Raw genomic sequence first — 144,179 nt, forward strand, 5'->3', positions numbered from 1 at the left:
TTCAGATGCAGCTGGACAACAGTAAAGTTCTGCATCAGTTGCAGTTCGAAAGGCTCCGCTTCACTGAGGAGAATGAACGTGCACGGAGGTCGTTGGAACACCAAAAGCTGGAGCTTGAAGCTCAGCGTTTGGATCTCATTCGGCAGGGGAAAATAACGTCACCTGGTGCAGCAGGTCATAAGCTCGATATAGCAACTAATCTACACTTGCTTCCTCGCTTTAATGAGAAAGACGTCGATACATTTTTTCTTCTGTTTGAGCGTGTGGCTGATACACAGGACTGGCCTGGTTCACACCGTGCGCTTCTGCGTTAACTGTGGAAGAGGCCCGTGATTACGACCTGGTGAAAGCTTCGGTGTTGCGGGCATATGAATTCATTCCGGAGGCGTATCGTCAACGCTTTAGGAATATGCGGAGACGTTCGGACCAGACAAACGTTGCAAGGGAGTTGCGTCTGCAATGTCAGCGATGGTGTGTTGCTTGTAAGGTTAAAACGTATGAGGAGTTGATAGATTTAATTGTCCTCGAGCAATTCAAGAGCACATTGCCAGAGCGTGTTGCAACGTACGTTGCGGAGAACCAGGCAACTAGTGATTCTGTCGCTGCAGTGTTGGAAGATGAGTACGAGTTGACTCACAAAGCTCATATGCGCTCATCTAACGTCCACAAGGTTGATTTTTCTACCAATAGGAGTGTGAACGTTGGTGCACAATCACATCAGGCTTCTGGAGTAGATCGCTCGAGTAGATCTGACACAGATCAGGGTTGCCGGTACTGTCATGCAACTGGTCATTCAAAGTGGACATGTCCAGTGCTAAAAGTTAAATCAAAACAGCGTTTTTTTGAGGTGAAGCCGAACATGTTGGCAGTATTTCCTTCAGACTCGAATGTTGATTCGTTGCATACTGGAGTGAATTCTAATTACGCTCCATTCGTTTCCAGTGGTTTTGTTTCTTTAAAAGACGGTGATTTAATTCCAGTTGAAATTCTCCGTGACACAGGAGCGTCAGAGTCGTTCATTCTGGAGTCTGTTTTGCCATTTTCTCCCACTTCAAGTTCTGGAAGATCTCTTTTAGTTCGGGGAATCGACCTCACTACTTTTGAAGTTCCCTTACATAGTCATGTTTTCTGAGTTGGTTGAGGGGGAGCTTGAGTTGGGAATTCGCCCTGCCCTCCCGGTTGATGATGTCCACGTGATTCTTGGGAATAATTACGCAGGAGGAGCTGTTTGGCGGAGTAATCCTGTGTCTGTAGTATCTTCTTCTCCTCAGCTGAGAGTGGAGACTGCTGATTCGGAGCAGTTCAAGGTACCTGCAGAGAAGACTAGGTTTGCCTTACCAGATTTTCCATTGAATCTCTCGTATGGAGACCTAGTTTAAGAACAGCTTGCGGATCAGTCTCTCTGTTCATTGTTTGAACGTGCTGTCCCAGCTGACACTTTTGAGAGCATGGCTCATGGCTACTGTGTAAAGAATGGTCTGCTTGTGAGAAAATGGACGCCGTCCACTGACACTTCGATGGGTGAGCCGTGGTTACAGGTTGTGGTGCCTGGAACCGCTAGACGCGCAGTCATGAAGACTGCCCATGACATGTTGGGGCACTCTGGTGTTAGAAAGACGTATGACCGCAATTGAAGAAAGACGTGGCTGCATACATAAAGACTTGCCACATCTGTCAGATGACTGGTAAGCCAAACCAGGTTGTTCAGCCTGCGCCTTTGCAGCCAATACCAGTGGAGGCTGCTCCGTTTGAGTACTTGCAGTTGGACTGTGTTGGGCCTTTGCCTTCGTCGAAAACTGGGTGTAAATATTTGTTGACCATCATGTGTCAGGCTACTCGTTACCCTGCTGCCTACCCATTGCATGCGATTACCACCAGGTCCATTGTGAAGGCTCTTTCCCAGTTTTTCTAAATTTTTGGTATTCCGAAAGTCGTTCAGACTGACCAAGGTTCTAATTTTATGTCTCGTGTTTTTTCTCAGGTCATGCGTCAGCTTTTTATCAAGCATCACACTTCCTCGGCTTATCACCCTCAGAGCCAGGGAGCCCTTGAGCGTTTCCACCAGACGTTAAAGTCTCTGCTTCGTGCTTACTGTATGGAGTTGGGCCGGGGCTGGGAAGAAGGCCTTCCTTGGTGGCTGCTGGCCTCTAGGGAGGTAGTACAGGAGAGCACAGGGTTTAGCCCTAATGAGCTTGTCTTTGGCCATTCAGTGCGTGGTTCTTTGGCTGTGCTTAAGGATGGTGCAGGCCTCCAGGAGCCACCACTTACCTTAAGTGATTATGCTAATGGATTTAAAAGACGTCTGTACGAGGCAGTTCGTCTAGCTCTGGAAAATCTGACAGCCACTCAGGCTAAGATGAAGCAGCGCTACGATCAGAAAGCTAAGCGCCGTGTGTTTGAAGTGGGGGATAAAGTCCTCGCTCTTTTCCCGGTCCTGTCCTCACCATTTCAGGCAACGTTTGCTGGTCCGTATACAGTGACCAAAAAGGTGTCGGATCTTAATTATCTGCTGGCTACTCCTGACAGGAGAAAGAGCTCGCAGCTATGTCATGCCAACTTGCTTAAGCCGTATCATGAACGTCCGTGCCTGCAGGAGGTGCTGTTAGTGCTGTGGCTCTGAGTGAGGGTGTTCTAGCGCCTACTTCTCCTGTAAATCCTTCGGTGGAAGCACAGGAACAGGATGAGATCAGTGCTCCTGACGATGGCGTCTTGCGTGCCCGCTTAGATAATTCAGAGACTGTTGGGAAAAATAACCTGCTGAGTACATCACATGTACATTACAAATATAGCAAACTCCTACCCTAGCCTGATGAGCACATCACATGGCAGGCACATTACAATATAGTCAACTCTTGCTCAAACCCAACAAACACATAACACAAACATGATAATATAGTCAGGTCAAGGCCGGAGCCGAAGGCCCCATTTCTTCCACCCAGGCAGATGGTGGACACTCAGACAATGCACCAGTCATCCTCAAGAACGGGAGAGCCACATTAATTTATCACACAGGAGACATTTTGAGAGCTCTCCCCCGTTAGGAGGAACACAAGATATACACCTGCACATACCAGGGCCTGAGAGCCACATTAAATTATCACACAGGAGACACTTCGGGGGGGCACTCCCCCGTTTTAATTTATCACACAGGAGACACTTCGGGGGGCACTCCCCCGTTAGGAGGAACACAAGAAGATACACATGCACATACCAGGGCCTGAGAGCCAAGGTCAAGCAAAAACACACAGAACCACACACATTTCAAACGCACACACCTCATCAAGAGGAGGATACAGCATAAGACTGTATCACACAGGGACTCTTCACCTTCTTCTGAAGCAGACCTTCCACGGAGGCAAAGCTCTGGACGAACCATCAGCGCTGATTAGGGACTTAGACATATTCGATCTCTCACGCTTTATGACTCTGTATAACCGTTGCCACTTTACTTAATAAATCCAAGGTCCTCGTGCCGACAGACTTTATTACCTCTCCGTCTCATTTCATCTGGTCCAGTCACTAGACAGACCGTTTTTCCCCTCAAGACCTTGAAGCAGCTTCCCCAGTTGCTGCAGCACCTGTCTGGGGACAAGCGTGCAGAGTTAATTTGTCTTATTCAAGAGTTTCTCATCTGTTGTTGCGCAGTTGACCGATCTTTTGAAGTCCTCGGTGAAGTTCGACTGGACTCCGGTATGCCAGTCTGCTTTTGCGACAGTAATGGCTCTCCTAACATCTTCTCCTGTTTTGGCCGCGCCGCAGTTGGACAGGCCGTTCAAGCTGCATGTGGACGCTAGCCAGAGCCCGGATGACGAAGTTTTGGACAAAGTGGAGAACACCTACCAGGAAAAGGGGTTTTAGTTGGAGATAGTTTCGGAAATGTAGTTGTTTTGTAATTGTGGTGTCTTTTGATACTCTGCAAGCTCCTTCTTAAGGGGGGGGGGTGTTATGGCCACATTGGCCTTTCGGTTGTCGTGGTATGTGTGCTACGTGTTTTGTCTGCATTTGCTCTCATAGGCCTGGAAGCGCATGTTCCAGGATGGGGGTGTGCCCGCGTACGGGTTGTGTCCCCGTGAATGGGCTAAAAGGGGGCCTGGCCTGGAGAGACGCGGAGCGGGAGCGGGAGATTTGATTTGTGCTTTGCACCATGATTGTTCATATTTGTTTGATTCATTGCTTTTGAGGCAATTAAATGAAGAAACATTGACTTTTCGCGCTGTCTCCTGCCCCGTTTCTTTGTTACGTTTGAGCCGCGTAACAGAGGCCCACGCAGTTGGTAGGCGGGGATTACAAATTTTTCAGTGCTACGGCTCACGCCTAGGGATAACCCAATAGCGATAGCCTTAAGGCTGCGCCTATACTCATAGAATCTAGTTACAATATGTCGACGATATATCGACGCCAAAAAGAGAGCAGTTTTGTCGACCACGCTGGACACTTTCCTAGAACAGGAAATTATGGCTGTGATTTTCCTGAAACAGTTCCAGAATCTCGTGGAAGAAGATAGAAGTAAAAGCAAACAGTATGCTATTTTCAGTGGGCGGGGATTACACATTTTTCAGTGCTACGGCTCACGCCTAGGGAAAACCCAATAGCGATAGCCTTAAAAGGCGAAGCCTATACGACATAGAACCATTCTTCTCAAACTCGTCGGACATAAATGGCAAACTGGAAGGCTGGAGCAAGGGAAATACGTCACGTTCTCGCTGAAGCTGGTCGTTCGTACCAGCGTACCATCCAAATGGATAGCAGCATAATGCTATTCGGTCAAATCGAAACGTCAACCTCACGTCTATTGGTATTGATGTTATAACTTGAAGTCCATGTTTACATCCTAAGAAATTACAACAATTAACAAATTCAATGGTGATGCTTAAATCAAGTGAAGGGATTTGAACAAAAGTTCAAAAGTCTAAATGGAGTAAACAATGTAAACATGCACACCATTTAAGAAAATGTAAATGGTTGGAAACAAATAAAGTGACCGATGAATGAAAAGCGCAAAGCATTCAGCACCGCTGTGCTGTATCTGAAACGTCAAATATATTGCCCTGCACTGCGTGCGCGTGTGTGATAATGATATAATTGTATATCACGGCCAAAAGCTCTGCGTGGGGAGCTCTGTAGGGATTGTGCTTCGCGGGGTTTGTTTACCGGCGTTGCTATGGATACTTAAATTATTATAAGCAACTGAAAAAGATGCCGGTTTTTATCGAAATTCCGTTTCGATAGTATTGAAGATACATGTGTGTAGATTTGTTTAATGGTTTGAACGATGGTAAACGGATGAAAAAGGATTGAGTTACGTTCTCATAAGAAGTAGGTGTATCAGAATCGGCAGATGTCTTCAATGAAAACAGCTGAAAACGAAGGGGTATGAAACTGAAACTGATTCTGAAGAAAGTTTAAATGATATTGAAATTCCGTTTAGGTATGATGGAAGATACAAGTGTGTAGATTTGTTAAATGGTTTGAACGAAGATAAACGGTTGAAAATGTATTTAGTTACGCTACTTCTACAGTTGAAGTACCAATGGGAGGACGGCTCTACCGTCCTCCCATTGACTCCCATGTTAAAAAAATATTATATTTTAAAAGAATATCTTTGAAAGTATAAAATATTAAAAAAATCGGAACATGCGCGCGATTCCAAGCTATTCTGAATATTTAAAATTGAATGGAGTCTCTAGGTGAAAAATTGAGGAAGGAGATAGGTCCCAAAGTTTTTAGAGAATAATAAAGAAATGTAGAAAAAAAGAATAAAACCTAAGAAGAACAATAGTTGAGTGCTGCATGCAGAACTCACCTAATAATTACCCTACAAATAATAAAAAGAGCCAAGGCACAAAGCCTATATAAAACTATTAGAGTTTCCCACAGAACAGGATTACATACGAGACAGAATTGTTCTCCCTTATGTAGGCTAATATCCCACACAGCAGGAGACTCCTAGGCGGATCCGCCTAGGAGTCACCCAACCCGCGTTACTGTCACATCCGTTTTCGCGCCACCCAGAGGACCCGTGTCAGATCCGATGCGCAAGACTCCTAGGCGGATCCGCATATCCAACGCGCCTTTTACTGCTGAAAGTACACCAAGAGCTGAGAGATCATATAAATTGAGATTTTCTTAGCTGGAACACGGTTGCGTAAGCTATGATTTATTATTTGATTTATTTATTTGATTATTTATGGATATATTGCGCATCCTGAGCAGACCCGTGTCGGACCCGTGTCTGATCCGCGAACGCGGACGCGCCATAACGTTTGAAAGCCTATCACCAAGAGCCGAGACAATCATATCAGTTGAGATTTTCTTTGCTGGAACACGGTTGCGTAAGTATGATTTATTATTGATTTTCGGACGCGGCAACACATTTGAAAGCCTTTAAGAGCCGAGACGAATCAGACAATCATATCAGTTGAGATTTTCTTGGCTGGAACACGGTTGCGTTACATAAGTATGATTTATTATTGCATTTATGTAATTGTTTCTTGATAGATTGCGACATTCCCAGTAAAAATTGGCCTTTGTGTTTTTTTAATCATCATTTACGTTATTTGATTGTCTATATTGTTGTAGATATATTGTTTGATATTAGGACTAGCAGTAGGGGAGAGCCGGGTCGATTGAAACACTTTTCAGTTAAACGTCTTTTTCAAAGATGACGTTACGTAGGGTGAACATGGGTAAAGTGGGACAACTGGTAAAGTGGGACAGCTAAGCCTTTTTGTGAATATCTTTGCGTGGTTGTGCCTTGGGAGTGAGAACCCATTGGTTTAATACTCTCTGGGATGTAGAGAGTGAAACATCATTGGCAGTGTGGGTGTGATGTCATGCATGGGGGCGTGGTCAGACTACATTCACGGGCAGAAGCGCGAAAAACAATGGTAAGACAAATGACATGGGGATTAGAGGTCAATTGTGTTAAGGCCAATATAATCTTAGATTTAAATGTTAGGCATGTAAAGTTGTTTTCATATGTAATATGACTACTTTAAGTGTCAAAGTAAAAAAATAATGAATTTATTTGATTAAATATTTTAGTTAGGGGCAAATATCCTGCTGTCCCACTTTACCAGTAGTGTACTTGGTAAAGTGGGACAAGCATTATTGTTAAAGTGGGACAGCAAATAAAGTACTATTATGCTCATTTAACTATTATTTAACTGAACTTTTGTCCAAATATTGTATAAATGAAACACTGTTAATGTCATTTTCATCTCAAAAGGCTATATACTTTATTATCAACTTTATTAAATTGAATGCTAGTTAGCCACGTTAGCCCTCCACAATATCTTACCATCAGATGGAATAATAAAGAAAATGTGGGGTTGATGGTGTATTTCAGTGGTATATTAGTTTATTTCCTATAGTTAATGAACTGAACATGTATTTCAGGGACCAGAAAAGCAGAGAGTGAGAGGAAAGGGAGAAAAGCAGAAGAAGAGAGTCCTAAATAAGTGGTGTGAGGAGCGTATGAAGGGAGCGATAGAGGAATACAAGGAGAGAGAGGCAAATGGCTTCAAGCCGAAGTTACGTGTGATTGCCCGTGCATGGTGTGTTCCTAAGAGCACATTACAGCGTCGCATTAAGGATAAGGTTAAAGGACATGAACATGTCAGTGGCAGGAAGCGGATTTTGTCCACAGAGAGTGAGGAAGAGCTGCTAGGGCACATCAAACTTCTTGCTAGCCGTGGATTTCCTTTCAGAAGAAATGACATTCAGAGGCTGGTGTACAAGTTTGCTCAGGGCAATGGCATTGCAGGTTTTTCTGATGCCACACAGCAAGCCGGGTAGTACTGGATGGACAGTTTCCTGCGCCGGCATAGCAAGACCATTGGGCTGAGAAAGCCAGAGGGTCTGTCGGCTAATAGGGCAGGTTGTGTGAACAGAGTGACTGTGGGGAAATGGTTTGAGATCTATGACAACCTTCTCACCTCCTTGAGCATCAAGGATCTTCCCAGCCACATCTGGAATCTTGATGAGACCGGCCTCCAAGACCACTTCCTCACTTCAAATGCTGTTGGAGAAAGAGGCCAGCCGTGTTTTCAAATAACATCCGGGGAAAGGGGGGAGACCACCACAGTCTTGGCCTCCTTCAATGCCGCAGGAGAGTATGGGCGAACGCTCGTCATCTTTAAGGCCAAAAGACTTAAACCTGAATGGCTTTTGAACAAGCCCAGAGACACCATTCTCAGGGTATCAGATTCTGGTTGGATCAACAGTGAGTTACTGGTGGATTGAGGGAAACAGTTTGTTTCTATGCTGGACAAAAATGACCCAAGGCCACATGTGCTGCTGTTGGATGGACACAGCAGTCATGTGTACAACAAGGACTTTCTCAAGCTGATGAAGGCCACAAATATACATGTCATGTGTTACCCTGCCCATGCAACCCACCACCTTCATCCAGCTGACAAGTCACTCTTCAAATCCCTCAAAAGCCACTGGACCAATGAGGGATGGGACTTCATTGTCCAGACAGGTGGAGGAAAACTGACTAAGACGATGTTCTTCACTCTGTTTAGCAAGGCCTGGAAAAAGGCTGCATCTGTGAAAACAGCACAAGCTGGCTTCAGGGGCACAGGTATGTTTCCTGTTGACATAAAGTCCCTAGGAGAGCGGATCTTTGAACCCGCTGTGACCTCAGAAAGACCCCTACAACCTGAGCCTGAAACTGAGCCTGAACCTGAGCCTGAAATATCAGAATGGATAGGTGGGGAAGTGGTGGTAGGAGAGGAGGCTACCCCAATAGGCCCAACATGTGACGAACCATTTATACCACCTGTGATAGAGGTGGCCTTACCCCTGGCTGGCTGTGAACAAGAAGATGAGGGTGTGACCTTTTCTAACCTGATTAAGATCCCAATGAGAAAAAGAGGGCCGACTAAGAAACGCGCAAAACCACCCTCATACGTCTTGACAAGCAATGCACACTTTGAATACATCGAAAAGAAAAAACCAAAGAAAAGCAAGAGTGGGGGGAAGAAATGAAAGACGGCCATTAAGAAAGAAAGAGTCCAGCCTGGCTCCAGTAGAGAGGGGGATGATGTCTGCCGCTAATGCAAGCTCAGGTATGGAGCAGCAGAAGACCCAAAGAAAGAAGAGGAATGGGTGAAATGTGACTTGTGTGATGGATGGTTTCAAGTGCTGAAATTGATGGGGTCTTCGATGACACAAGCTTTACTTGTAGAGGCTGTATGTTACGGGGGGAGCTGTGAGTTTAGTTTAGTTTAGTTTAATACGATCCCCATTAGCTGGGGCACAGACAATTATAAAATGAATCTAATGAGTTCAATTTCAGTATTTTCAAAACTAATAAGTTGAAATGCATTAGTGTTTGAGTGAATTTAACAAATTATTTGGGACAGAATCATTTTAACATGTAAATGCAATTTAATTTAATAAACAGTTCATGTAATGCAGTTCATGAGACCAAATAGATACATGCTTTCCCTGATGAAGGCTGGTGAGCCGACACGCGTTGGTGTTTTTTAATGGTTTAGCCCTTAATAATAAATAAATAATTTTTTTCATCCTACTGAGTGCTTGGACCTGGAATTTTTTCCCAAACTGCTTTATGCTTTCCATGTAGTTTATTTTATTTTATGTGAGTGAATTTATCAAATTATTTCGGACGAAATCATTTTAACATGTAAATGCAATTTAATGCAGTTCATGAGATCAAATAAATACAATGATGCAAATAAATAGCCTACATGTTTTCCATGCTTAACTCCATGTAAAATGAGTTGTGCCTCCAAAATAAATTGTCCCACTTTGACAATAGGTGTGTCCCACTTTACCAATGTACCCCCCGAAAATGTGGGGGATGGTCAGTTGACCTTTGCATGACTTTAATTCTATCTGCAATAAGAGTGGTTAAATTAAAATTATTTGATTATGTAAAGGACAACCCCAGCTTTCTACAAATATACTATGTTATAAATGATATCTGGGTTTTTGTTAAATCAGTTGAGAAATTGGAATTTCAAAAATGGTCCCACTTTACCCATGTTCACCCTATACAAATAATTTTAACATGTGATCAACAACTCACAGGTGTGTTCTCTTAGTTACAAGTGAAATTTAATACATATATTGGATGATCGAGCTGTTTTTTAACATTGAACGTAAGTTGACATTTGTTTCAAACGCCCCGCCTAGTCGGGACATTTGAAACACACATGCGGGACGAAACAGCATATTTTAAAAATAATCTATTGCCCTTACTCTTGTTTTTATGCAACATACTAGACAACATACTAGTGTACTCTTCATTGCTAAAATTTCACATAATTCCGCATAATATAAATAGGTCAAATTATATTTTTGGCCCGTGCGTAATTGTCAAGATGCACATTTCGATTAAAACTCACCTTTCTTCTTTTGGACGACTAAATTTGCATTAAATTTACTTATTTCCCTGTCCTAAGTCATGTTTAAGGATACACAGTTGAACATCCTTTTATTTATTTTAAACAAAAACTACCAGGTCAACAGGATATCATGAGACCTGTTACAGCGGAAATTTATCCAAGCGCCGCACAGGGTTAATTTCTTTTCGACACGCACAGCCCGGCGCACAGAAGCATCCGGAGTCTCTGTGGACAGGTAAGTGGCTAAACTTATTTTATCTGATAAATGCCATGTGTCATGACCAAGAGCAAGGGTGTAGAAGGCTAGCCTATTGCTTATACCCAGCAGTTTTTAAGTGTACATGTCCACTAAATTCAATTATTATTGTCATAATTTAATGTAGCCGTTGTTATTTTGGATGCGTTACAATCATGGACGAAAAGTAGGCCTACCCAGCGAAATATTTAATAGCCCAGCTCCCACTCATAGCCTAACCCAGGCCTAATAGTTAGTTAGTTACTCAGTCTATAATGTTAAGTGAATTGTGCTGTAGGCCTACATTTACAGTATTTCCACTGCAAACTAGTGAAGACACATGGACAGTATAGTAGGCTAAATATTTTTATTCTTTGTCACACAGGTGACACAGGTAGTGTGTACTCCCGTCGGTGCAAGCCTCATGCGACCACTTATAGCAAAAATCACACTGGATTGGGGGTGACTCCATCAGCGGGCCAGGTGATGGTGGGAGGAGCAGCTGAGGTGGCACCAGGGGTCACTCCAGCAAGTTGTGATCCCTTGGTGGCTCCTCATCAACCTGTCCACCGCACTGTTTACGTACTCCTTTAGGGGGCCGAAGACACTAATGTCCATTGGCTGCAACCTGCGGGTACAGTGGGGAGGGGAATGACAGCAGCACTATGCCATTGGCTCTGCAGTAATCAATTGCTGCAATTGACAGGTGGAACGGGTGATTGTCCAGCAGGCGGAGCAGCTTCGACTCCTTGGACACGGGTGTGACTGGTGAAGTGGGCCAGGTACAGGAGGAAGTCTGGATCCTTCATCCAGCCAGTTGGGTTGGCGGTGCCAGCACAGCCAACGGGTCCACCCCTCAGGAAGTGGTCTTCGAACCGCTTACGGGGGAAGATAAAGAATTGCGGAACAAGGTCGCCCTGCGCATTGCCTGCCAGGGCAACTGTGACCAGGCAGGGTCCCCCTCTCCGCTGAGGTCACTGACCTGACCTGCTTCTGCCCCATATGGGCGACGACAGTGGTGACCCCTGTAAATAGTTGTGTGAGCATAGTAACTATATACACTATTGCGTAATTCTTCAGGGAAAGTATTCGAATCCAAAGGAATAGCTTTAAAGAGACTTTATTTATATAAAGTATTTATTACAGCCTTCAGTAAGGTCTTGCTCCCCTTGTGGCTATGTATGGTATTTACGGCTAATATGTTTGGTCCTGCATCATAGTCATATTATTATAGCATGAAACAAAAAATAAACTCTTTATTACAAAAAAACTACCGCAGGAAGGATTTTACTTCCAGCTCTCGAAAAAAGGTTTGCGGGATAACATTTGAAGGGTGTGATGTCATTACACGAAATTTCCTGGGGTTGGTCAGTCTTGCTTGCTGAACGTAGTGACGAATTTTGACGTGAAAGCATGGTGTGGTTTTCAAGGAAATCGCTGTGTTTCAATCGTCCCGTGTTTCAATCGACCCGGCTCTCCCCTAGGCCTAAATCCTTTTTCAGTTAGGCTATCATTTTTTTCAACAGGCTATTGTTAGCTGAGAGGCGATAATCATGTCAGTCTGTAGCAGACCTGCAAACTCCTCAGAGGAAAAAAGGTGACAGTGTCACGGGGGGATTTTTTTTTTATTGTAATATACAAATGACACTAGTCTAAGCGTGACTTAACAAAACTCAGCATACTTTATCAAAAATCAATGTCAAAACATCCTTGAGGCTTATAAAAAATATTATATTTACAGGAGGAGTTGTAAAGTCGGCACTGGGTAAATTTTTTATTATTATTATTTTTACTTATTATTGGAGAGACAAAAAACAATTATTATTCTGTGAAGTTGATGAATTGTCACTTTTAGGTTTTCTACCCAGTTACCAAAAAAAGAAACACTTGGAATAGTATGCGCTGTGGCAAGCACATGGTTTGCATGTGTGTTACTTCGAAGGCAAAAAAAAATCTAAAATACAAGAAAACACAAAAACCTACATTCAACCAGTGGGGTATGGCCCCTGACTCTCTGAGGGAGGGGGTAGCTACCTCCAGGTACCCCCTCCATGCCAGGGCGCCCTGAATTTATGTTTATTAACAGCTCCTCCACCGGGGTCAAGACAATTTGAGGGCCAGATCCAGTCTGCCGTCTGTCGGCCTTTTCACGATTGGCTTAAAAAAATGCTTATTTCAATTTATACCAATACGATGGTGGGAAAAGCTTACCAGTTTGTATGTTTTTTATACTTCATTTTTATACTTGATCCGCTGACCGCTTGGAAGCCATCGGAGTACATATTTTTTTAGAAGAAAGGGGTTATGTGGTAGAATCTTTAAGAATGCTTAACTGGGATATTTATATATTCATGGCTCAAATATTAACGATCATGCTTTTGACGTGTAACTAACGCATTTACGCAGTCAGCGATCCGCTGCCAGGCTTTGGTTCTCCGGGTTGCAGAGGCTTTAGCGTTCCCTTTTCTTGTGATAATGTCCTTCTCCTCGTCATAGCTCCCCAGGAGAACCTGAAATTCCATTTCATTGAAATAAGCGGCCCGTTTCGCCATTTCGATCAGGGTTTCCATGATCTATACATCACGTCTTTTTAGGTTTGGCGGTGACGCGCACAACCCTGTGTTAACCAACCCCGAGTTGGTTGAACATGCATAACCGCTGCTGTGGAACCGAAAACTCTGGGTTAGTCGGCAATGGGTAAATTAACCTAGAGTTCAGCGTTGACTCAGTGTTTGTTAAACCTCCGTTCGTGGAACACCCCTCTAGACGAGTGTTTCGCAAGCTCTCTTGCGTTGTATGGCCGCATGCATGCGGATGCGCATGCGCGGTAGCCAGGCGACCGCCTCATGCAATGGCGAGCTCAGTTGGCGCTGTATGCTTCAAAATTCCGATTGGCCCAGAGAAATGTCAATTATAAGAAAGATTCTGAAGCAAGTGCTGAGATTCCGATTGGCCCAGAGAAATGTCAATTATAAGAATGATCCAATAATTGTTTGCAATTCTGGACCCCCCCCCCCCCCCCCCCCCCCCCAAAAACAAAACTCTCCGGTTCTACACGATTCACGTGAATGACCAAATTGACGAAGAAAACGGCGATTGTCGCCGAAAAGCGACAAGTTTGCAGCTCTGCTGTAGCCTATTTGATTTAAAATGGAATAGCAATTTCGGCAGAATGTTATGGTAGTCATCCTTCATTGTCCCTTTTTGGGGGAAATTCTTTCGCTGCTTTTGACTCATCCGGGAGCCGGTGAACAAACGAAGGGGCTTATTTTCAATAATGACCGGCGACGTTCTATACATTATGCCGCTTCTTACATGGCTACATGCCAAAACTAAAAAAATAACTTCACACCATGTGTCTTTTTACAATTTATCTGTTACCAGTACCAGTACTCTGGGGTTGATAAGCTACCCGTAGGCCTACTTGCGGAGTGCTACGAAAGACAGCAAAAAATCCCCTGTCCTTGACAGCGGTCAATTATACATATGATGTAAGCATTCGAAAAATGACCAACAAACAGTTTTTTTCTGAATAAAATAGCTTTTGAGTAGCTTAGCTCTTTCATTGACCAAGTAGGGTTAGTGTTACGGTAGACATTTCTGCAGCAGCAGTGGCGGCTGGTGATCAAAAATGTTGGTGGTGAACAGTAATAGATTGTACCGGCCGACGTCATCCATAGTAATCCATTCCAAACCTGCCTGGCAACAGACGATCGCGTCGCCCGTTCGCGTCGAATGACATGGGAAGGTTCTTGAACATTCGTGCGTCGAATGACGTGGGAAGGTTGTTGAACATTCGCGCGTCGAATGACTTGGGTATGCCGACACATTAGTGCCATAAAGCACTCATGTGATAAAACATGCATTCGGGCGTATTATATCATATCACACGCGTAGATATTAATTGCAAGCATGCAAATTATCTCTGCTTGCGCGCGCACTCAGAGCATTGCTCCCGAGCGAGGAAAACAGTTCCTCGAGAGCATTACCTAGTTGCAAGCGAGAGCGGGAAATAACTTCGGTCGCACAAAACATCATTTGCGAGAGGCTAAGGCTGCTTTGTGCGACCAAAGTTATTTCCCGCTCTCGCTTGCAACGAGGTAATGCTCTCGAGGAGCTGTTTTCCTCGCTCGGGGAGCAGCGCTCTGAGTGCGCGCGTGCGCAGAGATAATTTGCACGCTCGCAATTAATATCTACGCGTGTGATATAATATAATACGCCCGAATGCATGTTTTATCACATGAGTGCTTTATGGCACTAATGTGTCGCCATACGTGGGAAGGTTCTTGAACATTCGCGAGCTCGTTCATTGAGCGCGACAAGACAGATAACACTTATTTTACAAATTACATTTATTAGCGTTCCTAACTTTATATTTGTATTGTATTGCATTGATCTATTTCCCTACACAGTAATAGCTAAATGTTATGTGGATAACATGAATAATAATCATAAAAAACATTTACCAGTTAGTAAATGCCTGCTCATCTATCTATCTATCTATCTATCTATCTATCTATCTATCTATCTATTCTCTAAATTCAATTAAGGAAATTCAATTAACACAAGATAGCTAGATTATGATACACATTAAACACTCAGTTTACTAGCTAAATTCGATTAAACAATTAAATGCAATACAAATATGAAGTAAAAACAAGTGTTATCAAGCGATCCGTTATCTGTATTATATTATTTCGTCTTCGGCAACATGAGCGCGATTGGAACCTGCCTGGCAACGGACAACCCCTTACGTAATCTGTTGTCCGTTGCCTGGCAACGGAAAACTGATTAAGTACCCGGTACAATTTTAACGTGACACCTGTCATCATCTCTTTGGTCGGGGAACTACTCGGACCGTTTATTCTGCGCATGATCACATGACATTAACAGCGCACGCTCAATGACGTCTATGTGTAGGCTATTTAACATGGCTTTGCACCTGCACTTATATTCAGTAATATAGGCCTACTTAACAGTTAGGGTTAGGGTTTGGTTTCATGTGTAGTGGTTATCTGCCATCCTCTTTATAATGAAAATTTGCCATTTTAATCACTGGTTAAGTCGGTTCAGACAACTAATGGGTATTTGCGCCCGTTTCTGATTTTAAGATACTTTCTGGTTTCTTAAAATGTAATGTTGCTGACACATTTTCTAGCAGTTGGAGCATTTCCTGCAGAAAATGTGGTTAAATGGCTTAAATCAAGTGAAGGGATTCGGTTCATACAACTAATGGGTATTTGCCCATCCCCTACAATTGCCTCTGCTGGGTTCGCTTCATCAAGTAAGATACTTTCTGGTTTCTTGAAATGTAATGTTGCTTACACATTTTCTAGCAGTTGGAGCATTTCCTCCAGAAAATGTGGTTAAATGGCTTAAATCAAGTGAAGGGATTCGGTTCATACAACTAATGGGTATTTGCGCCCGTTTCTGATTTCTTATGCTACTGTATGTTACTTGGTCCCCATCTTCTAATTTGTGTGTTCTGCAGCATCTGGATTTGACTGTTGCCCGTCCCCTACAATTGCCTTTGCTGGGTTTGCTTCATCAAGTAAGATACTTTTTGGTTTGTTAAAATGTAATGTTGCTTACATATTTTCTAGCAGTCGGAGCGCTTGGCCATAGAACAAATAATGATACTACTACTACTACGACACAATGCATTTCCTGCAGAAAATGGCAACAAATAGCTAATGTAATCAAGTTTGAATACACTTGAAATAAAATATAGAATAGTTGTGCTGTTCTGTTGGCAATTTCCAGCTGAACTATAGACTGAAAACCTTTCAATCAACCAAAAACCCACCCAAAACGTATATCGCCTGATATCGGATAAATCATATACTTAAGCTTGACTAATACATCATGAATCAAATCTCTATTTCTATGTTCTTGTCTAGTTTGTAGCAATGAAACAGACAACACCACCATTCAACAATGTGTTTATTTAAATACAACAGTAGAAACAATGATCAATAATACATTTTACTGTCTTTTCTTTTTTTCTGAAATGTCTTAGAACAAAAATGAATAGAAAGACTGTGCCCGTCTCTTTATCAACCTTAAGACGAAGGACATGTGCAGACGTTCAAAAAAGGCTTCATCAAATTAGGACAGACATGACTGACATGACAGGAATAGGGGCAGATGACAGAGTTCTTTCTGAGAACACTGCCCAACCCTCTTCAGCTGCAAATGCAATGCCAGAGGTGCAAGTTTTTACTGAAGAGGACATGGAATTTGAGGCAGATTTTGATAATGTGTATTCGGATGGGTGTGATGGGGATGGTTCATCAGGTTCAGATTCTGAAAATGATGATGACCTAACATCACTTTTCGATAACATTGCCAACTGGGCAGTGAGTTTTGGTATTTCCATGGTTGCCCTGACTGCACTGTTGAGTATACTCCATATAACCCATCCCAATCTGCCAAAGGATGGTAGGACCCTTCTCAAGACAAAAATGCATTATGCTATTCAGGAGAAGGCTGGGGGGAACTACCATCACTTTGGCATCCTTTCCTCCTTGAAGTCCACCCTAAGCAAATATGCCAAAACACTGGCAGAGGGACATTGGGGCTGCAGATTAATATAGATGGTCCACTGTACAGCTGTGGCCCATCCTTGGCTTACTGGTTAGCGTCCCCATGAAGGAACCTGTGGTCGTTTGGGCATACTATGGACCAAAAAAAACTAGTTCGGCCACAGAGTTCCTGTCAGAGAACTACAGGAGTTAGAGGCTGGGTTTTGTTTTGGAGATAAGAACCTGAAGATTCAGCTTCACACGGTAGTCTGTGATACCCCTGCAGGCCCATAATGCTTACCATGGGTGCGATAAGTGCCTACACCCAGGGAAATACCAGAACCGGCGTATGACGTTCCTTGGACCATAGTACCGCCTTAGAACTGACATCTCATTCAACCCGAAGGTTGATGAATTACACCACCATGAGGGGCCACATCCATTTCAGAACGTCAAGATTGGCATGGTAACACAGTTTCCCTTAGATTATATGCATCTAGTGTGTTTGGGAATTGTAAGGAAACTGCTCCAGACCTGGCTCCGGGGTCCGTTAACAGTAAGACTGCCGGCATTAATAGTGGACAGGATGTCAGGCAAACTCCAGTCCATGAGGCCCTACGTGCCAATTGAGTTTGCAAGGAGACCACGGTCGCTTAGGGAGTTGGACCGTTGGAAGGCAACTGAATTCCGACAGTTCTTACTGTACACTTACCCTGTGGTGCTGGCAGGATTCCTGGACCGGAACATGTACCACAATTTCATGCTCCTGTCAACTGCTATATCCATTTTGGTGAGCCCTGAACATCTCAACCTTGCTGACTATGCTGGACAAATGCTAAAATATTTTGTAAACCATTTTGGTGAGCTTTATGGGACAGACCAGATTGTGTACAATGTCCACTGTCTGGTCCACCTGGCAGACGAGGTGAAGAGGCATGGCTGTCTTGACTCTTTTTCAGCGTTCCCATACGAGAACCACCTCGGGAAAATAAAAAAACTCATAAGAAAACCTGAGTTCCCTCTAGTTCAGCTCATTAGGTGCCTTTCAGTGGTTACAGCTACCAAATTGGATGCTGATGCGGCCATTATCCTGAAAAGGGAGCATTTTGTGGGCCCAATTGTTGTTGGCATGGGAGTTCATGTGCAATATGGGGAAATGCGATGTGAAAGGTGGACAATAAAACTATCAACAGGGGACAACATGTTTCTGGTGGGGGATAAAGTCTGCCTTATCAAAAACATTATCCAAAATGATAATGGTGTGTATGCTATTTGCACTGAATTTTCCCGGCAGTCTCCATTCTATACCTACCCCTTCAACTCTGACAGAATGAACATATTTGTTGTAAATGATGCATCTGATGAGCTGAAGTCGGTTGAGGTGTCAGCACTGTCACAGAAATGTGTAGCCTTTCCGTACAGGGATGGTTTTGTGGCCATACCTCTCCTCCACTAAATGAAACAAAACCTCAAAAAAACAAACAATCAGTTCAATCAATTTATCAGTTTAAACAATCAGTTCAAGTTAAAAACTCTAATTATATAGTTGACTACTGACTATGAATCAGTTCGATCAATCAGTTTAAACAATCAGTTCAAGTTAAAAACTCTAATTATATAGTTGACTACTGACTATGAATCAGTTCAATCAATCAGTTCAAGTTAAAAACTTTAATAATATAGTTGACTACTGACTTCTGACTGACTTCCATTACTCTGAATGAAAATTTGCTGTAAGTATTTCACAAAGGTTGATATTATTCCATGTATACACTACACCCATAATTTCATGTTTTCAATGCTGACATTTTTATGCTGAATTTAACAAGCATTGATACATGTCCCACGTTTCTCGATACCATGGACTGTACATAGTCCACTATAGTATACTATTTTAGCATTATGCAATGATTTGTGAGATTATGAAACACCCAATCACACTGCCAAAGAATTGCAATAGTACCCTACTTTACGGTTGAACTGAAGTTCTGCCTGACTATTATTATGACCTGTACTTTTACCTACCTTCTTCCCACCTTGGGGCACCATTAAGGTTAACTTTACTTGCTTATTTGTAAACACTGTACACTTGTGCATGCTTTATTTTTTTATTTCTTTGACGATGAATAAATACCCCTTTTCTTTCTTTCTGCATTACGGATGCCTTTTCATCTCATTAAATTCCAAATAAACGGGGACATTGCTGTTGTCCCAAATGAATGGTACGATGATGGGATGGCGTACTGGCCCAGCTATAAAAGCACTGAAAGGGTGAAAAGGGCAGCTCTTAATGAGGATAAACCAGAGCCAAACTGGCCAAGATACGACTTCAATGTCGTCCGAACTTGTGGTATGCCAATTCATAAAATTTTTGTTTAAATATAATTTCATGGTTGCTTCTCCTTCTGCTTGGAATAACTATTCTGTATATGTTCTGAAAAGATGCACATGAAATTGTCTTTGCCTTGCATTGTTTCATTTATACTATTCTTGGCCAGGTCTCTCTGGTAAGAGAGAGACCTGAGACATCATCATCATCATCATCAATAATAATATTCTGTGCAGCTCTACAGCTAATTTGAAACTCATGTTCATTTTAACATAATTTAAATTCTAGACAACTACAAAGATGCCATGAGAATCTTGAAGCAGGATCAGAATGGCTGCAACACCTCAGATCTGCAATCTGAGGCAGAGCTTGAGCATGAGGTTGAGCTGCCAGATAAAAGGAACAGGAAGCCAGTGTAAGTGTGTTCTGTCTTGTTTTTGTCATGTTTCTACAGTAATAGAAAGGTTATTTCCTGTAGCATTCAAAAATAGACCACAGATGCTTGACCTATATGTATATTTGGCAATTTTGAGATTGCAATAACCCTAATGATACGGTTACTTAACAGCCATCGTTTCGGAGACTCTGACCAGAGCGAAGAAGTGGAAGATGGTGACGTAGTGTCTCAGTTCGAAGCACTACCAGTTCGAAGCCCAAGCCAATTGCCCTGGCAGAGTAAGGAATAATCTCTTAACATTTTAATAACAAATATATTAGAGATATGGTTAACATTCGTAGTACTAAAGATATTCCCCTCACTGTGTATCCATTCCTCCAGCTCCACCATCTCGCAGAGTGCCAGGCAGTAGATTCACTGCTGCTCAACCTGGAGAAAACTGTCTAGGTAAATACTGATAATAATTTTGAATACAGTGGCCCCATCTATCGTCGTAACACAGCAATGGTCATTCATCTCAGATTTTCTGCATACTCTATTGAAATTGCAACTTTCAAAATCTCAGCCAAATATTTTGTCAGCTAAAAACTTCTGCATTCATGCAATATTGTGAAAAGTCTTAGCATCCAGCATGTAATATTAAATTAATCATTTATCAGTATCAAATTGTATTGAAACACATGATCAATCCATTCATGGGGTTGAAATAGGTAGTGCATACCAAAATGAAACATACAAATTAATATTCAGCATGACCAGAGATTTTTTGTTTACCATTGTTTGGCCCTGTAGCTCGCAGCCTACCATGGTTAACAGATCAAACATTGAATACCAATTTATCTCCCTTAGCATCTCAGCATAGGGCAGGACTGCATCACCCTATATCCTTTCAACTCCCTGCACCCGCATTTATCATGCAGAGAGTTACTCAAGGTAGGGACTGATATATTGAAAACTGAAATATTAATGAATAGAAAGGCCCCATTGGTATTATCAGTTATGGTTAACAGATGACTCACGCACACCGCCCACCTCACTATGGGCCAGGAACGGCAGTCCCTCCTCAACTCCCTCCACCCCCCGCACCAGCCCTCAACATGGAGCCTTCTTCAAGCCTGGCCTACAGACCAACATGGCGAGGGGGAAGAATGGCCGATACCATTCCCTGCTCTGGTAACAAAAAGCCTTTTAGTAGGATGGCAACAAAGACCTTGCTTTTCAGTAAGTATCTAATTCACAGTAATATTAAATACGCTCCAAGTCAAGTTTGTTGGGGCAGCCTTAAAAATCTTAGCAACCGTCATACCAATATGACCGTGTAGCCTTTTTTAGACTGTAGGCTACTATACCATAGACCTTTTTTTGACGTTTGATGTCTTTTTTTTTTACTCGAAATCAAACATAGTATGACCATGACACCCTGAGCAGCTGATGGCTACTTTGCCTACGCAAATTTTCAGTCAGGTAGGCCTATGCCTGATGTTATGTTTAGCACAATGCAATAGATAGCCTGATCATTCCTTATAGTCCTTCTCGGTCTCTCCAGTCTTCAGGAGCTGGCCTTCTTTCACTGCCGAAGGTTAAAAAGAAATCGGCTGGACAGAGAGCGTTTGCCTATCGAGCCCCTTTTTTATGGAATAGGCTGCCATCAGCGATCAGGGAAGCTGACTCTGTGGAGCTATACAAAGGGAAGCTCAAAACGCACCTCTACAATCTTGCATTTGGAGTGTGAAAATAACTGATGCGAGAGTGAAGACTACTCTGTTTGCTTGTGCTTTTCTTATTACATTATACATTCCCACTATGTACTTTTCCGTTCTAATTCACTATTCTGTCTATTCTAGTGTGTTGCGGGTACCGGACTGGATGCCTGGACTCTCCTCATGGATAACCGGCCAGAACCCCATCACCATTTTAATATGATTTGCATGTATTTACCTGTATGTCAATTGTGGCACCCATTGCACTCCTGACCATTCCTGGAAGAAGGGATCCCCTACACTGCGTTTCTTCTCAAGATTTCCACCTTGCTGATTCAAGGGAGTTTTTTCTTGCCTGTGTGGGGGCATGGGTAAAGGGGGGTGTCACAAATATTTGGCCTGTTAAGCCCTTTGAGACTGTAATGGTGATTAAGGGCTATACAAATAAAATTGAATTGAATAGCGCGTCAGTGAAAACCTGACTCTGTCACTTATTAAGTAGGGACTAGGGCTGGGCGATAAAACAATAACGATAGAACGTTTCGATATTGTATTTATTCCTCGTTGTAAGAAACCGTAACAAAATTTCAACTTCTAGCTCCGCTTTGAACGAGAGGTTGCGAAGCACAAACAAAGGCACTCGTACTCTGGTACCTAGCAACGTATGGGGTGACACGCTAATAGCCAATCATGTAACAGTATCAAGTTTGGTTGCGCCCTCTCGTTGTCTCATGTTTACACTGAAACAGCGTGCTGTGAGATGTGAAAGATGAGTACCGCAACGAGGGAGGAAATTGTCGATAAAAATGGAAATGTGAGCTCGCCAGTATGGCAGTTCTTTGGATTTTTTAAGTCAGACCGTAGTCAGGCTAAAGTTGTCTGTAAATTATGTAAAACCGTAGTCCCCACCAAGTCTGGGAATACAACAAACCTATTTTACCACCTTACCCGCTCTCACCCTTTGGAGCACAGCCGTATCAAAAAACGGCCAACAACGTCTACAAATGCAATGCCGCAAAAGCAGCAGCAGACCACCATGGAGAGGTACTCGGCATCAGTGCCTTTTGACAAAGATTCCAAACGCTACAGAGACATAACCCAGGCAGTGGCATATCACATAGCTAAGGATATGCTTCCGCTCAGTACCGTTGAGAAGCCCGGTTATAAAAAATCTCCTTCACGTGCTTGACCCACGCTATGTGATTCCAGGGCGAAAGTACTTTTCTAAGACTGCCATTCCCAAACTGTATCTGATGTTTAAAGAATCTGTGCAAAAAGAAATCCTGTTGGCCAGGTACTTTGCCACAACTTCTGACCTGTGGTCAAGCCGTACTTCAGAGCCATACATTAGCTTGACCATTCATTTCATAGACCACGAATGGAATCTGAAAACCCGATGCCTAGAAACTGCATAGTTCCCTGACGATCACACAGGAGAAAATATAGCAGAAGGCTTGAAGGAGGCACTGTTGACCTGGGGCCGTATTCACAAAGGATCTTAGGGCTAAAAGTAGGTCCTAACTGGCGAATTTAGGAGTGAGGGCCTGTGTCCACCAAAAGCGTTTTTAAAAGACGGAGCGCCGGTCTGCAATGCATTCTCTATGGCAGGACGCGCAAGCAGCGCGCCTTTTAAAAAGCCGCCCGGAGCGTTTAAACGCTCCACGCGCCTCGCGCTTTTAGACGCGCGCCCCCGTTGAAAAAAGTTGAACTTTTGAAGAAAAGCGCTTCACGTCATCGGCGCTTTTTTTGAACGACCAATCAAAATCGAGGATGAGGCAAGGCTAAAAGTATAAACGGAACTCAAACTGAAACAAACTGAAACATGTCGGACGAAAGCTTGATAACAGCTGTGAGCGAGTGTCCGGTCCTGTACGACCTCACGTTGAAGGCCTACCACGACCTAACAAAACGCAACCAGGCCTGGCGAGACATTTCATCTATGCTGGGCGTTACAGGTGAGAATTATTAATTAATTATTTATATTATTATCATGTATAATAATGATATTATCGCATTTAACTATTAGCCGTTAGGTACAAACTGCCACCCGTACTTGGCAGTTAGTATTAACGTTTACTTGGCAGTTAGTATTAACGTTAACTTGGCAGTTCGTATTAACGTTACTGATAGGTAGGCTTGATATTAACCTTGTAGGTTGTGTGAATTGCTAATTGTAGAGACATAATCTTGTATCAACAGCTGAAGTGTCCCGCAAGAAATGGCAGTACTTGCGGGATAAATATTTGAGGGAGAGGAAGGCAGAGAGGGACAGGAAGAAAAGTGGGGCCGGTGCCACCTCTTTCAAGAGGTGGAAGTATATGGCGATCATGGGCTTCCTGGAGCGCCATGTGAAGGAGAGGGTATCGTCTAGTAATATGGAGCAGGGAGATTATAGCCGGCAGGAAATAGCACCGGAGATCTTGGCCCTGCTAGCGCCCAGTATGTCTCCCCAACGAGAGGTAGGCCTATAACAAAAGCTATAGTAGCCTAAAATATATGCTAAAAACATACCCTAACATACTAGTGTTCTTAAGGTTTTTGTTGGGTGAAGCCAGCTGCAGAGATATTTATAAGTATTCACCATTTTAATTTGCACATTTTAAACAAACAAATGTATGCTTTCTTTCACAGGTGGTGGCTCAAAGTGAAGAGGAGATATCTCCTCCCTCTCCAGCCTATCAGAGTCCGCTGTGGACACCTCTCCTCCATCTCCTCCCACTACCTCTACGGTCACACCGCTGCGTCCTGTACCTCCACCACCACGCAGGAGACAGCTGGAGCAGCCGCTGTCTGTGTTCCAGCAATCAATCCTGTCCTCCATCCAGAAAGAAAAGGAGAATACAATGGCTGTGGACGAGGATGAGCATTTTATGCTCAGCCTCGTCCCATCATTGAGGAGGCTGTCGAACCAAAAAAGGGCCCAGGCGCGCATGAGGATGCAGCAGGTCCTTTATGATGTGGAGTTTGGAGAGTAATTAATTTGTAATCATTTTCTATTTAGATTTAGTTTTAAGATTTAAGATTTTTTTAAATGTGTAAATAAAATTTGTAATCAGTTTCTATTTAGATTTAGTACAAGCTATAAGAAATGTTTCAAATGTGTACATAATATCTTGGAATCATTTTCTATTTAGATTTAGTACAAGCTATAAGAAATGTTTCAAATGTGTACATAATATCTTGGAATCATTTTCTATTTAGATTTAGTACAAGCTATAAGAAATGTTTCAAATGTGTACATAATATCTTGGAATAATTTTCTATTTAGATTTAGTACAAGCTATAAGAAATGTTTCAAATGTGTACATAATATCTTGGAATAATTTTCTAATGAATCAGTTAATTAAACATTTAAATGCTAAGACAATGTTGTTTTGTTTTCATCACATTGGGTAGTAGTAGGATAATGAATGCTCTGATGATGATGAAGGTGTTAAAGGTGTGTTTTTGTCTTCAGAAGTAATCCAGCATGCAACATGAATGTTGGATTGATTTAAGAAATTGTATTATTAGTTTTGGTTTTTCGCCTTTTTTGATTTAAATATAGACAAAAATGATAAACTAAATTCCATCCTGCCAAGTCACTCGACCAGGCAGAGATGAAAAATAGCGGTTGAAGGTCTCCCTCATTGCGACCGCGTCCCTGGAAGCGTTGTTGCTGCCGACCCTCAGACAAATCACCTCAGACAAATGCAAAGCCGTTGGGTTGCTCTCCCTATAATTGGTGTTCTTCTTGGCGATGGTCGGCCCAATAAATGTTAACACTCCTTCAAACTGCTGCCGGTTGAGTCTGAAATAGACCTTGAAGCGATCCTCGTCCAGGCGGAGCTCTTGACACAGCCAGTGGTATTCCCCGTACTGCCCCCTACCACGATTAATACTGTGGACCCACACTCTCCTCCGGGCAACCACGACAGGCGCAGGGGGATCGTCCGCAACCTCCGCTGCCACGGCAAGAAGCGCTATTAATCTTCGATTCATTTCGCAAATTGTAGGAGTAACCAGAGAGGACGTTCAGGTGTCAGATGCCATATGATGGAGCCAACAGATAGAAGCTGTGAATCTATGGATACAAGCGATGACGCGTATTTAATGACGTAAACGAAAAACGCTTCGTGCGTCTTTTTTTTAGCGGCGCGCACAAACGCGTTGAAAGCAGTGCACGGAGCGCTCCGTCTTTTAAAAACGCTTTTGGTGGACACAGGCCCTAACTCCTAAAAATAATGGGCGTGTCACTCTTAAATTTAGGACTCCTAACTTTTTTCACTAAGAGCAATTCACAAAGTATTTTAGGCCTAAAAGTACCACCTAAATCTAGGAGAGCTTAAAAGTCCTCTTGAGGAGGAATTACACAGGATCAAAGCCAACGTCATGGCAATTGCAGGTATGCCCGGTGTGGTCGGTGCTATTGACGGGACGCACATAAAAATAATAGCGCCATCAAAAGACGAGGACGTGTTTGTCAATAGGAAGAAAGTGCATTCCATCAACACGCAGGTTGTTTTTGATTTTTACTGGATGTTGTTGCAAAGTGGCCTGGATCTTCAGCTACCCATGATTCGCACATTTTAATGGTGAGCGGTCTGAGGCAGCTTTTTGAGATGTACCAGTTGGGTGTCACTTGCTGGGTGACAGTGACTCCATGCAAGACGTGGCTCTAGACACCCTACCCACCCTACCCTACCCTACACCCACCTAATCCACAACCGGGAGCACAGTTAAAGTATAACATGTAAGTGATTACGCAGATTACGCTTAGTCCTATGCGTAAAACACATCGTATTGGCTCTTTAACGCCTTTTATTTGTTGAATCCATATTTATTATTGTTTACTGATTTCTTCCATACATGCTAGAGCACACAAACATACACGAAATGTTGTGGAGAGAGGAATTGGGCAGATGAAACGTCGGTTTCATGTCCTCCACGGCGAAATACGCCTCACCCCAGAGACGGCAAGCACAGTGTTACGCGCCTCCCCTTTTTCTTCTTGTTCCACCCGCTCTATTCTCTTCTGTCCTCGCAGGTGTTCCCGATTCCTGGGGGTGGAGCTACGGCTACTTAAGGCGGGGCCTGTGCTCCCGATGGGGTCTCTCATTCTGGCGTCTTCACGTTGACCCGAGCTGCCTTTGAATCCTGCTTGGAGGACTGCTATTGTTTTTCGCATTTATTTTATGCAGCGGAGGATGGGAACTGTAGGGAGGAAGTGTTGGCTTCGACGGCCCAATGCGTGGCTGGCCCAGGCTTCGTCCAACCCTTTTGTTTCTTTAATGAGTGTCCTTTTGTTGGAAGTTCTGTGAAATAAAACGTCACCATCATTGTGATCGGGAACTTTGGTCTATGTATTCTTAATACGTTGTGGGCCGCCGGATCGCGAGCCGTGTTGTAAGGGTGGCCGTAACACACAGTAATCACTGTATGTGCCATTCTACACAACCTCTGCAAGCGGAGGAACATTCCACAGCCAGACGATGATGATGATGATGATGATGATGATGGCGATCAACATGACAAGGAATTTGGCCATGTGGAACCGAGTGGACAGGCATTTAGGGATCACTTTGAAAACACATTTTAGGTAAACACCTTGGCACAAATCAGTCAACACTTGGGTAGTTCATAACATTTATTTTCTTTTAAATTGTACGTATTTTTATTGTTTGCTTTCTCTCTCTCTTGAACGTACAGGCTACAACGTCATTATCGTGGTCTGCACAAAATTGTCATCATGCGTGTATTCTGCTAACTGCACTATAACTACATAATAGGAATTCATTTCTAGCCTAGGCTATTTCCTTGTTTTTCAGTGATTCAGTGGGCTCGTCTGAACAACCAATCACTGAACTGACCGCTTCTAAACTCGTGCACGAGAATTGACGTAATCCATAGCAACGGCGCGTCACTCTTAGTTCACTCTTTGTGATTTATGCTTTGTAAGAGTAGGTCTCAGCGGCTTTGTGAATAACTTTTAAGAAAAAACTCCTACGTAAAATGTTTTAGCGCGAGTTAGGAGCACTCCTAGCGGTAAGATAAAATGCTTTGTGAATACGGCCCCTGGTCTCTAAATGAAGAAAAAATTGTATGCATCACCACAGACAGTGGGGCAAATGTAGTGAAAGCAACTTCACTGAACGACTGGAACCGGCTACAGTGTTTTGGCCATCGTTTGCACTCAGCTATTGGTGAGTACCGTATTTTCAGCACTATAAGGCGCACTGGACGGAGTATAAGCCGCAGCAGCTAAATTGCATGATGTGTACATGTATAAGCCTCACTGGACTATAAACCGCAGGTTTTTTAATGTTTAATAACCATTAGGGCTGGCCCGAATGCCATTTTTCAGGCTTCGAATACTCGAGCGAATATTCAAATACTCGTTCCAGAAAAAACAAACAAATAATCACTATATACTCCCTGGAACCGATTTTGACAGTATCTGCATATTTTGTTGAAGATTTAATAGCTTTTGAACGTTAATAAGTAGGCCTAAGTAGGTTGAAGTTCCTTAGTTTTTCCCCGTGAAAGCGAACAGCTGTTGTTCCGTTCCAAATCAGCTGTCCTCTGCCATCTCAGCCCTTACGGGAGCTTTTCAATTCATCCTGGAACGTGCATCTTTTCAGGGAATTTCTACAATTAATCCATAACAAATACCGAATATCGATTGTCTTATGTGCCCATATTATATCCATTATATTGACCGGGTATTCCCAAGACGCTCACGCTCGGCAGCAAGCCGAACAGCGAACGTAAACAAACAACTAAGCTAAGGTTAGCATTTCGCTAAGTATTACTTTTCCTCCCGAGATCCCGCTAATGTTGTGTTATAAAGTAAAGGGAAACAAGATATCTATTCTTCCTCCACCTCTCTCGCTTCTCTGCTTGGTGTCGCTGACGCTTAAGGCCAATTTCCACTGGAATCGGCACGTAAGCGGCACGGCAGCGAATCGCTCGCCGAAAATAATAGAAACCATTAAAGTCAACGTAGGCTATTCCACTGGATACGGCACCGGCACGGCACGGAACCGTCCCCAAACCGGCACTTCGTTTACGATACTTGCCTCTTCTATTTCTGAAAGTTGCCGGTTCGCTGCCGTGTCTCAGAACACGACTACAGCCTTTGTGCATGAATATTCATGAGCTCACATCGATCCCTATGCAATTCACAGGGTATTGTAATATTATACAGTCTATCTATGGTATGGTATCAATAGCTAATCAGTGGCAAAGAAGAAATGAAAGTCCGCGTCGATGCCTCGCAAGTCCAGTGTCGCGAGTGGACATTGCCATGACATCTAGAAATCATAGGTCTACCGTATTTAATGGGTTATGTTATGTGTATGGTTGATTATAAGGTAGGCCTATGTATATATATATATATTATGATGTATATTATAATATATATGGTTTGAATATAACTCGTGAATAATATTATATGAATACTTATTATAATTATGCACGTCTTGAGCCATCTGTCGGAACGTGTCCGTGCCGCTTCCAGTGGGGACTGCAGTACGGAACACAGCCGCTTCGCTGCCGTGGCGCTTCCGTGCCGATTCCGGTGGAAATTGGCCTTTATAGTTTGCCTCCCTCGCTCTGGTAACGTCAGTACATGAAAAAAAAACAACGAAGCTCTGAATACTGATTCAAGCTTGGAATACTAATTTTCCAAGTGGCCGTTTGATTTAAAAATCCATAGATTAGCCGCACCGTTACATAAGCCGCAGAATCGAAAAATGGGAAAAAAGGCGCGGCTTATAGTCCAAAAATTACTGTACTAGCATTGTAATTTTGATGGTACTCATCCATGTTGGTTCATGTATTGATTTTATTAGCCAATACATTAAGATGATATAATTATTCTTAAGATGATATAATTATTAATATATTGATATTTTTTTACTATTATCCATGAAAGCAGCTTTACACTGCATTACTGACTGACTCAACCTCATCTATTATCTGTAATATACGCTGTCATTCTTTTTCTGCAGGTGCCGCAGGAAAGGACAAAAGAGTGGACAGGGCTGTAGGTGTTTGCAAGAAAGTGGTCTCTGCCTTTTCTTACTCATGGAAGTAAAAGAGTGCGCCCTCCAAAGCACAGCAACGTCTCAATCTTCCCACACACCAGCTGATCAGAGTCACCAACCAGGTGGGACTCGAGACAAAAGATGGTGGCAAAGGTCCTAGAGCAACAAAAGGCCATCATTGACGTTCTGTCTGCTGACAAAAACAACAGGCACCTGATCCCAACGTGGCAGGACATTGAGGTCCTTGAGTCCATGAATGCGGCCTTAACTCCTCTCCTGGAGTTCACAGACTCCCTTTCTGGGGAGTCATATGTGACAGTGTCTTACGTTGAAGCCTGTGCTCCACCTGTTCCGCACCAATTTGCTTAAATTAAACGAGGAAGACACTCGAGGAAGAGATGAAAACAAAAATAATGACCTATCTTGATGAGAAGTATGCTGGCCCTGACACAGACGATCTCCTTGACATGGCTACCTTGATGGACCCCAGGTTTAAAGTCCAATACATTAGACCAGAGAAGGTAAGGGCCATTAAAATGAGAGCAGTGTCTGAGGCAGTGAATGAATGCCAGTCACAGGCAGGGGCTTCTGAGGGAGCAGCAGACCAAGGTGCAGAAGGAGGAGCTGCGGCTGCCACTGAACCACCTCTACCACTGGGCGTGAAGAAGCAACGCAAGTCATTGGGGAGCTTCTTCAAAAAGCAGAGTCAAGATGAAGATGACTTGCCTCTCACTGAAGAACAAAAAGTGGAGAGTGAGCTAGAAAGGTACCTGATGTGCCCTGATGCAGACAGTGAGTCTGAACCCCTGGACTGGTGGAGGCTCCATGGACACAACTCTCCAAGATTGTCTCAGCTGGCAAAAAAGTACTTATGCATCCCAGCCACCAGTAGCCCCTCAGAAAGAATTTTTAGTACTGGGGGTAATATTGTTACATGCACCAGGGCAGCTTTAAAACCAGAGAAGGTCAACCAGCTGGTGTTCCTAGCACAAAACCTTGAGTGAAATATATATTAGTAGTTCAGACATTAGTTCAGACGTTAGTTCAGATGTTAAGGTTGTCTACCTCAGTTTTTCTTGAAGTTCTTCTTTGTTTACTAAACACTGCATATATTTAAAAAATAAATGTTATTCACCAGGGGCCGGTTGCACCAACTGGGCGTAAGCCTGGTCGTAACTACGCCTGGTCGTAACTTGGCGTTCTAAGTCCAACCTAACCGTTACGCCGGTTGCACCAACTGGGCTTAGCGTTCTTTTCACTAAAACCAAGGCGTAAATCCTACGCCTGGTCAGGGGGAGGCGTAGAGTCGAAATTTTCCATAGCAATTACAATAAAAAAAAAAAACGTCAATCAATCCATCCAGCGCTACCATGGCACGTATGATCCATAGGGTGTACAACGAGCGGGCATTTAGACGGGAAAGGGTAATTAGGGACAGAAGCAATCCATTGGACATTTATAATGACGAGGAGCTGATTGAGAGGTTTAGATTCTGTAGGAGAGATCTGTTTGAATTAATAGAAGAGCTGTCACCGGATTTACAGTTCGTGTCGGACCGCAATGCAGCGCTACCACCGCCCTTGCAACTGCTGATTGCGCTTCGTTTTTTCGCAAACGGGGCTTTTCAGAACACAGTAAGCGACATGGTGAGGGTCCATAGATCGACCGCCTGTCGGGTTATCCGGAGGGTTTCCCTGGCTTTGAGCCGCCGCATCGCTCGTTATGTCCACCTCCCGAACGAGGAAGAGGCGGCGGCGATGAAGCAACGGTTCCGCCAGGCGTCCGGTATGCCTGGGATCGTGGGCTGCATAGACGGAACCCATGTGCAGATCCAATAATGATAATAGCAAAAATCGGACCTTTCTGACATGCACTCTGCTGTGTGACTTCCTATTTTTTGATTCCTTCAGTTTCCTTCGGCGTTTACCATGGGTGCGATTCTAGAAAGTGGATATGCCAATTTACGGCACAATCCTGAGTAAAACAGTGGCGTACACTTGTGCACTGCTAGAGCGCGTCAAAGTTTGGTGATTGGAATCACAGTGGATTATCCTGTCAAGAGAAACGCACCCCAGGTGTGGGCAACAGGCCCATCATGTTATCGAAGTAAACACACGCAATCGTATTGGCTGCCTGGTGGTTGCGATAGCTTTCAATAATAATTCTCTGCCGTATCACATACCAGCTTCGCTTTCTCGCTCTCTTCTCTCCGGCAGCGAGTTAACAGACACATATCAGCGCCAACATAGCCCCGCCTCCCCTCACTCCCTTACTCTGGCAGTAATTCGTCCCTAGTCTCAATGCTGTGTGTTAGCTACAGGTTAGCCAACAGAGCTAGCATGTCAAGTGCAGTGCCTCCGCGACCAGTTTAAGTAGAGAAGGAAAACGGCAGGAGTGTTGTTTAGAAGTACTTTGGATTTGAGGCAAATTACCAAAAGACGCATGGGGGTGGGATGCTCGCCTCGTGCCCACTGCACCGTCAGTCAAAGGACTAAACGCCTCGTGCCCACTGCCTCCGTCCGTTGACTGATCCCCCATTGACTTTGAATGGGGACGGACGCGCAATGCATTGTGGATCCGTGCGCTGAAGGCTCAGTCAAAAAGTTGAAAAATGTTCAACTTTTTCGGCAGCAACGGATCCGTCATCCAATCAGATCACGTATGCAAATGTAAGCACTGTGACACTACTCGGGCTACGACCCTGGAAACCTCCCCCGTCCGTCAGCCACGCCTTCTCACAGTTTTAATTTACCGCTCAGCTGGTTGTTCAGCTGGTTCTATATCAGGGATGCAAACACATGTATGACAAAAAAAGAGAGAGCTACCCGAAGTCGGAAAAATGTGACGGCATGATATCCTATTATCATGAGAAGGCCTATGCTATATGCTATATGCCTAGAAAGATAAAAGCTATATTAGTTAATCATTTAAAAATACTTTTTAAACTAAGTAAATTTATTTTCACACGCACACAAACACACACCTCTGCATTGGGTTTCGGAGAAGCTGTGCAAAACTTTGTGTAGGTATTGTTGTTTTCACTTTCCTCTGATGAATATCTGCCTTACAGTGTGTATACAGGGCATGTACACCCCTGCTGGCATAATTAATTACTTTAATGCAGAGTGTGCATTTAGCACATCCTTTTTTCTCAATGTTTTGGAAAAAATCAGACACTGGAAAGTTATGCTTCACTGAATTCACCTGTCGTGACTTCTAATTTTAGCCCTGACCACTTCCAACTGCACTTGCACCCTGCGTCCTGCTGCACAATAAGTGCATCCTTCTCCGATATTTCCCACCACTATCCTCGGGTCGGGCCGGGCCTTTGATCGAGTTTGATTGATTTATTTTTATTTTTATCATTGGTTTATTGGCCTAATCTGAGGAGAAATCTATGCCATAAACAGAAATATTATAGGCCTTTATTACAGAGGTCTTCTCAATGCCGCGGAACGCTCCGTTCATTTTGGTAGTAGTCCGGTGACTTGTTAACCCCAGCGTCTTCCGTTGCTAAGCGACGTCACCGTCTTTGTGGACAATTTATAATTATTGCTCTGCTGATCAACACTACGAATGCTGGTAATGAATAAATTGTAAAAAGGCACACCATGTGAAGTTATTTCTTTAGTTTTGGCAAGTAGCCGTGTAATAAGCGGGATCATATAGGCCTATAGAACGTCGCCGGTCATTATAGAAAATAAGCCCCTTCAGGGCGAAGCAAGACGCCTTCGCTGCGCGTCGGTGTACTGTTCGCCCTGTCGGGGCTTATTTTCCCGATAATGACTGGTGTTCTACACATTATCCCTTACATATATATTTAGCAGAGTAGGCCTAGTAACAAATGTGTTAAAATAAATGTTGGGTTGAAATCGGGCCCGGGCTCATAATTACAGTTAATGTGTCGTGTCGGGCCGGGCTCGGACAGATCGTGCACGGGCTCGGGCCGGGTCGGGCTTGATTTTTCTGGGCCCGCTCTACTACTCTACTCTAACGTGCGCATGCGCATCCAATATTTAACCTTTCATGTTGTAGCCTAATAGATAGCATTTTATGTCTGCAGCGACCTATGCCTATAAAGCACTAAATTAGACTTTGACCACTAAATGAATGTAAAGTAGCCTAGCCAACGTAGACTACTTAACAAAAACAGAATAGGCTATAACCTATAATTTTCCATAAATGTAAATTTTATATTTTTATTGAGTAGTGATTACTTTTGTACAGTAAATTGATGTCTTGACTTGAACCTTTTCTGTTATTGTTATGCCTATATTGACAATATTGTTAGGTTAAAAATACAAGGCAATGCATATTTAATCGTATGCCTATATATTGCTGTAGTAGCCTAGGCAAGGCCTAGTGACAGTTTTTAGTTTTATCCTATAGTTTAGTTTATCCTATTTTATCCTACAGCAAGAACAGAAGGGATTTTGAAAATAAGATAAACAGGTCCAAAACGGACCCGGGCCAGATGAGCCAGGATCTTTATGAGTCCGTTGCGGTTCCGCTGCGGATGTCTGTATACATTTGCGGGTCCCAAACGGACCCGCCACGGAGGTAAGGTTTTAATCGCGGGTCCGGAGTGGATGCAGCACGGAGTCCGCCATCCGCCTTCGTAGCGGATCCATCACTGAGGGCAAGTGGACGCCGATACGGGTCCGTTTCGCGGGTCCGTTCCGGAAGCCGCAATACCTCCACGGCTGATCCGCCGCGGAGTCCCTTTGCTGTGTGGGATAGCTTATATATTTTTTTCCTTGCTTTGTTATTTTTTTTGTCACGTTGATTATTTAATTTATCCATTTGTATTACTCCTTCTGGAAGACGTCATAACATGTTGTTACTGCTGCCATGTTAATTTGGAATTTCAATAAAAATAGCCCACCTTATTAAAAGTTCAACTTTTAATAAGGTGAACTTATTAAAAGTTAAACACGTGAATTCCAAGCAATTCATGTTGTAAACATTTACTTACTGATGTCATATGACAGCACAAATAATAGGCCCATTTAATTTTTTCCCTCTGTACCGAAGTGTAAAATGTTAGTTTATTTTTGGATAAAGATTTGTATTAAAAAGTGCATATAAGAAGAAAAGCATTGGAGTCCCACATGCAGAGCGCGAAACACAAAGCCTCAACATCAAGCTATCACCAAACGCCAGGTATTTCCTAGTTCTGTTCCGCTCTCGTTTCTACCGTGCCTCGAACCCCATCTCGGATATCAACAACCGGGACAGCAGCAACAAATCTCCGGACAATGTTAGGTTGCACGCCAACGATGAAAGCTGAGTTACTGTGGTGTCTGAACACCGTGACAAGACACCAATCATATAAGTCAAATGAGGGAATTGGAGACTTATTCCGTGCCATGTTCCCAGACTCGGATAGTGCCCACTCCTTTGCATGCGGTTCCGACAAGACGGCCTACATCAGCAAGTTTGGAATAGCCCCGTACATTTCAGAGCAGCTTGTTGCGGATGCTAACAAGGATGCGCTTGTTTTAATGTTTGATGAGAGCTTCAACCGGACCACGAAAACCAAACAAATGGATTTGCATGTCCGCTATTGGTGCGAGGATCACGTCCAGTCCAAATATGCGGGATCGCAGTTCCTGGGACATGGAACAGCCAAGGATTTACTACGCCATTTCAAAGTAAGTAGTCTGCACACCTAGGTCTTTAACCTTTTAATTAGGGGTGTAATGGTACACGTATTTGTACCGAACCGCCACGGTACAGGCACTTCGGAGTACTGTACCGCGGTACGTAAATGTGGCGTACATAGCGGGCAACGATCGTCAAATAGTCGAATAGTCGGAGTCACGTAGAATATTGAATAATGAATGTGACTATCGTTATTTATTACACAGCTCTTCTCAATGCTGTTGAATGCTCCGTTGACCTGCATGGGCCTTCACAACTTCCAGTGGTGAATAGCGTCCTCGGTTGCTAAGCGACGTCAATGTCTTTGGCGGACTATTTCTCTGCTGATCAACACTATGAATGCTGGTAACAAATAAATTGTAAAGAGATGGTTTTTTCGCCTGCGCATCGACCCGGTGCGCCAACGGCGGTGCAAAGTGACCATTCCCCCATTAGTGGGCCCCGATTTGACCCACTGGGGCGATACACGAACTCTAGCGAGAGGGGTGCCGTTGGGCAGAGCAACGTCACACATCTCGGTGTTCACGGATGCTTCTCTGTCGGGCTGGGGAGGAACATGCGAGTTTCACGTAGTGGGCGGCGTTTGGCCCCCCCCCGTGACCATGCATATAAACGCATTGGAGCTCCTCACTGTGTTGAAAGTGGTCCAACACTTTGCCCCATTGTTGACGAATCAACACGTAATGATTCGCACGGACAACAAGGCGACAGCAGCAAACACAAATCACCAAGGGGGCGTGCGCCCGGCACAGCTGCTGAGCATAGCGAGACAGCTGTTATGCTGGGCGTACACGCCCTTGCTCTCCATCAGAGCAGCGTACATCCCCGGTGTCCTGAACAGAGGGGCCGACATAATGTCGAGGGGGGGGTCCCCAACCAGGAGACTGCACCACGATCTGATCAATCTGATATGGAGCGAGTTTGGGAAGGCGGAGGTCGACCGATTCGCCACGCGGGAGAACACACAGTGCGAGCTGTGGTTCTCTCTCAGCGCGAAGGACGTTCCCCCACTCGGGGTGGATGCGTTCGCTCACAGACCGTGGCCGAACACACTCCTGTACGCTTTCCCACCCGTCCCCCTGATTCCCCAAGTCTTGGACCGAGTCGGCTGTTTATGATTCTCATAGCACCGCAACGCATGAGTGCACCATGGTTTCCCTGCCTCCAGCGTCTGCTCTCAGGGCCGCCGAAGGAACTCCCTTGGCGGCGGGACGCTCTCTCACAGGCAGTGGGGGGGCAATCATAGATTACCCAGAGATCGGCCAGCGCTTGTGGGCCTGGCCGCTGAACGCGAGCACCTAGAGGGTCTCGGCCTCTCCCAGGAGGTCGTACGGACCATCCAGGGTGCCAGAGCTGACTCCACCAGAGCATGTTACTCGGCTAAATGGGCGGCTTTCCAGAAATGGTGCACGGAGAGAACTTGTGATCCCATCTCCTGCCCTTTGCCACGTGTGCTCTCTTTCCTCCAAACACTGATGGAAAGAGGGCTGGCCTTTAGCACGGTTAAGACTTACGCGGCTGCTGTTTCATCATGCCACGAAGGCTTCGGGGATAAACCTGTTTTCAGTCTGGTACTGATCGGGACCAATATCGTGCTTCGCCCCTTTAACCCAATAGAGATAGCCTTAAAAGGCGAAGCCTATACGACATAGAAAGATAGTTACGTATTGTAACTCTAGATTCTATGAGTATAGGCGCAGCCTTTTAACTGTCGGCCTCATTGTCCTTTAAATAGCTGAAAAAAAGCTGTTTATTGGGAGCAGAACGTCCGCCGGCGCCCGCTTATATCTGCGGACTGCGGACGTCGTTGAGGCCCACGCTGTTGGTGGGCGGGGATTACAAATTTTTCAGTGCTACGGCTCACGCCTAGGGATAACCCAATAGCGATAGCCTTAAAAGGCGAAGCCTATACGACATAGAATCTAGAGTTACAATACGTAACTATTGTTTTCCCCCAAAGCAGCTCAAGTGGGCGGTTCCTTCTGTCCCCGGATTAGCCCTGGCGGCTGAGTGGTGCGGGGCCCAGCCAACCAGAGAGCGATAGCGCCGTGGAGGCGTATAAAAGCCTGATGTGCCTTACAAGCAGCGGCAGACACCTGTAGGGAATGAAGGCATGTAGTCACATTCTGTTGAGCGCAAGAGTTTGCCTTTGTGTGTTCCCAGATTTGGGCCAGGGTAAGAGGAATCTCTCCTATACTGATATTGTTCACTTGCACTCCCATTTAGGTTTTTCACTGTTTAGACACACTGGCCCTCATTTATCAAACGAGCGTACGACAGAAAACGTGCGTAAAATGGACGTACGCTCATTTCAACGTTGAGCTTGGCATTTATCAATTTGAACGTGAGCGCAGGCTGCGATGAAATCTCACGTCAGGTCTGAGCTCGTGTACGCAAGTTTTTTTGGCGCAACACACGGGTATTTCACTGATGAATAGTGCATCACAAGTAGCCCATGTTGCACATCTGTATTAATTACTAAACAAATTGGAATTAGCCCAGCCGTTCAAACAATTACAATCAAGTCAGCCCTAATTAAAAACAGTATTGCTATGAAAATAATTTGAATGTGACAGGTGAAATGTTTATTCAGCTGTCTATATAAACAGGAGCTTTGCCAAATAGGTGCTCGAGTCGCAGCGATGGCAGATCTGGCTCTGTTAGAGGACCTCAACGCACGTCTAAGACGAGAGAGAGTTTTTCGAAACCGCGCCGATTTTTTTATGGAGAGCGATGAATGGCTCTTGAGTCGTTTTCGTCTCCCAAGGCATCTCCTGATGGAGCTATGCAATGCTTTGGAGCCACACAGAGAAACTAGGCGACTAAACGCAATACCTGTGCCAGTGCAGGTGTGCTCTACCTTGGGGTTTTTGGCCACCGGGACCTTTCAGCGGAAGATCGGGGACAGGTCTGGTATTTCCCAGCCAAGTATTAGCCGAACCATGCCAGCAGTTTTGGCAGCTATACTGTCCCTCTCTGAACGTTATATTAAATTCCATACACTAACGATCAGCAAACTGGAATCAAACGGGATTTTTATGCTATTGCTATGTTTCCAAATGTGATTGGTGCGGTTGATTGTACCCATGTGCGTATGAAGCCACCATCTATTAATGATTACGCGTACATCAACCGCAAAAGCTACCATTCAGTTAATGTTCAGATTATTTGCGATGCCAGAATGTCAATCCTGAACATGGTAGCCCGATGGCCTGGGGGCACGCACGATTCTTTTATTTTCCAAAATAGCAACGTTGGGCATCGTCTACATCAGGGCGCACTACATGGTCAGAGTCATCTCGGTGAGTTACGCTGCAGTCGCACTGCACCGGCCTCCTCCCGTTTCTTGCTTGGCCGGCTTCACAGCCGCAACACGTTTTTTGGTGATGAGCTTCATGTCGGACCATTTTTTCTTCACCTTATTCGGAATTAAATAACTTTAACGGAATGCAAACAATAGCATATATGTGAAATGTTTTAAGCTGGATAACAGAAGTTGTACATTTAATTTATTATTTAATTTATTAAATTAACAAACCTCTTCCGTAGCCCGACGAACATTGGAAACAATATTCACTGCAACAGTTATTTCCTTCCATATAGTATTCTTTTGCTGGCCTTTAATGCCAGCTTTTAGGCTACCAAATAAAACCAGACGGTTCACATCCACCAGTGACCCGAGCGTCTCCATTTGGGTCTCGGAAAAATTCCTCTATTTTACCGTTGGACGTTTCTCCATGTCGTAAAAGTTGGGGGCGAGACTTCTGAAGACGTGCTTTTATATGGGCGTGTGTTACGAAACCGCTTTGGGTCACACCGGACCGAGTAACACAGACTGAAAGTCACGTTGAAACAGACGTTTTATTTAGCAGACGCTGCCTTACACATGGCGGGACGGTTATTAACTCAACGAAAGGAAAGATAACAAATCAGAAAGGAAACCCTAACTAACCCTAACTCTGGGGGACCCAACTTGTCCTACACCGAAAGTAAAAGGGAATGTGAATTAGCCGGGACCTATGTCTACTCTGCTCAAACCTAACTTAAAACGTGAAAACAACCATCTCCTCACCAACAACGTATAAAGTGAAATGAAAGCAATAATGTTCCCACATGGGAAAAGACGGCACTGGACCGTAAATTACTTGGCACAAAAGATAACAATTCACACTGAACGATCGGTGGCGTGCGGGACCAGGAACAAATCCCCCGCCCTTGCAGTCTGGGCTGGGCGGTCTTTATAGGCGACGTCAGGCGACGGCGGGAACAACCAGCCTATAGGAATAAAGGAACTGCAGAACAGCGCAGCTGCGCAAAATCTCATATTTGCCGTATAGGAACGTAACAGCGTGTTACGTTCATTACGATCGATCTCAGCCGCCGTATTTATCAACACCAAGATCCTTCGTACGCTGGGAATGGTGTGATACGAAGGTTTCGTAAATCTCACGTGGGTCCTATCGTAAGATGAATCATGCGTTCAGATTTGCGCTCATTTCTACGTTTGTTTGATAAATGAGGGCCACTAGGTTTAGGGGGTGCTGATCATTTGTATTTCTGTTTCGTTATGCTAGAGTAGCCAGTTAGGTTTTGTTTTAGGACTATTCGTGTTTAGTTATTAGATAGGTAGCTCCATTCTATTTTAAGGAGCTCTCTTTTGGTTATATTTGTTTATTTGCTTTGACAGCAACTAACGGCCCTTTTCTGACAGTTGTTCCTTTCTATTCCTTTGTCGGAATATAATAAAGCACAATAATTACAATCGCAATCCATCGGGTTGTGTGTGTTACTTCCATTTCCCCCCTTAACGAGTAGGGGTCGTAACAGATGAATTTACTTATCTAATATTTCATAAGAGAGAAAGCTTTTGTCACAAATATTACTTTCTATGAACAATGCAATAATCAATGCAGCTTGCATTATAACACTATGGAAGCATTAAAAAAATAGGTTTCAGTTTTATTTCCTGTCTAATCTTTCTTTTCTATGTCATTAAAGGAAAAGCTGCTCATGAATTAGAAGGAGTTCTTCTGTCTGGCTGTGAGTTTGAGTGCATGCTATGCGTAGGCTGAATCGTGTCAAGACAATCGTGTCAAGACAAATCAGATTGGCCAATACACACTGAAGATAAATTCAATAATTTTAAAATTACAAAAATTATCCCTCTCTGGCGAACAGAATGTTGCAGCAGGCAAAAAAATGTATCTTTTTTTTTAAATTCTGATTATTAATTTATCTGCATCGAGACAATCATTTTAGTGAGAATCGCGATGCATCGAAGAATCGATTATTTTTCCCACCCCTATTAAACACTCACGAAGGACCAATGTAGACTTCACTCGTTACAACATCCTAAGCAAACAGTTTAGGATAATCACACAGGTTATGAGTGAACATATTTATGTCAGAATAGGCCTACCAGGCTTGAAGTCTAACGTCACATATCTCAATCAGACAAAACAACTATAACCACATTGGCATAGCAATCGCACCGTGTGTAGCTGCTAGTAGCTGCAATCTATATATACCTTGTATATGTACAATGCATACTAGCTGGAGCACCAACCAGAATCAGATCACAATCGCTTAGGACCGTGGGTAACCTTTGGCCAGATCATCACGAGCAAACAAAACCAGCAGCAAACTTTACGTAAACTAATTTCTTACCTTATGTGGCCCTCCACTTGCAGGCTAGATAATGTATCCATATCGTTATCCAGTGTCACAAACATGCTTTTTACAGGAAGCAAAAGGATCGGCTATTTTCTGAATAAAAATGTCAATTTTGGCTGTCTGTCTTGAAACTTCTCCATTATAACGCTGTGTACAGACAGCACATGTTCACCCTCCTCCCCCTTGCGATGACATTAAATATAATTTAACAAATTATACAAACAACAAAAAAGGCTTAAGTCGTAAGGCTATTTAACTGGATCCATAATGTTTAAGAGAAAAGCTGGAACCGATATAAGATCCTTAATCAGCTGGCAAAAATCACCTTGTTTTACGTTGTTTGATATTAACTCAGTTAACTGCTAGTTCTCATCTATTGCTTACGTAAACGGTCAGCTAGCAGTAACAATGCAGTTAGCTACATACAGGCTTTAGCTACAGTCTATGCTTTGGCTACTACAAATTTCTGTCTTCCACTTTTATTGGTTGAGTGGAATACATTTTGTACAGTAGCGATGGTTTCTAGTGTTCCATATACATCTCAAGTTAATTCCATGATATTCTGTTAGCCTTCGCTAGTACTAGAAGTCATAAAAGCTAGGCTAGGAAAGCTAGCCTTCGAAGTTCACGTTTTCTCAGGTCACAATGTTCGATCTGAATGCGCCACCATGGGAATGCACCGATTCCGCTGTCATTTTACCACGCCATGTTTCTACAGTGGCTGACAGTCGACAAATCAAACAACTAGATACCAAAATGTGTTTTTCACATGTTTGTTATCTGCGGATTTACCAATAGATGTCCCTATATGATTATCAATACTGTACATAAAAAAAACAGAATTTTCCCCAAATCTATGCAAAAACGTTAAATAAAAACCAAAAACAAGTTTTATTTTTGAACCATCTGTCATCAGAAAAAGGAACCAAGTGCAACAGAACAAAACAAAGAAGTACAGGGACCGGGAGCTGTTGAGGTGAGGGTCACATAAGGAAAACTTGAACATTCAGAAACAATAACATGAAACATTACTAACAAAGTTTAGCATTTTCATAAGGAATAGGAACTGAGTGGAACAGAACTTATCAAAGAAGCACAGGAACAGGGGGTTGAGAATGTAGAGGTGCAGCAGGTGTGGTTTCTAAAAAAAAGATGCTATTGCACAAAACATATACTAGACAATTATAGTGAAGTGGGCAGGGCTACAACTACAAATAAAAAAATAGTAAGTTGTAGATGAAAGAAAAAGGCAACACGATGGCAATAATGAACAATTAAAACAAACAAAAAAAAACATTTCAGAGAACTATTTACAGAAATACTACCAAATTATCATCCATGTCACTGACTACATTACAGGAGGAGGTGCCTAACAAGGAGGGACATAAGGATAACCCTTCCCAAACAGCGGAAGAGCTCAATACCCCTGAGCAGGGCTCTACGCTAACTTTTTTTTTCAGGAGCACTCGTGCCCCTAAGTTAAAAAATGTAGGAGCACAGAAAAAAAAACGGGGGCACAATAGGTTTTTGTTAAGAACATTTATTAGCGTGAAGAAATTGCACAAACCAACCGCACCAACTTACTAAAACTAAATTAATACAAATAGACAAGATTACATTTAGGCTACACAAAACAGCACCAATTTACTAAAAAGATAAATAGACAAGATCACATTTAGGCTACACAAAAATCATGACGGGCTCGGAATCACTTGGCCATGACTTGTAGTTGGGTCGACGTGACCTTTTTCCAGCTGACAGCCAGTGTTCGGCACATTTAGTGGGATCAAATAATTCAAGCGAGGGGCCCTCTGTAGTGATCCTGATAAGATCCTCTGTGGTGGAGACATGCAAGCAGCTCCTCAAAGAGCTTTTGAGGCGTTTCTACGCAGAGAAGCCCCGCTCACACTGTGCAGAAGAAATTGGGAGGACCAACAGTATGTCCACAGGGTGTAGGATGTTCTGTAAGAGTAATTTAAAAGGGACTCATACTAACTGATCAAAAGAAATAACTACATACCAGAAATACCTCATTACAATTAAAGTACAACCTTCCATTTAAGTGCTGAATTGTATGTAACCTTGTAGTCAGTTCTGTATGGCTCTTTGGTTGAAACTGTTTGCCATAAGCTGCTGTAGGACTTGTCCTTAAACGTGTGGCTGACAAGGGTCTTCAAACTCTGCCATTCCCCTGACAAAGCATCCATCTGGCATCCAGAGCTAGAGAGAGAAAAACATAGGCTTGTCCCTCATCTGTTTCATAATCTGGTAACACATCAAATCTATGATATTAGACAGCAACGTGCCTTGTAAGGACATGACGAAAATGCTCCATTAGGGCCTCCAACTGATCGTTGCCATAATCAACCAGTTCATGGGTATTCTCAGGCCAGGAGTCATGAGGAAAGATTTTCATGCAATTCACTGCAGAGTAGTCTTCGGAGTCTTCATTAATGAGACTGCCGAATCTGGTGTTAATGGATTCCACAGTGGTGGTGATAACAGAGGTGATGTTTCTCTGTAGCCTGTGCTGCATTCCTGTGACATCTCCCGAGAGTGGTACACCCGTTAAGAAAAAATTATGGAAAATGAACAGAACATACCTAGTTATAGCATCCAGTAGCTTGTGCACACAACATGTACAGAATATTTCACACAGACATGTAAAAGACATGTGAGGTGATTAAAATTGATTGAAATTAGATCTCTTCCTGCCCTTGTAGACATTCCATGAACTGACATAGCATGCCTCCTCTTTGCGGTGTTTCCTGCATAGCATGCAACACCATCACTGTCTTTCTCAGCGCTGAGATGGCTTGAAGAAAAATGAGGTTGTTCTTCTGCAGAACGCAACTGAGCAAGGCCAGTTCATTAAACACGTCAGCCAGGAAATGGCTAAATGCGCAGAAGTTAATCTCGTGCATTCCCTTCCTAATCTGAACAGGGGCAGTTAGAAAAAATACCTTGTTTAGATTTTAAGTGATATATCCCAAAATAAATCAAGTCACTTTGATAAGCAATGTGTACTATGGTTTTGTAAAACTTACCTTCTTTGCACGCCCTTGAATTTCAGCACTGGCTGCTGAGGAGGCAAGGTGGTCCATGTGGCGCAAAACAGCCGAATACTGACCACTGTCAGTTGACAGACTCCCTTCTTTTCCTGCACGAAGGAACACACTCAGTGCCCGGTGTACATGGGGAATCCACCTCGTCCCTTTTACGCTTGAAGGAGAGCATACCCTCACACCTAGCTCTTCTCCAATCAGGTTCAGCTCACGCCTGGATTTAGGGCTCTGGTGGTACGTCTTCCACACAAGATGGAGAAGGTCATAGACTTTGGCCACCATTGTCTCATTGAGCTGCAGGTTGAGACTGGCCAACTCCAACCTAGACATTGACAACAAACACAGACAAATCTTATAGCAGTAACCTTTTACTAATGGGCAAATGCATACAATCAACCATGACATTCTGTAATATAGTTAGGGCACACTGTTTGTACATTCACCTGTGAAGCATGCAATGAATGGGAATTACATGCTGTCCGGCTGCCTGTTTGAGTAGAGCACTCACTCCCCTATGCACACCCATGTTGACTGAAGCGCCATCTGCACCAAATGCGACACACTTGGCCTTCCAGTCGCATATACCACGTCCAAAGCATTAAATACTGCATTGGTTCCAGCCAGGAAACCTTAAGAAAAAAAGAGAAATTCCTTAAAGTAGCCTTTTTTTTGTCCACATATTCATATTCTGTGTAAGTCATTTTGCATTAATTTCATTAATAATGTTAGCCTATAGGACTAACTATTGTTGTAGACATGACATTCACATTTCAGTCCCCTTTTATTATTTTTTCCCCTTTACCATTGGACTTTATAATACACCACCATTAAATACCTAAACTTAATATAAATATACACATTTACATTATAAACACACACACGCGCGCACACACACACCACCATCAATCATCATTGCATTTCAGAATAACTAGGAGAGCTAGGCCTATACGATTGGTGAAGAAGATAAATTGTGGGTCTGGGTGATAAATATAAAAACATAGAATGTCTTTGCCACTCACTTTGCGCATGAGCGTGTAAGAGAGCCTGTTGGCCGACGAGGCGGGTCACCGGTCTGCCATCCTCCACGAAGCGCACATACACAATCTCACACTCCGTGTTTGATATGTCCGTATCGCCATCTATCAGGACTGCGAGGTAACGGGCCGCTTGTAGCTGGGCAGCGAGAGTGTCTTTGATGCCTTCCGCTATTTGACCGACCATCTCAGCACATCTCACATCATTGTCATATGTGGGATTGATGTTTAATCCATTTTTATGGTGAAGGGCAATCATCGGTCCAAATTTAGTGAACGCTATCTCTTCCTTTGCGATCACATACGCTATGTTAAATTTAACCTTCAGCTGCCGAAGCGCGTCCTGATTAGAGATAGCCACTTGTCTGCCAACGGCGACTTCAACAGTACCAGGGTTATTGGGCTGGGTGCGATTTATATATAAATCGCGACATCGAGAATGTCGAACTGTGTTTCACCACAGCATCGCGTTTTAGATTAGGGTTCCCCGTTATAAACAGAGAAGAGCCTGCCATTGCCGATGGGGCTTCCTTACAAAATTTACAGAAAATTGTCATGTTCTTGGGATCATAAAGTAGCCACCCGAAATCGTTCAACCAGTCGGGGTTGAATTTGTAGACTTTATCGACTACAGTAAATTTCTCCACTCTAACCTTCTTCCTGGCGATTTCTTCCTCTTCCTCTCTTTGTTTGTGTTTTCCCATCATTCTTTTTGAAAAACGCAGTTATGCCTTGCATATTTGTTGTAGCTTAGTAGTTAGCGGTGTTGAGATGTGCAATATCACATACAGCGAGAGGCGCTCGAGCAGCGATCCAACCAAAATAGATCCCAGCTGAGCGGACTGTTGCCAAGCAACATATAAACAAAACACCATACACGAAGAATGCGGAGTGATTTACAGTTTGGTGAAAAGTCTGAGTGACGTTGTACGCTCATATCAGCGCTCCTGCAGAGCACATGGAATGAAAGGATGATTGGATGACGGATCGTCGCTGCCGAAAAAGTTGAACATTTTTCAACTTCTTGACTGAGCCAAAGGCTCAGGCAAAAGACATGCATGTTAGCCTATATAGCAGGGCACTGAGAATTGCTGTAATGCTCAGCTACTACCCTGGGTAAATAAAGTTTAAGATTAATGTGATCCAACCTAATAACAGCCGGCTTGGGGCAGAGGCAACACAAGGGATGACCAACAGCCTCCTTTTCAATGAGGCCTTGTAGGTGGTTTGGTCGTGCTTCTGTCCAGCGCTCTGAGGCTTTCTGCTGCCGAAAAGTCCATGAAGATGCAGAGCTTCTTTGAGGCTTGGCAGAAGGACCAGAGGCATTTAGAGATGAAAGCCTCTCCACAATAGATCACTAATCTATTGAAACATGATCAGGATCACGTATTTTCAAAATGTTCGTGTTTTAAAGCACAAATTTCAAACCCATGTATTTCAATTGGAAGTATTTGTCGTGTCACCAGCACGACTTCCAAACTAAGGTTCTGTGCGGGAGCGTTCTCCCTAATGTCCCTTAAGGAGCTCCGTACAGAACATTTATTGTTAAAAATTGTCTGTGATGATAACTAACAATATGACAGCTTTTGGCCACCCATTTCTACTTAAACTTGTCTGTGAACAATATGACAGCTTTAGGCCACCCGTTTCTACTTTCACCTTTGATTCTGAGAAATTGTGACAATTCACGGATATATTAAATGCAGGTGCGCTGTATGTCTTGATGTTTATTTTATCTAGCCATCTACTGTCTTGTTTTTGGTTATGTGAATGAAAGTCCGCGTCGACGCCTCGCAAGTCCAGTGTCGGGAGCGGACGTTGCCATGACATCTAGAAATCATATCGTATTTAATGGGTTGTCACTAATATTGATGTGTTGGGCTTGATTATAACACTTGAATAATATTGTTTGCACCACGGCCTGGGGGAATACTCGTATTCTGATACCTGCTGAGTAGTTCCAGTCAGCGTTTAGATTCTCTGCCCGAACCCGAGCCCGACCAGACCCGACCCGCGGGCCGGGTCTGGCCGATATTTCCCACCACTATCCTCGGGCCGGGCCTTTGATCGAGCTTTTTTATTTTTATTTTATCATTGGTTTATTGGCCTAATCTGAGGAGTAATCTATGCCATAAACAGGAACGGTATAGGCCTTTATTACACGGGTCTTCTCAATGCCGTGGCCCGTGGAACGCTCCGTTCACTTGCATGGGTAGTAGTCCGGTGACTTGTCAACCCCAGCGTCTTCCGTTGCTAAGCGACGTCACCATCTTTGCGGACAAATTATTTCTCTGTTGATCAACACTACGAATGCTGGAAACTAATAAATTGTAAAAAAAAAAAAAAGACACAGCATGTGAAGTTATTTTTTCGTTTTGGCAAGTTCCAGTCAAATTGTCTTTTCAGCCTTCCAAACGAGAGCTGGTAAATAGTGAAAAATGCATTAAACTGTAATCAGAAAACGTGGATATATGCTATTGACCCTAGTGTGGTATTAAGGATGGGACGAATTTCGAATTATAAATATGTTGAGCGGACTAGAATGACTCCCGTAGGCCTATATATTATTATTATTATGCACGTCTTGAGCCATCAGTCGGAACGTGTCTGTGCCGCTTCCAGTGTGGATTTCAGTAATTACAACATTTCTGTGCATAAGCAGACAACATCCCAAAGATTTTTTCATTCTATGTATCTTCCAGTCTGTACATATCAAAGGCGACACCCTGCAGCGCAGCTTCTTGGAGTTTTCATATGCTTCGTTTGAGAAGGACCAACTCTGCTGTGGTGCTGTTTTCACCTGCACACCAGAGATGTTGGCTGTTTCAGTAGATGGAAACAGAAAGTTATATCGCTTTCGCCGAAATGGAAGGTGCTCTTTGTTCCAGTGTTATTATTGATTGATTGATTGATTTAGTTACATATTTAATACATTTAATTTCTATTCGTCTTCCACAGTTCTGGTGACCATGCCTTTTTTGAAGGTTTATTTGTGGCTGAAGACAGTGCAGTGTCTGGATTTGTGGACATGATCCAGAAAGCTGTGAAAAAGGCAAGTTTGAATCGTAATTTGACAAAATACTTCTGTTGCTAAAATAAACATATCTATCCAACATAGATTTCCTCCCCAACTGCAACTTCTGCCTGCCAACTAAAAAATCAAATTTAGTGAATACATGGCATATACAGTGTTTTATGATACCATTGAGTTTATTTGATTTATTTTTGTTTACGTGTCATAGACACAGGGAAGAGGCACGTGTGGGGACTCCCAATGGACAGCAGCACGGGAGACATCAAGAAGGGCATCCAAATTGGATGAAGAGGGCATGGAGGTTGCTGTGTGTCGCCATGGTTTCCTTCTTAAAGCCCTTAATATGTACAGGGGAGAAATATTTGCCTACCCCATGTACCTTCAAAAGGAGCTGATGCCAGCCAAGGCACAATTCTTTGCCATGGATGTGGCTTGCAAATACTGGCCATACCTGGAGAAAGTTGCCAGTGTCCTTCCTGCTCTCCAGGAGCTGACCACCATGAAACCTTTCCTCAGCGTCATGCATGCTCGAGCTCATGCTACCAAGTGTGAGGTATGTTTATTATTTTTTATTATGGTATGTAAATTGTAATGTTTATAATATTAAATTTAAGTTAATGGGTAGACTATATTATGTATATGTTTTGTGTTACCATTCCACTCAACCTTTACTAACAGATTAAATGGAGTGGTAGGAACCAGGAAGGAGCAGGGACAACCGCCGGTGAAGAGGTGGAACAAGTTAACAGCTACCTCTCTCGTTGTGCCCTTACGACAAAATATATGTCGAAAGCAGGTGAACAGAGTGTTTTCCATATTGTTGCATACTTCTTTTCAAAGACTGCATGCCATCAACTCATACTTTGCCTTCAATAGCCCGGTTGGACATGCTCACATTGCATTCAATGTTGTGGAACCAGAAGAAAGGGGATTCCTTACACCAGGCACTTTCCACAAGATATGTGAAGGTAGGTCTAATGGTTTAATTTTGTCCTTTGTTTTTATCATTTGAGCTGTTGTTAATCCTACAGACTTTATCCTGATTACTGTGTTACACTGTTTATCAGACTTGTCAGAGGCTCCTGGATGAGACTGCAATGCTAGCAGAGCTAAAAACCCAGCTACATCTCTCAGATGAAATGGTGTCACAGTGGATTTCAGATGTGATGGAATGGGCAGCTGGTGGTAAGCATGACCAGATAACAGAAAATAACACAATACTTTTCCACTACTATTTGAATCTTCAGGTTTGATATTAAAGATCAGCCAACAATAGTTGGCTGATCATTCAGGGCAGTTAAAGTGATCTCTAGGGATTACAAGAGGTGGTGACATCACCTGCCACCAAGACCAGCAAACTGTGTGACATGTTGGGTTTTTTGTATATTCCAGTTTCTCTTTTGGAAGTATACATACCAAGTTGTACAATCAAGTTGGGTTAAAAGGGGTTTATGTGTAACATGAATTCAAACATCGAAACTGTTATGTGTTGTTTTATTTTGAATTTTACTATTATTTCTACAGAGACACGAGATACATCTGACAACCTGCAAGGCACCACACACACAGGGCTTCAGCGGTCCATTGAGGTGCTCTACCTCAGTGTGAGGCAGCGGAAGCTAAATCTGTACCGTCAGAATGGTATTACTACTGTATAAAATACACACAAACAAATACATGGAATTAGTACACAATGTAGAAGCAATTACGCCAATTACAGCTCAATCATTACATTCTCTTCTGTTTGATTGTAACTGATTATTATCTAGATTGTCATTATTACATTCATCAGTCACTCACTGCAGCTTCACTTTCACTTTTTGAGTGCAATGTATTTTTTGCTTGACAAACAGTTCTGTCAAGAGCCTTCACCCATCTACTTCATGTAATTCTAGACAGCAACAAGCTTCGCCACCGGCTTCGGAGGAAGCTGGCAGAAGAGAAAAAGCTCCTTCTTCAGGAGATACAAAAGCACAACAAGCTTGACTCTGCAGCAAACATCGATGCAGCTGTGGTGGAGCACTCCCTGAGTGGAGAGAGCACTGTGTCCCCAATATGGCCTTGGGAGGTTCATGACAGCGGTATGTCAGTTTTAAGATTTTTGTTAAGCTGTATACGGTATACTGCAATAAGTGTGCAAAAAATATTGAGTTGTTTAATATTCATGTCGTTTCTATTTGTATTTTATTTTCTACTTTTTGTATAAAATTGATAAAAGAGTACAATTGTGGTCGATACATTTATGTTTATATGCAACATTGTGTATTGTATTCATAAAACTGTAATTGACTTTTTAGCAAACATTGGAACCAAGAAACGGCTTCATGACCAAGTGATGACAACAAAGCGACTGCAGGAGGAAAAAAACATTCTGGTGATGGAGATGGCACAACACTGCACATGGTTGCAGAACCTGGCATTGGTTCTCAAAAACAAGGTGGCTGAGGAGGGTAAGTTGACGCAAAACATAGCTGTCCATGACCAACTCACTTTCAATCACAAACCTAATGGAGTACAACAATCATTGTTTGCAGTGATGGTCATTTAATTTGTACATAGTAAAATGGTGATTTACGTTGTTTGCTATGGTAACAAGTCAGTAGGGCTGTAAAGTGTGTCACTTTTGCCAGATGTGGAGATATTTAGCACTGTGGCTGTAGCCTGAAATCAGAAGTCAACCAAATAATTGTTAACATTGGAATATGTGGCTAATGTGTCACACGGGGTTAGCATAAAAGTAAGCTTGTGCTTACTATTATCTCAATCTGAAGCCTGCTTGGTATCATGGCAACTATTCACATATGGTATGTAGATTTGGACAGGAGAGAGCTTTCTACTCTATTGAAGTTACAGTATGTGGACTCATGAAGCAATTTTACTATGTAGAAGGTCTGTAATGTAATCTCATGTATATTTTGAGGTGGAGAGTCTGGAGATAAAGGAGATGAAGAACTTTGCAGTCTCTTGAGGAGAAGAAACACAGAGGCGTCAGAGGGGTTGCAAGTGGTCCTGCAAAAATACAAGACTGCTTTAGGTCCTGAGGCCTCTGTCATTCTAAATATTGAAGAGGAAGACCAAAGTGTCCACAGCAGTCCAGACACCAGTGAGGATGAAGAGGAAAGCATAACTTAGGTGAAGTGTGTGCGTGCACGTTCACATAACTACACAGATTAGTGTTACTCTTTAAGGATTATTTATGTATTTATTTATGCTTTTTCATTCTAAAACAGCTCAACTTTAGCTTTTGATCTTACCTCTTGTTTTTTCCCCCAGATTGAAGCTGCACTGAGGATGGACTAAGGAAATGGACTTGCCTAGAAAGCACTAATGTGATAAAACATGCATTCGGTCGTATTATATTATTTCACACGCATAGATATTAACTTGGCACTATGGGGGAGGGAACCAAGGAAGGCAGGCTTTCCTATGATTGGCCGCTCTGAAGCGCGATATTTGATTGACAGCCCTCCTCAGCCCGAATTCAGCCAAGGGTTTCTTACTTGAAGGGACCTTCGCCCCGACGGGATTGTCTTCTGAGTTTCAGCCATTGACTACAATACAGAATGAATGAGAGGAGGGCTGAGGAAGGCTGTCAATCAAATATCGTGCTTCAGAAACAGCCAATCACAGGAAAGCACGCCCTGCCTTGATTCCCTCCCACATAGTGCCAAAATTAAATTTGAGCGAGAGAGCATAACATCATTCGCGAGAGGCTGTTAGGCGCGAGAGGCTGTTTATGTACGACCAAAGTTATTCCCCCCTCTCGCTTGCAACGAGGTAATGCTCTCGAGGATCTGTTTTCCTGGCTCGGGGAGCTGCGCTCTGAGTGGGCGCGTGCGCACAGATAATTTGCGCGCTCGCAGTTAACATCTACGTGTATGAAATAATATAATACGCCCGAATGCATGTTTTATCACATTCGTGCTTTATGGCACTAATGTGTCGCCATACTCAACCGCTTATCCGGGCAACTTCACACCTGACACTGCACTCTTGGGTCTTCTGCAATACACCCACCAAGTGTAAATTAAATCAGATGAACACTACTAACTGCTTCCTGTCAACTGACAGCAGTCAGCTGACCGTCATTACATCGCTGTAGCACGTGAACATTCATTGGTGCCACGCTTGACAGCTCTCCACACAGTTACATAGCATTGTGGTGAATGTTCAGACCACTGTTTCATCTCTCCCCTTCCAGCGTCACAGATTATCAATCTTGGTGATGGAGGCACTAGCATTTTGGTGTGTTATTTAGTTAATGTGTGTAAAAGATGACTTCCTCAAATGTCTTGTTTTGTTCGGAATTCAAAGATATTCAGTTGACAGAATATATAGAAGTATAAAGAAACCAGAAAATATTACATTTGAGAATCTGGAATCTGATCATTTAAAAAAAAAATATTTTCAAAAAATGAAAGTGATTAATCGTTCATCCAAACAGTTGGTTATTAATTAAAATCAAATTGTTGCATGTCATGTAAAATGTAAATCAAGGAGAAAGACCATTTTGATTGATAGGGTGGCGTGAATAAGTATGTATACATATAATATGTATGTAATATGCATTAGACTGTGTAACAAAGAGACAGTTGTATAGTTAATATAGGTACGTACAGTATAACTGGATTACATGTTCTGTTGTCATTGCTTATGTAAAGCTAACGCTACAGTCCATTTTTAAGAAATACAGCTCAAATTGTTTGTTTGTTGGACAGATCCATTTGGTGCATTTTTCCAGTATTGTTGCAAAAGATGAATAAATTATTGCCAAAAATGACAATTTTCATGTTTAGAAACATCATGTGACAGTTTTGTGTTTTCTAAAAATAGATAGCCTATCAAGAGAAAATATGGGAAACAAACATAAATAATGCATAATTAATTAAATTTTGAATTTAGTTAAATTTAACATCACATACATTATTATTTATGTGGATTACATCAATGAACTGATCTCCTTGTGATATATTTCACCCAAATCATCTATATGCAGTATAATGTAGCCTATGTTTTACTTGTACATTTTTGATTTAGTAAAGATTAATTTCCCTAAACTTAATTACAACCCTCCTCTTGGTGTAAGAACTACAAGTATGCTTCCTAACATTTCAAAGGAACGATTGTAATGGGCATTGTATTTTTAAATACATTGTATTCCCCATGATTAGAAGTTTGCAGTATTAAACTGGATGATAACATTGTAATTAATAACATTACAATGTTACATATAAATGTAGTATTGTTCAGTACTATATTGGGTATGTATTATGTTCTATGATACTTAAATACTAAACCTAAATTAATATCAAATTGAAGTTGGGGTAATATCAAATTAATATCAAATTGAAGTTGGGGTTGACTGACGTCTTGAAAACCTTGGGGGGTGATCACTAGCCAGTAAGGCTATTGCTAGTTATCTGCGACTGCTGTCGATTATTAATCCATCCTACTGCAGGTATACTGAAATAATTGGTTTTGTTTGGAAGCCACACCATATTAAAACCAAATTATAAATCACATTAACACTTTATAGCAAGAAAATAGATCGAAGGATGAGGTCTGAAAGATATGTTTTGAAACGTTGCTTAATACGTTACGCCATTGAACACACACCTTTCTGTCGGCAAGATAGAGCAGCAGGAAAAACGTAAAAATAGCACTCATAAATGTATATATATTACCTTTTTCATCAAATATATCTACTCACGATATAAACATATACGTTATGGTCATACTTTAAGAACTGTTACTGTTAAGAATTGGAGTGGATATATGATTTCGGAACCCTAATGTCAACATATTAACCCTAAACCGGAAGGAGGATACCAGAACTACAATTTGTCCCGAGTGAAGGTGCGGCCACACCAGACGCGTATCTCGCGTACTTCGCGTATAAAATCGCAATTTTTTCCATAGGGAACCATTGGTTTACGCGCGTATAAGCAACATTTTACGCGCGTATGAGGCGCGTATAATTACGCGCTATACGCGCGTATATCGCGTACATTTCAAGAGTTCAAAAAATTGAACTTTTTACGCTCATACGCATGACGATTAGCCGCGTTGCCCAATCAGCGTTGAGCTTGACCCGACGTCACTGGCAGAGAGTAGTGAGCTTGGACAGAAGCATACGGTCGACATCTTTCTTTATTCTGTGGGGAAATAGTAACATAGTTACGCCATTAAATGCTTTTATGGAAACATTTCTAGCGAGAAATGTGCATTTTACTTTCATAATGTTCGCTCGTGAATGTGAAGGATGTTTGGTTTGATAGTTATGACGAAGAGGGAACGCTCCGTTCACTTGCATGGACAGAGTCTCTGGTTACTAAGCAACCTCAACGTCTTGGCGGACTATATATCTGCTGATCAACACTACGAATGCTGGAAACACACCAGACACACCATGTGAAGTTATTTAACGCGATTATTGTTATTTATATCCAAGATTATTTAATCTAACCCGATCTAAACTCTATCACCCAAACACGGCGGCGTTTGGGTTTCCTACCTCGGACTCCAGCGCAGCCACGACCGACAACTTTCTTTATTCTGGGTGGAAATAGTAACATAGTTACGCCATTAAATGCGTTTATGGAAACATTTTTAGCGAGAAATGTGCATTTTACTTTCGTAATGTTCGCTCGGTGAATGTGAAGGATGTTTGGTTTGATAGTTATGACGAAGAGGGAACGCTCCGTTCACTTGCATGGACATGGACTCATCTAGGCGAGTAACGTAGGCGCGTATGGCGCGTATTGCGCGTATGTGACCATTTTTGACACAAAATGGTCAAGCAACATTTTACGCGTGTATCTCGCGTAAAAATTACGCGAGATACGCGTCTGGTGTGGCCTTTATAGTGTGCTGTGTCATAGCTATTGTAGTTCCAATTAATTATCTCTAATATGTAAAACTGGGATCACGAACTTTGCAAGCTTATTATATGTTTTTAAGGGTGGGAAGCACGCCTGTTTGGTCTGATTTTAACTTTCTTATTGGTAAGAGGGTGTAATCATGTTTTTTATAGGTTTTGACCCTACTCTATTGGTCTGCTGTCGAGTATGATAGTACATGTGCAGAACTTTCCAAAACAGTTGACCCCATGTCTGTAGCATATTTTGATGTTGAACTACAAGCCTTCAAAAGTGTCACAGGTACAAGGTTCAAAGGGCACACCTGAGGAGCAGGAACCGCCCACAAATCTCAAATTGACATATGTTGCTCCCTAGGTCAAGACCTTTCCAACGATCTCTTCACTGTTGTCCTATGCCAATTTTTGATTTTCTTGTTGGTACACATGATGGCTGTTTGACGTATACATTCAGAGACCTCTTTAAGGGCCAAGCTGAAACAATCACTCAAAATCTTGTAACGGGTATTTTGTGGCCAGATTTATTTAACATATTGATTATAGGTCATACTATTCAATGTGGACCAGTTTCAAGTTTATTTTCAACACAGTCTCACTCCCTACTCGTCAAATGTGTGACGCATGGCCAAGGATCCCTGGCGTCAATTTCCGACGAAAAATGGGTACCTTTTTCGTCGTTTTTCAACGCCTGATAGACAGTCATGTTAATCCCTCACCGTCGGATATAGACGAAAGGAAATCAATGTCTATCAACGGTGATGCCGTCAGGTTATGCAAATATTGTCGATTGATTTGTTTGACAGATTCACCATTAAACGTGTTTCTGATGACATTTCTAGTGAGAAATGTAGTTTTTCCTTGAATAATCTTCAGTCAGTGAATGTGTATGATCTTTATTAATCTTTATTATCTGAATGGGAAATGCAATATTTTAGGATCGATTCACCGTTAAACGTGTTTCTAATAACATTTCTAGCGAGAAATAAACTTTTTACTTGCATAATCTTCAGTCAGTGATTGTGTCTGATCTTTAGTTTTATAGTTATTAGGAAGATTTAATCGTCTCGCTCGCATGTCTCAACGACGTCAGGTTGCTAGGGACGCTGCTTTCGCTAAACTAGCAGCTCACGTGTTTCCTGCGTTTGTGTTATTAAACCGTTACTTTATGTAACTTTTAATGATATTGTAATAACCACAGGCGAGGTTTTGAGCGAAGTAAGCTTGATAGCAGGTTTATTGGAGTCCACAATCGGACAGGAAGGCACAGCTCCACCGGAAAACTACAACAACCAAAACTCCCCCCCGGAACCCCCTCTCAGAAGGCCCGCCCCTTACTCCCAAACCCTCTGACGTGAAACACGTTTATCTGTGAGAGCCAACATGGAGCCAACCCAGTCGCCAAAAGCATATGTTGACAGTGTACGTTTTCGTGAACACTGGATTACGTTGCATTTCAACATAAAAATAGCGTGTTAGCACACATGCACGCACGCACGCACGCACGCACGCACACGCACACACACACACACACACACACACACACACAATGGAATGCATTTCGCTGCTAAAACAATAACTTGGGCTGCTTCTAGGACATTTTGGGTGGATTTTGAACGGTATGTGGGCAGGACGTTTTTTGTAAAAACCACGCGGCAAAGGAGCTGCCGTGTGTTGTTTTTGTCGGGTCCGATGGTTAAAAAATAGACAGATATTCCAAGGTATCCTTAAAAGGCAGCTTGGATGTTTTTATTTTCTGCAGTTTAGACTTCTTCTATAACCTATTTTTGAAAGCAAAACACCAAGCTCAATGATTTAACGAGGCAGGGTTATTTGAAACAACTTATTAAATATATATTTGTGTGAGGTCATTCCTTCTCCTGAGTTTGCTTCCTATTTATGTCTACTGTACAACCCTACTGTCCACAAGCATCACCCCCCCTCCCCATATGGATTTGGAGAATTGTTGCCACGTCCCAGTGGTGGAGGTATCATATATATGAAAGAGGGCATTCAATTATACTACAATGATCAATTAGGAGGCCGAAGCCCTAAAGGAAATGATGCAATAGGTGACTGGGTCGACAACATTTAAGTAAACGCATACGCTTCAACCTGTGGCTCTAGCCCTACAGGAAATGACGCAGCAAGTGTTCCATCTCGTTGCACCTGCACCCAGCGGCTCGCTTGCAAGATTTTGGCCTGAAGTTCTTCCCAGACCTACACCCTAGCCATCCAACACGCATATCTGAGAATCAGGCTTCTCTTTAATAATGACAAAAAGTTACGAGAGAAACACACATTAACTTTTTGTTATCTCATAAGCGGCGTGGTGCCGGCTCCTTTTGACCTTTTGACCCCAGACTTCAAAAACGTGGCCACAGGCCAGCTGTGTCTACACACCTTAAGCCACAAATGTACACCTCCATCCCACAAAAAATGGGGACTAGAAACTAACCTCTGTCTTATACATTTACTGTACTGTTGGAGGTCACGCCCCTTTTCACGCCCCCAGAGGTTTGTTTCTAGTCCCCATTTTTTGTGGGATGGAGGTGTACATTTGTGGCTAAAGGTCTGTAGACACAGCTGGCCTGGGGAGGGGGGGGATGCTTGTGGACAGTAGGGGTTTACCCTAGACATAAATAGGAAGTAAAATCAGGAGAAGGAATGACCTCTCACAAATATTTATTGAATAAATTGTTTCAAATAACCCTCCCTCGTTAAATCAATGAGCTTGGTGTTTTGCTTTAAAAAATAGGTGATAGAAGAAGTCTAAACTGCAGAAAATAAACATATCCAAGCTGCCTTTTAAGGATACCTTGGAATATCTGTCTATTTTTCAACCATCGGACCCTAGTTTACGACAAAAACAACCCAATTGACGGCAGCTCCTTTGCCGCGTGGTTTTTAGAGCCACGAGTATTAGAGGGGGCGGTCGATAGCCACCACCATAGAAACCATGACGGTCAAGTGACTGGATTCAGCCCCGTTGAAAAAAATAGAATACCACCCAACACACTCAGTAGTAGCTTAATGATATTTAAATTATTATGACCATGAAGTCTTTATTTGCATGGGTTTACATTTCGTTGTATAGCATGGAAAAATCTGAGAAACACTCCCATTCAGAATGCATTGGTTTACACTTCGTTCTTTGGAGCACGGTTATTTTTATTTATTTATTTATTTTCCGTTTTTGAAGAGTTGAGGGTTTTTCTGCAATTATCCAAAATCCAATGGAAAACCCGTTGGCTTTTTGTCTAGGGAACCGAGGGCGACGCTCACTTCCGGGTTTGCCAACATACGTCATCCCTCTCCACCACTCTATACTGTAAAAACACATGTTCAAGTTGAATGATAATGCATGAAGTTATTCTTTATTCTGCCATAGTAACACAGTAAATAAATGGCAAAAATAGGCTGAGAACGAATTCGTATTTACGATATTGTAGCGACACTGGGACAGTTAAATAGTTTGTGTGTTATGTGTTGCATTGTATATCGTTGTCCGTTATGCCAGTTGTTCTGTGTGCATGTATTGTAATGTTCTTCTTGGCAATCAGTGTGGGGGCGAATCATTAGGTCAGCTGGGGGAGGGCCTTGAAAGAACACGAGGGTGGGGGCCTGCACGTGAGCGAGACCGTGTTGGGGGTTGCCGGGGTGACCGGGGTTTGTTTTGGGTGGGATTTCTGCCGTTGGTTACGGGTTTCAGTGACCTGGTTTTGGTTCATTAAAAGTTCCTTCAATTACTAATGACTCGACATCGTTATGTCACTGGCGAGGTCATCACAATAAATAAAACGTAATCACGGACCAAATACGTTTTTTAGACAAACGTAATTGAGAATGCCGAATAGTTCTCTGGGAACTTAATTTTGATGAGAAAGGGTTGCTCTGTCAGTTGTCAAAAAAAGCGCACGGACGTGGCCTCTATAGCAACGACCTCAGCTACCCAACACTGATCAAAAAAACGATTGTTTCTCTCAATCAAAACACAAAACAGGACAACTGATGCCCATAAACTTAACCCATACATGTTTTGTAATTAACAAGGACACGTTGGTGTAGTTGTGTTGAGGAATGTCACAGATTTCACTGTAAAATCGACGTTAATATGCAGACATCGGGTCTTCCGTTAGCCAATCGGATGAATGAATGCTCATAGCTTCATACATTGCCGTGGAGTGATTACATTGCAATGAGTGGAAAACCCCCTGCTGTTGGGCAAAATAACCTGCTGAGTACATTACAAATATAGCTAACTCCTACCCTAGCCTGATGAGCACATCACATGGCAGTCACATTACAATATAGTCAACTTTTAACACATAACACAAACATGATAATATAGTCAGGTCAAGGCCAGAGCCAAGGCCCCATTTCCCAAGCAGGCAAATGGTAAACACTCAGACAATGCAACAGTCATCCTCAAGAACGGGAGAGCCACATTAATTCATCACACAAGAGATACTTCGAGCACACAAGAGATACTTCGAGAACAAAGGAGACACTGAGGAGCTCTTCCCCGTTAGTAGGAACACAAGAAGATACACTTGCATACACCAGGGCCTAGGAGCCAAGGTCAAGCAAAAACACACAGAACCACACACACCTCATCGAGAGGAGGATACAGTATAAAACTGTATCACACAGGGACTCATGATTCCCCTCATCTTCTTCTGAAGCAGACCTTCCACGGAGGCGAAGCTCCGGACGAACCATCAGCGCTGATTAGGGACTTAGACATATTCGATTTCTCACGCTTTATGACTCTGTATAACCGTTGCCACTTTACTTAATAAATCCAAGGTCCTCGTGCCGACAGACTTTATTACCTCTCCGTCTCATTTTATCTGATCCAGTAACTAGACAGACCGTTTTTCCCTTCACTGCGTCGAAAAAAGAAGCACATGGTCCTGCGTTAGCCAATGGAATGAATGCTCATAGCGTCTCTATTTGCAGCCATCGGCTCTTCCGTTAGCCAATGGGATGAATGCTCATAGCTTCATATATTGCCGTGGAGGGATTACATTGTAATGAGTGGAAAACCCCCTGCGTCTAAAAAAGAAGCGCAATGTCCTCCGTTAGCCAATGGGATGAATGCTCATAGTGTCTCTATGTGCAGCCCACTACCTCCTTCAGTCAACGGAGGTGGGAAGGCGTGGCTGACTGATGGGGGAGTAGTCTTTGCAGAGGCATCCGTCAGCCAATCAAATCGCTTCGCCGGGTTCTTCCCGCTACTTCCTGTTTGTTGCGATGCAAGATGACCCGCTTTCCCGCTTTCAAGTATCGTCAGAGCCCGAGTCGCGTCACAGTGCTTAAATTTGCAGACGCGATCTGATTGGATGACGGATCCGTCGCTGCCGAAAAAGTTGAACATTTTTCAACTTCTTGACTGAGCCGAAGGCTCCAACGGAACGGACGGATCCACAATGCATTGCGCGTCCGTCCCCATTAAAGTCAATGGGGATCACGCAACGGACGGAGGTAGTGGGCACGGGGCGTTACATTGTAAGGAGTTGAAAACCCCATGCGTCGAAAAAAGAAGCGCAAGGGTACCCTTTTGCGTCAGAAACTGAAGCCAAAGTCACTGACCGTTCGTCAGAAATCGACGCGCTCGGAGTGTAAAGACTGGGACCAGAAAATAATTATATAATTATTTTTTTAAATTATTTAATTATTTATTATTAAGGGGCGTGACTTCGCCACTCTATAGGCCTACTGTAAAAACACATGTTCAAGTTGAATGATAATGCATGAATCTATTGCTATTCATGACAATTATTTTGGCCATGGTGGATCCAGATCTGTGGATCCAGTTTAATTCATTTTTTCGTCCCAGCCTTTATACCACAGATACTATAAGGTCTATAGCAGGGGTTTTCAAAGTGTGAGAGAGTGAGCCCCCCCTCAGAGAAAAAAAATCAGCTGAGCCCCCCCCCCCAAATATTTTTTTTTCTAAAGACCTGTGTTTTGAAAGCTATCTTAATTATTTTACACATTTTAAACATCTCTGATCATAATTTTAAAACATTTGAAACATATTTTTTAAACATTTGAGACATATTTTTTAAACATTTTAAACATAATTCTTAAACATTAAAACATCTTTGTGCGTTTTTAAACACATTTCTTAACACAATTTAACAACTTTATCTAAGCATGTTTTAGCTTAACCTTTTTTAAATACTTTTGAACATCTTAATCTGTGTAAACTGCCAGTTTACACAGATTCATTCAGGGTCCCCGACTCTGAATTTTCAGAGTCGAATCAGATCAGCTTTTTCAGTCCAGAGATTCGACTATTCGGCGGGGTTTGTTTACCGGCGTTGCTATGGTGACCTAAATTATTATAAGCAACTGAAAACGATGCCGGTTTGAAACTAAAACTGTGATTCTGAAAAAAGTATAAATGCTATCAAAATTCCGTTTGGATAGTATTGAAGATACAAGTGTGTAGATTTGTTCAATGGTTTGAACGATGGTAAACGGTTGAAAAATTAATGAGTTACGATGTTTAGAAGTAGGTGTATCAGAATGGGCTGACGTCTTCAATGAAAACAGCTGAAAACGAAGCGGTATGAAACTAAAACTGTGATTCTGAAGAAATTGTAAATGATATCGAAATTCTGTTTAGATATTATTGAAGATACAAGTGTGCAGATTTGTTAAATGGTTTGCACGAAGATAAACGGTTGAAAATTGATTTAGTTAGGTTACTTCTACAGTTGAAGTACGATTGATGATTTGAATCATCGACTTTCAGGTTTTTCTTCGGGTTTATTTTTTTCTCACGTCGCGCCCCCCCTGAAGAACTCTGGCGCCCCCCAGGGGGGGCGCGCCCCACAGTTTGAAAACCACTGGTCTATAGCATATAACCGCCTTTTCTGAGAACAGTTTAACGTAACAGTAAGCTGACAATAGTAAGGTGTACTTTGACATTCAATATCACTACATTTTTCTGCACACCTTCATTTTCTCCAGGCTTGGAGTCATGTATTGTATTCAGCCTAAGAAACTCTTTCTTGTCCAGAAGCCTTTCTTCGTTTATTTTTGTGTCAGTGTTGCTTTGGTTGTGTTGGTCAGGTCAGATCACTGTAGATATTTGCTCTGACCTTTCTCAGGCCAGGTCAATCATGCTACCATATCAATGTATCCTAACCTACAAATACTGATGGACAAATCAAGATGGGCCTATCGAGGCAAATACTCATTAAGTAAACTGAGGGCAGTCAGACAATTTCTGTTATGTATTAGGAAAATAATTATTGGATTGGATCAAAAGCTACTAATTGTACAACTCTGTAGAGCAGTATGTACTGTATATTCCATCAATACACAGGTACACATTTCAGAAATGCTGATACTTACATTTCGTTCTCTGTATAAAGACATTGGCAAACCTGAATGAAGTGTACCACTGCTGTGGATGAAACTAGTGGCCCTTTGCATGAAGCAATGACATAATCATTAGCAACATTCACATAATGTGTTATATAAAAAAATTACTTATATTTTTAAAAAGCTAAAACAAATAATAATCGACCACAAATATGTAGTCCACTTTGATGTACATAAAATGTAAACATATAAAGTAGTAAAGTATACGGTATGATCTGGGTGAAAGAAATAACGGATGTTGATTCATTAAAGTAATCCACCTGAGAAAGTGAAACAATGCAATGTGATTGCAAGTAAATTATAAAAGGTAAATTGCAAGTATAATCATGCTGTATTTATGGTTATTTTACTCATATTCTTTAGCTTTTACCTTTCATCAACTAACACTATCACATTTTGTTTTTAAATAAGATGATGCATGGAGAAGTAAAACCAAAAATGTTAATCTTTTTTTAAGTAAAGACGTGACCCAGGATCTCAGTCCGGACTCGGGAAATCCGACGTCCATTTATTGTTGAAACCTAAAAACGATTAATTCATTCATTGAAGAAGTTCCTTCGGTTGCCAGGAATGGGCCCACTCCTTACCACTGAAAACAAGAGATTTGTCTGTTACTGGTACTTGTTGAGTCTACCAATGAACTTAAACCTTTAAACAGAAGTCAAGCACATATCAACACAACACAATCAAAACAAAATCTTAAACACACTCTGAAGTAAGTCAATTATGCATAGACATATGGGTCGCTTTAACTGAACCAACAGTGAAAAAACTACTGGTGGAAGATATATGTTCTCCAACATGGGACTAGAAGAAGCTGAATAAAAGCTGAATATATACCATACTGGACAGGGCTGCCAGTCAACCAACATTTCTTCTTTGCCCTATAAAGAGAAAAAATATCATTGACTCCATTCTTAGGATTAAGCTATTATTTTTAGCAGTAATCATCGATTTTATTTGATACAGTATGATGTAGTTGATTTAATCTAACTCACGAGGAAGTTTCACAATTCTAATAATCATGACCCTCTACAAATTATTTTATTGCTGTCTTACATTTCTCACTCTTTCTTTTACAACTCGTCTGAAGGGGAAAGTCTCTAGACGAGAGTGGTAGGAGCAGTCTGTGAACATCATAAACATGTACATATATTTTTAAATTAGTAACAAAATAATACAACCCTGATGACTTAAAGCAGAAATAAGCGATATATTTTTGTTAATATGAGTGTTAAATAATTCTATAGTCCTAAAGTCATCAGTGATTTAGAGTGTTTGGCCAGTCCCATGCTCTGCAGTAAATGGAATAGAAATGTGTGGAGTTCTCCCTCCTGATTGGCTGAAAGAGGGAACAGAACACCGGAAAATGTATTTTCTGCTTACTACAGAGTGGAGGACCCCATGTTAATGACAAAACACACTAAACCACTGATGGCTGTCACAATGTAGAGCTATGAAACGCTTACAGAATTATTTTTTGTTTTTTTTGCTAAATGCAACCACTTACAGCGCCGTTAAGTTGCCATCATACTTTTGTCTAATGACACACATATAAGGCCTGTTGGATTTTATTTGTTCTGTTATGAGTAATTATAATTAATAATTAAAATTATAATAATAATCTATTGGAAGTAGTTACAAAAAATAAGCAATGAAACTATTGAAAATAACCATGGGTAAAAATAGCACTGTTATCACAGTGACAGTAGGACTGATAACTGAGACATTCTCACAATTGGTGATGGGGTGCATTTACGGTACATGTATATTTTTAGAGTAAGGTAACGCATATAAACCATTACCTGATTTCCAGCTAAAGCCTGATTACTCGTAATAGTCAGATTTCTTGTGTGCAAGTCAACATATTGACTGACCTGCCTGTGCCATGATGATTAAAAACATGAAACATTTAAACTTACTTATCTGTGTCTTTTTCCTCACAGGCAGGTGCCTTGGTGCCTCTGTGGAATAAAAGATGACAGTAGTCATATGTCCACACCAAAAAACAAATAACAAAAATACTATCACATATCACACAAATCTTAATTCTTTCTCGTTCTTTTTGATTAATTAAATCCCATGAAAAAATCCTCATCCTCATCCTCATCCTCATCCGCTTATCCGGGGTCGGGTCGCGGGGGGAGCAGCTCAAGCAGGGGGCCCGTGACTTCCCTTTCCCGGGCCACATTGACCAGCTCTGACGGGGGGATCCCGAGGCGTTCCCAGGCCAGTGTTGAGATATAATCTCTCCACCTAGTCCTGGGTCTTCCCCAAGGTCTCCTCCCCACTGGACGTGCCTGAAACACCTCCCAAGGAAGGCGCCCAGTGGGCATCCTTACCAGATGCCCGAACCACCTCAGCTGACTCCTTTCTAAGTAAAGGAGCAGAAAACTCGTCTCGGCCGCTTGTACCCGCAATCTCGTCCTTTCGGTCATCACCCAGCCCTCATGACCATAGGTGAGGATAGGAACGAAGATCGACCGGTAGATCGAGAGCTTTGCCTTGCGGCTCAGCTCTCTTTTCGTTACAACGGTGCGGTAAAGCGAACGCAATACCGCCCCCGCTGCTCCGATTCTCCGGCCAATCTCACGCTCCATAGTACCCTCACTCGCGAGCAAGACCCCGAGGTACTTGAACTCCTTCACTTGGGCGACTCATTTCCTACCCGGAGTAAGCAATCCATCGGTTTCCTCCTAACATCTTTTGTCCGTAAATAAATTCATGCCCGTACGTAAAACACTAGCGACTCCTTCCGTAAATTTACGGAAGCACGGATACGAAAAACATACGTATGTGGAAACGAGGCGTAAGCCCGGGGGCTTGAAGTAGATCACGGTATTTTCCTCTCACACGAGTTAGATACAATTCCCTCCCTTAAGCTTCAGTTACCATACCGAAACATGCTGACTTTATAACGAATAAAGTGAGTTAAAAGCAACCCGGGATTGGACAACTTTCTTCAAGAATATGCTACAGTTGCAATCAGAGCAGACCAGATTTAATAAATGATTGGGACAGCATGAAAACTATGGATGAAGGAACTGACAGCAAGAGAAAGATTAGTTATTTTTCTAGTATTGTAGCCTGGAAACATGCTATATTAGCATCCCAAAGAGGTATATAACTTTAAAATATCACAATTAGCCTCCTTTAATGTTGCATAGGTATACTACTTAACATTGGCTTCCGGAGTGGGGTGGATCGTTTTTAGGATTTTTTTCTGAGAAAAAAAGGTTTGCATGACTTAAATCTGTGGCGACAATTTAATAAATTCTGGGAACGAGATAATTAATTTGTGGCCACAGATTAATAATTTGTGGGAACAAGATAATTATGTTGTGGCCACAGTTTAATAATTCGTGGTAACAGTTCATTGCTAGCCAGAACTTCATGATTTCTAACTGCAATGGAGAGAGAGAATTTGAAGCCTTGCTAAGTTTTTTACAGGACAGTGGAATTAAAGCAGAAACCATAAAGAGATTAAAAGGTGACAAGGTAATTTCCCACAGAAAATGTAGAAATGTGGTTACTTTTCGACCTACTGTCCTGCATTATGTGTACACAGCTATTCACCATAAACTTGCGGACGTTGTTTCTTTCAAAGCCAAAATGTATAGGCTATGTTGTTGATTCCTAATTAAGACCCCGTAAAGGATGCAAACACATCCTAACAGAACATGTGCAACGGGGAATGATGCAGGTTAAGGCCCCGTTTACACGAAGGTAAAACGCAGATATTTCCACGCGGTTTTTATCACAGAAAACGATCATTTCTAAAAACTCCGGACAAAGTGGAGATTTCTGAAAACGCCGGTTATGTGTTGTCATGTCAACAGGGAGAAACAGGGTTTTAGGTTCTGAAGCATCACATTACGCACCAGGAAATGCTTAACGTCATATGAGCGCCCTATGTTTACAGTTTGTTTGTCACAGGAAGACGCTCGTGTTATTCGTTGTTGTTGATTCTGAGGATTCTGATTGGCTTGCATGGCTTTATCCTTCTCCCTACACTGCCGCCCATAGGTTTGGCATAGTTATAATGGCGCTTGACGGCGTATTTTTGCGCTTTGATGTTAACTACAACTTTTTTGAAAACAATGTGTGCACAATGTTATTTTTTAAAACGGAGGGGGGGAAATATTCATTTCTATAAATAACCTGCTACGTATAAACGTGGCCTAAGGTTATCGGTTAAGGTTATGGTCAGATAGCAATAGCTCCGGATAGCATGTGTTACGCATTTTAAGCACATAAGCTGCCCCCACATAGCCACAAGGAAGCAGGATCAAACCCATAAGCTGCATTACCTCCACATAGCCACACCAATGCCAGAATACTTACATTCATGCACAGTGGCTTTTCACCTTGGTGTTAGGAGTTTATCTTGCATTCACACTCAATAATTAATATAAGCATATCTTACTACTTCCAAGGATATGAATCCCAAACCAATGTGAGAATACGCAACCGGGGATACAACGGGAAGGCCTATTTATTCTAGACCGGAGGCGCTCGCGATCTGCCGTATTGTTTGGTGACGGCGTTTAACTTAAATGTTCAGAGCATTTTATGTCTCCTCACGATTCGTGATTATTATGCATCATCACGATACTAACATTCGCGGTTGTTATATCTCCTCACGACACAAAAAACGGTCGTGGTTGTTATATCTCCTCACGATACAAATATTGGGCCTATATGGGATGGATACAGTCTATCAACATTCCCATTGATACAATTCTGGTCCTTTGCTTCTTCAATATGATTATTTTAATTAAATCTCCTTCAGAGTTCTCCGCGACCGTTCAGCTACGGTGCCATGCCGTAATTCCGACGCCTCATTGTTCCGACGTCTCAATGGTCAGAAATATTTCCCATTAGATCGACATGCCACTATGCCGACGGTTCAATGTTCCGAAAGTCTGTTTGTCCGACTTTTCAAAAAGGAGGCGCATTAGGCAGACGGTTCAATATGCCGAATAGGCCAAGGCACAATTCCACATGGGTGATTATGAAACCAAAAATAAAAGACGATAGGCTAAGTTCCAGCAGTGCACTTCACCAAGCCAGACGGTTGCTGTGGGCTTGAACGGTCACAAGAGGTGAGTTTATGAAGCGCACGTTAAACAAGGACTAATACTTTTCCCGTAAAGAAGTCAAACGGTGAGTGAAAACAAATAACAATTTTTATCTTTAGTAGCTGTGTGTTGTTTACTGTGTTTACAGTGGGCTTTTATCCTAAATAATTTCGCTGGTATTGATTTAGTCAAACTTATATCTCATACCGTGTACTTAGTCGTGTGCGTGTTTGTGTGCCCGTGTTAGGGGTGGGTATCGTTCAAAATATTTCGATACGGTGCTAATTTCAATACCTTGGTTTCGATACCGGTTCGATACGATACTTTTTTCGATACCTGATGTTTTAAAAATCAATTTCCACAACAAAAACAAATTAGGAATTATAGAATTTATTTTTCAGAACTGAGCGAGGGCAAGAGCAAGAGCGAGAGAGAGAGCGAGAGAGAGAGAGAGCACATGCATAAATACACACATACATAAATACAGAGATCTAGGCATGGGGGCCTAATCGAGGGCACCGAGTTTTAATAATGAATGAATAAATAACAATGGAATAATAATAACAAAGAGAAAAACTGATGCAAACAAATGTCCAAAGAGTCCAAACTGCATGACAACAGTCACTCAACAGTTTTTTTTTAGAAAGATCAGCATGTCTGCCTTGTCTGGCAACAGACAGGCCCGCTCCTGGCTGATTGTGTCGCCAGCCGTTGAAAAGGTGCGCTCTGATGGTGTCGCTGACGCCTGAACACAGAGGTACCTTGCAGCCAAGCTTGATAGTGCTGGTAGGGTGCCCCGCATGTCCCACCACCAGGTGACTGGATCAACAGTTGACAAAGTTGATGGCAAACCTCTGTAGTGGCGGATTTCTTCTTTCACCTTATCCCTTTGGCTCGCAATTGGGTAATTCCGCTCTCCCACCTCTATGTCCTCATCCATGAACAACTCCTCCAGCGCAGACAGCTTTGTCCGTTTCTATAAGCAGATAATAAAAAGAAGAAGGAGTAAGGTTGTGTATAGATCATATTCAATGATTTGAGAAAAGTGTAAAAGTAAACCTATGGAATCTATGGCATCTGCTATGGGGTTTTGCAAGAATAGATTCACTTTTGCACTTTTGAGATATTTCTTTTCTCAAATAAATTTATTTAAAAAATGTCACATTTTGATGTTTGACCCCATTGCTTTGAATATCCACCTAACATTTAGTTGCATATGTAAACTGGAAAATATTAAATGAGCAAGACAATATTTACCTCTGTTGCAGCTGAACTGGCTTCATCGCATGAGCTGTCCCCATCGTCCACCTGCTGGTGGGCCTGGGCAGTTTCACCTCTGTTCTGTTGATATTGGAAAAGCAGGTGTCATGTACACCGATTTCATTTACAGCGAGAGGCTAAATATAATGAGATTTAATGATACAGATAGTTTTAAACACCTGGTGTGAGGCTCGATCGATTAACTCCTCCAGTCTGTACCACACAGCATCCTCTACCTTTCCATTGAACCTAGGGTCCAGGGGCCTCATGTACTAAGGTTGCGTACGCACAAAAACGTGGCGTACGTCCTTTTCCACGCTCACGTTCAGATGTACAAAATGTGAAATGACCGTAAAAATGTACGCCAGCTCCAGAGCTGTCGTACGCACGTTTCTACAGCTATTGTTCCTTTGGCGACACTTAGAGGTGACGCTGGGAAACTGGGAAAAAAGGTGAAAACAATGACTCAGAGTGATTTGCACATCAGAGACACACTAATGAACAATTAACACACCTTGCAATTATATGGGTGGCCATAAAAGCATGCGCAATGGATGAAGAAAATTGTTTTAAAAATGGCTGCGTTAGCGTTGTTAGAGGACATCGCAAATGGTCAAATCCGAAGGGCGCTGGAGACGCCGGGGCCGACGGAGCAATCCGTGCCCTCTCCTTGCTTGTCTATTCAAAAATAAAACATTTAAGTTAATAAACACGAGTCAAAGTCTTTAATATCCTGGCATCTTTACGCACGACTTATGTGTATTGCAAGCAGCCAATTGTATGACCAGTATAATTACAGCATTTATGACTTCAGCATATTTACCTTGGGGATGATCGGCGTCCCCGTCATGGGCTCCCACCACTCCGGTGAGAGCTGTGTCACCGATCAAAGCGGCCACTCTCAAATCGAAGGGGGAGAGTTCCCCCACTCCCGTCCCCCCACCTGTTGCGGTCACGCTTTGGCGGTGGGCAGAAACCCTCCGCTTCACCTCCACCTTGAGGTCTGACCACTTTTTTTTAATTTCAGAGTGTGTGCGCTGCTGAGACCCCACTGCATTGACGGCCTCGCAAACACACTCCCACTCACTTCTCTTTTGTTTTGCATTTATCCCTGTTGACAGGGTTCCAATAGCATATGCTTGCGCATTTCTACCTCGTGGAGCAAAATCTCGAGCTCAGACTCCGTGAAGTTTCATTTTTTGCCTCTGTTCATTTCTATTTAAATGAAATTGCATATTTAAATGAGGGCGTGGACAGGGAGGAGTTTGGCACCTCGGCATGTGCGCTCAATTCCACGTTGATCGAGATGTACAAAAGAAACGTGCTTGGATCCATGCGTTCGCACACTTTGATACATCTGAATTTATTTGTGCGTAAGACAGTTTCTGGGTTTTGGCGTACGCCAAGTTTCAGTATGAAATCCACGCAAGTCTTAGTACATGAGGCCCCAGAGCCGTGCCCTCCTCCAAAAACTCCTGAATGCCCTCACCCCGTGAGAGAAGAACATAGATAGATAGATTGATATGGGGTAGATACTTCATTAATCCTGAGGGAAATTCAAGGGACATGTAACAGGTGAGCTACTGCAACGGCTGCCACTGCTGCCGGCGCACCACAGTATACGTAGAGGTTTCTGTATACCGAATGAAAATAATCAACAAATCAATAAAAGTTATGCTTACTTGGTATCTTTTGGAAAGGCCATCCCAGACTTTTTCCTTTATGGCATTAGAGAATAAAGAGTCGTCTGCTGTGACCCTTTTTTTATGATTGGAATAATTTGACCTAGTGTGGCGTTGTTTCCGGAAGAGATGCAAACAGTTGACTGGTACATGATTTTCATCAATTTTACGAACTCCTCTGCTTTCCTGAAGTCGTCACCTGAAATTCTGTCAAGTCTGAAAAATATGCACATAGGTCTTACTAGCATGATTCAATTTTAGAGAAAAAAATGTTAAAGGTTGGGTACGGAATTCGCTTTTTTGGCCATTTTTGCAAAATTACTTGAAATCCTTATCATAACCCGCTTACAGCCACTGAGTCAGAAGTACTGACATGAAAATTAAACTTGTCAATCATCTGTGGAACTGGCAGGGCTCGGAAAACTCCAGCCAATCATTTGGATTGCCACCTCGTTGCATTGGACAGTAAGTACGTCAATCAAACGGTCGTACTGCACTCCCCCTCCCCCGCGCCCCGCGCGCGACCCCTTCGTGCAGTACTCGTGACCCAGAGCAAGCTCCTGTTTGTTGTTATCCTGCGGTATCTACTGGAACTAGTTAATCCACATTTGGACCTAGCAGTAGAAGACAATTTCCATGGCAGACAAGACGCCACCATCCCCACCACCACCACCACCACCACCACCAGCAAAGAGAAGGAAAACTCTTTTTCAGAGAATAATTGATAATAAAAACGCTGAAAGAGAAAAACTGAAATCAAGAATAATCCTAGGCGCTGCTTTTGAACGTTGGCGGCAACTGAAGGACGAGAAGGGTCTAAAAACCGATGCTTGTGTGGCGGTTGACCTAGTTTCAAAGTTTATACCGTTTATACTCGGTAATACCGGTGTTGAGACGAGTGTATTACTCGGTGTGAAAATGTCCACACCGCGGCAACCCTAGTGAAAACCAGGACTTCCAATACAATTATATGAAACAAACATACATTTTCTAAAAATAGTAATGATTTATGTGACCGTTTAATGTTTATAACATCTGGTGCAACCATAGCCGCGAGAACGTATTCTCAGCAGGGGGTGCTGGAAAAAAAAACCCGGCCTGCACTAGACTCGCAACTCGTCACATTGATAAAAAAGATATATAGCAGCGCAGCTCAATTACACCAGTGCATGCGCGCACAGTTGAAAATCCATCGTTGTGTTCACTTCCTTCACACCATGGTTCACATCCAGCTGCTCACAGAACAAGTTTAGCGCACCACCGCTACCCTCACACTTTTTCATATAACCTTTTTTCAGCACTATGAGCATTCAATAAATGCTGCGTCTCAACATGCATTGGACAGCAGCGAGGATGACTCGCTTTGCCACGGGCCGAAACAGTTCGGAGCGACCACAGCCAGAGCGAACACAGCGGGGCAGAGGAGTGTCAGGAAGTCTTTGGTGTACACATCAGTACGGCCTATTTGCACTACTGTTTAGTGGCAATGCAGTGTTTTATTCTATGCCTTTTTATTTTCGTATATTATTTCAATTAATACAATTTATTTATTCATGAAATCAAGATCTGGTCTTCAAATCTTTTTTCCAAATACAGGTCGTATTACAATGGGGTTTGTGTTTATATTCGGACCAATACGGTACAGCGGACGCTCACATGACGTTAAGCATTTCCTGGTGCATAATGTGACGCTTCAGAACCTAAAATCCCGTTTCTCCCCGTTGATACGACAACACATAACCGGCGTTTTCAGAAATCTCCACTTTGGCCGGAGTTTTTAGAAATTATCGTTTTCTGTGATAAGACAGGGCCTCGGACAGGGGGTGTTGCAGCACCCCCAAAACCCCTACTTCCCGCGGTACTGGGTGCAATTTACAGCTGAATGTAGTGCCATGTTGTTAAACGAAAACCTACGCTAGCCTGGCTCGCTCTCGCGCATCTCTGTTCGCGCTCGTGCATGATTGCGCGTCCAGGTACTTGGAATGGGTGGAGTCAGAGTCAGCGTTGAAGGAGAGGGGGTAGGACCATTTGAGTTGTGTATTTTCAAAATCTGCTGGCGTTTCGCAAATCGCGTACCCAACCTTTAAGCTGCAGCACTGATGGTGAAAATAAGCAAATTCCAAACCTCTCCTTCTCCATGGACTTCTTCAGGCGAGGGTCCATGCAGGCTGCCTGGATGGCAGGGAACATTTCCAGAAAACGCTCCATCATTAAATATAGGCTGTTCCATCTGGTCTTAACGTCCAGAATGACTGAGTGCTCTGGCAGGCCTAAAGATACAGAGAGGACACAAAGTGTGAAACCAATGGTCCATTTATGAATAATGACTTAATAATAAAATATTTTAACCATGACTATTTGAACCAAGTTTAGTGTGTATTACCGAGTATTTTCTGCTTCTCCTTCAAAACAGGTTTAGACAGGGTACACCTTTTCAACCACACCAACAAGGCTCTGACTCTTCCTGCCCACCTTGCAACTGAGGGTATGGTGTATATCTTTTGGGCAGCGATGTTAAGTGTGTGGGCAAAGCAGCCAATTTTTCTCACACTCATCCTTCTCACTGCCACATCCATGTTTGCAGCATTATCCACAGTGATGGCCACAACTTTCTCCTTTACCCCAAATTCTTCCAAAATGTCCCCTATCTCTTCTGCTATTGCTACCCCTGTCTGTGATACATACACTGCCTGCGTGTGCAGTATTTTCTCCATCATGGCCCCCTCTAATATATAGTGGACAGAAACAGTGAGGTAGTGATCTTGCGCAACACTGGTCCATCCATCAGCAGTCACAGCCACATCCCTGACAGCCTCCAACTCCCTCTTCACATTCTCCTTCTCCACAGCATACCATGCAGGCACGAAAGTATTCGATACCATGTCTCTGGTGGGGGACTGATATTTAGGGTTCAGGGCTGCTATCATCTCCCTACAATTGATGACATTAGAACATAAAGCATTACCAGTGACATACTTTCTTATTTATACTGACAATAACAGTGACAACAACATTATCCAGCCTAAAGCGTATCGTTTGCAGTGGTTTTCAAACTGTGGGGCGCGCCCCCCCTGGGGGGCGCCAGAGTTCTTCAGGGGGGGCGCGACGTGAGAAAAAAATAAACCCGAAGAAAACCCTGAAAGACGATGATTCAAATCATCAGTCGTACTTCAACTGTAGAAGTAACATAACTAAATCAATTTTCAACCGTTTATCTTCGTGCAAACCATTTAACAAATCTACACACTTGTATCTTCAATAATATCGAAACAGAATTTCGATATCATTTAAAATGTCTTCAGAATCACCGTTTTAGTTTCATACTGCTTCGTTTTCAGCTGTTTTCATTGAAGACGTCAGCCCATTCTGATACACCTACTTCTAGACATCGTAACTCATTCCTTTTTCAACCGTTACCATCGTTCAAACCATTAAACAAATCTACACACTTGTATCTTCAATACTATCTAAACGGAATTTTGATAGCATTTATACTTTTTTCAGAATCACAGTTTTAGTTTCAAACCGCCGTCGTTTTCAGTTGGTTATAATAATTGAGGTCACCATAGCAACGCCGGTAAACAAACCCCGCCGAATAGTCGAATCTCTGGACTGAAAAGGCAGATCTGATTAGACTCAGAAAATTCAGAGTCGGGGACCCTGAATGAATCTGTAAACTGGCAGTTTACACAGATTAAGATGTTCAAATGTATTTAAAAAAGTTTAAGCTAAAACATGCTTAGATAAAGTTGTTACATTTTGTTGTTTAAAAACGCAAAAATATGTAATGTTTCAGAAATATGTTTCAAAAATATGTTAAAAAATTTGTTTCAAATGTTTCAAAAAGATGTTCCAAATGTTTTAAAATTATGATCGGAGATGTTTGAAATGTGTAAAATAATTAAAATAGCTTTCAAAACACGGGTATTTAGAAAAAAAAATTGGGGGGGGGGGGGGGCTCAGCTGAATTTTTTTCTCTGAGGGGGGGCTCACTCTCTCACACTTTGAAAACCCCTGGTTTAAGCCAACTAGGCTACAGCTTGCTCACCTCCACCATGGGGTATCCACTGTTGAAAAGGGCAGCAAACCTTTAACAATGAACTTGGTGACTACCCTATGGCACTCCTCTCGCTGATCCTTCGTCATTTTCCCCCTTTCTGCCAGCGTGAAGGGATTGACACTAGCAATACCTGGCAATGTCTTCCTTACCTCAGGTATGGTAAGAGGCGGGGCAGAGGCTAACGTAAAGGGAAAAGATGGACATGATGACTTCTACTGCTTTAAAGGGTTAGCGTGGCTATGCTCACAGTAGCCGCGTTTACATGGACATGGACACAAAAAATCATATATAGAATCATATATACGCCTCAATTGGAATACAATTCTCTGATCTGAATAGAGTTCCATGCGGAAAAAGTCCAGATCAACATAACGGTTGTGCGCGAGAGACATACGGACGTACGCTTACCACTTTTGTAAATGCCATATACCTACAGTACATTCGGATTACATCTTTTCAGATTAGAAATCTATTCGGATCAGAAGTGTCCATGTAAAATAAACGCTGACGTAATGTTAACCTAGAAAGCAGCTGCCTGTAAAACAAGGCAAATGTAGGCCCTGTCCACATTTGATAGTGTGGACTCCACACTATCATTTTGAAATCGTTTTCGGAATGTTTTGCATCAACGTTCCATACTGAAATTATTTGGATAAACAGTTGTTATGGTGACGCGACTCCCGCCACGCCTCTCTGTTTACAGGCGCGCAGTCAGCTGACAGTTGCAGTTGATAAGGAACGCACATTCGCAATGAAAACGATCTCAGTACAGTGTGGATGGAGATCGTGATAAATGATAGTGTGGACTCCACACTATCATTTTCATATCGTTTTCGGAATGTTTTGCGTTCCACACTGAAATTATTTTGATAAACAGCTGTTGTCATGTCGACGCAACTCCCGCCACGCCTCTCTGTTTACATGCGCGCGATCAGCTGATAGTTACAGTTGATCAGCCGGCTAATCATTTTCTCTCACAAGCAAAAATATGGCTCAAACCAAAAGTAATCAACAGGTAATAAACCTTACCTGTAATGTTATTACCTGCCGATAGAGAATTCGATGTGGAAGAAGGAGGCGGTCTGGTGACTGAAGTCCCGTCGTCCTTCTTAGCTTTCTTAGCTTTACAGTCAAACACGGAGCAGCTGTCCGACCGGAGGTTAATCTTGTGCATTATTAAATGTTTCGCAAGATTTGATGTGTTGCCGTCTTTCGCCAGCACGACTTTTTGGCAAATAGAGCATCTGGCTCTATTGGTGTCCACCTGAGCGAAGTGGAGCCACACTTTGGACCTTTTAGGCATTATGACAACGTCAAGAGTGACGTTACGCTACAGCTGACAAAGTTTGATATAGTGACGGTCAAGTAGACAAACGTGTCTAGCGCTCCGAAAATGTGACAGCCAATCACCAGCGACTTAAGATTCGTAACCACTAATACCACATGATTATTGGCTCACAGACGTAGCATTTACCCAGAAACAGTTGAAAACGATATTACTATTGGCAGACAGGCTGGGATTAATTTCATTGAGTATCGAAATACGGCACTGGAAAACTATTAATGTTTTGATATTCGATAGGATCGGAGCATTTCGGTCGGTGCCATAACCGGATCGAAATTCGATACCCAGCCCTAGCCCGTGTTGAGAATTAGACCTATACGCTCTCTGTCCATGGGGCTGAAACACCCTGTCGAAATGAATCCGTTGTCACTTTGCTCTCCAATATTCATCGTGAACGTGATCTGTAGGCCTATGTTGTATTTGTGAGAGAGAGAGCGAGAGAGAGCGAGCGAGGTATAAAACTCTTTATATGTAGGCCTATTCGGCATATTGAACCGTCGGCCTAATGCGCCTCCTTTTTGAAAAGTCGGACAAACGGACCTTCGGACCAATGGGTTCCGTTTTCGGAACATTGAACCGTCGGCATAGTGGCATGTCGATCTAATGGGAAATATTTCGGAACAATGGGTGTCGGAATTACGGGCAGGCCCCTCAGCTACACGTCTGTTATGCTTTTGTAATCCCAGGGTCGGGACTGCGGAGTGCCGCGACCAGACGGTGGCTCAAACACCTCTTACACCCAAGTGTTCCTATAACTAATCCTATGCAGATTCAGTCCTTACGACAATAGGCTCTGGTTACCTGATTTGTGGCGCCTGTGTGTTATTTTAAGCACAAAAGCTGCCCCCACATTAGTGTTGGCTCGTTCGTTCACAAACCGGTTCCAATGAACGAGTCTTTAGGACGAACGAACCGAACCGGTTAGTTTCTCTCGTTCGCCATTCGATTTACCGGAAACTCAACTGAACGAACAAACGAGTTTCCGATAGCACTAACTCCAATGAGTCTGACTGACTCAGCTGAGAACCTTGCAGTGGCGTACATTCCATGATGCGATTCACCGCTACCGGAAACTAGGCTGATTCGCGAACGACTCCTCCCAGCTCAGTCGAGTTTCCGGTGAATCGAGAGTCGTTCGCGAATCGTTTGTTTGTTCAGCCTGGTTTCCGGTAGCGGTAAATCGCATCATGGAATGCACGCCATTGCACGGTTCTCAGCTGAGTCAGTCGGACTCAGTGGAGTTAGTGTTACTGGAAACTCGACTGAACGAACGATTCGCGAACGACTCCTCTTGGCGAACTGAATCGCGTGAAACTGTGTCACGGAAACGATTCATTAAATCCACCACTACCCCACATAGCCACTAGGAAGCAGGATCGAACACACAAGCTGCATTACCCTCACATAGCCACTAGGAAGCAGGATCGAACATATAAGCTGCAATAACTACGCCAGCCACAGATGGCAGCACTTTTTAGACAGGTGAGGAGGGCGGAGCCATACGTCACACCGGCCACTAGGGCTGTCACGGTTGAGGAATTTTCACCGCGGTGAAGACAGGGGGCGCAATATCGCGGTATGCGATATTATTGCAATTTATTTTTTTTTTTTTAAAAAGGTTATTAAAAAAAAGACGAGGCAATTTTATAACACTTCTTATTTATTGAATGCAGATCAAAGGGCGGTAACGGCACAGATGCAAGTTGTTTCTCCTGATTGAACTTAAAAACTAAATTCAGGATAAGGCTGAACGTTTAAATAATAAATAAAATAATTGCCCGTTTTTTTTTTTTTTAATTAAGTAGCCTATACAAAATAAGAGAAACCAGGCACTACAATTTCACATTCACACACACACACACACACACACACACACACACACACACACACACACACACAGGGCGATGATTTATAACTCGGTCGTGTCCTTGTTACGAGCAAGGAAAACCAGCATGTTAACCTTATGCGGTTTGAGAGAGGATCTGAGAGGGGTGACAACATTTCCAGCGACACTGAAAACCCTCTCGGATGGTGTGCTTGTTGCGCAAATACGCATGTACTTGCGTGCCACTTTGGAGAGCAAGGGAAATCTCTCCTGGTTGTTTCACCACCATGCCAGGGGGTTGTCATTAGAGTCGGTGGGTTCCTCCGGCAGGTAGCGAGTGAGCTCCAGGTCGGCTCTGGCTCTCTTCGGGACGGTTGCAGACGTGCTTGTCCGTGACTTCAGCAGGTCTCCGAGCGTTCTTTTTTTGGTGGGTGGTGGCACCGCTGTCTGCGCCAAGGACTCTGGCTGGTCAGCAGCTGACGCACTGCTGGCACCGCTCTCTCTGTCTTCCGTGTCCAACATTTCATTGTTTAGCGCGCACTTTGTCTCCTCCTCCGCATACTCATCAAAATTGTTGCCCCGATATCTTGGGTCCAGCAAGCAGGACTTTGCCAAAGTTGCTTGTAGAGCAGCTGGTCTGTACTTCTCCTCGAGAACAGTGCACATCTTCCGCTTGATGTCTGAGGCGGTAACCTTCCGCGAGCCGGGCATATCAAACTGTTTATTGCCCTGCCTTGGGGTGATTATTCAGTTTATTCTACTTCGCGCCAGCCAACATAAAACAATTCATATACTTTAATAATTAGCCTTTTTCTTATTCGTATTGCATGCTTATTAAATGTATGCTCTGTTTAATTCCATCTCCCTCGAAAAGTAGTTCCCTTTAGAACTACGGTGAATAACGTTAGCTCAACTGTAGGTAACGCGTTTCTATAGCAACCACACAAGGCTGGATCTGATCTCACTAGTTTAACAACGTAGTTGTTACATTCGTATCAAGTCAGCTTTAATGACGATCGATCAAACATGCACTCCTTGGTTTATTTTTACAACGGACCTCATGTGTGAAATGTATGTGATAGAAAACGATACAAGCGGCGTATTGATCTACTGTGCTCAGTCAGCAGCAAGCAGAACCGACAAGTCAGCGGGCAATATGCCGGATTAATGCACCCCTCCCAGCCAATCAGAATCGAGCATTCTTAAATGAAGTATAGTAATGAACGTTAATGAATGGGTATCATGGCAACGCACGTTTCATTCTAGAATTCCACGGTCAGTTTCATGAACGCGCAACCCGCACCAGGTCATATGCGGTGATCGCGATGGCCCATTATCTACCGCGGTGTGCTCTAAATATCGCGATATTTCATTTTTGCGATTATTGCGACAGCCCTACCGGCCACGCCTACTTCACATAGGCCACACCCACTTGACCCTAACTAGCACGGCAGTGAGATTGGAGTTCAGAGATTCATTGAGGCAGACCCGCAGAGAGACCCGGGCCTGACTGTGCGTTCACAGCAAACGCGGCATTTCTCGCCCGTTCGCGTTGTCGCCGAAGTTTTGTCGTGCCACAAATCATAATCTGTAGCTGTGCAAGTTGTCGAATTTGACGCGCCACAAGATAACCACCATTGCATGTCTTTACCTTTTGTGGAAGAGGGAGAGACGTCGGAGGACCCGACGCAGTATATTCATAATATTGTAATGACCACGGAAGAGGCAGTGAATGAAGTATTGATTAGAGAGAGATTTATTAGATAGGCCTACCTAATAAACCGTTGGAACACACAAGACCGGAAACATAGCAACGCCGGTAAACAGGTAAACAAACCCCGAGAAGCCCAATCCCTATGAGAGCCCCCCGCGCTACGGACATCCGGAGGCGCACAGAGCTGTGATATTATATACACACAAATATTATATTATATTATATATAGAGCTCCGGGAGTCGCTAACGGCAACATTCACTTTCTCCTCCATGCTGCAGTTCACCCCGGAATGCGATGCACTGAGTTTGACGGTTGAACGCTGATTGGCTGTCATCACGCGAAATTCGCATCAAAGTTGAAATATTTCAACTCGAGCGAATTTGTCGCGCCACAAATCCTCGTGAACGTGTTCGCCTGTGCACGGCGAAAGTGTGGCGCGACAAATCAAAACTTGTCGCCGGTTTTCTCTCGTGAAAAATTCGCCCGATACGCGTCTATACGTTCACTTTGTATGGGATCCTGTCGCCCCGTCGCGTTTGGTGTGAACGCACAGTAAGCCCGGGGCTCGACGTAGCTCTTCGATATATATTGCTCACACGCGTCTTAGATACAATTCCCTCCCTTTTGCTTCATAGTTACCATACCGAAATACTTTAACAATTAAAGTGAGTTAAAAGCGACCAAGGATTTGACTACTTTCTTCTAAAACGCAACATGTGGAAGAGTTTTTGAGCGTCGCGGTGGCAGCGCGTCTCCGGGCCTCAGCTTTTCTCAGAATCACGTACGGGGTCACCAAATTGTTGTGTTCTTGAAGAAAGTAGTCCAATACGGATCGCTTTTAACTCAGGTATGAGTTTCGGTATGGTAACTGAAGCAAAAGGAAGGAAATTGTATCTAACACGCGTGTGAGCGACAAACAGCAGACCTTCGTGTCTATCTAGGAACTCCGGGCTGCCATGTGTTTCTGACCTCAAATCTGACTCCCGCTCTGGTTTGTATCAAGTAGGCGTGGCCTATGTGACGTATTGGCTCCGCCTTCCTCACCTGTCTAAATATACAGTCATCTATGGCTGTAATAGTTCTATTTCATGTAGGCTACGCCGTCTAGGCTTCGCCTTATGGGCTTATCCCGTGCGCGTGCGCTGAAAATTCAAACTATGCACCTATCAGCGTGGGCACCGCTCACATTTCCCCACGGTATCGTGTCTATATAACGCGGTGTATACCGTCGCTCATCCTCCCTTTTCTTTCAGCACTTGTACTTATCAGCGATAAGGATTGAGATACTACCAGAAGAAGACTTCTACAGCAGAACAACGGATCTCCCAAGCCGATGGCAGCGGCTCGGGAGAGGCCTCGGACAAACGGCCCTTTTCAGGGCCACCTGAGAGGGCTCCTGGGGCTAGGTCCTTCCCAGGACTCCTATGCGCCTCCTGTCCCGCCTCCCTGGCACCGGGTGACGGGCACGTGGCGTGTTTTCGATGCCTCGGCGCCGACCACGCCGCGGCTGCTATGGCGCCTGCCGGGAGCTGCCTGAAGAGGGGGTCCTCGCCAGGCATCTCTACTTCTCCCCTGCGGTGGACCTGGCTGACGCCATTGACCTGTTCAGGGCCAGCCCTGACTACCACGATGGCGTCATCGACGCCGACGACGACGCCGTTTCCATGGACGACGTCTTCGGGGAGATCATGGGTGAGGTGGCGGCCATCAAAGGGATTCCGATGCCGGCCCCGCCTCTCGCCCCCATATCTGACGATATGCAGGGCGAGTGCTTTCGCACCCCATCTTCTTCCCGACGGGTTACCCAGTGCCCCTTGTTCCCGCCTGTGCAGCACTTTTTCAGTGCTGCCGGTGGGGACCCTTCTTCCCCTTGGAGCTCGACGCTGTGAGGAAAGTGCTGTTGCATTTCTTTCACCTGGTGCGCGGCCACCACGTTCTGATCGGGACAGACAGCGTGTCGGCGGCGGCGTATATCAACAGACAGGGGGGAGTCCCCTCCCCTGCTCTCCATCGAAAGGTGGTCGAGCTCTGGCTTTGGGCTCATCAGAATCTCCTCAGTCTGAGAGCCCTGCATATCGCGGGCGCTCAGAACTTTGGGGCGGACCTCATGTCTCGAGGCGGTCCCCGCCGAGACGAGTGGCGGTTACATCCCAACATTGTCAGACTGATCTGGCAGAGGTTCGGGACAGCGCAGGTGGACCTCTTCGCGTCCAGGGAGAACACGCACTGCAGGTGGTGGTTCTCCCTCAGCCCTCAGGATCTTCCCCCATTGGGGGTAGATGCGTTGGCACACACACCTTGGCCGCGGGCTCTCTTGTATGCGTTTCCCCCGCTCCAGCTGATCCTTCCTCTTCTGGAACAGGTCAGACAGGAGAGACTGTCCCTGATATTAGTGGCCCCGGAGAACCAATCAGCTCTGTGGTTTCCAGAGCTGGCCGCGCTCTCGCGGTCAGCGCCGTGGCCAGTACCGTTCAGGCCGAATTTTTTTTTTTGGAAAAAGGTTTGGCCTTCTCCACTATCAAGGTCTATGCGGCAGCCGTTTCGGCTGGCCATGCAGGCTGTGATGTTGGACCGATCTTCAGCCATCCACTGGTCAAGAGATTCTTGCGTGGGGCTAGACGGGTTAGGCCTGTTTCACGCGTGCTTACACCACGCTGGGATCTCCCCACCGTGTTGAGCGGATTGTCCAGGGATCCTTTCGAGCCTCTTTCTCAGGCCCCCTTGGATGCCCTGTCATTTAAGACGGCACTCTTGTTGGCCTTGGTTTCTGCCAAGCGTGCCGGTGAGCTAACCGCTCTGTCTGTCAGCCCGAGTTGCTTGTTGCTAAACGAGGACAGCTCCTTTGCGTTGCTCAGACCTAATCCTGCATTCCTCCCGAAGAACATTAAGTTATTTTCGGTCAAGGGATATTGTGCTTAAGGCTTTTCACCCCCCGCCTCATTCTAGTGAGGCGGAGGCGGAGTTGCATCTCTTGTGCCCGTTCGGGCGTTGGCTATGTACGTGAATCGCTCGGCCGCGTTCCGCTCCACACAATAGTTGTTTTTGTGTTATAGCGACGCTAGCAGGGGCCGCGCTCTCTCTAAGCAGCGGTTTTCTCGCTGGGTATGTGAGGGTGTTTGCTTAGCCTACTCTCGGCAGGGCTTGGCGCCACCGTTGGGCGTTAAAGCTCACTCCACACGGAGCGTGGCCGCTTCAACGGCTCTACTCAAGGGCGTTTCGGTGGAAGACATCTGCGCGGCTGCGTCTTGGTCTTCCCCGGCCCCTTTGTCCGTTTTTACATGTTAGACATGTCCAGGGGCTCACTCGGCAACTCTGTGCTGGAGTCCGGGACCCCTTTTACGGCTTAAGAATATAGACATGTTTTTTAAAGCGGCGTGGTTGGATTTCCTCTCGCCGGCTGGCGAGTTGGACTTGATTACCAGTCTTACTCTCCCACCCTTTTTTCAAATGAAAAACAGGCTAGGGAGGTTTTTCTATTGGCTCGCCAATTGTCAGGTGGCTTTGTTTGCCAGTGTGGCACTCCCGCCGTTTTCTTCTAATAAGAAACGGCCGAGAGAGTCCTTATTGGAGAGCCGGATTCTGTGGCTCCGCCCCCGGTAGTAGCAGACCTAATGGAAACCATGTTGCTCTGGTTTTTCTTTTCCTTTTCATGGGTTCCATGAAGCACAGATTTGAGCCGGAGTCTTTACAGACTCACTTTTTTCTCCCTTGATCATTGCCTTGCTTGATCTAGGAGAAATTCGTTTTTTATTAAGCTGTTGTGTTTTACACTTCCTTGGCTTTTTTGAGTCTTAATGTGTTCTGGTGATTTAGGTCGTTTTGACTGGGGTCCAGCAGGAGTACATTGATCGGGCTCCGCTCGCAGCTTCACCTTAGCCCATAAGGCGAAGCCTAGACGGCGTAGCCTTCATGAAATAGAATGATAGTTATGTTATTATAACTCTAGTTCTATGATTGTAGGCGTAGCGGTGAGCGACGGTATACACCGCGTTATATAGACACGATACCGTGGGGAAATGTGGGCGGTGCCCACGCTGATAGGTGCATAGTTTGAATTTTCAGCCTACAATCATAGAACTAGAGTTATAATAAAATAACTATCGTTATTGAAGCTTGTATGTAGGGTCCTGCTCCCCTTGTGGCTATATATAGTAATAACAGCTTATGTGTTCGATCTTGCTCGCATGTGGCTATGTGGAGGTAACGCAGCTTGTGTTTTCGATCCTGCTTCCTTGTGGCTATGTGGGTGTAACGGTGCGGCGGCCCGTTACTGCAGGCAATGGATAAAAACAGGACTGACACCAGGAGTTACAAGTACCCTTTTATTTAAACACACACAGAACATTCCAACACGTTCATGACGCCACCTGCAACACACAAAAAAACATGCGTTATGAGAAAGCCGGTCGGGGGGACACGGTACAAACAAGGAAATCGTAAACACTCACGTTACGGTTGCGCTGGCTTCCGGGTGTCGGGGACTGCGGGAGGACCCGACGTGAAGTCCGGAAGAACATTTGTGCGGTGGGGGCGTGACGTCAGGCGGGCGAGACCAAGGGTGTGAGAGGAGAGGGGTGTGTTGGGGTACTTGGGGAATATTTAAGGTGTCAGGGAAGTAGAGGTTAAGGTTGGGTTTTAGACGAATAGGTCTGGAGTAAGGTGGGTAACTAGCGGTGGGGATAGGTAAATCGGAAATGGGTAGGGGAGGGTTAATTGAATTAAGAGGGGTATGGGTTAGGCCAGGGAGGATATATTCAGGTCCAAATCATGTAGGTGGGGCAGAAGGGTCTGAGGTGAGCGGGTGAAAACACCTGGCTCTTAGATCAGCCAAGGGCTGTATTAGTGCCGAGGGGAGGACTGTTGTTTTTTTGATTATTGATAGTTTGATTAGTGATAGTTATTTAGAATTATTGATTGGTTTTTTTGTGTATATTCATTATTCATTTTTTTTGCCTCCTGAGGGACATTCTTGTACCGGAATAAAGTCAGGCCAACGGCCTTACTAACAGCTTTCATACTGCCTCCAATCCTTCCACCGCCGCAAGGCTCATCCTGGTAACAGTGGGTCAGGGGTGCAAACTCATCAGGGATGAAAAAGGTGACAAGGACCCAAACCCCCTCGCAGAATATATATATACACACACACTATATATATATATATTTCATATGGGTCATTCTACGAAACGGGTGCCATTTGAGTCCACAGCATTTCATGATCTTCAAAGGATGTAAAACATTGTCAAAATGTGTTCCAAAAGTTCAAGGTTGTAAATGGTACTGTTTTTAATTACATGATTAATGTTTAAATAACATTGCAAAATTAAAACAAACACTTTTTAGACATTATTAGTAAGGATATGGCTGGTTTTGCCATGTCCGCAATGACCAACATGGAATTTGCATTAACCTTTTTAACTAAAAAATATTATTTCTAAACAAAACCTTTATTATACTAAGGATTAAAGTTATGCCCCTGACACTATACAATAGATTTATTCAAAATAAAACATTATATGCAAAAAAAGTCATTATAAAGTCATTAAAAGTCATGTCCCCCATTTTGTCTTACAACCCCGTAACGCTTACAATTTCTGCCTATTAAGAATGCACTGTTGCTTTAAATGATATCAGAGAGAGGAAGTGACATCATTCGAACCCTTGCAGGAGTCAAGAGCAGGCAAGTTCCCACATTATTTTAAATTGTTTATTTGCTGTTTTTGTGTGTTAGACAGGGTCCGTCAAGCTTAGTCTTACAGCCCCGTAACGCATAATAGATAGGGAAACTGTTTTAATTTTTTTTTAAATCCATTTGTAATGTTTAGAAAATTATATTTAAGTCTGATTAGTGTAGTTGCTAGCTCAGCTAGTTGACCACATGGTAAGCGGCAGCCATTTTAAGGTGAAATTTACCACTCCGTAACATACCACCCCGTAACACTGTATATTGTTACGGGGTGGTAAAGGGAGTTGTAGAGGGGTTATTTTTGCCATTTAAATATGAAAATTCATTGTATATATAATTTATATCATATTTTATATTATAATAATATATTATAAAGAATAATAACATTCCATAATTTGCAGATTATCATGGCTCCACTAAGTAATGCAGAAAGACAAAGACGATTCCGTGCCCGCCGGGATGCAGATCAAGAGAGGAGGCAGATGTACCTAGAGAGTGAGCAGCAGAGATGGAGACGAGATGTAGAAGGAGGGCAGAAGAAGTTAGTTAAAAACTTAAATGAAAGAGACCAGAGACAGCTAAGAAAGAAGTGGAGGGAACAGAATGGAAGGAGAAAGCAGAAAAAGGCAATGTTGGGGGCTTTCCATACCCCTCCTGAAAGCCCAGAGAATGTACAGCCAGGATCTGCAGACAGGCAGCAGGCAGGACCTTCAAGGTAGCATTCAGTTATAGGGAATATAAGTGGAGAGTAGCCTAGATAAAAAGCCACCATGTATATTGACTGACATACTGAATTTGCTATTTTTTAGGCAACATGAAGCAGGGAAGCGGCTGTGGAGGAAGAATAAAGATCGCCTCAAGAAAGAAGTAGAGAAATTAACAAAATTGCTGGAGAAGGAGAGGAAGCGTTCAGATAAATACAGAAAAAAATACAAACGATCAAATAAAAGTGAGTCTCCACGCTCAAAAGTGCAACAATTGACAAAAAGTGGAAGATTAACACCAACAATCAGGAAAAAACTCCTCTACCATGAAGCTTTAATAGAAGATATCAAAAACAAGTACAAGACAGCAAGAAAAGAACGCGAAAAACAGCTTATCGCAAAGGTAACTGTTGGAGGGATTGTGAAGAGATACCGACTCCAAACATTTGCAGAAAAGCTACTAGGATTTTCAAAAAAGCGCCGCTTTCTCCAAGGTGAAACCATCAGCAGCACCACAAGAAAACCCACTAGTAGACTTCGTCCTGGCTTGAAAGCAGAGGTGCATTCCTTTTACAGAAGAGACGATGTCAGCCGGATAACTACTGGACGCAAGCAAACCATCACCCGAGGCAAGGTGAAAAAACAAGAGGTTTCTAATGGATACAATGAAGAACCTGCACAGAAAATTTGTTGCAGAACAGGAGCACTTCATTTCCTACTCCCTTTTCTGTAGACTGCGTCCATTTTGGGTTGTACATCCCACTCTGTCAGATCGTGAAACCTGTTTGTGCAAGATTCATGCGAATCTTGAATTTGTGGTCATGAAGATGTATCACTTGAAACTAATTGAGACAACCAATCATGAGAGTTTAACCAAGATGATTACATGTGATTTCTCTAACAAGTGCTGCATGTACGATGAGTGTGTGGAATGCAAAAACAAAATTATCCAGCTCCCTCAGTTTGATGCTGTGAAGACGGTTACCTTCCCTCAGTGGGCCACAGCTCAGAAAGAAAGAGGACATGAAGGATGGAACCACTGTTAGGTACACATTGAAGAAGCTGGTGGAAGATTCCCAAGGAAATCTGGTGGATTTGTTCCATGCCTTTCTACACAAATTCAAGAGGCACACTTTTAACATAATTCAGCAGTACTCTTACTGCAGAAAGTTAAAAGAAAACCTGACAAAAGAAGAGGCAATAATTCATATTGACTTTTCTGAGAATTACTCAAATACAGCTAATTTTTTTTAATTACGCAAATACAGCTCAGAGATCCAGTCTGTTCGCTTTGGCGCCTCGCAAAATCAGGCCACGCTACACACTGGTGTGCTCTATCTAGGTGGAGACAAAGAGGTCGTGCCCTTTTGCTCTGTCACCCTCGAAACAAAAGGGTCCTCCGGCTATATGGGAGCACATGGCTCCAGTGCTGGATCATGTGCAAACGAATTACCCTCTGGTGTCTGTCCTTCACTTTCTTAGTGATGGGCCATGCACTCAATATAAACAGAAAAAGGAATCTGTACCTTTTCAGTACTGAGCTTGCAAGAAGAGGGCTGAAATGTGGTATGTGGAACTTTTTTGAAGCCAGTCATGGAAAGGGGGCTCCTGATGGCGTGGGAGGAGCCTTGAAAAGAACGGCAGACCAGTTGGTCAACACTGGCAGTGACATCCCTGATGCACACACATTATTCTTGGCCCTCTCAAACACAACCACAAGCATTAAGTTGTTCTTTATTCCGGCGGAAGCTGTGGATCATGCAGTGCAGCAGATGCAAAATCAGATTCCCCCAGTGCCATCTATAATGAAGTGTCACCAAGTTGTGACATATATTCTAGGTGAGGTCCTCTATCGAGAGGTGAGCTGCATGTGCTCCACCAAGAAGCAGCTAAACTGTCAGTGCTTTAACACCTTGCATTTCAGTTTTCACAAGCCTGCCCCAAAAGCCCCAAATACCCCAATTGAGCTCCTGCGTCATGTGACTTTTGGTTGTCGGACGCCATTTTGGCAGTAAACATGACGACCAGCACCAGCAGCCTTCAAGAGTTCCTACCGAGCGAGTATACGTGCCATTTTAGTTTAGATGAAATTCGTTTTTATACTGGAAAATTACATAGATTAAATATAAGTGACCCATATAACGCTCCTGGGGTGCTTTTCAAGAGCATAACATCCAACGAAGATTATTTACCTGACTTGCGCTACGCTGACATCCACAGCTATCTGGTAAATTTCCCCTCAGTCTACACTGGGGACTCCCTCAGAGCTTACAAAGGCTTGGATGCTTATAAATGGTGTCAGTCCGGCTTTGTAACTCAACTTCGACTGTGGAGTCTTGCATCCAAAGACTTCGGTATCATCACTGCAAGGGTAAGTATTAAATTATCCCAGTTTGATAGACAGTGTCACGTTAGCATTGTTTGTTTATTAGCTTGACTAGGTACGGCAGTGTCACGTTAGCATGTTTGTTTATTATCTTGGGTAGCTACTGCAGTGCATCTGTAACTTGCTAGTTTGTGTCTTTGAACATACCCAACCTAAGTGGCTGTCATTTTCAACCTTAATTTATATTTTTTGAATTTCATACATAGGTTAATCACTCCCAACGGCTGAATGACAGTCAACTGAAGCCATGGGTGGTGGTGAGGAACGACGGTGTAGTGATGGGAGCCCACTGTAACTGCACAGCAGGACTTGGGGAGAGTTGTTCTCATGTGTCAGCTGTGCTCTTCAGACTGTGGGAAAAAAACAATGCAAGGCATGAGGAGATCAGCTGCACGTCCAAAAAATGCAAGTGGACCTCTCCCAGTGAGGATGCTGGGAAGAATGTGGAGTACCAACAGGGAAAGGACATCATATTCAACAGTAGTCAACAAAATAAAAAGGGGAATTCCACCAAGGGTACATCTGCGCCCCCATCTTTCCCACCCCTGACTGCTGCTGAGCAAGCGCAGTTCTACCAAAACCTCTCTCAGTGCCGGACTCAAGATGGGAAGTCCTGCAGACCTGCTGTTCTGTCAGTTGTTCCCGGGTATGCCACAACCTACCACAACCAACCACAACCAAAGGCTGTCAAGCTTGATTTACCTGAACCCCTTACCAGTTTGTACGACAAGAAGGCAAGAGACCTGAGCCTGGCTGAATTACAAGAGCGTGCAGAAGGAATATTTGATGACTTGACTGTCACTGAACAACAGGTAGAGAACATATTCTTTTTACTATTGACTGAAATCTAAGATCTACCATGTTATGTGCACATGTGCTGTGTGTGCTGCTAATTTGCAATGTAAATGAGTAACTGAGTAACTGGATTGGCATGTTTTCTTCAGAGTGATATTGTAGAGGAGGAGACGCAAGCCCAGTCCAAGTCCAGAATTTGGTTTGATCAGAGGAGTGGTAGGGTGACAGGATCTACCTTCAGAGCAGCAACAAGAACAGACCCCAGAAAGCCAGCAGTGTCTCTCATAAGACAGATATGTGACCCAAAGTCCCATGTTTTCAGCAGTGAGGCTACCAGGTATTCATGAGCATAGAGAAGTTGTGAGGTGAATGAACAGAGAGGGTAAATGCAGTAAGTACTAGGCTATTCTTTAAAAAAAAAAAGAGCAGAAGGGTAAACCAAGTACAGCAGTAAACATTTTGTTAAGGGCAGGGAAGTAGTAATGTGGGGGGCATTACTATTGTCCAAACCTAATATTTACATTCTTTCTTCAGTTGGGGATGCAAGAATGAAGAACTAGCCAGAAAATACTACGAAATGCAACATCGTCTATCACACAGAGATGTCCTGTGGATTTAAAATATCAACTCTCCACCCATTTATTGGGGCCTCACCGGATGGGTATGTTTCCTGCAGCTGCTGTGGTACAGGGGTTATAGAAATTAAGTGTCCATTTTCAGCAAAGGACCTTTCTATCAGTGAAGCTGTACAGTCTGTTGGACACTTTTGCCTGGAACAAGATTCCCAAGGAAAAATTAAAGTTAAGCGAGACCATGCATACTTCCACCAAGTCCAGATGCAGCTATTTGTTACGAAATGTGATTACTGTGATTTTATTCTGTGGACGGAAAAAGATGATTCACTCTTTGTGGAACGCATTACATTTGACTCAGAATTCTTCCAAAAATAACTTGAACTTGCTCGTACCTTCTTTATAAAATGTATAATCCCAGAGTTGTTAGGCAAATGGTTTTCTGCACCAAAACAAGCAACTGCAAACACCAATCCCCAGCAACAGTGGTGCTACTGCCGCGCACCTGCGGCAGGGAACATGCTTGTTTGTGCCTCAGGGTTCTGTGCCGTGGAGAAGTTCCACCAAACCTGCCTTCGGATGAAAAGGGTACCGAAATAGTGGGTGTGTCCAAGCTGTAGGAAACTAATCAATGCCCAAAAAAAAACACCTTAATTACTTAGTCTTACTTAATTACACAATGTGTGAATATGAACTAGCTGATGCAATGTAAATATTTAATTGGTTAATAAAAACTGTTAAGCCAATGTTGTTCTCTGTGTCCGACTGTCTGTAGTAGTATCTGTAGCGATCATAAAACATGGATAGATCATTCAAATCTAGTGAGTGAGAAAAGTAGTCACAACAAACAAGTGAGAAGCAATCAAAAAGGTTTATTTTCTGTTGGCACACAAATTCATCACTCAAAGGGCACCACATAATCTGGTACATTTGTTAGTCCACAACATACACTCACAATTTTATCAAGATAAGTAACATCATTTTCTGTCTATATCTGTGAAAGTTATTGGCACAGTGTTTTGTAAGATAGTATATTTCTGACGAAGTACTCCTATGACTCTTTCAATGTGAATTCTTAAAGAGGCTAGAGATCTTGTATTCTCTATGTCAACAGGATTTAATTGTACTTTCCCACGAGTAAATGCTGGAATTTTTAATTCAGCCTGACACCTTTCAACAGACTCTTTCACCAGAAACCCCCTGTCTGCCAAAACAACATCTCCTGGGAGAATATTGGGTAAAAAATTACTGTGTTCTGTAATGAACTTATCACTGGTGCGACCTCCCCATCCAGTAGAAATGAAAGAAATTGTACCTTGAGGGCAAATGGCAATTAAATATTTCATGGTGTGATGTGATTTGTATTTTGAGCAACACTGTGCACTGGGTCGCAATCTACTTGGTTTCTCTAGAAATATTTCAAAACAATCTATGATACAAACAGTCTTCTCGTAGCCGCCATTTCTAAATACATATGGAAGAGATGTTCTTAGAGATTCTCTTTCAGGTCACACCACTAGACTTGGCACCAGTCTACAATAAATCAAATTAACAGTGTTTGAAGTGTCTGGAGACAGTAGTTGGGTCAATGCCAAAATAAAAACCTAAAAAGTCAAATGTCAAGTTCATTCGCAGCTTCATCAAAGTCAACATGTATTGTTGAAAACATGTTATCGATGCCTTAAGTTTGAGAAATGGAGTCAAATATTGAAAGATGGTCATCAGACATGTATAGGTTGCTAACCCAGTGAGGACATTCACCTTTTTATCATCATTTTGCAAACTTATCTCTGTCAGGGTCTTCCTACTTATTTTGTCCCTTAACAACATATTTTCAGTTCTTAGAGCTTGGCATTCTAGCTCAAGAGACTCGATGCGCTTACTACAGGTTTCAGAGGTGCATGGTGGTGTTGCTGGATCAGGCTGGACAGGATCTTCATCACCTGAGTCTTCCAAAGGATCTGTGATGGGGGGCTCTATGACTTGGTCTTCTGTGATGGAGGGCTCTGTGGTTTGGTCTTCTGTTGCTGCATTGTTTTGGGGACAATCAGTTGATGCCCTGATAAACACAGAAGCAGCAAATGAAGTTATCATGCATACAATACTGATGACAATGACATGTTCACACGTTTACAGTTTGGGATGTTTCATGGAAATCACATGACATTATCCTTCATTAAATGACTGGTGTGATGTTTTTGTTTATAACCATATCATGGCAGTTACCTATTTGAACACCGATCACAAGTAGACCCAACATGAAAATAATCAATCAGACGGGGGCTTGATCCAACAACTAGTTTTACCCACCTTAGACGGGTGGCTTCTGCACATAGCTTTGCCTGCTCTATTTTCTGCAATTTCGCCTTCTGCCTCCTGTTGAACACCTCCAGTCTAGCTTTCCGTCTCCTCTTCTCTGGAGACGGAAGATAGCTAAAAAGCGATGGCACAAAGTCCGGACTTAAAGGGTTGTCACTCTTTCTCCCTACAAAATAAAAAGGAATGTCAACACGGGTTTGTTTACCACTAGCTTACTACAAGCTAATTTGCTAACTGGGTAGGCTGCGCCAGAACCATATCTTGACAAAGGGACGTCACTATGTCCGCTAGTTATAATAACTGGATGGTATGATTCAAGTACTTAGGTAAAATTAAACTGACCAGAAACTTTTTGTAACATTGTACTGTATTCGTCACCCACCTGATATGAAGTGTTCGCTGCACAACCGAAATCAAACGGCCGGCGGGTCCCACCTTTCACTGTTGTTCTGTTGGCTCCTGGCTCTTTTAATAGCACTTAACCACATTTGCCTCCTCGCTGCATCTTTTGGGATGCGATAAAATGAACATCCCTTCTTCTTCCCTCGTCTGTTTCGGCAACCTGGTGCACAACAGTTGTCAACCATCCTGTCAAGTGTCACTGTGTCACCGTGACAGCCAGTCAGTGCCTGCCAGATAACTGACGCGATTACTGCCAAAATGGCTAAGCCTATCGTTTTTCGGCACGTGACCAGCAACTATGACGACAGGCGCAGGAACTCAATTGTGCCAGTGGAGAGAGAGGTGGAGAGAGAAGGCATCGATTGGGAGAGTGAAAATGTCATTGGGAGCTGGTGCGTGATCAAGTATGACAGTGACCTGTATCCAGGCATCATCTTAAATACTGATGAGACGCATGCACAGGTGAAATGCCTGCACAAAGGAGGAAATAACAAATTCTTCTCGCCTTTAATTGATGATATCCTGTGGTACTTGTTTGATGATGTACAGGAACTGATTCAACCACCACAGCCTGTGACATCCCGTCATGTTGGAATCGAGAAGGAGGTATGGAAGCGGCTCTCCGCAACACTGCAGTGATCCAATGCACTTAACGAGATTCTCGTGCAATGATACATTTTTTGATAATACATTTTGCGATAATTTTGTGGTAATTAAATTGATTGAGAAATACTGTTTTCTAATTAACTGATGGATCGGACCAAATTTGTATGCAAGTTTCTCTTTAATTTACTTCTGATGACTTCTATTGAGAAAAGATGAGTTCTGAGTTATTAAATGTTTACTTTATCACTTGATTATTTTAATTAATGTTCCAGTTTGGTCATCAAATGTTGATGTACTAATGACTATGAGATTGTCTTGACGAATTGATTGTTGAATTCTTGAATATATCCCTACAGTCCTGTTGACTAGCATATTTGCACTTCTATGTGTTGTTTTAATAAATACCTTTATATATAACTTGGATATTGCATTATTAAGTCATCCCATGTTCACATGTATACTCCAAATTAATAATGTTGTTGGTAAAAACACAATAAATTACATAGGAATAGTCAAAGTCAACCACCCCATAACATGACTTACCACCCCATAACGGTGTCTTTTTATTTAAAAAAACATTGAAAGGCAATGAAATGCCTTATAATAAATGTGGGATAGTGATGTCTTTATGTGGATCAATTAATACATGCTACTTTTATTTGACTATGGGAAGTAAAATAGCATATATTGTTCAAAAATGTAAGCCATTGATTGGCGAAATTCATCTCAAGGGAAATAATCTAAATCATGAAAAACTACAATAAGACAACAAGCCTTTATCTTTCAGTATCAAAAAAAGGACATTATTCTGAAAATTATTCTGAAAATTGTTTCATGATTTATGTTTTAAATGGTGTGTATCTTGTCCGTTGCGGGGTGGTAAAAAAACAACTGCCGGGATGTAATAAAATAGATATAATTTGTAGGGATTTAATACCTGAGGTGGGCAAACATGTTTTTTTGAAGGTCTACTTTGTCTTTCATAATGTGAGTGTCTAAAAAACAGTTTTTCCTTGAAAAAAAAAAATGAAAATTACATAGTGGAAAAGGCACCCGTCTCGTAGAATGACCCATATGCTTCAATGTATTGTGTGGTGGTGCCTTATCATTTGTTTACCCTCGCGTTGCATGATTGCACTCTCATTGGCTGAATCGATGAGAACGTTTTAGATAATATAAGGTCGCGGGGAGACGAAGCTCTGTTCGTTTGTATATTTTATTTACGTGACCATATTTTTGTTATGTTTGTTTTGGGAATCAGTTCTCGTCGTTCACCTTCGGGACGTTTACGTAGCTGCCGCGGCGATCGACATCCGGCCTAACATGAGGGTACTGTCGGCGGTGGAAACGAGGCATTTAAAGGCTCCGCTGGGCTCACGCTTGGCCGTTTCAGATGGTAGGCGACTTTCCGCTCGCGCTGTCGGTTGGCCGTGCGGCTTCACGAGCGCGCGCATGCGTCCGACGAGCACGGAAGCGACAGTTCCACGGGAGTGCGCCCACTTGTCGTGCCGCCTGACAGAATGCTGCGCCTTCTCTCTGTCCGCTCGCCTCTCCATTGAGAATGTATTAGCATGCGCTACAAGGACTCCATGGCTGGCCATCAGACACCCCCCCCCCCCCCCAAATGTTTTCTCAACGGATCTCCACGAATCACACAAGTGGTCAATTTTTTCTTCAAAACGGCGAATTTCGCCGAAAGGTTACTAGTTTGCATGCCTGTGGGTGCAGCTTCCAAACATCGTCATGTTCTTCTATGGGACGACAGCAGCGATTGCTATATTGATGGTAAATATAAATTAAAAAAAACACATACCCAAGTACTTCTCTGACTATTGCTGCATATTTGTAAATGTCAGTTTTACATTTGGAGTGCCGGTGACAACTGAAAGCTACTTTGGTATGTTTTTAAGTTTGAGCGAAAGCTTCACAGTCATGTTAGCATGGGTAGCACTAGGCTACTGACTATTATTGGCTTAATCTTAACTTTTACCTTACGACATCTGTTCTGAAATCAAAGATTATTCAAGATCTTCATTTTTGCTTGTAATTCCGAATCACTTTGTCGTGTTCTTGAATAAAGTAGTCCAATCCGGATCGCTTTTAAAGCATTTCGAATTGATAACTATGAAGCAAAAGGAGGGGAATTCTATTTAACACGCGTGGAGAAAAATACCACAGGGCTATCTTCCAGCCCCCAGGGATCTCAACGGGGCTGCCATGTTTCTGACCTCAAATCTGACTCCCGCTCTGGTTTGTATCATGTAGGCGTGGCCTATGTGACACAGGCGTGGTCTATGTGAAGTATTGGCTCCGGCTTCCTCACCTGTCTAAAGGTGCTGCCATCTGTGGCTGGAGTATGAAATGCAGCTTGTATGTTGGGTCCTGCTTGGCTGTGGCTATGTATAGTAATAGGCCAATGTCACGCAACAATTGAAGACCGGAAGAAGCTCGCCAAGTAGGGTAACAGCTCTTCCGCTTAGCTTAGCTAAGCTGTTTACCATGGCGGAGGCAGATCGATAGCTTTGGACCAAGTCTATCTCCAACCTACCTAAATTGTCGTACGACGTCCTTAGGATCGTAAATCAACACTCACGTGTCAAAACATCCAAACTACGTAAGGGATATAAGTTCTTCTGGGAGAAGTACATTTTTAATTACAGAGGTAAGTGTTTCAAATCTGTTGACACTGTGTAGCTTGACTGTGACAGATAGCACTAAGTGTAATACATGTCAGTTAAAACGTATCCTTTTTAATTAATCGCAAAATATTTACACTGGTAGGAATACATATTTAGCTTGAGTGTCTCTGAAACTTTGCCTGACGAACCCCAAGATGTTTGGTATCGGTAGGTAGGCACTGCCTACCGTACATGTAAGTGTCGATAGCATGTCAGATTAGCTCCAGGCTACTGTCAGAACATAGTGGCTGGGTGGCTGTCATAGGCTACCAATGCCTATACATTTTGCTGTATGGTGTGTTAATCTTTCCCTCTCCTACTGCAGTGTCAGATTTTGTTAATTTGGAAGTAGCAGTTTGGGCGAACTGCTACTGTTCCCACAAGAAAACCGATGAGCCGAACACCCTGCAGGTTACAGTGCTAGGAAGTCAGGCCTGAGTCTGAAATCAAACTCCATCTCGCTTTTTGTAGTCTTTTGTGAATCAATGGGTCATACGTCCCCCGCTAGGGGAAGGGGTGGCAACATAAAACCAGACGTTTTTGGTTAACTGGAAGTTGTTTATTTAGCCCGGAGCATGGGGTAACCAATTTAACACAAACAGAGGAGGCAAAACTACAAAAGGAAAAGGACCATTGGGTGCTGTCCAAATCAAAGAAATGAATATAACCAAGAAGAAGCTCCCAAAATACATGAGTGGAACAGCACCCCTGCGTCTAGTGTTTTTAACAAAAGTATAGCTGCGAGTCGGTGTTCGATAACATCTAACAAAACTCTGGCCCAGTTCCCATGTAGCAACCAAGAGCCTAAATCAAACAAATAACCATTAGACCCAATATGGCCAGCTGCATATCCAAGACAAGCTGCCGTGAATGTTGAGCTCGCCCGTCTTTTATCCTCCCGGATCCTCGGCCCTCCGATGCAGCAGCCAATCACGTCCGGGGAAAGGCACATCAAAATTAACATAATGGTAAACAAATCACACGCGGGGAAAACACATTATCATTTGCATGAGTGTCGACAAACTGAGGATTTTACCCATGAGGGCGGGGCCGTCATGGGTAACGCCCCGTGCCCACTACATTCGTCCGTTGACTGATGTGGGAAGGCGTGGCTGACTGATGGGGGAGTAGTCTTTGCAGATGCATCCGTCAGCCAATCAAATCGCTTCGCCGGGTTCTTCCCGCTACTTCCTGCTTGTTGCGATGCAAGATGACCCGCTTTCCATGCAGTATCGACAGAGGCCGAGTCGCGTCACAGTGCTTAAATTTGCATACGCGATTGTTACGTCCCCCACTAGGGGAAGGGGTGGCAACATAAAACCAGGGCCCCGTTTCCCGAAAGCGTCGTTAGCCTAAGTGGATCGTGAAGTGCGTCGAAAGGGCATCGTAGAGTTTTCACCGCGTTTCCCGAAAGCATCGTGGGGAACGAACGTCTTGAAAACGCTCGTAGCTAACGAGTACTCAAGGGGTGCTCGTAGGTACTCGTAGGACGCTAAGAGCATCGTGAGCTATAGCCTCAGTGGCGACACCATCGGACATTCCGTCTATTGGATGCGTTTTATTAAAACGCATTGCGCCTTTATGTTCTTAGTTTGGTAATTAATAAAGATTATTAATTAATTTATTAATAAAGATGTTAAAATGGCCAAAATAAAACGGGACAGTCCAGAAAATGTTTGCGCAGGCAGGGCACTCAAAATGTGTGAGAGAAAGTGGGGGGATTTGTGCAGACTGACATAGGCTACTCATAAAACGTAGCATAAAATAATGTAAAAAAAAAAATTAAATTAAAACAATTTAAAAAAATAAAGAAATAACAAAAATTAACAAAAAAAAAAAAGAAATAAAAAAAATTATAGAAAACAAGCAAAGGAGCAGGCAAAAGGCTGGGATGAAGGCTGGGATGAATGTTTAGTGACATGAGGGAGGGTGGAGGGGGTTAAAAAAAAGTCTCAATCACTCTTCGACGCGCAAGAAAACCAGCCGCGTAGTTATGAGGGAGGCCGTCCTCACACCGATCTTCCTCATCGTCATCGTCCTCAACGTCCTCCGGTTCAAGCAATGCCACCCCAGCCTTAGCTGCAATGTTGTGCAACATAGCCGTCACACAAATCACGGCGCATGACTTGGCTGGAGAAAACTGGAGCCCTCCGCCTGACTTGTGAAGGCATCTGAAGCGCAACTTCCACCTCCCGATGGTGTGCTCAACGATGCACCGGGCCAGACGGTGGGCTTCGTTGTATTCCTCATCACGGACGTCTCCCGGGTTATTCACAGGTGTGAAGAGGTGAGGGCGAAGAGGATATCCACTGTCTCCGAGGAGCCGCCACTCTCCCCTGGAGGCTGCAGCCAGCCGGCCGATGGAGGATTCGCGGAAGACGAAGGAGTCGTGTGTGCTCCCAGGCCATCTCGCCACGACATCAAGGATGATGCCCTGATGGTCGCACACCACCTGACAATTCACAGCGGCATATCCCTTCCGGCATATGAACACATGGGCATCCACATGGGGCGTCAGAATGGGAACTAAGGTTCCGTCCACGGCTCCGGCCACTTGAGGGATGCGGAACGACCGAAAGAAATCTTCTTGGGTCGCCCGCATCTCGTCCCTGGTGGGGAAATGGACGTGCTGCGGAACCAGTCGGAGGAGGCTGTACGTCACTGCCTGGATCGACCTGCAGACTGACGCCTTGGACAGGCCCTGGCCATCTCCGACGACCTGCTGAAAGCTCCCTGTGGCGTAGAACCTGAGGGCGGCCAAGAGCTGTACTTGCGGTGTGAGCGCAAAGTTCCTCCTGGTTGCGCGTCTCAGGTCTTCGCTGATCGTCCCAAGAAGCTGTCTGATCAGCTCCCTGGGCAGCCTGTAGCGCTGGATGACTGCAAAGTCATTGTAGACCTCGAGGGGGTCAAAGTTGTCCCGGATTTGAGCATTAATTGCAACAAGGCGACTCCGGGGACGCCTCGGCCTCTCGGACTCTCTCTCTCTCTTTCTCTCTCTCTCTCTGTCTCTCTCTCTCTCTCTCTCTTGCTCACGGAGCGCTAGCACACGCTGTCTACCAGCCATTATTTGCACTGACGTAGCCTGCATGGCCCCTTGCACTATATAGGCCTATGTTCCGAGACTAATTACTACAACCTGCCAACGAATAATGTTAATTAAATGCGTCATACCTCCACAACACTATCAACACGTTAACAATCAGTCAGACACTAGGTTATGTTAAACAGTTAATTTGTTAAGGGTAGGCCTATATCAAACTAATTGCCGGTGTTTCCACATGTATTAGGCCCTATAGTCTTTATTATTATTATATAGAAGTAGTCCTATATTTAAACCTACTTTTTAATGATGCTATGTAGCCAGACATCTTTTTCCTTTCAAGGATTTAAACCAAGAGTAATTTTAACAGCCTTAACCCCAAAACATGCACATATTTTGCACGACAATAAAAGCAACAGAGGCGCTCATCTATTGCGGCCACTGAAGTGTGCTATATCATTTGTGGAGACCATTGTGGTTCATATAGTTCAGCTGCAGTTGATAGAAACATTGCGAAACATAGTGATTGCATGATTTTCACACTGTTACGACTGCGTCGTCGTCAGTAAAAGAATGACAAATGAACATCATGTTTGAAAAAAGGTTTTTTTATTTCAAAACTCAAAGAATAAACGGTTCAAAGATGCCCACACCAACAAGCAACATTTTAAGAAGTGTGGGGGGGAATAGCTGACATAACTGCGGTCACTGGCAACACTAGGTCCGATGTGGAGCGAAAAAGAAAGCGTTCGAAGTTCGACAGCAAACTTCCTCAACGAGGAAGTACGCGCCATGGCCATACAGTCTTCCATGGCATCCCCGGGGGAATGGATATCCATGCGGGTATCACGGAAGAGGGAGATCCTTCACGTGAGCAATGGCAGGAGGATGAGGAACCCAGGATCCCCCAACAGTCCACCTCGGCTGGCCCACCTCCCTACCCGTCACATCTAAAAAGAGAACAAAAAAGCCTTATGAAAACGTGTTCACAGTTCATTCAACTTTCCCAAAACACACACAGGCATATATATATATATATATATATATATATATATATATATATATATATATATATATACTGAAAATATGTTTAGCATATACTGAAAAATATCACCTTGCTGCTCCGGGTCTCCTCCTCGAGGGCAAGCTGACGTGCCATAATGTCCAACTTTGCCCTCTTCAGCACAATCACCTCTTTATGGTAATCGGCGGATTCCCGGAGCAGACCACACACGTCCCTCAGCAGAGCCACCTTCTCCCTCTCCAACTCCACCAGGTCTTGGCTGCATTGGCAGCCACGAACGATGATGGAGGCGGTGGCAGTGGAGGCGGTGGAAGGGGTGGAGATGGTAGCCGAGGTGGACGGTGCGGTCATGACGGGTAGGGAGGTGGGGGCAGCCGAGGTGGACTGGTGGGCAATCCTGGGTTCATCCTCCTCCTGCAATTCCTCACGTGAAGGATCTCCCTCTTCAGGGATACCTGCATGGATATCCATTCCCCCGGGGATGCCGCGGGAGGCTGAGAAGCCTATGATGGCCATGGCTCGCTCTTCCTCGTCGTTGAGGGCCTGCGCCGTGTTCACCCCGGCACCAGTCAAATTAGTTTGCTGTCGACATTCAGACGCTTTCTTTTTCGTTAGACTTACAAAGTCTTGCCATTTATTTCGGACATCCACATCGGACCTAGTGATGCCAGTGAGCGCAGTCATTCTCTCTGCTATTTCTCCCCACTTCTTAGTTTTTTGCTTGTTGGTGTGGGCACCTTTGAAGCGGTCAAATAATATGCCTTTGTTGGCCTCCACCTCCTCCAGCAGAATGTTAATCTCTTCTGCCTTAAACATATACCTCCTCTTTTTCCCTTTGTCCGCCATTTTCTAGAGGCCTTACCCTATTTCCGGAGGGGCTTTTATAGCCAATCAAATTATCAATCAAGGAAACCCTTGCGGAATCAGATTAAGTCGGCTCTCTTTGCTGCGCAAAGCATGTTTCAGAAATCAGCCCATTAAGATAAATGTAGTTGTCACACAAGCTATTTTTAATTTTTTGTCATATGGAATTATTTCAGGGGGGGAAATGCCGTGAAACGCACAGTGCATTCAGGATTAGGACTGATATATGTCGGTTTAAGCCTAATCAATTGTGTTTTAATGTCTTTAGCATTCATATAATTGCAGTCTATTTTTTTCGTAGGCTACTCTGCTGTTGTCCTTGATGGGGATATATTTTAACCCTTTTTAAAACAATTTTCCTGCGACATTCCTGCGTCTCCCCCTCCTACGGAGCCCATTTCAGCACCGTGTCAGTAGACAGTTACAATCCTACGACGTCGTGAGTGCAGCGAATGCGCGTTCACGTTACGAGGAGTTTCGGGAAACGCTCCAAAGAAATTATCGATGGATCGCAAGATCCATCGTGAGAATGATCGTACGAGCGAAGATCCATCGTTATCGGGAAACGGGGCCCTGATGTCTTTGGTTAACTGGAAGTTGTTTATTTGTTTATTTAGCCCAGAGCATGGGATAAGTTCCCGTGTAGCAATTAACAAGAACCTCGATCAACCAACAAATCCATTCGAAGACCCAATATGGCAAGCTTCATATCCAAGGCCAGCTGCCGTGGATGTTGAGCTCGCCCGTGATTTATCCTCCCGGATCCTCGGCCCTCCGATGCAGCAGCCAATCACGTCCGGGGACAGGCACATCAAAATTAACATAATGGTCAACAAATCACACGCGGGGAAAAACACATGATCATTAGCATGAGCATCGACAAACTGAGGATTTTACCCATGAGGGCGCGGTGTCAATCAGCAACCGTACAGCGATCTGATTGGATGACGGATCCGTCGCTGCATTTTTCAACTTTCTGACAGAGCCGAAGGCTCCAACGGAACATACGGATCCACAATGCATTGCGCGTCCGTCCCCATTAAAGTCAATGGGGATCACGCAACGGACGCATGTAGTGGGCACGGGGCGTAACAACCGTAACAATGGGACTGTTACTTAGGCCTACCTTTCTGACCATGTTAATTAGATTTACATTTTGGGATTCAAACAACAGGCCCACCTCGTAATATGGATAGCCTCCCACATAGCAAAAGTACTCCGCGCCAGATCCGCCGCGGAGGTATCGCGGCTTCCGGAACGGGCCCGCGAAACGGACCCGTATCGGGGTCCACTTGCACGCCGCGTTGGATCCGCCACGGAGGTGGATCGCGGACCCGCCGTGGCTCCGCGCTGCCTCCGCTCCGCATCCACGACTAAAACCTTACCTCCGCGACGGGTACGTTCGGGACCCGTAAATTGATGCATACATCCGTCGCGGACCCACAACGGACCCACAACGGACTCATACAAATCGTGGCTCATCCGGCCCGGATCCGTTTGTCCTTCCAAAATTCCTTCTGTTCTCGTGTAGGATAAAATAGGATAAACTAAACTATTTGATAAAACTAAAAACTATCGCTAGAACTAGGCCTACTACAGCAATATAGCCCTAAAGCTTAAATCTGCATTGCATATTTTCAACCTTACAATACAATAGGCCTAACAGAAAAGGTTCAATTCAAAACATCAGTTTACTGTACAAAAGTAATAACTTCTCAATGGAAAATGGACATTTATGGAAAGATACCGGTTATAGCCTATTCTGTTTTTGCTAACCTGTTAAATGAATGTGGCTACATTCATTTTGTGGTCAGAAACTCATTTAGTGCTTTACCGGCCTATAGTGCATACATTTTATATATTAGGCTACATCTTCAATGAAATTCAATAAAATGTTGTGCAATGCACAGCTAAAATATCAGAAAATTAAAAACTGGTTAACAACAAGAATCCAACGTTCAATAATTTGAGTAATTTTTTTATTCATTATGTTCTCAACTGCTTCATTACGGCTTCACTACGGCTGTGAGGGACATGTCGGGGGACGGACACCTCCTCGTCTCTTTGTCGAACGATCCATGGCCAGGTTAAACCACCTGATGGTGTGCTTTGTGACCTCCGCATCGGTGACGGACTTTGTGAGGGAGTTTTTCCTCACAGCACCTGAAATCAGACAAATATGTTTATGTTTATGGTATGTAGCATTCAAAGCCAAGTAGGCTAACACAATACAATAGGTAAGGAGATTAAATAATAATAATTAAAAAAATTACAAAAAAACCTGACTTGCTAAGTTATGAAGGTTGTGGGGATCAAAATAAGAGGTGGGTAAACTAAGAATTTGAGAATTTGGGTAAATTAAGAATTTGTGATCAGGGCAAGGTGTGCCATGATTAAAAGGACATCCAAAATGTTCAAACAATATCAGTTGTATTAAATGTTTCCCTGATCAGAGCACATATGTTGTGATGTTGATAGGTTTTCAATGTAGTGAGTCCCCGGGACCCACAGGTGGCGAGTTGGGTGGGTCCCTGAGAAATTCAATGGGTCCCGACTCCCCAGTTTAAAAAATGTGTTTCTTTTTTATTATTATTCTATTTCTTAAATTTAATTAATAGTGTTAAACTCCTTGATGGTGTATGATATGGTTATAATAAACGGATATATTAATGTATGTTCAAAATGTGGAATGCGCGATGTATGCGCAGGCGCCGTTTGGGCATAACAATATGGCGGCTGCCGTTCAATGTAGTTTTCATCACCACCACCGGATTATGTTTCATTTATTTCATTACAGCACGTCCCCTAAACGTTACAACATAATCGACACGAATGAGCACAGCATCGAGCAGTGGAAACGTGGGTTTATTTACTATGAAGTTTGTATTTTTAATTGTTGAAATGAAATCAGCGGTGACGAGCTAGTTGTTTTGGTAGCGGCTAAATTAGCATGTCGCGATACTTTGTACAGGGGATCACGTCTGCGCCGAATAGATGCGCAGAGGGTTGAAACAGCGCTTGTCCGGTCTGCTCACAAGAAGGTTTCTTTGGCCAGTTACTGTGATTAAACACGAGTTGTTTAATGTTCACAATGTATCGTTTTTCATAGGGAAAATTAGATGCGTCCCCGGGACGCATGGATAGTTTGTTTAGTGCGTCCTTTCAGATTTTAATGCGTCAGGGACGCCGGACGCGTACCTAGCAACATCACTAAATCGGGGTGGTTTTGTAATGTTTTTAATTTTGTAGGGTCCAACAGATACTGTAGGCTACATTCTATTTGAAGAAGACTAAATCCAAAACACACCGCTGCCGAACGGCACGCCTCAAAACAGAACATTTCTATGTAGGCCTACACCCCCCACAGCGGCGGCGGCGATGCGCCGCTGTCACGTTAAAATTGTACCGGCCTACGTCATCAGTTGTTTACATCTTGACAACCTGCCGACAACATTCGGCTCATGTTTCCAAAAGACGAAATAACATAATACAGATAACAGATCGCTAGATAACACTTGTTTTTACTTTATATTTGTATTGTATTTAATTGTTTAATCGAGGCGATCGCGTCAAATGACGTAGGAATGTACAAGAACCTTCCTACGTCATTTGATGCGATCGCCCGTTTCCCGGCAACAGACGATCGCGTCGTCTTTTGCTATTCGATTAAACAATTAAATACAATACAAATATAAAGTAAAAACAAGTTTTATCTAGCGATCCGTTATCTGTATTATGTTACTTCGTCTTTTGGAATGTTTCGAATGTTTTTTGCAACCTGCCCGGCAACAGACGATCGCGTCGTCTGTTGCGAGGCAGGTTGTCAAGATGTAAACAACTGATGACGTAGGCCGGTACAATTTTCGCCCCCGGTACAATTTTAACGTGACACCGCCTTGCTACACTTCACGCCACTGTCTACATAATGCTACACAACGCCACAGACAATCAATATTACTTTGAATTATATACTTACTGAAAAGCAAGCTCTTTGCCGACATCTGGCTGAAGGCCTTTTTGGTGTTCACACCTTTCCAGTTGATCTGGTGGGACACGTCGTCTGTGTAAAGCTGGCCAAGAATGTTCCAAGTCACCCTCTTCAAATCCTGGCCTCCAATTGTGGCCAAAGAAGCAATCTAAAAGGCAAATATATATATATGTATTTTTTATATCAGCAAGGTAAACAATTCTAAGCTTATGCATCCCGAAATGTAGAAAAACAAAAACGTCTATATTTGTACTATTTGCTCTCAAGAAAAAAATCCTGTTCCCTTGAATTGTTCTTTTTCTAAACATGTACTTGGCTCACACTCTCATGGACATGTGCCACCTTACACACAATGTCATACCAGGTAGACTGTCGCTCACTGACACAATCTGGGAAAAGGGGGTTCAGGACAGGCCTGTTTAGTGCTGCTTCAATAGAATACTTGCAATAATCATGGACAATCAATATACCTAATAGCATTATAGCATGGACCATTCATATTAAGAAGACTCACTATTCTCTGTCGAGCTGGGTGGTTTGAGGGTTCTTTTAAAAACACCTCAAATGCCTCCACTGCCTCCAGGTGTTCCAACGGGAGATTAATATTTTCAGGCATCTCAACTTCTGGCCCCGGGGTGCTGTTCATCCTGCTGCAGAGGTAGTTGACCTTTGCACGAGCTGGTCTTGCTGCTGTTTAATCGTCTCCAGCAGGTTCAGGATGTGGACTTCAGCCACTGATGACAAACATGAAACATAGCTAAAATGTAGTGTGTGAAATACATCACGTTTCAGTGCTTATCCTCATTACTCACAATACTGACATTAGTTATTGATAAAGTTTGAAGAAAATATGTGAGAGTTGTCATAATTTCTTCCAAAATCTGTAGCATAGAATGACCCTCCAGTATTTGCCAGTTATTGCTTACCAGAGCAGGGAATGGACTCATTCATTCTTCCCCCTCGCCATGTTGGTCCGATGGCGGGGATTGAAGAAGGCTCCTCTGTTGGCCGCAGGCTCAGGGTTGATGTCGGGGGTGGAGGGGGTGGAGGGAGAAGAGGGAGAAGAGGAGGGACTGCCGTTCCTGGCCCAGAGGGGGAAAGAATTGTATTAAATCAGTCATCTGTTAATCATGACTGATAATACACATGGGACCGTTCTATTCACTAATATTTCAGAGATCAGTCCTTACCTTGAGTAACTCTCCGGAATTGTTTTGGCAACGGTTGTTGCGGTCCTGCCCCATGGTGAGGTGCTAAGGGAAAGAAATTGTTATTAAATGATTGTGATTTGTTAACCATGGTAGACTGTCAGCTAGAGGACCAAACAATTGCAAACGAAAAATCTCTGGTCATGCTCTGGTTGTGCATTCATTTGTATGTTGCAACATTTTGGAATGCACTACCTATTTAAATCCCATGAATGGATTGACGATGTATTTCAATACAATTTGGTATTGATGAATGATAAATATTGCATGAATGCAGATGTTTTTAATCGACAAAATATGTGGCTGACATTTAGATATTTTTACAAAAAAAAAAAGTTACAATTTCAGTGGAGTATGCAGAAAATCTAAGATGGTAATGCAGTTGCAATCTGTTGATTTGAAACAGAGTGACCATTGCTGTGTTAATATAGATGGGGCCACTGTATTCAATATTATTTCGGAGATCAGTCTTTACCTAGACAGTTTTCCTCAAGTCGAGGAGAGACTCTGCTGCTGCTGCCTGGCCCTCGGCGAGATGTTGGAGCTGGAGGAATGGATACAAGGTGAGGTGATTATCTTTAGCACTAAGAATGTTAACCATATCTTAATATTAAAGTTATGATTATGTTATTTCTGATGGCAGGAGATTATCCCTTACTCTGCCAGTGCAATTGGCCACCATCTTCACTCTCATCAGAGTCCCCAAAGTGATGCCTGTTAAATAACCATATTATATTATTATTGGGGTGACTGTAATCCCAAAATTGCCAAATATACATACAGTATAGCACAAACATCTCTGGTCTATTTTTGAATGCTACGGGAAATATCCTTCCTATCAATACAAAAACATAAACAGGACAGAACACACTTACACTGCCTTCCTTTGTCGTTTATCTGGCGGCCCACACTCCTCCTCTGCCTCAGACTGAAGATCAGTGGTGTTGCAGCCCGTCTGGTACTTCTCCATTAGCCTACAGGCATCTTTGTAGTTGTCTAAAATTGAATATGTTAAAATGATCATAAGGTTGAAATTAGCTGCAATATTATTACTAAAGATACGTAAACTAGGCACAAAAAGTAAGCAAACTTGTGTTTGGTTGATATTTTCATTGCTATAACAATGCTTTTTAGCAAGAAAACTTACATCGTTGGAAAGCCTGAAACCTCCCCTTTTAAATGATGCCACATTTGTAAGGAACATGCATTTGTGGTATGAGCAGCAGAGCTGAATGGGTAGGTTGCGCCCAAGAAAAATGTGCCAAACAGCATTCTGCCATTGACTCTTAGTTTGAGCTTTTGGTATTCCCAGGCGATGCCAATCAGGGACAATGGCAGAGCGCTGAGAGTCAGAGTCAGAGTCAGAGAGTCAATGGCAGACTGCTGTTTGGTACATTATTCTTGGGCGCAACCTCCATACTCAGCACTGCTGCTCATACCACAAATTAAAGGAACATTTTAAACAATGCAAGACAATTTTCACAACATAGACAGAATATGTTATTCCAAGCAGAAGGAGAAGAAACCATCACATTTTCTTTAAACTACAGTTTTATGAATTGGCATACCACAAGTTCTGATGACCATGATGTCATATTTTGGCCAGTTTGACTCTGGTGTCTCACTGTTGGCCGCTGCCCTTTTGGCACGTTCGGTGTTTTTATATTTTGGCCAGTACACCATCCCGTCATCACACCAATTTTCCGGGACCACAGCAATGTCCCCGTTGGCGAACTTAATGAGATGAAAACTCATCCTTAATGTAGAAAGAAAGAAAAATTATTTGTCATGCAAAAAAAAGAAATGTGTGTGTGTGTGTGTGTGTGTGTGTGTGTGTGTGTGTGTGTGTGTGTGTGTGTTTTATACATTTAATTTAGAGGCGCCTTTAAAGACACCCAAGGTCACCTTACAGAGCATATAGTCATCATAAATCGTTTAAAAAACAAGACATTGTGGAAAAAATAAAATAAAATAAAAAAATAATAAATAAAACAAAAACAAGACACGTAGTGTATACCTGGAAAAATACCACCTTTTCTGAAATACTTACAGCAAGAGTAATGAAGTAATGGAAGTCATAGTCAGAAGTCAGTAGTCAACCATATTATTAAGAGTTTTAACTTGAACTGATTGTTTAAACTGATTGATTTATTGAACTGATTCATAGGCAGTAGTCAACTATATAATTCGTTTTTAACTTGAACTGATTGTTCAAACTGATTGATTGATTGAATGAACTGATTCATAGTCAGTAGGCAACTATATAATTAGAGTTTTTAACTTGAACTGATTGTTTAAACTGATTGATTGATTGAACTGATTGTTTTTTTTATTCATTATGTATTTAGTGGAGGAGAGGTATGGCAACAAAACCATCCCTGTACGGCAAGGCTACACATTTCTGTCGCAGCGCTGACACCTCAACCGACTTCAGCTCATCAGATGCATGATTGACAACGAATATGTTAATTTTGTCGGAGTTGAAGGGGTAGGTATAAAATGGCGACTGCTGGGAAAATTCAGTGTATACAATGAACACACCATTATCATTTTGGATGATGTTTTTGACAAGGCAGACTTTCTCCCCCACCAGAAATATATTGTCCCCTGTTGATAATTTTACTGTCCATCGTTCACATCTCATTTCCCCATATTGGCCCTGCACTCCCATCCCAACAACAATTGGCCCCACAAAATGCTCCCTTTTTAGAGTGATGTCTGCATCAACATCCAATTTCCTAGCTTGAACCTCTGAAAGGCGCCGGACAAGCTGGGCTAGTGGGAACTCCGGTTTTCTTACGAGTTTTTTTATTTTCCCGAGGTAGTTCTCATACGGGAACGCTGAAAAAGTATCCAAACAGCCATGTCGATTCACCTCGTCTGCTAGGTGGACCAAACAGTGAACATTGTAAACAATTTGGTCTGTCCCATACAGCTCACCAAAATGAGCAACAAAAGACTTCAGCAATTGGCCAGCATAGTCTACAAGGCTGTGATGTTGAGGGCTTACCAAGATCGATATGGCAGTTGACAGGAGCAGGAAATTAGAATACATATTCCGGTCCAAGAATCCCGCCAGCACCACAGGGCCAGTGTACAGTAAAAACTGCCGGAATTCGGTTGCCTTCCACCGGTCTAACTCTCTAAGTGACCGTGGTCTCCTGGCAAACTCAACTCGAACATTCGGCCTGACAGACTGGAGTTCATGTGACATCCTGTCAACTATCAGTGCAGGCATTCTCACAGTTAAAGGACCCCGGAGCCAGAACTGGAGCATTTTTTTAACAACGCCCAAACAGACTAAATGCATGTAATCTAATGGAAACTGTGTTACCATGCCTATCTTGATACCCTGAAATGGATGAGGTCCCTCATGGTGGTGAATTTCATCGAGCTTTAAGTTGAATGACATGTCCGTTCTAAGGGGGTGCTCTGGTCCAGGGAACGACATGCGGTGATTCTGGTACTTCCCTGGGTGTTGGCACTTATCGCACCCATGGTAAGCATTATGGGCCTTTGTTTTTTTCACAAAGGCCCGTGCAGGGGTGTCACACACTACTGTGTGAAGCTCAATTGTGAGGTTCTTATCACCAAAGCAAAACCCAGCCTCGAGCTCCTTTAATTCAGTCACAAAATCTGTGGCCGAACTTGGTTTTTTAGGTCCACAGTACGCCCCAATCACCACTGGTTCCTTCATAGGGACGGTAACTAGCAATCCAAGGATTGGCCACAGCTGTAAAGTGGAACTTTTAAATAAAGGCAGACCATCTACATTAATCTGCAGCCCCAATGTCATGCCCTCTGTCAGTATTTTGACGTGTTTATTTAAAGTGTTCCTTAAGGAGGAAAGGATCCCAAAGTGATGGTAGTTCCCCCCAGCCTTCTCTTGACTATCATAGTGGACTTTTGTTTTGAGAAGGGTCCTACCATCCTTGGGCAGATTGGGATGGGTTATGTTGAGTATGCTCAACAGCGCAGTCAGGGCAACCATTGAAATGCCAAATCTCACTGCCCAGTTGGCAATGTTATCGGAAAGGGATGGGGATGGGACATCAGGTTCAGAATCTGAACATGTTGTCCCATCCCCATCATCAAAATCCATGTCCTCTTCACTTAAATCTTCAAGTGAATCAAATGCATCTGCATCTGCAGCTGAAGAGGTAGGAGCAGTGTCCTCAGAGAGAACTCTGTAATCTGCCGTCATTGCCGTCATGTCCATGTCAGTCATGTCTGTCCTAATGTCAAGAAGCCTTTTTCAGACGTCAACACGTGCCCTTCGTCTTAAGGCGTTTGAGGAGACAGGCAGAGTCTTTCTATTCATTTTTGTTCTAAAAGAGACATTTGAGAAAGACAGGTTGCAATCAATTGATCATTGTTCCTAATGTAATGTTCCTAATCATTGCTCCTAATGTTGTTTTTTAAATAAATACATTGTTGAATATACTTTAGTGGTGTCTGTTTCATTGCTACAAACTAGACAAAAAAAAACATTTGTGATGCTCTACTTGATTCGGCTACATGAAATGACCTTCTTGAAAATGTATGTGTGAGGCATTATTATTCTCATTATTGTTAGCAGACCATTCATGCCACATCAGGGCGCTTTAGTTCCATTGATGTGTTGTGACTGCGTGAGTAAAGTGGGAAGCAGAAACCAATATGGAGGGAATGTAATGAGGTTGCAATGAAATCTTCTGTGCTCCAAAGGCAATTGTATCGTAAACGTAACATGAGCAAGATGCAAGGGATAATGCCTGACGAGGTGTCCATTAACAGAAATGTTGACTTACTTGATCAATCAAACCCAGCAGAGGAGGCAATGGCAGAAAAGTTGAAGCTGCAGAACACAAAATAGAAGATGATGAGGACCAAGTTCCATAATGCTACCATAATAAATCACAAACAGGCGTTGTCTAAACGACTGTGAAAAATGTTGAAGCTTAATTTTCATTACAAAGAGGATGGAAAAGGGGCAATAGACACTATGAGACCGAACTCTGCTGGAACACCGTGGCCACGGCGTTCCCGCGTCTCCCCCGACTCCCGCCGTGCCCCGCGAACGAATGAATGAATGGCCCGGGAACCGTGGGCAACGCGGCCACGGCACTCCCGCGTCTCCCGCGTGCCCCGTGAATGAATGAATGGCCCTGGAACTGCGGGCCCGTGACAGCAGCCCGGGCAACGCGGGCACTGTCACACTAAATTTGTACCGGCTGCCAAATTTGTACCGGGCGCATCATCCATACGTAATCCATTCCAAACCTGCCTGTCAGCAGATGATCGCGTCGTCCGTTGCCGGGCAGGTTTCAAAAAACATTCGCGCTCATGTTGCTTAAGACGAAATAACATAATACAGTTAACGGATCGCTTGATAACACTTGTTTTTACTTTATATTTGTATTGTATTTAATTGTTTAATCAAATTGAGCAAGTAAACTGAGTGTTTAAAGCAGGTCAAGGACGAAATAGCACAATACAGATAACGGATCGCTAGATAGAAGGTTCGCGAATGTTCACGTCATTCGACGTGATCGTCCGTTGCCAGGCAGATAGGCTAGGAGTAGATAAATAATAATAATAATAATACATTTAATTTAGAGGCGCCTTTCAAGACACCCAAGGTCACCTTACATAGCATATAGTCATCATACTTTTTTTTTTTTTTTAAAACAAGACATTGTGGAAAAAATAAATAAATAAACATAAGCAATAAGAAATAAATAAAACAAAACAAAACAAAGAAAAAAAAACAATCAAAACAGTGATCAGTTAGACGTTGTGTGCAAGTTTGAACAGGTGAGTTTTGAGTTGTGACTTGAAGGTTGTAATGGTGTCTGACTGTTTTATGTGTGGGGGGAGGGAGTTCCAGAGCCTGGGTGCTGAACAGCTGAATGACCGGGCACCCATTGAAGTGAGTCGTGATGTGGGGATACATAGTAGTCCAGCAGAGGTTGAGCGGAGGGAGCGGGAGGGAGTGTATTCTTGGAGGAGGTCGCAGAGATAACTGGGGGCTAGGTTGTGGAGAGCTTTGTAGGTGAGGAGTAGGGTTTTGTATTGGATGCGGTAGTGTACTGGGAGCCAGTGAAGTTGAATGAGGACAGGGGTGATGTGGTCAGATGATTTGGTGCGGGTGATGATCCGGGCGGCTGAGTTTTGAATGATCTGCAGTCTGTTGATGAGTTTGGTGGGGAGTCCGGTGAGGAGGGCGTTGCAGTAGTCTATGCGTGATGTGACAAATGAGTGAACTAGGATTTCAGTGCTGGATTGGGTCAGTGATGGGCGGAGTCTGGCGATGTTGCGGAGGTGGAAGAATGCAGTCCGGGTGATGTTGTGAATATGGGGTGCGAATGAGAGGGTGTTGTCCAGGATGACGCCGAGGCTCTTTACTTTGGAGGAGAAGGGTACTGGGAATCCATCGATAATTATGAGGGGAGCTGGGGTGTGTTGTGATTTAGTGAGGGTGGATTTGGATTTGGATCCAGATAATGGATATGGGCCTTAAAACAGACCAGACTGACACGGGGCTCATTTTCCCCATAATGACCGGCGTTCTATACATTGTCCCTTACATAACATAGTCTGCCGAAATTGCTATTGCATTTTAAATCAAATACACTCACATGATCAATCACTTCTCGGTTCTACTGCTAGTTCAATATCAAGCAAAGTCATTACAATACAATTATAGCATACAGCCCCTACACGATGAAAACAGAAAGGCCAATGTTTACTGTGAATGTCGCAATATCTTAATTAATAAATGCACTTACTCAGTCAAGAGGATTCAGCCCAAAGTCAAAAAAGCACAGAAAATCTCCGATGATGACTTGACCTTCTCCGGTTCTTTAAGCGTCTGCGATAGCTGTTAAGTTCAACCGTTATAAGTGGGCGGAGCCATCCTCTGTGAAAGGCGCGTCCGCATCCAGGTATCCGAAATGGGTCCGCTCAGGATCCGCTGTTTGACAGTGGGCGGAGCCATCCTCTGTGAAAGGCGCGTCCGCGTACAGGGATCCGACATGGGTCCGCTCAGGATCCGCTGTATGACAGTAGAACTTTCGGAGGCGGAGCTGATCCTCTGGGCGGCGCCCAAACGGATGAGGCAGCTTACGCGGGTTTGGCGGATTGAAGGCGGATCCGCCTAGGAGTCTCCTGCTATGTGGGCTAGAGCGGGGGTCACTAACAGGCGGACAGCGGTCCGGGTCCGGACCCAGACGCCGTCCTATACGGACGCGGACCTATAGTCAATCAATTATTCAAATATTTTTAATTTTGACGGGGCGCTTCTATTTTGACCGGCGCAGTGTTTCTAGACATTACGGTACTCAGCCAATCGAATCTGTGCATTCCCGGCACAGGCTGCCTGACTCACAGACAGTGAGCGATCATGCGAAAGATGACAGAGAGAAGTGCGAGAATTACAGAGAAAGAAGTCAGATAAGACAGCGGGAGAAGAGTGAGAAAGACAGCGGGAGAAGAGTGAGAAAGACAGCGGGAGAAGAGTGAGTAATACAGCAGGAGAAGAGTAAGAAAGACAGCGGGAGAAGAGTGAGTAATACAGCGGGAGAAGAATGAGTAATACAGCGGGAGAACAGTGAGAAAGACAGCGGGAGAACAGTGAGAAATACAGCGAGACAGAAAAGAGACAGACAGAGTGAGCCGGAGACAGAAAAATAACTACACATGGCGCTCTCTAAGGAGAGAAAAGTGGACCGCGAAAACAGCCTTCAACCCAGAATGGACAGACTCATTCATGTTCATTCTTCCCACTGGCAACACAAAATCAGGTTGTCTCGTATGCTCAGAGACAGTAGCACTCATAAAAAGTGCCAACGTGAAACGCGATATAAGACAGCGGGTAAAAGTCAGCCGCAGGTTCGATATTCGCTGGATATTCGGTTTTCATTTACCCCGCAATCAGCTTAATCAACCCAATTGCATTTCATTACGGCTGTAGTTTGTTGAGGACAGCATAGGACACCGTATCAACAAAAATCACAGTGACATGTTGCTCCTATCGATATCTGTGCGAGAAAAGCTCTTAAATCAACGTCCTGGCTGCTGTCTGTTTTAGGGACCGTCTACAAATTACACCCCACAGACTGGTGGCAGAAACGTTTCCATGGAATTGTTTCAGGAAAGAAATCACCACAAATCACTTGAAACATATTTTCTCATTCTGATTGCTGTAGTACTTGCCAATGGTGGGCTTTTACTACGGGTCATTGTTTGTATATATTTTGCATAATAGTGGAACAGGATGAAATTAATAGCTAAAATATTCACCAAAAATCAATAAAAGTACATTTTTTCATTCTGATTGCTGTATTACTTGCCAATGGTTGGCTTTTACTTACTACGGGTTATTATTTGTTGACATTTTGCATTATAGAGAATGAGGATGTAATTAATAGTTTCAAATATTCACCAAAAATCAATAGAAATACATTTTCGCATTCTGATTGCTGTAGTACTTGCCGATGGTTGGCTTTTACCTACTACGGGTCATTATTTGTTGAAATTTTGCATTATAGCGAATGAGGATGCAATTAATAGTTTCAAATATTCACCAAAAATCAATGGAAATACATTTTTCGCATTCTGATTGCTGTAGTACTTGCCAATGGTGGGCTTTTACTTACTACGGGTCAGTATTTGTTCATATTTTACATAATAGTGAAACAGGATGCAATTAATAGTTTCAAATATTCACCAAAAATCAATAAAACTATATTTTTTCATTCTGACTGCTGTAGTACTTGCCAATGGTGGGCTTTTACTTACTACGGGTCATAGTTTGTTCATATTTTACATAATAGTGAAACAGAATGCAATTAATAGTTTCAAATATTCACCAAAAATCAATAAAACTATATTTTTTCATTCTGATTGCTGTAGTACTTGCCAATGGTTGGTTTTTACTTACTACGGGTCATAATTTGTTGAAATTTTGCATTATAGCGAATGAGGATGCAATTAATAGTTTCAAATATTCACCAAAAATCAATGGAAATACATTTTCGCATTCTGATTGCTGTAGTACTTGCCGATGGTGGGCTTTTACTTACTACGGGTCATTATTTGTTGAAATTTTGCATTATAGCGAATGAGGATGTAATTAATAGTTTAAATATTCACCAAAAATCAATGGAAATACATTTTCGCATTCTGATTGCTGTAGTACTTGCCAATGGTGGGCTTTTACTTACTACGGGTCATTATTTGTTGAAATTTTGCATTATAGCGAATGAGGATGTAATTAATAGTTTCAAATATTCACCAAAAATCAATAAAACAATTTTTTTTCAATCTGATTGCTGTAGTACTTGCCAATGGTTGGCTTTTACTTACTACGGGTCATTATTTGTTGAAATTTTGCATTATAGCGAATGAGGATGCAATTAATAGTTCCAAATATTCACCAAAAATCAATGGAAATACATTTTCGCATTCTGATTGCTGTAGTACTTGCCGATGGTGGGCTTTTACTTACTACGGGTCATTATTTGTTGAGATTTTGCATTATAGCGAATGAGGATACAATTAATAGTTTCAAATATTCACCAAAAATCTATGGAAATACATTTTCGCATTCTGATTGCTGTAGTACTTGCCAATGGTGGGCTTTTACTTACTACGGGTCAGTATTTGTTCATATTTTACATAATAGTGAAACAGGATGCAATTAATGGTTTCAAATATTCACCAAAAATCAATAAAACTACATTTTTTCATTCTGATTTCTGTAGTACTTGCCAATGGTGGGCTTTTACTTACTACTGGTCAGTATTTGTTCATATTTTACATAATAGTGAAACAGGATGCAATTAATAGTTTCAAATATTCACCAAAAATCAATGGAAATACATTTTCGCATTCTGATTGCTGTAGTACTTGCCGATGGTTGGCTTTAACCTACTACGGGTCATTATTTGTTGAAATTTTGCATTATAGCGAATGAGGATGCAATTAATAGTTTCAAATATTCACCAAAAATCAATGGAAATACATTTTTCGCATTCTGATTGCTGTAGTACTTGCCGATGGTGGGCTTTTACTTACTACGGGTCAGTATTTGTCGTGCGCGAAAGCTGCAGGCTGCCGGTTACGTTGCTCCAGCCTTTGAGTTCGCTTTTTTTTTAACTTTCTTAACTTTTAATACTTTTGTTCGTTCTAGTTTGTTTCACTTCTAACCCGGTGAAGTCCTACCCTCTCTAACGAGGCTGCTTTTGAGGGTTTTAGTGCTTTTTTAGTGATTGTTTTTTATGCCGCAGCAACAAGCTGCCTTTGTTTACTCCGGGGAACAGCTGTTTGCGCTAATGCCGACCGGCATAGTGGACAGACCAGCTGATATTCCACCTGAACTCTGGAGGAAAGCTCACCGGGGATGCAGAGGAGGGAAACAATGTCGTGGGATGAGAGGAGGGTCGAGACGGGAAGGGCTTATGGATAGGAGAAGATTTAAGCCGTGTCTCCCCTCGGTTGTTATGGGAAATGTGCGGTCTCTTAGCAACAAAATGGACGAGCTGACAGCGCTGACGCGGAGTCACCGGGAGTACCGGGAGTGCAGCCTGATGTGTTTTACTGAGACATGGCTGCACAGGGACATTACGGACCAGATAGTCTCCGTGGATGGCTTCCACACCATCCGAGCTGACCGGGATTGTATTGAGAGCGGTAAGCGGAAAGGAGGGGGGGTTGCCGTTTTTGTAAACAGCAGTTGGTGCAATCCTGGTCACATCACCATTAAAGAACAGCTCTGTAGCCCGGATGCTGAACTGCTCGCCGTTGGACTTCGTCCATACCATCTGCCTAGAGAGATCCCGCATGTTATCATTGTTGTACTGTACATCCCTCCCTCTGCAAACCCAACATCTGCCAGCAGCATCGTCCACACCACCATCTCCAAACTCCAGACTCAACACCCCAGTGCCCTCATCATCATTTCGGGAGACTTTAACCACGTCACCTTGGATAGAGTTCTGCCAACCTTCAAGCAATATGTGAGCTGTCCTACCAGAGAGGAGAGGACCCTGGACCTGATGTATGCTAACATTAAGGATGCATACATCTCCTCTTCTCTCCCCCCTCTGGGCAGGTCAGATCATAACCTGGTTCACCTCAAACCCTGCTATGTGCCGCTGGTGAAGAGGAAGCCTACGACCACAAGGACTGTGAGGAGGTGGTCGGGGGAGGCTTATGAGGCACTGCAGGGCTGCTTTGAGGTGACTGACTGGCCTGCACTCTGTGAGCCCCACGGGGAGGACATTGATGGGCTTACAGAGTGCATCACGGACTATATCAACTTCTGTGTGGACTGCAATGTCCCTGCTCGGACTGTTACCTGTTATGCCAACAATAAGCCGTGGATCACAAAGGACATTAAGGCCATCCTGAATGAAAAGAAGAGGGCGTTCAGAGATGGCAACCGTGATGAGGTGAGGAGAGTACAGGTGGTACTCAAACTTGCAATCAAGGAGGCAAAAGGCAGATACAGGAGAAAGCTGGAGAATAAACTCCAGCAAAACAACACGAGGGATGTGTGGAGTGGTATGAGAAACATCACTGGGTTCCAGAAGACTGGTGGCATGGGGTTGGAGGGCTGTGTGGACCGGGCCAATGAACTGAACCTATTTTTCAATAGGTTTGATACAGCGGCCCCTCCCCCACAAGACTCTTCTGCTTGCTGCCAAACACCTACTGCCACTCCACCTCCCCCTACTCCTTCTCCTTACAGACCTCTTGTCTGCCCCTTGACACCTCAATTCACTCCTACCTACTCCACCCCTCCTCCCTGCTCTGCATCATGTCCTCTACAACCTGAGGACCTCCCCCCTCCCCCAACTGTCACCTCTACAGTGTCCTTCACGCCTGACCTGGTGAGAAGACAGCTAACAAGACTCCACTCCGGCAAAGCTGCAGGCCCCGATGGTGTGTTGCCCAGGGTGCTTAAAGCCTGTGCCCATCAGCTGTGTGGAGTACTGAGTCTGGTCTTCAGCCTGAGCCTGCACCTCCAGAGGGTCCCCGTGCTGTGGAAGACGTCCTGCCTCGTTCCTGTACCTAAGAAGCCGCGTCCCAACGGCCCTCAGGACTACAGACCGGTGGCCCTGACGTCCTATGTCATGAAGACCCTGGAGAGGCTCATCCTGGAGCAGCTAAGGCCTATGGTCAGGCCCTTCACTGATCCACTACAGTTCGCCTACCAGCCCCGCCTGGGAGTTGAGGACGGCATCATCTACCTGCTGAACAGAGTCTACACTCATCTGGACAAGCCGGCAAGCACTGTGAGAGTCATGTTCTTTGATTTCTCCAGTGCCTTCAACACCATCCGTCCGGCTCTACTGGGTGAGAAGATGACTGCGATGGAGGTGGAGGCCCCCATCGTGTCCTGGATTGTTGATTACCTGACGGGCAGACCACAGTACGTACGCCTACAGAACTGTGTGTCTGACAAGGTGGTCAGCAACACTGGGGCCCCACAGGGGACTGTCCTCTCTCCCTTCCTCTTCACCCTCTTCACCTCAGACTTTAACTATTGCACTGAGTCCTGCCACCTTCAGAAGTTTTCTGATGACTCAGCAATAGTTGGCTGCATTGAAAAGGGGGATGACCGTGAATACAGGACTGTTGTGGACAACTTTGTCACTTGGAGTGAGCTGAATCACCTGCAACTCAACGTGACAAAGACGAAGGAGCTCATTGTGGATCTGAGGAGGGAGAAAACAGCAGCTGTGACCCCTGTTTCCATACAGGGGGTCCCAGTGGACACTGTTGAGGAGTACAAGTACCTGGGGGTGTACTTTAATAACAAGTTGGACTGGTCTAGAAATGCAGAGGCTGTCTACAAAAAAGGCCAAAGCCGACTCTTTTGCCTCAGGAGGCTGAGGTCCTTTAACATCTGCCGGACGATGCTGAGGATGTTTTACGAGTCTGTTGTAGCCAGTGCAATCTTCTTCGCTGTCACATGCTGGGGCAGTGGGATGAGGGTTGCAGACACCAACAGACTTGAAAGACTGATTAGGAGGGCCGGTGATGTTGTGGGGGAGGAACTGGACACCCTGACGACCGTGGCAGAGAGGAGGATGCTGTCCAGGTTTCAGTCCATCTTGGACAATGTCTCACACCCTCTCTATGACACACTGGCCCTGCAGAGGAGCACCTTCAGCAGGAGATTCCTCTCACCCAGATGCACCACAGAGCGCCACAGGAAATCTTTCCTGCCTGTGGCCATTAAAATTTACAACGCCTCCCTTAGAATGTCAGACACCGTCCCTCTCTGTAATCTCTGACCTCAAACAAGGACTATAATTCTTGCACCTTTTGCACAATACTGTACAATTCTTTTTGTACAGTGCTGTCTTTTGTGTATGTATGTATGTATGTATGTATGTATGTATGTATGTATGTATGTATGTATGTATGTATATATATATATATATGTATGTATGTATGTATGTATGTATGTGTGTATGTGTATATGTATATATATATATATATGTATGTGTATATATGGTGTTGTATATATATTTATATTGTCCTTAAATTTTTTATTTGTATTTTTTGTTTTTCTTAGGTTGTATCTTTTATCTTTTGTGTATGTATGTGTATTTATGTTGTATGTATATGTATATATATATATATGTGTGTGTGTGTATGTATATGTATATATATGGATATGGATATATATGTTATATTTTATATTTTATTCTTAATATTTATTTATTTATTTATTTATTTGTGTATGTATATCTGGAGTTCGTGACAAAAATAATTTCCCTCTGGGATTATTAAAGTATTTATCTATCTATCTATCTATCTATTTGTTCATATTTTACATAATAGTGAAACAGGATGCAATTAATAGTTTCAAATATTCACCAAAAATCAATAAAACTATATTTTTTCATTCTGATTGCTGTAGTACTTGCCAATGGTGGGCTTTTACTTACTACGGGTCATAGTTTGTTCATATTTTACATAATAGTGAAACAGGATGCAATTAATAGTTTCAAATATTCACCAAAAATCAATAAAACTATATTTTTTCATTCTGATTGCTGTAGTACTTGCCAATGGTTGGTTTTTACTTACTACGGGTCATAATTTGTTGAAATTTTGCATTATAGCGAATGAGGATGCAATTAATAGTTTCAAATATTCACCAAAAATCAATGGAATTACATTTTCGCATTCTGATTGCTGTAGTACTTGCCGATGGTGGGCTTTTACTTACTACGGGTCATTATTTGTTGAAATTTTACATTATAGCGAATGAGGATGTAATTAATAGTTTCAAATATTCACCAAAAATCAATGGAAATACATTTTCGCATTCTGATTGCTGTAGTACTTGCCGATGGTGGGCTTTTACTTACTACGGGTCATTATTTGTTGAAATTTTGCATTATAGCGAATGAGGATGCAATTAATAGTTTCAAATATTCACCAAAAATCAATGGAAATACATTTTCGCATTCTGATTGCTGTAGTACTTGCCGATGGTGGGCTTTTACTTACTACGGGTCATTATTTGTTGAAATTTTGCATTATAGCGAATGAGGATGCAATTAATAGTTTCAAATATTCACCAAAAATCAATAAAACTACATTTTTTCAATCTGATTGCTGTAGTACTTGCCAATGGTTGGCTTTTACTTACTACGGGTCAATATTTTTCATATTTTACATAATAGTGAAACAGGATGCAATTAATAGTTTCAAATATTCACCAAAAATCAATGGAAATACATTTTCGCATTCTGATTGCTGTAGTACTTGCCGATGGTTGGCTTTTACCTACTACGGGTCATTATTTGTTGAAATTTTGCATTATAGCGAATGAGGATGCAATTAATAGTTTCAAATATTCACCAAAAATCAATGGAAATACATTTTTCGCATTCTGATTGCTGTAGTACTTGCCGATGGTGGGCTTTTACTTACTACGGGTCATTATTTGTTGAAATTTTGCATTATAGCGAATGAGGATGCAATTAATAGTTTCAAATATTCACCAAAAATCAATGGAAATACATTTTCGCATTCTGATTGCTGTAGTACTTGCCGATGGTTGGCTTTTACCTACTACGGGTCATTATTTGTTGAAATTTTGCATTATAGCGAATGAGGATGCAATTAATAGTTTCAAATATTCACCAAAAATCAATGGAAATACATTTTTCGCATTCTGATTGCTGTAGTACTTGCCCATGGTGGGCTTTTACTTACTACGGGTCATTATTTGTTGAAATTTCGCATTATAGCGAATGAGGATGCAATTAATTGTTTCAAATATTCACCAAAAATCAATAAAACTACATTTTTTCAATCTGATTGCTGTAGTACTTGCCAATGGTTGGCTTTTACTTACTACGGGTCATTATTTGTTGAAATTTTGCATTATAGCGAATGAGGATGCAATTAATAGTTTCAAATATTCACCAAAAATCAATGGAAATACATTTTCGCATTCTGATTGCTGTAGTACTTGCCGATGGTGGGCTTTTACTTACTACGGGTCATTATTTGTTGAGATTTTACATAATAGTGAAACAGGATGCAATTAATAGTTTCAAATATTCACCAAAAATCAATGGAAATACATTTTCGCATTCTGATTGCTGTAATACTTGCCGATGGTTGGCTTTTACCTACTACGGGTCATTATTTGTTGAAATTTTGCATTATAGCGAATGAGGATGCAATTAATAGTTTCAAATATTCACAAAATCAATGGAAATACATTTTTCGCATTCTGATTGCTGTAGTACTTGCCGATGGTGGGCTTTTACTTACTACGGGTCATTATTTGTTGAAATTTTGCATTATAGCGAATGAGGATGCAATTAATAGTTTCAAATATTCACCAAAAATCAATAAAACTACATTTTTTCAATCTGATTGCTGTAGTACTTGCCAATGGTTGGCTTTTACTTACTATGGGTCAGTATTTGTTCATATTTTACATAATAGTGAAACAGGATGCAATTAATAGTTTCAAATATTCACCAAAAATCAATAGAAATACATTTTCACATTCTGATTGCTGTAGTACTTGCCGATGGTTGGCTTTTACCTACTACGGGTCATTATTTGTTGAAATTTTGCATTATAGCGAATGAGGATGCAATTAATAGTTTCAAATATTCACCAAAAATCAATGGAAATACATTTTTCGCATTCTGATTGCTGTAGTACTTGCCGATGGTGGGCTTTTACTTACTACGGGGCATTATTTGTTGAAATTTCGCATTATAGCGAATGAGGATGCAATTAATTGTTTCAAATATTCACCAAAAATCAATAAAACTACATTTTTTCAATCTGATTGCTGTAGTACTTGCCAATGGTTGGCTTTTACTTACTACGGGTCATTATTTGTTGAAATTTTGCATTATAGCGAATGAGGATGCAATTAATAGTTTCAAATATTCACCAAAAATCAATGGAAATACATTTTCGCATTCTGATTGCTGTAGTACTTGCCAATGGCGGGCTTTAACTTACTACGGGTCAGTATTTGTGCATATTTTACATAATAGTGAAACAGGATGCAATTAATAGTTTCAAATATTCACCAAAAATCAATAAAACTATATTTTTTCATTCTGATTGCTGTAGTACTTGCCAATGGTTGTCTTTTACTTACTACGGGTCATTATTTCTTGAAATTTTGCATTATAGCGAATGAGGATGCAATTAATAGTTTCAAATATTCACCAAAAGGAAATTTTCACATTTATTATGGGTGACCTTTTTTGTGAAATAGGATGGGAGTAATTATGAAAAACACACAAAAGGCATTGTTAACAAGACATTTTTTAATAACAGATTTGTAAATATGGCTGTAGGCTATCTCTTAAACAAAAACAAAGCCCAGTGATGAATAAAAATACATTTTCTTATGCTTTGATATAGCTGCCAGTGACCGTATTTCTTATAACATTATGGTATAATTTCTCAAAAATTCGTTGTCAAAATAGACATTCCCCTGTTTTGGTAACCCCATGTCCGTGGTTAAATAATGTCCCCTTACTTTGTATTTTTTCCCCTTTAATTTTGTTGAGCTTAATTTTCTTATTCGCTTTCTTACGTTTTTTCAAACCCTAGAGGGTAGTATGGCCCCAAAATGATCCAACTTTGTAGGATAAACATGAACAATATAGAACAAGAACTGTCATGAATAGCATATGACCAATAGACTTAGACATTTTTTGATTGAATCTTCAAACATTCATGACTATTCCAATATGTATACCCCTATTATCTTAGAGGCAAATTTCACAATACCATGCAGTGTCTTTCTCTGGAACACTGGCAGCTGTCATTCCAAGGCAAGATGCATGGAACCATCTGTTGCATTTTCCGCATTCGATCTGTAGAAACCACAAACCCAGTCACATTAACTCCACAGTTTTTTCATGCAATTGATATTTTATCACTGAACTTGTGATACTTACCCAAAGAATGTCTTTTGTTTGGATTCGAAGGCCGAAGGAACTTTCATTCCGCATTGACAGCAGAAATCCATTTTGGACTCTGAAAATATTTTCACATTATAAAAGAGCAGAAACTAACCTAGGTGAACAGATAGCGTGTGTAATTTACACATTGATACATTTTAAATGTATCATCAATTAGACATTGTATAGTAACAACTTCTTTACATTACCTGCGGCAATAAGCATCTCCTCTGCCATATCTTCTCTTAAACGTGCAATGTTTTTGCATTGAGAATCAATGTTGAGTTCCTGTGGAATTGCTGGAAAGCTTTGGATTATTTGTCTTGCCATTTTAACAGAAAATAACAATATTTGTGAATATATTAACAGCCTTTAAAGACAGTCATGATTATTGAAATGGAAGAATCTGACACATGAAGGTTCATGGGGATAGAACAAAAGGTGGTGGTTTGAGATGGTTTACTTCACCTCCATGACAAAGACTCCACAGCTAGTTCCATCTCTCTGTGTTGTGTGGGAAATGGTGGCAGGTTTCCATGCCAAGGTCAACCAATCCTTTTGTCCGTTTAGATTAAACCTTGTCCTAAAGTATTTGCTGTTAAAAAACAGAAGTGTGACCATTGTGTGGGCCATAGTGACTGATAAAATGGGTGCCATAATTATCTGAAAATAATACTATGGGTACAGTCAACGGAGAGAGGAAGATGTAAATACAAATATTTTACCGGAAGCGTTTTGCTGCTTTCCTGGTCTCTTCCAGATCAATCTCAGGGTCAGCAGGATCAAGGATGAATATTTGGCTTGTTGGAGCATGAAGATACTGCCAAGGGATACACATAAAAAATCATTCACAATACATACATGATGAAAGAATGACCCGCCTATTACATTTAACTTTGGTTTGTCAACTTATTTTACTCACCACAAACTTCCAGTGGTTGTTGTTTACATTAACAAATCCAATCACACCATCGTACTGATCAAAGTCCACCTATGACATTATTTGATAACAAATTAGTTTCAAATTTTGAAATTCTTCAGAACAATGTTATCATTGTTCTGATTTCACATATTCATAGTCATTCTGTACTTACGGTCTTTAAACTTTGCCTTGAGATTTGTGAGGTTTCTCCGAACAAAAATACACCAATGACGAAGTGATGTAACACATACAGTCGGCGCACACCCCCCATCCTTGAAAGAGTGGCTTGAATGAAAAACTCCATTGCCTAGAAATGCATTTGAGAAATAAATTCCCTTTTATGGACAGTAGGAATATTTTTTTTGCATATTAATGTGTGTGAAAAAAGCATGTTCACCTACCTCACCATTAAGCAGATTGTGTGGCCTTAGTGAGATGAGGTCATTATGCCTCAGGCAAATTATTGAGTTACCATTGTTTGTCCTAACAGTTGCAATGACAACCTCAGTCCCCTTCCTTTTCCAAAGAGTCTGTGTCTAGGTCAGGTAATAGGACAATGTCAACAAACCACTTATTCATCAAATACAATCAAACTATTTTGCAAGCACTAATCACAAATTACTCCCATAAAATCAACGAAGCAAATTACTTCATGAGTGGAAATTACACACACAGTTTGGAGAAATACATCAAAATAAATATAAATTAAGATGATTTAAAAAGATACATATATTTTAAAAACATACCTCTGACTCTTGTGTTTTTGTGCTTGATGTGGCTTCATGACTGCCATCACCATCTTCACTGGCCTCTTCTGATGGGTCCTCAGCATTGCCAGAGAGTTCCTTGTCCGAGTTTTCACCAGGTCCTGGAACTGGACCTCCTGGAACTGGACCTATTCTGCAACCTCTTTTTTTTGTTTTTCTTGGTGTAGGCATTGAGGTAGGGGCAGCATAATATTTTGACCTGGATTTAGAGCTGGTACTTGCTTCCATGTGATTTTTTTTGGCCCATGCCTCTTCTGAAAGGCTGATGTCGTTTATTTTGAACGCTCCAGGACGCATTTGTTTCTTTTTTAAAAGGATGTGGTTTTTCACAATCCCGAACCATGCCTCCACGTGGCAATTTGTGTCCCTCGTCTCCTTCTCCTTCGTCCCTGGATTGTTTGGGCGTGGAGCATGGCGTGACAGATCCCCCAACATCAGCCCACTCCAGAGTGGATATATGGACATGTATTTGTCGAGGAGTGTTTGGACTATGGCAGGGCAGTAGTAGAGATTGTCCTCCTCTTCATTTGGCTCTGAATCCACTGCTTCGGCAGCATCATCAGAGATGCGTCGGAAGACAGACGAAAACGGAGACGTGCCGACAATCGTCCTGGAATCGACAGCTTCAAGGTCTTCTTATGTCATGAAGGTCTTTGCATCGACCTGGTCCTCAGACAATACATCAAAGTTAACTGACTGTATCATCTCTTTCAGCTCCTCCACACTGTTTATTACAACAGGTAAATTCCTTTTTGCAAACAAAATGATGCACAGGGCCCTGAACACCTGGATGGCCTCATTCAGACTTTGTGTGTTCTGCAGCCTGGCAAACACAAAAGTCAAAAATTCTCTGTGACCTCTATCAGTCACGTGCTTAGCAATGATTCCACTAATGGCCTTGAGCACATGCGCCGAGCAAAGGTGGAGCACAGTATACTTCTGGATGGCCTTCATCTGCCGTTTGCCCTGGCTGATGGCGAAGCATCTCCTCAAATAGGTACAAATATTTTCCTTGTTAAGGATAGGAGAACAGCCTGCATCAGCGCCCAGCTGAAGTCTGTCTCCACTTGGCGAACTGTCAGGACAGTGAATTTACGAACAGTGTGGAGAAACTGCAAGAGCCAGTAGGTAATCGAGGGTACAGTGTGGTCATTCGTTAGCATCTCTGCCACAGGCAAGGGGGGTGCACCACGACCATGTCCAGGTAAAACAAGTGCATAGTATAAAACACGCTTCTTCTGGTCTGGGATCTTGGATACCACACTCCCTGTGGCGTCCAGGTACAGTTTTACTGGTTCCTTCCTCCTCATATGTGCAACCAAAATCCCTAACCCTGTCTCACTGTACATATGAGTGGCAAATGGGTCGGCTTGAAAGTTCTGGATGTATCCAGGGAAATTAACAAAGTCTGTGTCACATTCTCTCATAATGTTCTGAGTGAGAAGCACCTCCATCACAACATTATCATGTAAGGTCAGACTTTTCCTGACTTCGCAAGAAATTGCATTTAAGATGCCTCTATTAAAGGGACACTGTGTAAAAATTACTCCCATCTAGTGGTACAATTGCACAATTGTATATTGCATTCAAACTAATAGTGCTCGCGTGTCCAAAAACTACGGTGGGCAGTATGTGCCAACAAGCTGTGACATGACACCTACTACGGCATCGAGTCAATCGAGTGATGATGAGGTTCGTTATTTTTTAAAAAACTTCAAACGGCATTGAATCATTAGTGTAAGATAGTGAATTATTTCAGTCATCATTCACGATAGTCATTATTTTAACAATGTTACGAAACGTAACCCATTGTTCCGAAGGGCCGTTTGTCCGATAAGTCAAACAAGAGGCGCATTAGGCCGAGGGTTTAATATGCCGAATAGGCCTACATATAAAGAGTTGTGTAGCCTATCTCTTTCTCTCTCTGAGAGCAAAGTGACAAAAGAGAGAGAGGGAGGTATAATACTCTTTATATGTAGGCCTATTCGGCATATTGAACCGTCGGCCTAATGCGCCTCCTTTTTGAAAAGTCGGACAAACGGCCGTCGGAAGTGGTGCCATACCGTAATTCCGACGCCTCATTGTTCCGACGTCTCAATGTTCCGAAATATTTCCCATTAGATCGACATGCCACTATTCCGACGGTTCAATGTTCCGAAAATGAAACCCATTGGTCCGAAGGTCCGTTCGTCCGACTTTTCGAAAAGGAGGCGCATTAGGCCGACGGTTCAATATGCCGAATAGGAAAATAGTTGTATACCTCGCTCGCTCCCTCTCCCTCTCTCTCTCTCTCACTTTCAATCTCTCTCTGTCTCCAAAATACAACCTAGGCCTACATATCACGTTCACGATGAATTTTGGAGGGCAAAAAGACAACGCTTCACTTCATTTCGACACGGTGTTGCAGCACCATGGACGAGAGCGGAGGTCTAATTCTCAACACACACACACACACACACACACACACACACACACACACACACACACACACACACACACACACACACACACACACACAGAGAGAGTGTGAGAGGGAGCGAGCGAGGTATAAAACTCTTTTTCCTATTCGGCATATTGAACCGTCGGCCTAATGCGCCTCCTTTTTGAAAAGTCGGACTAACGGACCTTCGGACCAATGGGTTTCGTTTTCGGAACATTGAACCGTCGGAATAGTGGCATGTCGATCTAATGGGAAATATTTCGGAACATTGAGACGTCGGAACAATGAGGCGTCGGAATTACGGGCAGGCCCCGTATTCCCGGGTCCAATTAAAATCGGAACAAACAAACAATTAATACGTAACGCCGGTAGGCCCTACATGTATTCTGTTACTCCCAAACACTGTATAAGTGTTCCACTGTTGTGCCGCCTATGTAATGAATTACACAACCAAGCAATGACAAAAGCTTGTAATTTAGACAGTGACATCGACTTACCTGTCGAGAAGAAAGCAGGCAACATCGGCATCCCTTTCAAAATCTTTCTCCTTCATCAGCTCTTTCCACCTTGGAAAAGCAACTCCGATGTTTATCCTCGTTGCATTTTTAACGCTCTTTTTCGTTTTTTTGGTGACGATGATTCCTTCTCCTGTGTCGTGGCATAACTATGGTCTTTCAAAAAAATACGGTGCATGTTCAAATTTGCTGGTAAAACTCGTCTCGCTAAACTAAGCTCCGTTCCACCGTCACCCTGGCTCAGAGTGAAAACGCGTTTGCAATTCCTGTAGGACGTAGTGCTTTTTGTCCCTCTCGGCAGCTCATAGACCGGAAGAAAATGGAAGCCTCCATGAAGCTTACCCGTCCTATGTAACCATATTGATATTAATATTAATTATTCTTCGCTCAGGAGGATAAGTGAGATATTTTTACACCAATGAGGACTTATTTATGAATGAATATGTTGATTTGAGGTAATAAATTACTCAAAATATTACATAGTGTCCCTTTAAGACATCTAGTCATGTTCCCAGCCCTTATATCCTCGTGAGGGGTTTGGCTAAGGAGTTTGTAGTAGGTGTTACTGAGCCCACCTTTGATTTTTTTAGCAATTTTCCCTCTCCTAACGTTTGACGCCTGTCTTTTCCTGGTGTGTTGTTTCAGGTGACACACATTTCCATGGCGGCACACTGTCAAAAACACTTTATTTTCTTTTATTGAGGGTTTTTTAGCCATTGTGAAAGTATAAACTGCTTTGCAGGAAGGAAATGTGCACACCGCTTTTGCATGAAAGTATGGACAATTTCTTTTTCTGCTATTTGCCGGTCTGATGTGTTGGTATTTAAAAGCAGGTACACAGCAATGATTTTGTTGGTTGAATTTCTCATACAAAACATGTGTCCACGACTGTTTCAATTTGTGATACCCTTTCTGTTGTGAAATTTTTTTCCAGGATTTGTTATCCAAACAGATTCGAAATCTTCTCGGGACAGTGCCGACCTTTCGGATTTTCCTCTGTCTTTCAGAAGACGATGGAGAGGCAGCATTGTACTTGGGCTCCTCTTCCAGATTGTTGAAGTCAGTCATTGCCTTGGATGTTGTAACCACAGACTCAGAAGAATCTTCTGAACTATGATTACTGCCTTCAATCCTGTCTTCTAGGTGTACGTGCATTTCTGTATCTGAATGACCAGAAAAAATCTCGGCCACAAACTGGATTTCACTTTCTCTCCCAGGATGGTCAAATCGGGACGTTGGATTGGAGGATGGGGAGGCAGACGGAGAGGAAATATTGTGGTTGGAATCAGGCAGATCTATTGCCTCATCAAGATTGTCCAATTCCGATATTGCCCTGGATGTTTGAATCACTGCCTCAAACCCATGCGACCCATGGAACGCTACCTCTTTGTTTTCTGTCTTTGGATCTTTGGCAGTTGAATCTAGGCCTTTCATATTGGTATGATCACGGACTCTATCTCTGAGTCCCCTCCTATTGTTGTTCCATATCACCCACAACCAGTGTTTTGGGGATTTATTTTCCTTTCCAAAGAGTGATAGGCATAACTCTGACCAAACATCTGAACTGTAGGTGGCCCCGTGCAGGTTAACCAGGGAAAATTCACTCACCACGGACTCCAAGCCGCCTGCTACCTCCCATAAGTCTCTTTGGGATGCTATCTTTCTCTTTTTTTGTTTCGTCATTTTCTAAATTGAAAGAATACTGTATTATTAAAGATTATTCATTTGCATGATGCCTTTACCTAAAGCAAAACAATGATCAATTATTTCAAATTCAAATTTCCTAAGAACACTCATTTGACACCAGTGACGGACTGGACGGTCTGGGGCCGCGGCCTCTCGTTGGCCGTTTGGGCCGGGCCGGCCAATCACGGGGCGGCATGCTTGTCGTGTTCGCGCGTCCGCTTCGTCGCAACGCGGCCCCACATTATCTTGGCCCACTATCAAAGCTTCAAATTAGCCCTCGTCACTAAATCCCTATCCATGCTATATAATAGGAAACGAATCAGTATTTATACCAGATATGAGTGTCTATATACTACAGTCATGGTTGCCCTTAATATTTACATCGGTCTACATTATTTTGTAGCCTTATTCAATCAGATGTTTAAAAAGTGCATGGTTTGAAATTGAAATACAACAAATCTGCCTGTATTTTTAATTGTATTATTGGTTTACAAAAGTTATATGAAGCAATGACTTCTAGGAATTTCAAAACCGAATCAGACCGCGTCTGCGTGTAGAGGGTTGTTGAAAGTTGGAAGATACCACCAGTCTGCTGAGGTTAATATGAGTAGGAACTATGAATCGAGGAATTAAGCGACAGAAGGGAGGATCGGAGAAAAGAGAGCGAAATCCAGGAAATTACTGTTTGCTGACTGTGAAAAATGCGCGAAACTGACCGATTTGTTTTTTAAGCTGCGAAGTGCAGGGAGTAAGACAGGAGAACAGTGAGAAACAGTGAGGACAGTCAGTCTTCATGCATATTAAAGTTAGAGGGTTCATCACCAATGGGGCTACAAAAGTGTGTGTTATTTCCGTGCATGTCGTGTGGGCCCACACGGCACACGCTGTTGGGTGAAAATGCCAGGGCCGTTTTTAATCCCAGTCCGTCACTGTTTGAAAATCACCATAGGCTACAACAAACTTGGTTGAAAACTTACTTGCTATAATTGGGTTGATTGATTAGCAGTCAGGAGGTAATGTTCTTTGCTCGGAATTTTGCTAGAGTAATGAATCATAGCGACGACTAAAAACCACAAGAGGACCAACAACCAACGATGTGCCCTGGGGTTGGCGCGCCAAAACCGTCGTCAATTAACCAATGCGTGGGCAGGGCCGTAACACCAAATTCTGGGCCCTCTAAACAAGTGGTCCTGATGGGCGGGGAGGGGGGTGTGAAGGTATTAAAAGGTACGGAAGCTCATTGCATTCACATGAGTATAAAAAATATTTAATAATAATCTCATAAGTATGAGACAATATCTCATAATTACTATTATCTCATAAATACTAATGAGGTAACATGTCATAATTAATATTATCTTGTAATTATTTCACAATAACGAGATACTATTTTGTCATTTCTATTATCTCGTAATTATCTTGCAGTGATATTTATGAGTGACTTTCTCGTAATTATGAGGTACTATCTCATGATAATGACTTACTATCACGTAATTATGCAATACTTTTCTCGTAATTATAAGATAAGTATCGCATAATTATGAGATAAAATTAATATTTTTTTCACTCAAGTGAATGCAATAAGCTTGCCTAAAAAGGTATTAAATTCAACTTATGAATATCTGTGTTATCCCTGACCAAGCTTGGACTCAAGTGAGTTCAAAAATTCAAAAACACAAACACAATAGTCACATTGAAAGATTAACAAAGGCACTGATATGACAGTATCCAATATAAGTTCTTACCTTAGCTATGACCTTCTTTCCCCTCAAATTGGAGTTGCTGTTCAAGGTGAAGTCTTGATAGGGCTCCAAAATGCAGGTTTCTGGTGTAGGTTTCAAAGGTTATGATTGAACCTATCCCTAGTTTTCTTTAGAGGTTTGAAACGCAAAAAAACGGGATTTCTCTATCATGATGCGTTCCAAAGACAGATGTATTTTAATCTTTCTATTGAAATTCCCATGACTAATTGTTTTGAATCATTATATTTGGTGAATATTTAAAACTATTAATTTCATCCTCATTTGCTATAATGCAAAATGTCAACAAATAATGACCCGTAGTAGGTAAAAGCCCACCATTGGCAAGTACTACAGCAATCATAATGAAAAAATGTAGTTTTATTGATTTTTGGTGAATATGTGAAACTATTAATTACATCTTCGTTCGCTATAATGCAAAATGTCAACAAATAATGACCCGTAGTAGGTAAAAGCCCACCATTGGCAAGTACTACAGCAATCATAATGAAAAAATGTAGTTTTATTGATTTTTGGTGAATATGTGAAACTATTAATTACATCTTCATTCGCTATAATGCAAAATTTCAACAAATAATGACCCGTAGTAAGTAAAAGCCCACCATTTGCAAGTACTACAGCAATCAGAATGCGAAAACGTAATTCCATTGATTTTTGGTGAATATTTGAAACGATTAATTACATCCTCATTCGCTATAATGCAAAATGTCAACAAATAATGACCCGTAGTAAGTAAAAGCCCACCATTTGCAAGTACTACAGCAATCAGAATGCGAAAATGTATTTCCATTGATTTTTGGTGAATATTTGAAACTATTAATTACATCCTCATTCGCTATAATGCAAAATTTCAACAAATAATGACCCGTAGTAAGTAAAAGCCAACCATTGGCAAGTACTACAGCAATCAGATTGAAAAAATTTAGTTTTATTGATTTTTGGTGAATATTTGAAACTATTAATTACATCCTCATTCGCTATAATGCACAATTTCAACAAATAATGACCCGTAGTAAGTAAAAGCCCACCATTTGCAACTACTACAGCAATCAGAATGCGAAAATGTATTTCCATTGATTTTTGGTGAATATTTGAAACTATTAATTACATCCTCATTCGCTATAATGCAAAATTTCAACAAATAATGACCCGTAGTAAGTAAAAGCCCACCATTTGCAAGTACTACAGCAATCAGAATGAGAAAATGTATTTCTATTGATTTTTGGTGAATATTGGAAACTATTAATTGCATCCTCATTCGCTATAATGCAAAATTTCAACAAATAATGACCCGTAGTAAGTAAAAGCCAACCATTGGCAAGTACCAAAGCAATCAGAATGAAGAAATGTAGTTTTATTGATTTTTGGTGAAAATTTAAAACTATTAATTGCATCCTGTTTCACTATTATGTAAAATATGAACAAATACTGACCCGTAGTAAGTAAAAGCCCACCATTGGCAAGTACTACAGCAATCAGAATGAAAAAATGTAGTTTTATTGATTTTTGGTGAATATTTGAAACTATTAATTGCATCCTTATTCGCTATAATGCAAAATTTCAACAAATAATGACCCGTAGTAAGTAAAAGCCCACCATTGGCAAGTACTACAGCAATCAGAATGCGAAAATGTATTTACATTGATTTTTGGTGAATATTTGAAACTATTAATTGCATCCTCATTCGCTATAATGCAAAATGTCAACAAATAATGACCCGTAGTAAGTAAAAGCCAACCATTGGCAAGTACCACAGCAATCAGAATGAAAAAATGTAGTTTTATTGATTTTTGGTGAATATTTAAAACTATTAATTGCATCCTCATTCGCTATAATGCAAAATGTCAACAAATAATGACCCGTAGTAAGTAAAAGCCAACCATTGGCAAGTACTACAGCAATCAGAATGAAAAAATGTAGTTTTATTGATTTTTTGTGAATATTTGAAACTATTAATTGCATCCTCATTCGCTATAATGCAAAATGTCAACAAATAATGACCCGTAGTAAGTAAAAGCCAACCATTGGCAAGTACCACAGCAATCAGAATGAAAAAATGTAGTTTTATTGATTTTTGGTGAATATTTAAAACTATTAATTGCATCCTCATTCGCTATAATGCAAAATGTCAACAAATAATCACCCGTAGTAAGTAAAAGCCAACCATTGGCAAGTACTACAGCAATCAGAATGAAAAAAATGTAGTTTTATATATTTTTTGTGAATATTTGAAACTATTAATTGCATCCTCATTCGCTATAATGCACAATTTCAACAAATAATGACCCGTAGTAAGTAAAAGCCCACCATTTGCAACTACTACAGCAATCAGAATGCGAAAATGTATTTCCATTGATATTTGGTGAATATTTGAAACTATTAATTACATCCTCATTCGCTATAATGCAAAATTTCAACAAATAATGACCCGTAGTAAGTAAAAGCCCACCATTTGCAAGTACTACAGCAATCAGAATGAGAAAATGTATTTCTATTGATTTTTGGTGAATATTGGAAACTATTAATTGCATCCTCATTCGCTATAATGCAAAATTTCAACAAATAATGACCCGTAGTAAGTAAAAGCCAACCATTGGCAAGTACTACAGCAATCAGAATGAAGAAATGTAGTTTTATTGATTTTTGGTGAAAATTTAAAACTATTAATTGCATCCTGTTTCACTATTATGTAAAATATGAACAAATACTGACCCGTAGTAAGTAAAAGCCCACCATTGGCAAGTACTACAGCAATCAGAATGAAAAAATTTAGTTTTATTGATTTTTGGTGAATATTTGAAACTATTAATTGCATCCTTATTCGCTATAATGCAAAATTTCAACAAATAATGACCCGTAGTAAGTAAAAGCCCACCATTGGCAAGTACTACAGCAATCAGAATGTGAAAATGTATTTACATTGATTTTTGGTGAATATTTAAAACTATTAATTGCATCCTCATTCGCTATAATGCAAAATGTCAACAAATAATGACCCGTAGTAAGTAAAAGCCAACCATTGGCAAGTACTACAGCAATCAGAATGAAAAAATGTAGTTTTATAGATTTTTTGTGAATATTTGAAACTATTAATTGCATCCTTATTCGCTATAATGCAAAATTTCAACAAATAATGACCCGTAGTAAGTAAAAGCCCACCATTGGCAAGTACTACAGCAATCAGAATGCGAAAATGTATTTACATTGATTTTTGGTGAATATTTAAAACTATTAATTGCATCCTCATTCGCTATAATGCAAAATGTCAACAAATAATGACCCGTAGTAAGTAAAAGCCAACCATTGGCAAGTACTACAGCAATCAGAATGAAAAAATGTAGTTTTATAGATTTTTTGTGAATATTTGAAACTATTAATTGCATCCTTATTCGCTATAATGCAAAATTTCAACAAATAATGACCCGTAGTAAGTAAAAGCCCACCATTGGCAAGTACTACAGCAATCAGAATGCGAAAATGTATTTACATTGATTTTTGGTGAATATTTAAAACTATTAATTGCATCCTCATTCGCTATAATGCAAAATGTCAACAAATAATGACCCGTAGTAAGTAAAAGCCAACCATTGGCAAGTACTACAGCAATCAGAATGAAAAAATGTAGTTTTATAGATTTTTGGTGAATATTTGAAACTATTAATTGCATCCTCATTCGCTATGATGCAAAATTTCAACAAATAATGACCCGTAGTAAGCAAAAGCCAACCATTGGCAAGTACTACAGCAATCAGAATGAAAAAATGTAGTTTTATAGATTTTTTGTGAATATTGGAAACTATTAATTGCATCCTTATTCGCTATAATGCAAAATGTCAACAAATAATGACCTGTAGTAAATAAAAGCCCCCCACTGGCAAGTACTACAGCAAACAGAATGAGAATATGTGTTTTTATTGATTATTGGTGATTTCTTTCCTGAAACAATTCCATGGTAACGTCTATGTCACCAGTCCGTGGGGTGTAATTTGTGGAAGGTCCCTAAAACAGATTGCAGCCGGACCGTAGATTACAGCGCTGTTCTTGCACAGATATCGATAGCAACAACTCATTTCGGTGTGATTTTTTGTCAGTACGCTGTCCTATACTGTCCTCAACATACTACACCCGTAATATAGTGCAATTTTGTTGATTAAGCCGATTGCTGGATTAATCCGATTGCAAAACTGAATATCCGGCGAATATCCAACCTGCTGCTAACTTTTACCCGCTGATATAAGACAAAGCATAACGGTTTTCAACAAACACTCAGCTGAACTGCGGTCACAGAAAATAAGCAGTCTCAGAACCCAATATAAACAATCCAACCGGATCCTAACCGATTCATTCACTGCCCAACAACGTGCTAATGAACGTTCCCTCAGAGTATTTTGGGTCAACACAAAAAGCCATTTACTGATGGATTGATGGATGGTTGTCAAGGTATGCATGGGTGCAGTAGCTGAAACCAGTGGTGTAGTCTATTTTATTGTAGTGGGTATACTGTGATGATTCCCTCCCAGCCTCATACAAACCCGTCCGACCGGTACGTGTACGTGTGTGGCGCTTATGGGGTGTCGCACCACACTCACCAACGCAGTGGTCTACAACCCGCTGATTTAAGAGTATAACGATGATCAACAATCATGGAAAGCTGAGTAGGTTTATCAGTTTTAATAACAGTATGAACAAATAGAACACAAAAATGACAAGTTGTCCTTTGTATATCTATAGTAGCAATAGCACATGCTAAACAAGGACAAAATCTACTCAAAATAATTTAATTAACTGTTTACATCCATGGCTAACCAGTGCATGAGAAGGAGATGACAGGAGACTAATGTTTCACTCTTTCAATTGCTCTACTTTGAGCTCTTACTGTTGTTATCTAACATACCCACACAGCAGGAGACTCCTAGGCGGATCCGCCTAGGAGTCGCCAAACCCGCGTAAAGCCCCGTGCCCACTACATGCGTCCTGATCCCCATTGACTTTCAATGGGGACGGACGTGCAATGCATTGTGGATCCGTCCGTTCCGTTGGAGCCGTCGGTTCAGTCATGGCTCAGTCAAAAAGTTGAAAAATTTTCAACTTTTTCGGCAGCGACGGATCCGTCATCCAATCAGATCGCGTATGCAAATTTAAGCACTGTGACGCGACTCGGGCTCTGACGATACTGGAGAGCGGGAAAGCGGGTCATCTTGCATCGCAACAAGCAGGAAGTAGCGGGAAGAACCCGGCGAAGCGATTTGATTGGCTGACGGATGCCTCTGCAAAGACTACTCCCCCATCAGTCAGCCACGCCTTCCCACATCAGTCGACGGACGCGTGTAGTGGGCATGTAGCATAAGCTGTCTCATCCGTTTGGGCGCCGCCCAGAGGATCAGCTCCGCCTCCGAAAGTTCTACTGTCATACAGCGGATCCTGAGCGGACCCATGTCGGATCCCTGTACGCGGACGCGCCTTTCACAGAGGATGGCTCCGCCCACTGTCAAACAGCGGATCCTGAGCGGACCCATTTCGGATACATGTACGTGTACGCGCCTTTCGCAGGGAGGCTCCACCCACTGTCAAAAAACGGATCCTGATCGGACCCATTTCGGATACCTGGATGCGGACGCGCCTTTCACAGAGGATGGCTCCGCCCACTTATAACGATTGAACTTAACAGCTATCGCAGACGCTTAAAGAACCGGAGAAGGTCAAGACATTATCTGAGATTTTCTGTGCTTTTTTGACTTTGGGCTGAATCCTCTTGACTGAGTAAGTGCATTTATTAATTGAGATATTGCGACATTCACAGTAAACATTGGCCTTTCTGTTTTCATCGTGTAGGGGCTATGCTATAATTGTATTGTAAAGACTTTGCTTGATATTGAACTAGCAGTAGAACCGAGAAGTGATTGATCATGTGAGTGTATTTGATTTAAAATGCAATAGCAATTTCGGCAGACTATGTTATGTAAGGGACAATGTATAGAACGCCGGTCATTATGGGGAAAATGAGCCCCGTGTCGGTCTGGTCTGTTTTAAGGCCCATATCCATTATCTACTCCTAGCCTATGCTAGCAGCATGTAGCTGCTCGCTTGCATGTTTGTAGGCAGGCACGAAAAGGCTGTTGCATTTCAAGTACAATTTATCTTCTGCACGCAATCTGTTTTCGCGGTGTCCGTGGTTCCAGGGCTGCGATGCCCGCGTTGCCTGGTGCACGCGGCTCCCGGGCCATTCATTCATTGACGGGGCACGGCGGGAGGCGCGGGAGACGCGGGAGTGGCGTGCCAGCGGTTCCTGGGACGTGGTGCCCGCGTTGCTGTCACGGGCCCGCAGTTCCAGGGCCATTCATTCATTCACGGGGCACGCGGGAGACGCGGGAGTTTTATTTTTTTATTTAACCTTTATTTTTCCAGATAAAACATTAAGAACAGTTTCTTATTTACAATATTGATCTGGTGCCGTGGCCGCAGAATAAAGAAAGATGTCGGCCGTATGCTTCTGTGCAAGCTCACTACTCTCTGCCAGTGACGTCGGGTCAAGCTCCACGCTGATTGGCTACTGCGGCTAAGCGTCACGCGTTGGAGCGTTGAAAGTTCAATTTTCTGAACAACGCACCGTTGGTGCGTTGGGCGCGTTACTGCGTTTACGTGTGTAATTACGTGCAACTGCCACGCCTAACGCCCCCAACGCAACGCTTCAACGCGTCAATGCGTGTACCGCGCCTAGACCAATAGTTCCCTATGCAAAAATGCCGATTTTCAACGCCCCTAACGCGAGCAACGCGGTTGCTCGCACACGCCCCCTTTCCTCGGACGGCGAACTCGCCATCTCGGTTGAACTCATTTCACCGCCGGAAGATGTTAGGCTATATATAAGAATAAAAAGAACAAATACTTTTATTTCGATTGGTTTAACCGCCACCCGCCCGAATTCAATACAAATATTATTTTTTGTCGTGTCATCCGCCCGATCCGCGGTTTAGCTGCGGAGTCCGCGGCTGCAACCGCCAACCGCGCACCTCCAGTGCCCATACTGGTACAACTATAGTATGTTCAATCACTGATAATGCTTTAGCGCTAGGTTCTAGCTAAGTTTGCATTTTGGCAAGTTTGGTCTCATAGTGTCTATTGCCCCTTTTCCATCCTCTTTGTAATGAAAATTAAGCTTCAACATTTTTCACAGTCGTTTAGACAACGCCTGTTTGTGATTTCTTATGGTAGCATTATGGAACTTGGTCCTCATCATCTTCTATTGTGTGTTCGGCAGCTTCAACTTTTCTGCCATTGCCTCCTCTGCTGGGTTTGATTGATCAAGTAAGTCAACATTTCTGTTAATGGACACCTCGTCAGGCATTATCCCTTGCATCTTGCTCATGTTACGTTTATGATACAATTGCCTTTGGAGCACAGAAGATTTCATTGCAACCTCATTACATTCCCTCCATATTGGTTTCTGCTTTCCACTTTACTCACGCAGTCACAACACATCAATGGAACTAAAGCGCCCTGTTGTGGCATGAATGGTCTGCTAACAATAATGAGAATAATAATGCCTCACACATACATTTTCAAAAAGGCCATTTCATGGAGCCGAATCAAGTAGAGCATCACAAATGTTGATCTTTTTCTCTTTTTTTGTCTAGTTTGTAGCAATGAAACAGACAACACCAATAAAGTATATTCAACAATGTATTTATTTAAAAAACAACATTAGGAGCAATGATTAGGAACATGACATTAGGAACAATGATCAATTGTACACATGATTGCAACCTGTCTTTCTCAAATGTCTCTTTTAGAACAAAAATGAATCGAAAGACTCTGCCTGTCTCCTCAAACGCCTTAAGACGAAGGGCACGTGTTGACGTCCAAAAAAGGCTTCTTGACATTAGGACAGACATGACTGACATGGACATGACGGCAATGACGGCAGATTACAGAGTTCTTTCTGAGGACACTGCTCCTACCTCTTCAGCTGCAGATGCATTTGATTCACTTGAAGATTTAAGTGAAGAGGACATGGATTTTGATGATGGGGATGGGACAACATGTTCAGATTCTGAACCTGATGTCCCATCCCCATCCCTTTCCGATAACATTGCCAACTGGGCAGTGAGATTTGGCATTTCAATGGTTGCCCTGACTGCGCTGTTGAGCATACTCAACATAACCCATCCCAATCTGCCCAAGGATGGTAGGACCCTTCTCAAAACAAAAGTCCACTATGATAGTCAAGAGAAGGCTGGGGGGAACTACCATCACTTTGGGATCCTTTCCTCCTTAAGGAACACTTTAAATAAACACGTCAAAATACTGACAGAGGGCATGACATTGGGGCTGCAGATTAATGTAGATGGTCTGCCTTTATTTAAAAGTTCCACTTTACAGCTGTGGCCAATCCTTGGATTGCTAGTTACCGTCCCTATGAAGGAACCAGTGGTGATTGGGGCGTACTGTGGACCTAAAAAACCAAGTTCGGCCACAGATTTTGTGACTGAATTAAAGGAGCTCGAGGCTGGGTTTTGCTTTGGTGATAAGAACCTCACAATTGAGCTTCACACAGTAGTGTGTGACACCCCTGCACGGGCCTTTGTGAAAAAAACAAATGCCCATAATGCTTACCATGGGTGCGATAAGTGCCAACACCCGGGGAAGTACCAGAATCACCGCATGTCGTTCCCTGGACCAGAGCACCCCCTTAGAACGACATGTCATTCAACTTAAAGCTCGATGAAATTCACCACCATGAGGGACCTCATCCATTTCAGGGTATCAAGATAGGCATGGTAACACAGTTCCTATTAGATTACATGCATTTAGTCTGTTTGGGCGTTGTTAAAAAAATGCTCCAGTTCTGGCTCCGGGGTCCTTTAACTGTGAGAATGCCTGCACTGATAGTTGACAGGATGTCACATGAACTCCAGTCTGTCAGGCCGAATGTTCGAGTTGAGTTTGCCAGGAGACCACGGTCACTTAGAGAGTTAGACCGGTGGAAGGCAACCGAATTCCGGCAGTTTTTACTGTACACTGGCCCTGTGGTGCTGGCGGGATTCTTGGACCAGAATATGTATTCTAATTTCCTGCTCCTGTCAACTGCCATATCGATCTTGGTAAGCCCTCAACATCACAGCCTTGTAGACTATGCTGGCCAATTGCTGAAGTCTTTTGTTGCTCATTTTGGTGAGCTGTATGGGACAGACCAAATTGTTTACAATGTTCACTGTTTGGTCTACCTAGCAGACGAGGCGAAATCGACATGGCTGTTTGGATACTTTTTCAGCGTTCCCGTATGAGAACTACCTCGGGAAAATAAAAAACTCGTAATAAAACCGGAGTTCCCGCTAGCCCAGCTTGTTCGGCGCCTTTCAGAGGTTCAAGCTAGGAAATTGGATGTTGATGCAGACATCACTCTAAAAAGGGAGCATTTTGTGGGGCCAATTGTTGTTGGGATGGGAGTGCAGGGCCAATATGGGGAAATGAGATGTGAACGATGGACAGTAAAATTATCAACAGGGGACAATATATTTCTGGTGGGGGAGAAAGTCTGCCTTGTCAAAAACATCATCCAAAATGATAATGGTGTGTTCATTGTATACACTGAATTTTCCCAGCAGTCGCCATTTTATACCTACCCCTTCAACTCCGACAGAATTAACATATTCGTTGTCAATCATGCATCTGATGAGCTTAAGTCGGTTGAGGTGTCAGCGCTGCGACAGAAATGTGTAGCCTTGCCGTACAGGGATAGTTTTGTGGCCATACCTCTCCTCCACTAAATACATAATGAATAAAAAAAACAATCAGTTCAATCAATCAATCAGTTTAAACAATCAGTTCAAGTTAAAAACTCTAATAATATGGTTGACTACTGACTTCTGACTATGACTTCCATTACTTCATTACTCTTGCTGTAAGTATTTCAGAAAAGGTGGTATTTTTCCAGGTATACACTACATGTCTTGTTTTTGTTTTATTTATTATTTATTATGTTTATTTATTTATTTTTTTATTTTTTTCCACAATGTCTTTTTTAAACGATTTATGATGACTATATGCTCTGTAAGGTGACCTTGGGTGTCTTGAAAGGCGCCTCTAAATTAAATGTATTATTATTATTATTATCCATAATGTAATGTTTTCAAAATATGAGATGGCATAAAATACGTAACATTATACATAAAAAAGCCAGGGGAAATTACATTTTATTCTGAATTGATACATGTGCCAACTTTCTCAATACCATGAACTGTACCTACCTAGTACAGATTATTATTGGCAATGAGGTTTTTGTGAGATTATGAAACAACATCGACCGCCCCACACACACACACACACACACACACTTCTTTTTTTTGCATGACAAATAACTTTTCTTTCTTTCTACATTAAAGGCACCCGGTGCAACTTTCGAGGAAAAAATGAACATTCAATTTCTAGTCTTTTTTACAAGTAGTATATTTCAATAACTCCCTACCATTACGTATCGACATTCAAGGAGCGAAGATGAGACGTCGTTGTGTGGTGAGAACTGATAGAAAATCGTAAACGAAAACAATGGGCGCCATTTTCTTTATTTATTGCGATCTCACAAAAATAAACAGGATTCCAGTCGGCAATCCTCGGAACAAGACCGATGAGTCCCGAACGCTTCCGGAGATTCTAAAATGTGATCCTGTCACTGGTTCTGTTTGCCAATGCGCAAATTGTTTTCTAAGTGTGTACATACTTTACGATACGCACCCACATTCAAATTTTGTACCATTTTGTACCGTTTTGTGCTGCTTTTTCTGCGCCCGTGGTTTTCTCATTTCTGTAAGGATGGCACAATGTCCTCCGCGAGCAACAAAGCAGAAAGCCCTGGAGGGTTTTCACCTGATGGAGGAAGATTCCAGCAACGAGGTATGTAGAAAAGTTTTGTTTTCTAACTTTTGCGTGGACCGTAACGTAATGTGTTGTCATCGATTACCGGTCTCACTTAGTATTCTCTAATAGATATGAGTAGATAAAGTAGATTACTTACCTGTCAACCACCTTCAGTTCCGATTTGATAAGTTTTCCCATTTGTATAAGTTTGTTTTCATGGAAGTACCGATTTGATGAATTTTGCGTCCAGCAAGTCATTTTTTGGGGGGGATTTATAGCATCTACCGTGGAAAATAGAAGCCAGGCGGCAATTTACCCGCCGATATTCCCTAAAGTCTACGCTTCGAACCTAATGTAAACAACAGTGGAGTTTAGCATTTCAATGACCCTGTCACCTTTCTCGGTCGAGTGCTAATTATGGAAGATCTGAACCACACTAATATTCAGATTCAGATTCAGATTCAGCTTTATTGGCCAGGTTTGCGAACAAACGAGGAATTTGACTTCGGTCCCTTAGCTCTCTATGTACAACACTTAACATACACAACACACAACATTTAACCTATTGTTAATATCTAAAAAAGAGAAAAACACAAAACAGAAAACAGTACAAAAAAATAAATAAATATAAATAAACGGTTAAGTATACAGAATAACAATACAATACAATAAATAACAATAATTCTAATAATATAATAAAATAGAGGGTGGGGGCTAAATCTGAGCGTTCAACAGAGAGACTGCTTGGGGAAAGAAGCTGACTTTGTGTCGGCTGGTTTTGGCAAACAGTGCCCTGTATCGCCTGCCCGAGGGAAGGAGGTTGAACATTTTGTGACCAGGATGTGAGGGATCTAGGGCGATTCTTGTTGCCCTTTTCCTGACCCTGGACTGGTACAGGTCCTCAATGGTGGGAAGGTCAGCTGCAATGATCTTCTCCGCAGCCCGTATTGTCCGTTGCAGTCTGGCCCTGTCCCGTTTGGTGGCTGACCCATACCAGACAGTGATCGAGGTGCAGATGACAGACTGGATGATGGCTGAGTAGAAGGTGGTCAGCAGCTCTTTAGGCAGATTAAACTTCCTTAGTTGTCGCAGGAAGTATAACCTCTGCTGGGCCTTTTTCTGGACAGAGTAAATGTGGGGACACCATTTTAGGTCCTGTGAAATGGTTGTACCTAGGAACCTAAAGGAATCGACAGTGGACACTGTGTCGTTCTGGATGGTGAGGGGGGGGAGTGGGGGGGGACTTCTCCGAAAGTCCACTGTCATCTCCACAGTCTTGTTGTGGTTTAACACCAGGTGGTGCTGACTGCACCATTGGACCAACTGTTCCACCTCCTGTCTGTAAGCAGACTCATCACCATCCTGGATCAAACCAATGACGGTGGTGTCATCTGCAAACTTCAGGAGTTTTACGGACGGGTTCGTAAAATGTTTGCTTGCTGTTGCAAAAATGTTTGCTCGCGTCGGACGCTTATCCAGTAGCTCCGTGCGTGTTGCGTTGTTTTTAGTAATTTAAGTGTGTTTTTATAAACTTTTAACTTTATAAACTATTTATATGTGTAGATCTATAGATATTACATGGATACACTGACTTGTCATGGACAGCAAAGCGATGGACATCTTGTTTATTCAAGGGAGAAACTGCTTTCGCTCCAAACAATGGGACGTAACGGCTTTTTCCACCCCATACCTGCGGAGCTGAGGAGGAGGCGCCGAGGCTGCAGAGCCGGAGCGAAGGTGAAGGCTAGGCTAGCGGCTAAAAGGTGGAAGTACAAGCCCTCGGTTCCGTCGATAGTGATGGGGAATGTGAACTGTTTGACCAACAAGACGGACAAGCTGGCTGCCCTTGTGAGGACGGACAAGACGTTCAGGGAGTGCAGCTTACTTTGCCTCTCTGAAACCTGGCTAACCCAGAACATCCCGGACGCTAATGTGGATCTACCTGGATTCACCACAGTGAGAGCGGACCGAGACTGTGGACGCAGCGGCAAAAGCAAAGGAGGGGGACTCGCGCTGTTTATCAACAACAGATGGTGCAACCAGGGGCATGTTACGGTGAAGGAAATCGTGTGCGACCGAGACATCGAGCTGCTTGCGGTAGGTCTCAGACCGTACAACATACCAAGAGAGTTCTCCCACGCCATCGTTGTTGTTGTTTACATCCCTCCGCGGGCGCACGCAGAGACCGCGTGTGACGTCATAC

At 42.7% G+C, this 144,179-nt stretch overlaps 4 protein-coding genes and 2 long non-coding RNA genes across 11 annotated transcripts; 3 read left to right on the plus strand and 3 right to left on the minus strand.

Annotated features, from left to right (window-relative positions):
• The first annotated feature begins 23,118 nt into the window (after positions 1-23,118).
• Positions 23,119-24,742, plus strand: LOC130386201 (transcription factor Adf-1-like). 2 transcript variants are annotated; one of them, XR_008896096.1, is made up of 2 exons: positions 23,119-23,519; positions 24,196-24,236. XR_008896096.1 is itself a non-coding variant. In XM_056594996.1 (2 exons), the coding sequence occupies exons 1-2, from the start codon at positions 23,387-23,389 to the stop codon at positions 24,033-24,035; spliced, it is 405 nt and encodes a 134-aa protein (XP_056450971.1). In that variant the 5' UTR covers positions 23,119-23,386; the 3' UTR covers positions 24,036-24,742. The 2 variants fall into 2 exon arrangements, 1 of the variants encoding a protein (XP_056450971.1); XM_056594996.1 differs by having other exon boundaries at positions 23,764-24,742.
• Positions 24,743-37,122: 12,380 nt separating this feature from the next.
• On the plus strand, positions 37,123-53,359 carry LOC130385754 (uncharacterized). Of its 5 annotated transcripts, none has more exons than XR_008896067.1 (4): positions 37,123-49,029; positions 49,129-50,142; positions 50,359-51,193; positions 51,335-53,359. It is a non-coding gene; the product is annotated as an uncharacterized LOC130385754 (long non-coding RNA). The 5 variants fall into 5 exon arrangements; XR_008896068.1 differs by having other exon boundaries at positions 49,129-49,246; positions 49,586-50,142; positions 50,359-53,359; XR_008896069.1 differs by having other exon boundaries at positions 37,123-48,857; positions 48,938-49,029; positions 50,359-53,359.
• A 7,824-nt stretch (positions 53,360-61,183) lies between these two features.
• LOC130386655 (uncharacterized) lies at positions 61,184-66,167 on the minus strand. Its single transcript, XR_008896151.1, has 4 exons — positions 64,259-66,167; positions 63,396-63,463; positions 63,177-63,220; positions 61,184-62,925 (listed from the first exon to the last, which is right to left on the minus strand). It is a non-coding gene; the product is annotated as an uncharacterized LOC130386655 (long non-coding RNA).
• A 17,816-nt stretch (positions 66,168-83,983) lies between these two features.
• LOC130386204 (uncharacterized) lies at positions 83,984-94,149 on the plus strand. The gene is made up of 3 exons (XM_056594999.1): positions 83,984-85,482; positions 85,797-88,062; positions 88,284-94,149. Exons 2-3 carry the CDS (start codon positions 87,709-87,711, stop codon positions 88,926-88,928), a joined length of 999 nt encoding a protein of 332 aa, XP_056450974.1. The 5' UTR covers positions 83,984-85,482; positions 85,797-87,708; the 3' UTR covers positions 88,929-94,149.
• A 10,833-nt stretch (positions 94,150-104,982) lies between these two features.
• LOC130385459 (uncharacterized) lies at positions 104,983-110,816 on the minus strand. Its single transcript, XM_056593966.1, has 9 exons — positions 110,364-110,816; positions 108,726-109,901; positions 107,142-107,329; positions 106,449-106,569; positions 106,232-106,287; positions 106,049-106,117; positions 105,556-105,618; positions 105,292-105,447; positions 104,983-105,099 (listed from the first exon to the last, which is right to left on the minus strand). Exons 2-9 carry the CDS (start codon positions 109,799-109,801, stop codon positions 105,008-105,010), a joined length of 1,821 nt encoding a protein of 606 aa, XP_056449941.1. The 5' UTR covers positions 109,802-109,901; positions 110,364-110,816; the 3' UTR covers positions 104,983-105,007.
• A 12,675-nt stretch (positions 110,817-123,491) lies between these two features.
• Positions 123,492-126,210, minus strand: LOC130385461 (uncharacterized). The gene is made up of 6 exons (XM_056593967.1): positions 124,701-126,210; positions 124,356-124,490; positions 124,127-124,261; positions 123,955-124,023; positions 123,758-123,852; positions 123,492-123,627 (listed from the first exon to the last, which is right to left on the minus strand). The coding sequence occupies exons 1-6, from the start codon at positions 125,184-125,186 to the stop codon at positions 123,492-123,494; spliced, it is 1,056 nt and encodes a 351-aa protein (XP_056449942.1). The 5' UTR covers positions 125,187-126,210.
• Between the last annotated feature and the right edge of the window lie 17,969 nt (positions 126,211-144,179).

Source organism: Gadus chalcogrammus, chromosome 7, assembly GCF_026213295.1.
Source record: "Gadus chalcogrammus isolate NIFS_2021 chromosome 7, NIFS_Gcha_1.0, whole genome shotgun sequence".
Taxonomy (NCBI): domain Eukaryota; kingdom Metazoa; phylum Chordata; class Actinopteri; order Gadiformes; family Gadidae; genus Gadus; species Gadus chalcogrammus.

What these genes read in the sequence shown, in the direction of transcription:
- LOC130385461 (XM_056593967.1), bottom strand. Translation starts at nt 125,186, where the DNA reads ATGTCCATATATCCACTCTGGAGTGGGCTGATGTTGGGGGATCTGTCA. An exon ending in ACAATCTGCTTAATGGTGAG is followed by an intron (nt 124,262 to 124,355) that starts GTAGGTGAACAT and finishes ATGCATTTCTAG; the next exon opens with GCAATGGAGTTTTTCATTCA. An exon ending in CAAGGCAAAGTTTAAAGACC is followed by an intron (nt 124,024 to 124,126) that starts GTAAGTACAGAA and finishes ATAATGTCATAG; the next exon opens with GTGGACTTTGATCAGTACGA.
- LOC130386204 (XM_056594999.1), top strand. Translation starts at nt 87,709, where the DNA reads ATGACGACCAGCACCAGCAGCCTTCAAGAGTTCCTACCGAGCGAGTAT. An exon ending in TCGGTATCATCACTGCAAGG is followed by an intron (nt 88,063 to 88,283) that starts GTAAGTATTAAA and finishes TTTCATACATAG; the next exon opens with GTTAATCACTCCCAACGGCT.
- LOC130386201 (XM_056594996.1), top strand. Translation starts at nt 23,387, where the DNA reads ATGTCGGACGAAAGCTTGATAACAGCTGTGAGCGAGTGTCCGGTCCTG. An exon ending in ATCTATGCTGGGCGTTACAG is followed by an intron (nt 23,520 to 23,763) that starts GTGAGAATTATT and finishes TTGTATCAACAG; the next exon opens with CTGAAGTGTCCCGCAAGAAA.
- LOC130385459 (XM_056593966.1), bottom strand. Translation starts at nt 109,801, where the DNA reads ATGACTGACATGGACATGACGGCAATGACGGCAGATTACAGAGTTCTC. An exon ending in CATGGTCATCAGAACTTGTG is followed by an intron (nt 106,570 to 107,141) that starts GTATGCCAATTC and finishes ATTCAATTTTAG; the next exon opens with ACAACTACAAAGATGCCTGT. An exon ending in ACTTGAGGAAAACTGTCTAG is followed by an intron (nt 105,619 to 106,048) that starts GTAAAGACTGAT and finishes TCTTTCCCTTAG; the next exon opens with CACCTCACCATGGGGCAGGA.